Below are 121559 nucleotides of genomic sequence, written 5' to 3'. Positions count from 1 at the left end.
CGGAGCGGGCCAGTTATATGCAGGCGTGGTGACCATGTTCTGTTTCTGCTATCAGGGGGTGTAGCCTAGCAAGAGGGTGTGGTTTAAATGGCACTTTTGCACCCTACTGTGGCTCTCACATGGTATGGTGGGACAGTGCCCACCAAAACGAACAGATGAGAGATATTGGTATATAATACCTGATGATACCTTAATTTACAGATCAGGAATAGGCAACCTGATACACGTTGTGGACCCTAAGGGCTGCACGGTATCATTCATTTCACAGATACTTTCAATCTAGTGGCGGTTCAAGGGGTGGGCTAGCAGGGCTATTGCCCAGGATGCCACAGTTGCCCCGCCAGTGCAGCTGTCAGTAAGGTTGGAGAGACATAGGAAAAAGACACTGAAATTACAGAGGGCAGGAGAACAAGCGGCTAGAGAGACATGGGGCAGAAGATTGAAGTTACAGGGACATGTGGCAGAAGGCTTGGGGTGCACGCAGCAGGCTGTAATTACATGGGGCAGTAGGTTGGGGAGACATGGGGACAGGGAACAGAAATCAGGAAGTTGGAAATACAGGGTCCAGGAATCGAGAGAGACAAAGGGCAGAATGCTGCAGTGATGGCAAGGGGGTGGAGTTATGGGAGCAGACCAGTTACACGCAGGTGGAGCAGGCCAGTTACACGCAGGTGGAGCAGGCCAGTTACACGCAGGCACAGCAGGCCAGTTACACGCAGGCACAGTAGACCAGTTACACGCAGGAGGAGCAGGCCAGTTACATGCAAGGAGAGCAGGCCAGGTTCGCACAGGCACAGCAGACCAGTTACACGCAGGCGGAGCAGGCCAGTTACACGCAGGAGGAGCAGGCCAGTTACACGCAGGCACAGCAGGCCAGTTACACGCAGGCACAGTAGACCAGTTACACGCAGGAGGAGCAGGCCAGTTACATGCAAGCAGAGCAGGCCAGGTTCGCACAGGCACAGCAGACCAGTTACACGCAGGAGGAGCAGGCCAGTTACACGCAGGCACAGCAGGCCAGTTACACGCAGGCACAGTAGACCAGTTACACGCAGGAGGAGCAGGCCAGTTACATGCAAGCAGAGCAGGCCAGGTTCGCACAGGCACAGCAGACCAGTTACACGCAGGAGGAGCAGGCCAGTTACACGCAGGCACAGCAGGCCAGTTACACGCAGGCACAGTAGACCAGTTACACGCAGGAGGAGCAGGCCAGTTACATGCAAGCAGAGCAGGCCAGGTTCGCACAGGCACAGCAGACCAGTGACTCCAGTCGCACGCAGGTGGAGCGGGCCAGTCGCACGCAGGCGGAGCGGGCCAGTCGCACGCAGGCGGAGCGGGCCAGTCGCACGCAGGCGGAGCGGGCCAGTCACATGTGTTTTACCTAAGCATACTGATTTCTAATCGGAATAATTTCCATCTGTTTTTTTTTTATTTAAAAAAAATCCCTCCTCTCCCTCTACCCAGATCTTCCTGTCCCTGTCACCCCACCCCTATTTTTCCCACTCATCCTGTCACCCTGTACCCGCTACCTCCACGCTCACAATCTGTCACCCCACACCTATTGTCCCCACTCACAGCCCATCACCCCACACCATGTACACACCAGTCCCACTTAAACCAAACCCCCCCTGACCCACAGCCTAACACTAACCCTCCCCTCACACACACCCTAACCCCCCTGCCCCCGCAGCCTAACCCTCTCCCTCCCGCAGCCTAACCCATGTACTTGCCAATACAAGTTGTTGGCATTTTCACCCTTCAGGATTTCTGGTATTGTAATGTTTGGTATTGTGCCCATCTGGATGCCGACTGCACCCCCTTACTGCTACTGACGTTATGCATTGTGAATATGAGAAGATGTGCAGTGACAACATGCAGGAGATAGTGACAGTGAGAATACCACCAGTGAGGAAGGACCAGGACCAGCAGCAGCTCCAATGAACATTTTCTTCCCAAAATACTTTAATTGAAGTCAGTAGAGGCAAAGTATCAAAGTACAAAGGCGATAAACATGTAATATAGCAATATATATGTGACACAAAGATGCAGCACCGAGTCCGGAGAACCAGGATCATGGCGAGAATCAGTGGGATGAGGCCATTGTGGAAGACGACGTATTTGGCCACAGCTGAGAGGATCAATAATAGTTGTTACAGCCCTATAAAACACAAATAGTCGCCCGGGAGATGCCCCAGCAGAAGGGCAACATCACTTTTTCATGATTTTTTTTCCCAAAAAATTGTTCATACTTTACCATCCCAGTGGGCAAAGGGGGCGAATATAACAACGTACCCAGCGCAGCAAGGCACCGTGCCCGAACCATGCGAACAAAGCGGTACACTTATACGGTCTTCATGTCGACCTATGTTGACAGACACCCCCAACAATTTTTAAAAACTCATGCCACCTATTGCTTGTGTTGACCTTTTGACCCTGTCAACATAAAGCATGTTGACCTATGGCCCTATTAACCAAAAGCGGTCGCCCAACATCCATAAAAAAAAAAAAGGTGTGTAAAAGTTAAAATTCTAATTCTAAAGTCTAATTGAGCCGGACCCGGTTCTCTAAATACCGGAGACAAAAATAGAGGGGGATTCCCTGTATTTAACAAACCAGCACCGGGTTCTTGGACCAGTCCTGGTTCCAAAAATACGGGAGACAAAAAGATTGTGGGGCCCCCCGTATTTTGGAACCAGCACCGGGCTCCAACAGCCAGCGGTGTCATGCCACAGCCGGGCATTAGAACAAAAATTTGCACATTCATGTTCCAAAAATATCACTCATTACCGTTACTAAAAATCGGCAGAAATCATCATTTCTGACATTTGCGATATTTTAACTGTCTAAAAAAAACATCCCACCCTATTACATCTCCCCCTGTATTTCCTATAGAAGGTGAACGTTACAGGTCGTTGCGATGAATACAAAGGTTTCCTTGGCAATTTTCACACCTATGTTGTCAATTCACTTGGCACTCAAAGGTTTAATGATCTTACTGTATTCCTAGAGGATTCCCCAAAGCAAACACCCACATATGATAGAATGGCAGATGATATGGGAAGAGGATCTAGAGATGACCCAAGACCGCCATGTCCAGCACAAGGGACCGTACAAACCTCAGCAGTCTATATGCTGTATATTCAGTCATGGAAGATACATGGAAGGATTCTGATGACTCATAGGGGGAAATATACTAAGACGGGAGTTTCTATTTCACATGGGATGTTGCGAAGAGCAACCAATCAGAATCTACTTATTTATTTAGCACCTCCTAGAAGATAATAGAATCTGATTGGTTACCCATAGCAACATTATATCTGATATAGAACTCCCATCTAATACCCTATTCACACCAGCATCATTTCCCGGGTTGGGCCCAGGAACAACCCGAGACTAGCGCAGGTGTGAAAGGTTCCCTGGCCAAAATCCCAGCGAAAATTGCCGGGATATCAATCCTGCTATGGAGCAGGGTTGGTCCCGGGTTTAACCTGGGGACCTGGCCGGTGTGAATGGGGTAGGGGATACTTATCCGGGTTGCCGGTCCTCGGTGTGCTGTCCGGCCGGGGATCCACACAGGCGGCGGATGAAGATGACGCAGCTCTCCGGCGGCAGCGAGGGCACCAGAGAGCTGCGTCATCTTCATCCGCCGGCTGTCCCGTCATTTGCGCCCGCCGCCCATGTGGATCCCTGGCTTGCACGGAGGACCAGCAACCGGGGTGAGTGTTCTACACACCTCCTGCCCGCCTCCGCCACCCCCTTCACACACCAGGATTATTCCCCGGCATCGGTGTGAACCTTCTTATGCTGCCGAAGATTGGAGCGATCAGAAAAGCAGCGGCCGCACTGGGAACACACATACGGCCTCTCCCCGGTGTGGATGCGCCGATGGGTCACCATGTTGCATCTCTGCGCAAAACACTTCCCGCATTCTGCGCAACTAAAGGGTTTCTCCCCGGAGTGGATCCGCTGGTGCGTAGTAAGAACAGAAATTCTGGAAAAGGATCTCCCGCACTCCTGGCATGAATATGGCCGCTCCCCGGTGTGAGTCCTCTTATGGGACAGAAGACGGGACCGCTGATGAAAGGATTTCCCACTGTGAAACATTCGGTCTTCAGTGTGACATCGCTGGTGGGCCGTAAGAGACTGTCTGGAGCGGAATCGCACCCCGCAGACCGAGCACCGATACAGATTACTGGCGCTATGCGTTTGCTGATGGGTGACGAGGGCTGAATGATTAGGGAAACATCGCTGACACTCCGAGCACTGATGCGTCATCTCAGGATAGTGTGAGGAGGCGTGCGGACCTGTTGGGGACAAAAGTACTGAGATAAACCCTCTGTACATCAGCATCACGACATTATATATTCACTACATCATCATAAAAGTAGTTATCTTTGGCTTTTTACACTACTAGAATGTTACTGAATCTGTCTCCTCCCCTCTATATGACAATAAGGGTACATTTTAAGTAACGCTATATAGTTTTAAAATGATACTGCCCTATCTGCCGGTTTGTGTTATATCTTACAATAAAGAGGAAAGCAGCGATGGGATACATACGGATGCTGGTGATCAGAATACCAACGCCGGCATCCCAGAGTCCCGATAGGGGTCAGATAAGTATACTTATCCTCCCCCTGACCCGACCTTCAAGCTGCCTAAACGTTACCCCCCACAGCCTAACTAGACCTAACCTAACCCCCCCCCCCCCCGTCCTGCAGCCTAACCCTGCATTCTCAGTACATTACTCCCCACCCTCTGATGAAACTTATTATTGTATAGGAAATGAGGTGCACTCACCAGGTCTTCTCAGTATAGCAAACCAACAACATTTGTCCCTCACAAGTCACCACACAATGTCACCACACAATGTCACCACACAATGTCAACGTTTCAGTCACAGAATGTGACGACCTTCAAGATATATCCATGAGAGAGACACATGCCCCTTTCACATCGCACCTCGGACCCAGGATATTGCTGGGTTGGTGATGAGGGCCCAGGGCAAGATGCCGTATGCAAGCTCCACAGCTTATAACCTGGGTCGACCAACCCGGCAATTCAGGGCTATAAGAAGTATTAAATCCGGATCGTCATCTGTAATGCTAGTTCGCTGTCCCTTTCGCACCAGTGTGGGCATGGGGTGTGGGGCAGCGGCGATGGGCTGCGACCATGGGAATGCCCATTTTTTCATGGGTGTTCCCATGAAACCTCTGAGCGTTCCCATGGAAGTTAGACAGTGACGCGGCAGCCGGGTGCGGGTGCCTGACATCACCGGATGTAAGCTGCCCGCTCTGCTCCCGGACAGGGAACATGCAAAGCTAAGGCACCAGAGAGCTTTGCGTGCACATCAGATGGTCAAGCTGCTACACGCTCCCTCTCAGGCTGCCGCACGCTCCCTCTCAGGCTGCTGCACGCTCCCTCTCAGGCAGCCGCACGCTCCCTCTCAGGCTGCCGCACGCTCCCTCTCAGGCTGCCGCACGCTCCCTCTCAGGCTGCCCCACGCTCCCTCTCAGGCTGCCCCACGCTCCCTCTCAGGCTGCCCCACGCTCCCTCTCAGGCTGCCACACGCTCCCTCTCAGGCTGCCACACGCTCCCTCTCAGGCTAGAGTCAGAAATACCAGCCTGATGTGGCCAGTCAGGAAATAAAGGCGTTGTGACTGAAGAGGATTTAAAGTTTCTTCTTTTTTTTTTCTTTCAAAAACTTTATTGACAGGTTTAAAATCCCACACTATGCACTGTGTACAGTATATTAAGTCTGGAACACAATAACAAAACTTGAGACATGCAATGACATCTGTATAACATATAAAGTTGTACAGCAAAATACAAGATACTAGTAAGCCCGCTCCAAGCAAAAGCTCCGAAAGCTAGTCTGCTACCCTTTGTGTTTTTGCATGTAGTTTCACACTCTGCCAGCAGATGGCAGTTTTTCAGAGACTCACATACACTAGACATATATAGATGATAATACATAAACTATGCTGTGTTTTGTTCTGATTAATAATAACGAGGTGTAGGACACTTTGCCCATAAAGAAATAAAGTGGAGTACTTGCATTAAGAGTTTCCTTGTTTTCTGTAGATTGGAAACATTTATGTAAGGCCTCTTTGACCAATGTTGATTAAATAAAACAACGTTAGGGAGCCATATATCAAAATGTTTCCTGTTAATTCCTATTTATGTGTACAAGGCTGGATTGGAAAGGAATACCTCCATGGCTATAATTTTTTTACAGCGTCCGCTCCAAGAACTGCCTCCGCCTCATATCCCAATGACGCGCTGCTGCTCGTCCCCGCCCCTCCTTATGACATCAGCAACCCGGGTTTTTGCTGGGTCGCTGTGGGAAGAAAAACCTCACAAATGCCGGGTCACTTCCAGGAAGGACCCTTGTCCAAATCCCAAATATGACCCGGCATTTGCGATGTGAAAGAAGTAACGGAGATCCACCTTCACGTAATCAATTAGCAGTCAGGATTGACTGGATTGAACTGCGGCAGCCGGCACCTTTCAGTCCAGGATCCTTTGTTTTTTTCGGAAACCCGTCCCCGCAAAAATTGCAATCCTGAACATAATTCAAATAAACACGTAAAAGGGTACTTGTGTATTATCAGGGCGCCCATTACGTAGTGCTGTATTGAGAATACCAACTATGCTGGCTACGTAAACTACGTAAGTAGTTTACTACTTGCTCTGGCACTCGCCACAGACGCTGCACGCAATTAGTGTAGTGCCGCTGGGGGAGCAGGGAAACCATGTGATGCGCCACCAGTGGCACTACGCTGAATTATGTACAGTGTCCGCTGCGAGTGCCAGAGCAGGGGGACTGAATGCGACTGCCCGGGCCGGAGGAGGTTAAGTATAAACCACACCACCCTGCTGCCTCCTGTATAATCACGGCGCCGGCTACAGTGACAACGTAGCTTAGCCTACATTGAAAACGTAGCGTAGCCGGGCGCCCTGATAATACACAAGTACCCATAAAAGTAACACATGGAATAGAGGCAGTTATAATGTCTTTCTTTCCCATAACCAATTTCAGATCCTCGAAAACTAGGTAGTAGGTTGGGCCTTCAGGTGATGTTTCTATTGTATCTACACGGTGTTATTGTGAATCTTCTCATGTCGACGAAGATGTGAGCTGTCAGAAAAGGCGCGCCCGCACTGAGAACACACATACGGTCTCTCCCCGGTGTGAGTGCGCCGATGCGTCACAAGGTTGGATCTATGGACAAAACATTTGCCGCATTCCAAGCACTTAAACGGCTTCTCGCCAGTGTGAATCCGCTGATGCTGGACAAGATTTTTTCTGGCTGTAAAACATTTCCCGCATTCAGGGCACGGGAACAGCCTCTCCCTGGTGTGAGTGCGCTGATGCTGCACAAAGATATCTATGCTGACAAAAGTTTTTTTGCATTTTGTGCACTCGAATGGCTTATCCACAGAATGTATCCGCTGGTGTGTGGTAAGGCCAAACTTTCTGGTAAAACATTTCCCGCACTCCTGGCATGAAAATGGCTTCTCCCCGGTGTGAGACCACTTGTGTGTCAGGAGATGTGACCTCTGATGATAGGATTTCCCACAGTAAGAACAGGAATACAATCTGTCCTCGGTGTGACATCGCTGGTGGGCGGTAAGAGCGATGTCGGAGCTGACGCACACTCCGCAGACGGAGCATATATACAGATTACTGGCGCTATGTGTTTGCTGATGGGTGACGAGGGCTGAATGATTAGGGAAACATTGCTGACACTCCGAGCACTGATGCGTCATCTCAGGATAGTGTGAGGAGGCGTGCGGACCTGTTGGGGACAAAAGTACTGAGATAAACCCTCTGTACATCAGCGGATGGGTGGCGTCATGTGTGATACACTATGCATACGTATTCATATACACCTCAGACATTTACACACCTCAGGTTTATACAATATCACATGTAAAAATAGTTTATATTAACCCTGTCATTCCCATGTGACACTGGAGCCTAATTTAGGGTGTATTATAAAACAGGACGTATAGAAGTATTTCAATATGTAGTTTACAAGTAACCCATCCAGGGAACCCCTCTGACATCACTTCCTGCTCTATATTACATCACCTTCTGTCTGAGCAGGTGGTGATGGTGTGTTAGGGGGTAGCCGGTGGAAGGCTGGTGGTGTGGGTGTGATAGTGGGTAGAGGATGGCAGGATGGTGGTGTGGGTGTGTTAGGGGTAGAGGGTGGCAGGTTGGTGATGTGGGTGTGTTAGGGGTAGAGGGTGGCAGGCTGGTGGTATGGGTGTGTTAGGGGGTAGAGGGTGACAGGCTGGTGGTATGGGTGTGTTAGGGGGTAGAGGGTGGCAGGCTGGTGGTGTGGGTGTGTTAGGGGGTGGAGGGTGGCAGGATGGTGGTGTGGGTGTGTTAGAGGGTGGTAGGATGTTGGTATGGGTGTGTTAGGCGGTAGAGGGTGGCAGGATGGTGGTATGGGTGTGTTAGGGGGTAGAGGGTGGCAGGCTGGTGATATGGGTGCTACTGGGTAGAAGGTGGCAGGCTGGTGGTGTGGGTGTTACTGGGTAGAAGGTGGCAGGTTGGTGATGTGGGTGTGTTAGGGGGTAGCCGGTGGCAGGCTGGTGGTGTGGGTGTGTTAGGGGAAAGAGGGTGGCAAAAGTACATAGAATGTGGGGCCCTTAATTACACAACAAAGACCAATAATGGAAATTTATTGACACAACCGAACTAAACACATAAACACTAAATAAAAAATGGATAAATAAATACAATAAGCGAAGAAAATATCAAAGACACAAAAATGTCAGAAACGTAAGTATCTCCCCGGGGTCATACAAAAAAAAAAAGTTATATGAGTGCCAGTTGGCTGAGGCTGAATCCTGATAAACAGAGGTCCTTGTGATAGAACCTCAACAACAAAGGACAAGACTGCAGCATAGCCCCCCAACTGGACTGACACGGGGGTATAGAATTACAAAACTGTGATCACGTGCGGAATGTTGGTGTGGTGCTGGATGGTGGATTGACACTTAAACATCAGATATCAGACACAATCAGATCCTAATTCTTCCATCTGAGGAACATAGCCAGAATCAAACACTTAATCCCCTCTGGAGATCCGCCAAAAGTCATACATGCATTTGTATCATCTCGTTTGGATTACTGCAATTCCCTCTACCTGGGTCTCCCAGCAAAAGAACTGCACCGATTACAGCTGGTACAAAACACAGCTGCCAAGCTGATACCCAACAACCTGTTCTAGCCACATAACTCTGATTCTCTTCTCCCTCCACTGGCTGCCAATAAAATCGTGAATCATCTTTAAGATCAATTTACTGAGTTTCAAAGCCCGACATGACCAATGTCCAAGGTACCTGACGCAGCTTCTGATTCCATATTGTCCCACCCAATTACTGCAATATATAGATGAAGGACTTTTAGCAGTACCTAGGATCTCCTGTATTTCTCCTGGGGGTCGAGCTTTTAGCCATTCAGCTCTGACTCTATGGAACTCACTTCCCTGCACAGTTCAAGAGGCCCCCACTCTAGAATGCTTCAAAAACAGACTCAAGAGTGTTTACTCAAGCATTCGCTTCATTCCCTTAAGTATTGTTTATGAAAAGCTTTTCTGTACTTTATTGTTTCTGTACTGTATTACATTCATTCTATCTGTTAAGCACCTTGAGTCCAATTGGAGAAAGTTATTATTATTATAAATGCAAGCTTGCTCATAATGCTTTAGCACTTCATGTATAGAGACCTCAGATCCTTGATCTGCCTAAAGCAGGGATGGGGAACCTTTGGCCCTTCAGCTGTTGCGGAACTACACATACTGCTAGCTTTGCTATTTGGCAATGCTAAAACTGTAGCAAAGCATGCTGGGATGTGTAGTTCAACAGCTAAAGAGCCAAAGGTTCCCCATCCCTGGCCTAAAGGGAGGCACTAGTCCTCATGTATAAGGATATCTTCCCGGAGCTAAATACACATCCAGTAATAAGTGTGTGGTCACAGGAGGCTACCACTTGAGTTGCTAAAAGGGTGGTGGATAGATTACCTCCAAATATATAGGTCAAGAGAGCCAATAGTGGTTGCCAAGAGCGTCCTCAATAGCTGCTGAATCTCCAGGCATGTGGTAGCTGCTCGCACAGCCTGGCAGGGTAGATCTTGTGACATTGTAAGGGGACGCTCTCCGCTGTGACTCCAGATAGCACTCTCTGCCTGGGTGTCTTCACTCCATGCCCGGCGTTTAGGCTGTCAGCTGCCATGAGGGGCCTCACTGAGTGTAGAAGCTGATGCCGGCTCTTGCTTATGCCGTTCCCGGCGTGTACACGTGGCAGCCGCTGAAAGAGGCCGCTGGATTTCGGGCGTGATGACAAGCTGGCGGAGATGAGTCCCTGCATACAAAAATCCTCTGGAGATGCGTTTCGCCGCACACAGGGTCTGATCTGAAAAAGGGTCTGATCTGAAAAATTCTGGTTGCTGGATAGCCTGGCAGCTGCATTTTATGCCAGTCACAAGCTGCACAATCCTTTTGCTGGGAGACCCAGGTAGAGGGCATTGCAGTACACAAAGCTTGACGATATGCATGTCCTGCACCACATGGATGAAATAGACTTTAAGAGGACTCTCTTCAGTGTCCCAATAAAAGGATGTATCTTAAAATAAAGTAATAATGACAAAGCACACTAGTTGTGCATTACTATAGAAAACAGTATCATTTAGTAGATGTGCCACAAAAATACAAATAAGACATAAAAACAAACATAACGTGACGATGTAGATACCAAAAAAGAAGGAATACACGGGTTCAACAGCCAGGATGAGAGAGGAGCAGGAAGGACACTGTTGATGGTGGCTTGGTCTAGGTAAGTAGCGATGATCCCGGACCACCCCCCAATACTGAAATCCAACAATAACCTTGAGAATGGATTTTATCAGAAATAAATAATAATAAATAAAAGTGTGGTGTTCCGGGTATGGAGGTAACTAACCCAATACAACAGCACCAGCAAACTTCTCATTGAGTAGTATGGACTGAATCAATATTAAAGAATATCCATTTTCTAGCAACGAGTGATCCTTACTAGTGAGCTGATAAGCTACAACTTTGTGTTTTCATTCGGCCTACAGAAAGGTCGTCTTGTCCTGGTAATGTCACTGGGTTCTAGTGTACTGATAGGCTGCATAGTCACGCATTACTTCAGCACACAAAATGGCTGCCACTGTTTACTTTCAGCGGACACACTTTCATCATAATAACTTTTAACAAAGTGCATTCACGACAGAAAGAATTAGATGTAATGTTTCACAGAATATTAAAGCTTGTTTACAAATGTCCCGTAACGTTACTATGCTACTATTACACAGTTGTACAAGTCTATTGACTTGTAGGCCATGGATTTGAGAGGCAAGATGGACGCTCCAGTAGAGGTTCTCCAACAAACCGATGCCAGTGTTTGGTAGAAGGTGGGTGGTGGTTGGGTTGGAGCGGGTGGGTGGTTAGGTTGGCGGGCAAGTGCAGAATATCAGTGCGTTGACTTTGCACCCACATGAAAAAAAAACAAGTTTTTCAATAGGTGGACAGAAATAATTGAATGAGATTAAAAGGAAAGAAGGGGAGCTGCCTACTTCCTCTTAGGGAAAAGGCTTAATTTATCTACTGCTTTAAAAAAATTGGAGATTGGGACTATCCTATACTTGCAACAAGTGCATTTTCAACCTGCCATTTGGAAAACCACCAGTCTCGATGCACTTCAACCAATGGATTGATGACACACAAAAAAATTTAATGGAATACGACAGTGCTGATATTCTCTCACTGTCATAAGTAATTTCTGATTATTAAAAACAAAATATGGAATAATTAGCGCCTACAGTGATTCCTTCCTCAATGGTCTTAGATGAATCTGCAACTGGGCATAATCCCCTCAAAATGCATTTGGTGGACAAATACTGCAAGACCAAGTTGTTTGTGATACATAAGCCAGTCCTGTGATGCATTCCAAAGTTTATTCACCTAGAATAGATTTCCCCTCAGTGTGAATTCTCTGATGACGTACAAGCTCTGAGCTCTGGGAAAAGCAGCGGCCGCACTAGGAACACACGAAAGGCCTCTGCCTGCTGTGTGTGTGCTGATGCTTGACAAGGCCGGACCGCCGTACAAAACATTTGCCGCACTCCGAGCACTTAAACGGCTTCTCGCCAGAGTGAATCCGTTGGTGTGTAGTAAGGGCAGACCTTCTGGTAAAACATTTTCCGCACTCTGGGCATGAAAATGGCCGCTCCCCGGTGTGAGTCCTCTGATGGTACAGAAGACGGGACTTCTGATGAAAGGATTTCCCACAGTAAGAGCAGTGAAACTGTTTTCCCTCGGCGTGACATTGCTGGTGGGCGGTGAGATCGATGTCAGAGCTGAAGGACACTCCACAGACCGAGCACCTATACAGATTACTGGCGCTATGCGTTTGCTGATGGGTGACGAGGGCTGAATGATTAGGGAAACATTGCTGACACTCCGAGCACTGATGCGTCATCTCAGGATAGTGTGAGGAGGCGCGCGGACCTGTTGGGGACAAAAGTACTGAGATAAACCCTCTGTACAGTGATGGATCACTTCACCTTGTGATAAGATGATGATATGGATTTGTACAACTGTACAATTCGGACTTCAGATTTTTATCAGTGTCATAATTTGCATTTATAACCAAGGAACATTGCTATTAGCTGTCCAACAGATGGTGCAAAGGAGGAGCCTTCTTACAAAGAAACCTCAGAAAAGTCACCTAGGGTGTGATTTCGGCCCCATCCCTAGCTTTGGAGACTGCACATGGTCTATTATGCACATCTACAGCCCCCCCTTTCCAAATGGCTTCAGTGACTTGCATAGTTGCTGAGCTGTACGCAAGCATTGGGGCGTGCCGAGGCGGCCGGCGGGCAGAAAAGGGCTCGGACACAGGTTTTATGGACATCTCCAACATTTTATGGGTGCCGCCATGGGTACGCAGGTGGGCCGATGCCTGCTGGCACAGACAAATAGAAATATAAGTTTGTTTCCTCTGACTTCTATTTGCGTAGGCAGGTCGTCGACCATCAAATTATATCTCCTGAAGTGGAGGCATGCGAGGGGATGTGTTTTCATTACACGTCCTCACATGTTACCAAGGAGAATCGGCAGTGACTGGGGGGGGGGGGGGGAGTGTAGGCGTTTGGATGGGCGGCATCTCTGGCACTCGGTGAGCTGCGATGTTTGCAGCTCATCAAGCCAACCTGAATAGGGACCCTAGTTTCAAAAACCATACTACAAAGACAAAATTAAGTAATCCTTTTATAGGGCACTACATTTTGAACTGAATACAAATGCACTAGAACCCCAGAGTACAATAATTGAACAATCATAGTATTACCGATACTACTCAACCATAAAAATACCCTATAGTGGGCATACAAGTTTATACTTGGTTATAATCACCAAGATCATGGAGGTGCTGATTACAATAGAGGGTGATAAGACTTGAATACAATACTATATGTATGATAGAAATAACCCCAAAAGAGGGTACTGGGGTATTCTTATACTTGAGCAGTCTCAGATATGGAGATTTCAAAGGATTTTGGCTAATTAATTTTAACTGCAAATCACCCATATTCCATTACATAATTAATACATGTTTTAGGGTTACTTCTAGTTTCAGGTGCTGGGTACGGCCATGGGCACCAGGTTTGCTCCCAGTTATGCCCATTTATATATAGGCAGATATAAGCCCTGCCCCTTTCTGCGGCCCACGAATCACGTCGTTTTATGTCATGTGGCGGGGCCAAGTGATGTCAGCCTTGTCCCCACCCCCCTGACGTGTTGCCTCTCTGGGCTTCTACCGGAGAGATGAAGACAAAAGTAGGCAAGTATGATATATACATGTAGTGCATATGTGGCCTTCAGTTCCACACATTCCTTGAAAACCATGTTTGCGCAAAACTTTTTGCTGCCTATAGGGCTCTGAACAGTTCTATGCCAAGTCAGACAACAGCAGCACATCACACCTTTCATGTAGAATAGTATCATCCCTCGGTTTCCAACAGGGCTGAATGACTATATCGATTTTGTTTGTGTCTGTATGCAATATTTTTATTTACTGATTTATTGGATCTTTTTAATGGAGTCTCTCCGTCTGGCCATTGATCTGTGTGTACAGAATACAGTGACAATACAGTTGTCCCTGGCCATTTGCCAGAGCTTGTACTGTACTGTATATCCATCCGCCACTATGTGCTCATATTACTGGAGCAATACTAACATCATAGAACCCATTTAATAAGTAGTTGTTCTTAAAAACCCTGATCATTGGGTTCATTTGTTGAAAGTTTACTTCTGTACTGTTTCAACAGATAACTCCAGCAGACCAATACTATGTACATTGCCCAGTATGACTGAAAGCTAGGGTTTGAATCCCTAGCTTTTGAATGTGGGGTAGGGTGCCATATAGATTTCTGTTATATTACCAAATAAATATTATTTTATACTCTACTTTTTAGACAATCAAGACACAGTATATGTATGTGAATAATTTTACTATAATTTATATATTTGAACACAATAACATTTGTAGAATGTTCACAACAAGCTTCTATGTTGAAGGATATTTATACCAGCGATTCCCAAACTTTTTTGAACCACGGCGCCCTAGAGTAGGGGTGGGGAACCTTTTTTGTGCCAAGGGCCGTTTGTATGGGAAAAAAATCCTTTGTGGGCCATATGTAAAAATTTCTCCTACATATTTTCCTGCTGAGCCGTCCCACGCTCCGCCGGCTGCCGCTGAATAGGACTCACAGTCTCCGGCTGCTGTTGAGTAAGAGGAATCTTGCAAGATCTACCGACCTCTTGTGATAATTACCCTGTACTTGACTCCCGGCAAAGCCGCCGGACAGGCCACTCAGACTGGCTACAGGGGCATGCGGCCCCTGCGCCGGAGGTTCCTCACCCCTGCCCTAGAACATCAAAATGTTTTCAAGGCACCCCTAAGCCAAATTATTTATTATTATTATTATTATTATTATTAATAATATTTATTGAGAAATTCAGAAAAAAAACAGTTAAATTAAGTAAATTGTGTTTATATTTCACAATTATGTGGTGAGGGGAAAGATTGCTCCTATTTGTCCACATATATTATGATTGGCAGCCACCAGCGCTGGTTTTGCCTGTTACATTTTTCATAAATAATATGAATTGATCCTGGTCCACCAACCCAAGGCACCCCTACAAGTGTCCTGAGGCAGGGCAACACCCAGAGTTTTATTGGAGTCCCCATGAAAACGCTGGTCATTCCCTAGGAACGCAGGGGTGGCGTTCCCTGCTCGGGGCGGGCGTCTGATGTCACATGACGACAGCGCATGCCCTGTCTTCGGTGATCAGCGGCTATAATAAAATAAAATAGGGGGACCTATGAGCGCTCATAAACTGAACTCCTCCCACGACTCTTCTCTGATGGACATTGCTGCTCTACCAGTCAAATGTTTATTGATTGTAAATACAGTCTCCCTAAATCTAAAGCTGCCTCAGACTGTGCCCCTCCAACTGACCCGTGCCAAAAGTACACGCTCCTCACTACTCTCATGCCACTGGGGATGAGCCACATTTCCCATCAGCAAAGAAGGAGCCTGGAGGATCTCTACATACATTACAGCAGGCGGTAGAACATATATATGATGGGTGTATGCAGATGGACTCCACCCACAAGGCATATGCTCTTTGTGCTGAGCACCATCCGCATCACTCTGTCGATGTGGGGCAAGGGGAGGAGACAGGCAGCACAATGCATCACATGTCTGACAAAGTGGAGGGCAGGCAGAGTAAAGTGGGAGGCGAAGCCTGAAGTGACCCAGAGTACGCTGGGTCCAATGGCCTAATTTATGTTTATATAGAAAATACAGTCAGGTTTATAAATATTGAGAAATCGACACAATTCTCATATTTTGGGCTCATATTTAAAATATAATAAATTAATGAACACCAAGCTCCTTTGGTGATCACTTCCAAACAGCACATTCTTAGATCGACTTGTATCTGGGACCATTCCCGTTATCACATCTCATTTCTAATACAAAATAGTTGGCATGTAGCATTTGGTGGGCAAAGAAGCAATGCAAGTCCACGTTGTCTGTGCACACCAGCCACATGATGTAACCCAATGCATATTCTGCTACATCACAGAGATATCCTGCCGGTTTAACTGTCAAGTGCAGAACAAAATCTAAGCACTGGGAAAAGCATCGGCCGCTAACGATAACATATGAACATCCGCTACCAAGTGTGAGTGCGCAAATGTTTGTCAAGCTTAGATCTGTGGACAAAATGCTTGCCACACCTGGTGCACTCCAACTGCCTCTCCCTGGCGTGAGTTCTCTGATGCTTGACAAGGTTGGAACTTTGGGCAAAAAGCTTTCCACAATCCGAGCACTTAAACGGCTTCTCGCCAGAGTGAATCCGCTGGTGCGTGGTAAGGCCAAACTTTCTAGTAAAACATCTCCCGCACTCCAAGCATGAAAATGGCTTCTCCCCGGTGTGAGTCCTCTTATGTGACAGGAGACGGGACCTCATATGAAAGGATTTCCCACAGTATGAACAGTGAAAAAGTTTGTCCCCAGTATGCAGTTGCTGGTGGGCGGTAAGAGCCAATGTGGGGCTGACACACACTGCGCTAGTTGAGCACCTATATAGATTACTGGCGCTATGCATTTGCTGATGGGAGACAAGGGCTGAATGATTGGGGAAATACTGCTGACACTCCGAGCACTGATGCGTCATCTCAGGATAGTGTGAGGAGGCGTGCGGACCTGTTGGGGACAAAAGTACTGCGATAAACCCTCTGTACATCAGCGGATGGGTCGCGTCATCATGCGTAATAAACTAAACATACTTATACAAATGTACAACTCCAACATCAGGCTCTATTCAACATCATAGAGATTTGTTCCCTACAGGTTTTGACTCATCACACACCCTTCCTCAAAATGCCTGGGCATGCCCGTTTTTTTGCCTGCCGGCTTTCTGTCAATCACCTTCTGAAAGGCCAGCATTCAAAAAATTAGCAGGCGTTTACTGCCTGACGCATGGGAACTACTGGCCATATGCATGCGCAGTATATCAATCGCCCTGCCCGCTAATTTACAGACATGCGTTCAGGTCTGAATCAGGCCCTATATACAGTCACTGACCACAAAGTTGGAATATTGGCTGTAAAAAAAATCCTAGAAAAAAAAAGTGAATTACACAAAGGACTCCAGGAATTCCTAGTAGAAGGAGTAAATGTTATTCTAACAAATAATTACATTTTATTAGAGGGGGGATATATCCAGTAAGTGGGTACAGCCATGAGCACCAGATTTGCTCCAAGCTTTGCTAACATCTTTATGGGCCGATGGGAATTGGACCACATTTGGGGTAATAACCTATTTGGCACGAATATGGATCCTGGACAAGGTACATCGATGATGTCTTATTTTTTTTTAATGGTAGTAAATAAAAACTCCAACAATTTTGTGTACATCTAAATAACAATTTTTGGAAAATCAAATTCACCTTCAACACCAATAAAACTTCTGTTGATTTCCTAGACATCACCATTTTTTATGAGGAGGGTTACTTAACCCTTTGAGTGCCAACATCTCTGTGAGATGTTCAAAATATCCGAATTGATTTAGGAGCTCTATAACAATTGCCAACATCTCTGTGAGAGATGTTCAAAATATCCGAATTGATTTAGGAGCTCTATGCCAATGAGGAAACCAAACAGAACCATCTTAAGCAAAGGGTTTCATAGGTGTATCAATTGTAGAGGATGTAGATATATTTAAAAATTGACAGCAACAAAAAACTGAGGAAATAGAAATATATGGGAAAAAATAAATCCTGAAGGACTTCATTACTTACAACACTAAAAATATAGTGTATGTAATTGAATGTACTTGTCACGTCTTTTATTTAGTATGTACGTCTAGACCAAGGATCCCCATTCCTGATGTAGACCATTTAAAATGCACCTCAGTGAACAAATCACAAATATAAAAAAGGGTCTTGAGACTCATTACATTGCCTACGTAGTGAGATTTTTAGGATTCAAAACTATTGTGAATAACAGAAAAAGAAATCCTTCATCACGATTATCAAGGAATAAAAACTGAAGAGCAATTACGAGTTCATCAACCTAAAGCCCATGGGAATTGAACATAGACTTTGAAATCAAGTGTTTTTTACAAGCTTGTATAAAGATTATCATTTGTATATTTTGTACACTATAGCATTCTTACCCGCTACATTTTTATTATTGTATAATTGATTATATTTTTTTGTGGTTATATCCACTTGATCCACATTATCTATGCTTGTTTTACTTTGGAGACCCTCCATTTCAGACACAATTCCAGTAAACTAGATTTATCATCATGTGGAATATTCCTCTGCATTAGTACCACATTAACAGGTTACCAAGCAACTGAGATTCCGGAAATTATGCACCGTAACAACATATCAGGATCACAGGATATGGCAAGGTTAAAATATGCACATAGCACTTCCTGTGGAAGCCAAAAATAACACTGAACGAGCCTGGGGGAAATGACGCAGCAGAAACAACATGCCGCAGGGGAAGAACCAGATGTGGGGCACTCCCGGAATAAACTTTCATCAATTTAAGTATCGAGACACACCGGGCATCTCATTTAAATCTCCTTTGCAGGGCAATTACTTGATTTCATACTGAGTCCATTTTAACACAAGAGGGAGGAGGAATCTGTAACAGTGATTACCGGTGTAGAAAACACCAACAAAACACTTCCCAGAACTTTAGCTTCAGCCTCCTATTTGGAGATGCAATACAAACTATTACATCAAGCCTATTATACACCAAAACTCAGGATGGTTATAGGTGCAGCATCTAACTCCCACTGTTTCAAATGCACATCACCAGATGCCGACTTACTACACTGTATGTGGAGTTGCCCAGAAGTCAATGCATTCTGGCTCACAATGGTTAATTATATACGGACCCAATATGGCATTTCATTCACTCCCACACCCGAATGGGCCCTTTGGGACATTTATACTGCCCTTAACACCTCTCATCTGTCCTCAGGGCAGAGAATATTTTTTTATCAAAATTGTCCACCGCGGCACATAAAACAATCCTCTCTCAGTGGATCTCCTCCAATACTCTTTCTATAACATAATTTTTGCAGAGGGTCTCGTGCCTCTTTCACATGGACTGGCTAGAAATGTCACTTAATAAAAGGTCCAGGGCAAAGAGATTCTTTGCAATATGGCTCCCATAGGTTAAATACCTATCCCTCCCTATTAAAAACTCTATGCTTTCTGATTTATTTTATATAAGAATGTAATGTACATGTACGCTCATAAACAACCACACGATTTTCGATTTGAACTTTTGTTTATTACTATATTTCTGTTATGATATATACCCAATGCATTCATTTCTCAAAATGGTTTCTTTTTCTGTATACTTTGATGCAGTTCTTTAATAAAATAATAAAAAAAAACAAAGAAAAAAAGTGTTGTAATGTAATGCGGGATGTGAGATTCCTACACCACTAGAAACTCTTAAATCAACAGTGGCACCAACAACTTGGCCACAAACAGACTCCAGGAGCCGAAGTCAGTAATTGGAACTTATGATAAATGTAAACAGTTGTCACAGATTTCTGAACGTATTTGCAGATACTGTAGGCCTAATAAATTGGTCATGAGCTTAAAGCAGTAAAAACTAAACTTGTACAGCACCGGATGGTGCTAGATTATTTTACGGCACCTTCATCAGGATTATGTGTTACACTGCAAACAATATATGGGGCGAAAGCTGTAATCATCTGACAAATGTGTCCAATACAGAAAATGTTATTTATGAGAAAATTAATGATATTATTGATAAAAAAAAAAAAAGTTAGGTACTTGTTTCCTATCTGGGCGCCCGCTATGTTAATGGCGCACCATGCTATTCTCCGTATAAAAATCGGATCGCATCGCATCGGATACCACAAATGCACATACACGATATTGAACGATGCGATGCGATCCGATTTCGTTCCCGCTTTTATGGTTGGCCCATCTGTAACACTACTGTATTTATTTACCCTTCAAAGCCCTCCCCTTGTCACATCTGCACAGAAACACAGTATTGACGTCAACCCGAAGCGTGGCGAGCGCAGCGAGCACCGCGAGGGGCGGCGGTACGCGTCCTCCGACTTTTTCATACCCCCACTATCCACGTCGGCGTGGAGTTGAGAATAGAAAGTGTGGCGAGCGCAGCGAGCCACCGAGCCCGAAGCGTGGCGAGCCCCGCGTGGGGACGTGGATACTTCACAGGTATCCGTGTCCCCTCGCGGGCTTCACAGGTATCCACGTCCCCTCGCGGGGCTCGCTGCGCTCGCCACACTTTCTATTCTCAACTCCACGCCGACGTGGATAGTGGGGGTATGAAAAAGTCAGAGGACGCGTACCGCTGCGCTCGCCACGCTTCGGGTTGACATCAATACTGGGGTGGCGTTAACAATGGAGGCGCATTTTAAACCATCAGGGGGGGTTTCCTATACAAATCGTGGGTTTGCGGGGTTATTACATTGAAATCAATGTAAAATCGGGTCTCAGGGACCATTTAACATTGATTCAAATGTAAAAATCTGGTTGATCGCGTCACCGCATGCGATGCGATCCGATTTAAAATGAAATCGGATAGCATCGTATGCCATCGTACATCATCGAGTACCGAATCCGATGCGATGCGATCCGATTTCATTACGGTGCCGTACGTAGAAAACCTGGGCGCCCAGATAGGAAACAAGTACAAAAGTTAACCAAGGGACATAATTACACTACAGTAGAGGTTCCCAAACACGGACCTCACACCACCCCAACAGTCCTGGTTTTAAGAATATCCAAACTTGACCACAGGGGACTTAATTAGTGCAGTGCCTTGGTCAATTTTATTTAATCCTCTGAGCTGAGCCATTAAACGTGTTGTACTGTGGCAAAAGCGTAGGATTTCGTTGTTTAAACTGTCTCAGAGCGCATCTTTAGGAGGCATTAATTTGCCATGTATTAAAAGTTACATGTTGGCAGTCAACTTTAGGTGTGCACTTGACTGGATACACTTGACTGACAAGTACGTGAATATAGCTATTGAACAAGCATTTTGTCCTGCCCTACCTTTATCTCGTTTGTTACATATGAAGCCATCAAATTATCCTCCAGGTGTTTGATACCCTATTGCCAACCCGACCTGTCAGGCTTGGCGTTGTTCTCGTTCTAAATTGGGACTTTCTGCATATAGCACTGTGTTTTAGTCATTGTTTTACAATACGGTGTCCTGTACACCAACACTACAAAATTTAAGATTACCCAAACAATGGGATGAGGCAGGATTGCGTTTAATATACCACTTCATGTTGGAGGATTGTACAACTGTTTTATCACATCAACAGCTTTGCGATAAATATACTGGTGTATCGATATCCATGTTTGTATATTTTCAACTGAAGAGTTACGTCTCTAGCAATTCTAAGCAGGTCCCCGTGGCAGATATTACTGCTGGATTAGATGTCATGATTAGACATTCTCATAGTATACCATGTAAGACCTCCCTATTGTATATCTCAAACGTCAGCTAAAACTTGACCGCTGGCATGGCGAAATGGTCTGTAGATCTTTCTGGTGTCACCTTACCCACCCTCATCTCCGCTTTTACTCGGTTAAACAAATTTAGCTTCAGCCTCCTATTTGGAGATGCAATACAAACTATTACATTGAGCCTATTATACACCAAAACTCAGGATGGTTATAGGTGCAGCATCTAACTCCCACTGTTTCAAATGCACATCACCAGATGCCGACTTACTACACTGTATGTGGAGTTGCCCGGAAGTCAATGCATTCTGGCTCTCAATGGTTAATTATGTACGGACCCAATATGGCATTTCATTCACTCCCATACCCGAATGGGCCCTTTGGGATATTTATCCTGCCCTTAACACCTCTCACCTGTCCTCAGGGCAGAGAATATTTTTTATCAAAATTGTCCACCGCGGCACATAAAACGATCCTCTCTCAGTGGATCTCCTCCAACACTCTTTCTATAACATTATTTTTGCAGAGGGTCTCGCATGGACTGGCTAGAAATGTCTCTTAATAAGGAGTCCAGGGCAAAGAGATTCGGATTCAGTATGAAATCCTGACGGTCAAAATCCCGACAACCATTGACCGACGGTCAAACTCCGGACAAGGTCAAAATACCGACATTTAAAATCCGGACAAGGTCAAAATACCGACAAGGTCAAAATACCGACATGGTCAAAATACCGACATTTAAAATCCCGACAAGGTCAAAATACTGTCATAGAATGTAGACAGGAGAAAAAGTCAACATGACTTTCGGTCGACAGGTCAACATGGGTTTTTTCACTGTTTTTGGACCCGAATGTCGACACAGTCAACAAGGACACAGTTGGAAGTCAACCGCAGCCCCTCGCATTGCTCACGATGCTTCGGGCACGGTACCTTGCTGCGCTCGGCACATTATTTTATTCTCCCACCACGCCCTAGTGGATGGTAGGGCATGAAATGCCGCCTGTCGGGTCCAAAAACAGTGAAAAAAAACATGTTGACCTCGCAAACTGACGACCGAAAGTCATGTTGACTTTTTCTCCTACTGTCTACAGGTATTTTGACCATGTCGGTATTTTGACCTTGTCGGGATTTTGATCGTCGGTCAATGGTTGTCGGTATTTTGACCATCAGGATTTTGACTGCATCCCAGAGATTCTTTGAAATATGGCTCCCATATGTTAAATCCCTATCCCTCCCTATTAGAAACTCTCTCAGGAAAGCTGTACAATTAATGTCCTGGTATGACCTAGTGGCTCTTCAGTTGTATACGCCTCCATTTTGATTTCATATTTTTCCCTCGTAGGTTCTCCTTGTCTTCTTATTGCTTTTGAACATGCTTTCTGATTTGTTATTTTATATAAGAATGAAATGTACATGTACGCTCATAAACAACCACACGATTCTCGATTTGAACTTTTGTTTATTACTATGTTTCTGTTATGATATATACCCGATGTATTAATTTCTCAAAATTGTTTCTTTTTCTGTATACTTTGATGCAGTTCTTTAATAAAACACATAAAAAATAAAGAAAAAAGTGTTGTAATGTAATGTAATGCGGGATGTGAGATTAAATCCAGAAAGATTTATAACCGCTTCCACTGTATACAGATAGATAATAGCTATTGAGGTGTGACTCATTTTAATGAGTGGATGGAAGCACCCAGGTAATTCAAAAAGGAGCCATGGATGAACCTTACATAGATTGCAGCGATAACTGGTCCTACGCCAAAAACTGGTAAAGAAGTTAAAACTGAGGATTCAAAACGGTCTGAAAGCTTCAGAGTTCCAGCGCATGGAATGGACTCAAGAAGGGAAAGGTTACCAATGGTGAGCAAGAGGCAGCCGAGAAGGGAGGGGAGAGGAGGGGGTGGTACATAGTTATAATTACACAAAATGTATTTGAAAAGGCTTCATGCGGAGCGAAACACATTAATGGTAGCCTGGTAGCTCTGCAGTCCATCCTTGACATCACGGGTCATAGGATGAGAGATTCAGAAAGTGAGAGATCTCCAGTTTTCTTTTAAAGCGGTGATCAGTTACACTGGTTTTGCAGTGTAAATGATTGCCGCTTTAAAAAAACTGATATTGATGATATTGAACACTGGGGCAGATGTATTAAGCCTTAACAAGAGATAAATGCAAGGGTGATAAAGAGAGATAAACGTCCAGCCAATCAGCTCCTTACTGACTTTTTTCAAACACAGCCTGTAACATGGCAGTTAGCAGGTGATTGGCTGGACGTTTATTTCTCATTATCACCCTTGCATTTATCTCTTGTTAATACATCTTATATTTAACAAGAGATAAATGTACATAATTATACCTTATATACAACCATAGATCATTACACACTGCAATTATTGTATATACTGTCCAGTGAGCAAATACAAACCTGCATTATTACTGTAAAGCCCCATACACACTAGCCAATACCCTCCGACAGCAATATCAGTAGCATTGGGGACCCGGCATCGGCAAGTGCATACACTAACCGGAACCTCCCTCGTCTGAACGTGCTGGACAAGGGAGGGTGCTATTATGAAGCGCTCACCATATTGTAAACAATATCGCTCGGAGCCCTCGCTTAGTGTGTATGGGGCAGAACTGTTTGAACACAATTTAGGGAAGAACAGAGAATATATAGTTTTACTCGAGGAACAGAACAGAACTAATAAGCAGTAATTTGAGCATACACAATATCAGTCTCCCAATCTAAGTACAGCCTGGAGGAGATGGTAACATTAATCAATAATAAACGTCTGCCAGCCCCACCCCCATCACGTTTCGAGGACATCCAATAAATGATTGCGACATTTAAATAATAATCCAAGTATACTGTGTAAGTAGTGTACATTCCTGCACCCTGCACCTTTTAAAAAACTCATGCAGTTCCTCTTTTCCCGTCTGGGGTGTCGCTCTCCACTGTTGTGCTTCTAGCACACTTGGGTCTGTATTTCAAAGCTGTGTTATAGACCTGAATGTGCTACAAAAGCTAAAAAGTGACACCCCGAGCAGGATAGGGGAACTACATGACTTTTGAAAGGTGCAGGGTGCTAAAATGAGAAGCAGTAAGAATAATCCTGAGCCATAACAAAGGAATGCTCTCTGCCGTAATTGTATTCAGATGCAGGATATCAGAGACACAACTCACTCCAGCAGTGGTTCCCTAATAGAGTGCCACGGGTCGGTGGTCCAGAACCAAATCCAATCATTTATGGTTAAAACCAGTGTTAGTGGCTGCTATACATACAACATACAGACTGTGACCACCACATACCCGTCCCGAACGAAGACAGGTAGGCGCAGTTTACTTAAGATGCGTACACACTAGACGAATATCATTAGCTATATACACAATACCGATATTGTGAATGATATTTCCGTGCATATTGTTTAGATTGTACGCACTGTATTGTTGGGATTTTTGTGAGCGTAAGAGGACCCAAGAAGAGCCCCTCAAGTTCACAGATCCTGGCGCTGTTTTAGATAAGCAAAAGGGCTTAACCAAAAAAGATGATATAATCAAAACCGTATATAAGGATGGCTGCTGCAAGGTGTAAGTGAGAGTGCTAAATCTCACTAAGGGTTAATAGGACAAGAAATTGATTACACCTGCGCTGCTGAGCCTATGAGCTTTTTGCTGAACAAAAGGACAACCGGAGACACTCAATAGTAATGTAACAAATTTTATATAAAAAGAATATAAATAAAGATATATAAATTCATACAGATATATTTAAAAACAGATACAATAAAGCATGCTCAATAGAGAAATGTATAGCAGAAAACACTCTCCACTTGGATCATAAAATAAATGCCTGATAGCAGAATTATAGCCAGTCTTGTTAATTTAGCAGAGTTCAGCTGTTAAATAGCAAGGGGAGAAGGGGGGAAGGTTGCGGGGGACACAAGCCAGTAACGATGGAAGCAGGCAGATAGAATATGCACAGATGACAATAGCGCAGTACCCTTTTTAGCGCGTGTAACGCAGATGGATGGTATTCGGGGAACGCACTAATGTCCAGGACCATATGCTCACCCTCCTTAGAATGGATAGCTGGAGGGGCCGGGGAGCACGATGTTGTAGGTTGCTCGACCCGGTGTCCGTGATGTTACTGTGTCTGCAGCTCTGACGGGGAACCCGATGGTGGCAGGGGCTCTACCCGGAGCGATGGCTTGGTGACGTCCGCCGGAGGGGAGAGACGGAGGCTCCAATCTGCTGCCGGCTGAGATGGAGAGCCGTGGGCAGTAGTGGTTGATGGGAAATGTAGTCGGCTGGCTTGTAGTTTGAGCTCAAGTGAGCAGCGTGAGTCGGCTCCAAGATAGCGTGTGGCTGTGATCACAAACAGTGGGAGGTTTCTGCTGTAAAGCGGAAGTAGGCGTCAACGCGTTTCGTACCCTTGGAAATGGGAACTTTCTCAAGACTTGTCTTGAGAAAGTTCCCATTTCCAAGGGTACGAAACGCGTTGACGCCTACTTCCGCTTTACAGCAGAAACCTCCCACTGTTTGTGATCACAGCCACACGCTATCTTGGAGCCGACTCACGCTGCTCACTTGAGCTCAAACTACAAGCCAGCCGACTACATTTCCCATCAACCACTACTGCCCACGGCTCTCCATCTCAGCCGGCAGCAGATTGGAGCCTCCGTCTCTCCCCTCCGGCGGACGTCACCAAGCCATCGCTCCGGGTAGAGCCCCTGCCACCATCGGGTTCCCCGTCAGAGCTGCAGACACAGTAACATCACGGACACCGGGTCGAGCAACCTACAACATCGTGCTCCCCGGCCCCTCCAGCTATCCATTCTAAGGAGGGTGAGCATATGGTCCTGGACATTAGTGCGTTCCCCGAATACCATCCATCTGCGTTACACGCGCTAAAAAGGGTACTGCGCTATTGTCATCTGTGCATATTCTATCTGCCTGCTTCCATCGTTACTGGCTTGTGTCCCCCGCAACCTTCCCCCCTTCTCCCCTTGCTATTTAACAGCTGAACTCTGCTAAATTAACAAGACTGGCTATAATTCTGCTATCAGGCATTTATTTTATGATCCAAGTGGAGAGTGTTTTCTGCTATACATTTCTCTATTGAGCATGCTTTATTGTATCTGTTTTTAAATATATCTGTATGAATTTATATATCTTTATTTATATTCTTTTTATATAAAATTTGTTACATTACTATTGAGTGTCTCCGGTTGTCCTTTTGTTCAGCAAAAAGCTCATAGGCTCAGCAGCGCAGGTGTAATCAATTTCACGCACTGTATTGTTACAGATACGTGCTCCCGCGGGCCATTTACAATGTCCTCGCATGTACAATGATGACGGAAGACATGGTTAATGAGGACAACAAGAGGGTTCCAATCCTCCAAGGTCACTGTATTCCATCCAAAGTCAAGAACTGGTTGTACCCACATTGTATTGCCATGTGCCCAGCACCTAGGTGCTGTATGACCGACATTGCCAGCCTAGATAATGTTATCAGAAAATTGTGTAGCCACATGTTCAACGAACCACACACGAAATGAAACAAGTCTACAACAAATCACCAACGATGTGTCAAGTTAAAGATTGTCTATTACAGTTTACATGTTCAAAGTTAAAGGAAAAAAAAAAAAGAAACTGTTCGGTCTTTATACGTTATTGGATCACAATTGACCTGCTCAAATCAAGCCTAAATACAAGATGAACTGCAGCGCACACTCCAATTGCTGCAAAATGCTAGCAGTAACCTACAACCATAAACAATCAATAGTGATAATACACATTTGTAATGCTAGATCTCTAATGTACCTTTGCAATCTGTGTACCCAAAATGTTTGTTATTGTTACAATGCTTTTACCGAATAAAAAAAAATTCATGATTATAAAAAAAAAAGATAATGTTATCAATAAGTCTGGTTATAAATTACTCACTCTGAAAGAATCTGCTGACTCTACAATGTGGAATTCTCATTATATTACGCATGCAGTGATTTAGTATCTGGTGCACTCAATGTCTCCATTCAGCCAGGGAGAGTGCTCAATGACTAGTACCTTGTCAGCCAGGGAGAGTGCCCAATGACTAGTGCCTTGTCAGCCAGGGAGAGTGCCGATGACTAGTGCCTTGTCAGCCAGGGGGCGTGCCCAATGACTAGTGCCTTGTCAGCCAGGGAGAGTGCCCAATGACTAGTGCCTTGTCAGCCAGGGAGAGTGCCCAATGACTAGTGCCTTGTCAGCCAGGGAGAGTGCCCAATGACTAGTGCCTTGTCAGCCAGGGAGAGTGCCCAATGACTAGTGCCTTGTCAGCCAGGGAGAGTGCCCAATGACTAGTACCTTGTCAGCCAGGGAGAGTGCCCAATGACTAGTGCCTTGTCAGCCAGGGGGCGTGCCCGATGACTAGTGCCTTGTCAGCCAGGGGGCCTGCCCAATAACTAGTGTCTTGTCAGCCAGGGAGCGTGCCCAATAAATAGTGTATTCACAGCCAGGAAGCGTGGCCATTGAGCAGCGATTAGTCTCCAGTCATCCAGGGAGCACAGCTAAGGAGGAGTGATCAGTCTCCAGTTATCCAGGAAGCACAGCCAATGAGAAGCAATCAGTCTTCTGACAGCCAATAAGCAGCGATCAGTCTCAAGACAGCCAGAGAGCACAGCCAATGTGCAATGATCAGTCTCCCGTAAGCCAGTCCGCACAGACACTAAGCAGCAATCAGGGAACCTCAACAATGAGCACTGATAATTCTCCCATCAGCCAAGGAGCATAGCCAATGAGCAACGATCAGTATCCCGTCACCCAGGGAGCACAGCCAATAAGCAGCAATCAGTGTCCTGAACGCACAAGGACTGAGAAGCTCACTTGGAGCGTCTGTACATTATAAGCACAAAAGGGAAGTTACACATGACAAAAGAAAAAACATCATCACTGAGGTCCCTCAACCTAAGAGCTTACAATCTAAATGAAACATATGGCGAAATGCAATGTTGGTATTCCAGAGAGCAAAGTCTATGGCATCTTGCACACACATATACATGTGGATTGTGCGTATTGAGACGTTCGGAAAGTTAGTTATGGCGACAAGTTATTTGTGTGTGCATACTTACATTAAATGTGAGTTCTATTAATGTTCTGTAAGAACCAGAAAACCAATAAAACTCACACTAAGAACCGAACCTGGGTCTGCAAGCATGGAGAGCGGCACACTTATCCACAAGCTTATGACATCTGGTGGTAGTGACCAATGCACACGAGTCAATGTCAGGAGTGATCCCTCGCCATCAGTTATGCTGTATCGGGTACGGCAAGATTGCTGCAACACGTTGGTTTAGCTTTACAGTATATACAGTACGTTATTTTTGCCTAGGGGACCCGGACGCGCATACAAGCCTAACGTCGCTTTAAACCGTTCATATGCGTAGGAATATGCTAATTTTATTTATGGGTTTATAGTATTGTTTTTTGTTTTTTACTCTCTCAACCTGACCACTGGTCTGTGTGTACCGTATACAGCACAGTTATATTACAGTTGTCACAGCATACTGTACTGTTAGGGGACTTGGACGCACACATACAGTACAGTAATATTACAGTTGTCACAGCATACTGTACTGTTAGGGGACTTGGACGCACACATACAGTACAGTAATATTACAGTTGTCACAGCATACTGTACTGTTAGGGGACTTGGACGCACACATACAGTACAGTAATATTACAGTTGTCACAGCATACTGTACTGTTAGGGGACTTGGACGCACACATACAGTACAGTAATATTACAGTTGTCACAGCATACTGTACTGTTAGGGGACTTGGACGCACACATACAGCACAGTAATATTACAGTTGTCACAGCATACTGTACTGTTAGGGAACTTGGACGCACACATACAGTACAGTAATATTACAGTTGTCACAGCATACTGTACTGTTAGGGGACTTGGACGCACACATACAGTACAGTAATATTACAGTTGTCACAGCATACTGTACTGTTAGGGGACTTGGACGCACACATACAGTACAGTCAGCCCAATTGAAGACAGCGTCTGTGATTACCCCCAACCCTCAATCTCAGAGTACACAGGTATGTGACCAACTGGGCATCACCCGGCTGTCAGGCCCATAGGATTAGTGGTCACATCACATGGTGACGGGTAACTTAGACAGAAGACGCCAGGGGACATTCTCCACTGAACAAGTCTTATAGTGATCCCAGTGCGAGGGACTGCAGCCCAATTTTATATGCAGTGCCCGGATACCTGCTGTTATATCGCAGTGACTCCCGACCTGAGTGCGAAGGCACATGGCCAAACTAAAGACAAGATGTATGATAGGAACTTATTCTTCAATATAACATATGTAATAAATTATTGCGCCCTCACACGTTAATCTAATTGTACTGTACGAGTCATAACCTTTCTGCGAACGCATTGTCTGCCCTTTTATAGGACAGGGGCAAATGCTGGTGGATGACGTGGACGGACCATAAATTAGGTACATGTGCTACAGATGGAGGGGGGAAGTGCATGCTGGGACTAAGCCTGGCCAGGTCTCATCTGTGAGCTGGAATCCGTACTCTCGGCATATTGCCCAGTGCAGCCAGGCGAGAGGAAGAACAGTGACACCGTGCAGCCGTTATGTACCCTCTGACTGATGCCGTGTAGTGTGAGAGCCTCTGCTGTGAGGTCACCTATAGCCATCTGTGTATCTGTCCCTGCTCCTCACATACTGCCCCCTACAGCCAGAACCACGGCCTCCCATCATTATATGTGACCAGAGTAGCAGCCCGATCCCTCTCATACCCGACGGTCACACATCTATTCCCCAAACATATTATAGAGCAGCCATAGAACCGGCTCACACCCAGAACAGCCGCCGGTCACAGTCTATGGCCTCCCGTTCTGTCCGGCAATGTGATATGGGGCAGTCTGGTATAAGTCACATTATAGGAGAGCGAGCAGCACTGACCTGCACTGGATTCTGGGAGGAATTCCTGCAGCTCCCGATGGTCACCAGCATCCAGCTCTACACCGGCCTCAGCTCCTGTGTATGACAATAAGCAGCCAGTGTTACACATAGACACACGTGTGCAGCGACAGAAGGGGCCGGTGTCTGTGTGTAGTAGTAATTACTATCATATGTGACAGGAGGAATATCCGGACATACGTGTTATCCGCAGCCAGTGTTACACATAGACACACGTGTGCAGAGACAGAAGGGGACGGAGTCTGTGTGTAGTAGTAATTACTATCATATGTGACAGGAGGAATATCCGGACATACGTGTTACCCGCAGCCAGTGTTACACAGACACACATGTGCAGAGACAGAAGGGGACGGAGTCTGTGTGTAGTAGTAATTACTATCATATGTGACAGGAGGAATATCCGGACATACGTGTTACCCGCAGCCAGTGTTACACATAGACACACGTGTGCAGAGACAGAAGGGGCCGGTGTCTGTGTATAGTAGTAATTACTATCATATGTGACAGGAGGAATATCCGGACATACGTGCAGCCAGTGTTACACATAGACACACGTGTGCAGAGACAGAAGGGGCCGGTGTCTGTGTGTAGTAGTAATTATTATCATATGTGAAAGGAGGAATATCCGGACATACGTGTTACCCGCAGCCAGTGTTACACATAGACACATGTGTGCAGAGACAGAAGGGGCCGGTGTCTGTGTGTAGTAGTAATTACTATCATATGTGACAGGAGGAATATCCGGACATACAGTACGTGTTACCCGCAGCCAGTGTTACACATAGACACACGTGTGCAGAGACAGAAGGGGCCGGTGTCTGTGTGTAGTAGTAATTACTATCATATGTGACAGGAGGAATATCCGGACATACGTGTTACCCGCAGCCAGTGTTACACAGACACACGTGTGCAGAGACAGAAGGGGCCGGTGTCTGTGTGTAGTAGTAATTACTATCATATGTGACAGGAGGAATATCCGGACATACGTGTTACCCGCAGCCAGTGTTACACATAGACACACGTGTGCAGAGACAGAAGGGGCCGGTGTCTGTGTGTAGTAGTAATTACTATCATATGTGACAGGAGGAATATCCGGACATACGTGTTACACATAGACAAACGTGTGCAGAGACAGAAGGAGCCGGTGTCTGTGTGTAGTAATTACTATCATGTGTAACAGGAGGAATATCCGGACATACGTGTTACCCGCAGCCAGTGTTACACACAGACACACGTGTGCAGAGACAGAAGGGGCCGGTGTCTGTGTGTAGTAGTAATTACTATCATATGTGACAGGAGGAATATCCGGACATACGTGTTACCCGCAGCCAGTGTTACACATAGACACACGTGTGCAGAGACAGAAGGGGCCGGTGTCTGTGTGTAGTAGTAATTACTATCATATGTGACAGGAGGAATATCCGGACATACGTGTTACCCGCAGTCAGTGTTACACGTAGACACACGTGTGCAGAGACAGAAGGGGCCGGTGTCTGTGTGTAGTAGTAATTACTATCATATGTGACAGGAGGAATATCCGGACATACGTGCAGCCAGTGTTACACATAGACACACGTGTGCAGAGACAGAAGGGGCCGGTATCTGTGTGTAGTAGTAATTACTATCATATGTGACAGGAGAAATATCTGGACATACGTGTTACCCGCAGCCAGTGTTACACATAGACACACGTGTGCAGAGACAGAAGGAGCCGGTGTCTGTGTGTAGTAGTAATTACTATCATATGTGACAGGAGGAATATCTGGACATACGTGTTACCCGCAGCCAGTGTTACACATAGACACACGTGTGCAGAGACCGAAGGGGCCGGTGTCTGTGTGTAGTAGTAATTACTATCATATGTGACAGGAGGAATATCCGGACATACGTGCAGCCAGTGTTACACATAGACACACGTGTGCAGAGACCGAAGGAGCCGGTGTCTGTGTGTAGTAGTAATTACTATCATATGTGACAGGAGGAATATCTGGACATACGTGTTACCCGCAGCCAGTGTTACACACAGACACACGTGTGCAGAGACAGAAGGGGCCGGTGTCTGTGTGTAGTAGTAATTACTATCATATGTGACAGGAGGAATATCCGGACATACGTGTTACCCGCAGCCAGTGTTACACATAGACACACGTGTGCAGAGACAGAAGGGGACGGTGTCTGTGTGTAGTAGTAATTACTATCATATGTGACAGGAGAAATATCTGGACATACGTGTTACCCGCAGCCAGTGTTACACATAGACACACGTGTGCAGAGACAGAAGGGGCCGGTGTCTGTGTGTAGTAGTAATTACTATCATATGTAACAGGAGGAATATCCGGACATACGTGTTACCCGCAGCCAGTGTTACACATAGACACACGTGTGCAGAGACAGAAGGGGCCGGTGTATGTGTAGTAGTAATGACTATCATATGTGACAGGAGGAATATCCAGACATACGTGTTACCCGCAGCCAGTGTTACACATAGACACACGTGTGCAGAGACAGAAGGGGCCGGTGTCTGTGTGTAGTAGTAATTACTATCATATGTGACAGGAGTAATATCCGGACATACGTGTTACCCGCAGCCAGTGTTACACATAGACACACGTGTGCATAGACCTCTGTGCGTATCACCTGTATGACACTACCGTCTGTACGTCAGCCTCTCTCACCTGATCTGATCTCAGCAGCATAGACCTCTGTGCATATCACCTGTATGACAGTACCGTCTGTATGTCAGTCTCTCTCACCTGATCTGATCTCAGCAGCATAGACCTCTGTGCGTATCACCTGTATGACACTACCGTCTGTACGTCAGACTCTCTCACCTGATCTGATCTCAGCAGCATAGACCTCTGTGCGTATCACCTGTATGACACTACTCTCTGTATGTCAGCCTCTCTCACCTGATCTGATCTCAGCAGCATAGACCTCTGTGCGTATCACCTGTATGACACTACTGTCTGTATGTCAGCCTCTCTCACCTGATCTGATCCCTGCAGCATAGACCTCTGTGCGTATCACCTGTATGACACTACTGTCTGTACGTCAGCCTCTCTCACCTGATCTGATCTCAGCAGCATAGACCTCTGTGCGTATCACCTGTACGACACTACCGTCTGTACGTCAGACTCTCTCACCTGATCTGATCTCAGCAGGGATGTCCTCTTCTTTGAATTGCTGGTAACACATCCCATCTCCTGGTACAGCCTGTCATACAAGAACATGTGTCACATACGTGTACCACCCACACGTTACATAGGACATGTCTATAGGGGATGCAGTTAAAATCCCGGCGGTCGGGATCCCGGCGTTCAGAATCCCGACGCCGGAATCCCGACCGCCGAAATGCCGACACTTTCTCCCTCCTGGGGTGGAGACACCCCTGGAGAGAGAACAAATGAGTGTGCCGAGCGTAGCGAGGCACCGGGCCCGCTGCGTGGCGAGCGCAGCGAGCCCGCAAGGGGGGGCGATCCACGTCCCCCCCTTGTCGGCATTTCGGCTGTCGGGATTCCGGCGTCGGGATTCTGAACGCCGGGATCCCGACCGCCGGGATTCAATACTGAATCCGTCTAAAGGACACACACAGGACGGGGACAGGGGAATAACACAATATCCTGCACTGTGAGACATGTGAGGAAGCAGAGCTGGGAGAGGTCAGACCGGGTTCCTCTACCTGATAATCCTGGCTGATCATCCTGTTCTCTTCTCCCATACACCCCGGAGTATAGAGAGGGGTCTCATATGGGTCTGCAGGATGTGTAGGATTACACCCACCTGTGGGGAAGGGGCACACACATGTATCTGTATAAATGGTAATGCAAAACTGAGATTTATGTCTTACCTGTTAAATCTCTTTCTTCGAGGACGTCAGGGGCCACAGGGATTACATTGGGTAGAGAGTGAGGTCACGACCTTTCCAGCACCAGAAAGGATAAAACTTCTGGACTGCCCAGAGACAGCCCTGGCTCCTCCCTCCTCTACCCCGCCTCCTAGGCTAGCTTACTTTCAGTTTTTTCCAAAGCCAGGCAGGAGACAAGATAGAAGGAAGAGAAACCCATACAGTAACACATTCAACCAATATATGTGTGTGTGGTTGCTCAACAGAGGAACCATAACTGTGACATGTATAAGTACCTCAACAAAGGAACTTTTAACTAAGTTCACTCAACGGAGGAACTATGAACTTCAATACCATGAAGCAGGCGCGGCAGGGAGGGATCCCTGTGGCCCCTGACGTCCTCGAAGAAAGAGATTTAACAGGTAAGACATAAATCTCAGTTTCTTCTGCGGCAGACGTCAGGGGCCAGAGGGATTACATTGGGATGTCCTAAAGCAGCCACCTAAGGGTGGGGACGCGCCTGTGCCGCGGCCAGTATATTCTGGCCGAATGCCGAGTTCTGAGAGGCAAACATAACAAACGCAAAAAAGCGTAAGAAATCGTTGGCAGACGACCAAGTTGCCGCCTTGCCAAGTTGCTCTGCCGTTGCACCACCTGTAAAAGCCCGAAACACACCCACAGATGTAGTGGAATGAGCCCGTACCCCTGCAAGAACGGGGAGTGAGGTGAACAAGGAATCCTGCTTGATAAACGACCGCAGATATCGGCTGGCAATAGTCTGCATGGTAGCAGACCAGCCCCTCTTATGAATTCTCTAGTGGATAAAGAGAGAGTCAGATGGCCAAAGTATTACAGCGTGATGTACATAGTCGTGCAAAGCACAGACCATCTCCAGTTGATTGCTGCCCAGGAGAGACCGCCGGCCTACAAAGGGCAGGGATCACTATCTCCTGGATGACTTGAAATTCAGGAACCACCTTGTGAGGTGTAAAGTAACGTTTCAAAGAATCCGTTCTATGAGAATGAAAGACTATGAAAGGCGATTGACCTAACAAAGCCTACCGGGCAGACACCCAGCAGCAACGGTCAACAGGAAAACCGTTGTCCCAGTTAGCCTGTAAAGAGCCCTAAAGGGCCCAAAGAATCAGAGAAAGATTTTATCAAACCACCATGTTTGTAACAACCAGAGGTTGGATCTGCAGGACCCCCTGCAAGAATGAGCGGAGATCATACCACAGAGCTCATAGGCTGTGGAATACAAAGGAGAGAGCTGAGCCATGTTGCTTTAAAGAAACAGGCGGAGGCCAGCCCCCACTACTTCTACCGAAAGGACAAAACCCTAGACAAACGGTAAATTCTGGGATTGAATTCAATCCCGTGGCTTTTAATTAGGTTGTCTTAACAGCCCTGTGAGCAGTTCTGGCCCCAGAGGCAGACAGATAAGAGAGACCCCTAACAGGGTTCACAGATCCGAGAACCAGATTCTCCTGGATTAAGGTGCCCCCACCTCCACTTTTAATGTACAAATTACTTTGAGGAGGAGCAAAAATGGTGAAAAGCCTACCTCCGCACGAATAGCCACTGGACTGACATAACAGAGCGTGGACTCTGTAACCTGCAGGGTCTCGAGACCTGGACACATACAGGGTGACCTGGTAAATGTGACGCAAAGCCATCAAACCACCATTGGTCCACCCCAATGGCCTACCAACCACAGGAACACCTCCGAAGGGAGGGTCCATCTGTTGGTATAGTTTTGCCAACAAGGCCGGGATCTTGCGCTCCCATTGGAAGAAGCGGGAGGCCTAAGCCTACAGCACCTGGTATTCCCAGATGGTCTCCCATCCAAGTACTAACCAGGCCTGACCCTGCTTGGCTTCCAAGATCAGACGAGATAAGGCGTGTTCAGGGTGGTGTGGCCGTAGGCTCATAGCCGGCCCACTCAGAGTGTCACCCTAGTGGTTGATAACAAACCACCCTTTTTTGCATCACCCGACTGGACCTGCACAGGGTGACCTAGAAACCAAGGTTCTACCTTGCAGAAATCCCACAGGACTGTCTTTTTCACTTAGGTTTCAAGACAGAAGCATCTTTTCCATAATAGCATTATCCAGTCTATGCCTTAAGATGTACTGTTGCGTGTATAAAACACGGATTTACCAAAAGGATCAGTTTTGGTTATAATGTATGTGTATGTAGATACATTAGAAAACAAACAAACAGGAAACTGAATGTAAGAAGCGAGAATGCTGACCTAGCACCGCTATATATATCCACTAATATACATATATATATATATATATATATATATATATATATATATATATATATACATATATATATATATATATACATATATATATATATATATATATATATATATATATATACACATATATATATATATATATATATATACACATATACACACATACACATACATATATATATTGTGTATGTACATATATATACACACATGTACATACACAAATGCCTACAAACATAAACATATGCATTCATGTACACCTATACAATAGGTCGTACAGATTAAGAGGCAACATATTGGTATATAGCATATGGTGGCGCTGAAATGAACAAGGCCGTCAACATTGGCAACCAGTAAAACTTCTACCAAAGTGAGATTGCGTCCCTGAAGGGATGCATAGTCAAGGCCATATTAGCTTTTAATTATAAAAGCTACAGCCAGTGTTACTCCGCTAACATAATTTAAAGGAGAACCATAAGAAATGACAAACCGAATTGTTTGTGGGAGAAAACGGGAGCACCCGGAGTAATCCCACGCAATTACGTGGAGAATATACATAAACTCCACCCAGTTAGGGTAATGGCGTTGTTTGAATAGAACCCATGTTATCTACAACAGCTGGTGTTCCCATGTGATCTCAAATGAGATTGGGCATATCCAGTGTGGTATGAATATAGATTGACATCAGTGCCGTGAGGTAGTAATGTTAACCATTACACAGTTCGTACTGCACCTCCACAGCTGCATCTCCCAAAAATGCTACCCCGCTGGGGTGCAAGGCTACTAGAGGCCTGGAGGAATACTAAGTCAAATTATCTCAAATGTGCCATCTGCATGTTAGATGCATGTGATCCTAATGTAAATCCGACTACATAGTCAGATCCCACACTGGATTGTATTGTGCATACACACCACAACCAGCTCTGTATGTGACAGTGCAATGTTCCAACTTCCAATGACCAGGAATACCAAAGGTTATCCTGTGGAGAAATTACATCTCAGAGTCCACCGTTGGTGACGTTTACCATAGTGCCCTGTCAGAACATGAAATAACCCCTGTATTGTGGGGACTGAATACTTATAGCCGTGCGCCTTGTCTACTTAAGAGACGGGAGCGTTGCTGATTGAGCTATTGCTCTATTAGGGTAAAACAGGCCTGGACTATGTTCCGACAGGGTTTAAAAGTTAGCAGAGGTGTCTTACACCAAGTGTCTGGACCAGAACTGTAATGGCTGCACACACTGTGATTTCTAATTGACTTGCTATGGATAACTTTGCTAACTCATGAGTTAGTAACATACAAGTCATGCTACCTGCATTAGACATTGCTGCCCTTGCCTTTGATTAATGGAGTGACCTCTGTGTCACTCTGATAGCAGGGTATAAGACTTCCTGCTGTCCTCTGTATGTGACAGTGCAATGTTACCCTCAGTATCTGTGCATTAGAGTAAGGCAGTGACCTCTGTGTCACCCTGATAGCAGGGTATAAGACTTCCTGCTGTCCTCTGTATGACCTAGCTGGCAGCAAACTGTCCCCCCATAAACTGTAATCTGAGAACACAGTATCTTTCTGGAAGAAAGCAAGAAGGGGTTTTTATTTTGTCAGCCAGCAGATACACATTGCACAATTAGAGGCTTATTGCAGAAATCTAACGATCTCTATGTCACGGAGGAAAAATACATCAGGCAAGGCAACAGGGTATATGGCCTCAGGCCTCAGATGACAATGTAAACTGAGTTATACACTTTCCACCTGACAATATATACACTACACACACACAGGGAGAGAGAGTAGGTATAGGTAACCAGAGATAGAATCACTGGATAAGAGAGACAGTATAAGGAGATGAGCTGCCACAGGCCATCAACAACACCATGGTATATAACACAGGAGTGATATGCCTAATTTACATACAGCCCAATACTGTCCCACTATGCTCTAAACCCCACTGTCTGAACACAGAACCTGGGGGAGCAGCTGCATTCAATATGCAGTTAACCAGGACAAGCTTGAGCACAGCCCTGGCATTAGCAGTCAGGAGCCTCCAGCAGCGTGCAATGGCGGCAAGTATGTTAAAATGACCGCCAGAACCGCCTGATAGCTGGGAAAGTACCATGGACTCCGTCCTTACAATGGCGTCCCTTTTTGAAAGGGTAGCCGCGCCATCAGGCTATACTCATATGCCCAGGCTGGCCGATGGTACTTGGGCCAGCCTTGCAATGTGTGCAGGACACCAATATAGGAGTCCCTATGTCACTATCGCTGTCCTCTGACATTGTACAAGAGGCAGCTAAACTGGTACAGCTAACACCTATACTTCTGACATGCAGTGATGGTGTTAACACAGTTATGAGACACAGCACAATGCATATAATAATAAAAGTGGCACTGAGCTCCGCAAAGCACATAGGCCGGCAGGAGCATAAAGTACTGTACCCTGTGCTCCAGTAGGAGAGGTACAGGTGGGATTTGCCCATATGGCCCGGCAGTGAAGAGATGGAACTCCAGACTGGCAGAGAGCTCTCTGTGTCCTTCTTACACGTGCAGCAGGCAGGCAGGAAGAGATCAGGGCTGGAAACCACGTGGGTACATCCTAGCTCCTGTCTCCGGGAGAGGGGCTGTGTGAGGAGAGGCTCCCTTCCCCCTACTAGCAAATGGCCACCGGGATTTCATGACTCATGCGGCGTCGGTAAAATGGCGGGGATCCGGCGCTTGCCGGGCGGCCCCGCATACCGACGCCGCTGCCCACACTCAAAGTCTCCCTGGTGGTCCAGCGGGTCAGGGTGCACACCTAGTGAAAGGAGGCGTTCTGGCCGCTTGCTAGTGCAGCCCGGCGATCCCCCCCACCGGGCTGCTCAGCCGCTATAACTGCGTGCGCATTCGCACTCCCAGCGGGGAGCGCGTTACCTGAAAGCGGTTGTCACCGCTGATGTCCCGGTCCCCGTCGCGGCTGTGCTCTGCAGTGCTTCAGAGCCAGCCGAACACCTCCGCTTGTGGGAGCCACGTGGGTGGTGTTGGGCTGCCGGGTCCCGGGTGATGGAGCGCAGTGCAGGGATCTAACAGACCCCCAGCGCTGCTGCTCTGTCACTGACTCCAGTCAGTGTAAAAATAAGAATAAAAAAAAAAAATTAAAAACGAAGTTTAAGCTGCTTTAACAGCAGCCCTTTCAAAATGCGTGTTGGCTCCTGCCAGCACAATCAAAACTGAAAGTAAGCTAGCCTAGGAGGCGGGGTAGAGGAGGGAGGAGCCAGGGCTGTCTCTGGGCAGTCCAGAAGTTTTATCCTTTCTGGTGCTGGAAAGGTCGTGACCTCACTCTCTACCCAATGTAATCCCTCTGGCCCCTGACGTCTGCCGCAGAAGAAAGAAGAACTCAGCCGACACAAACACATTATAGTGACGGATATGGCGGAGTAACATAGAACCAAAGTCATGCAAATAAAAACCACCGTATCCCGACTCCCGGCTAATGGTCCGTTCTCCTGCAGCGCCGCAGTCACCACCGACCGGGAAACACAGACTGTTACACTTACTGTGATGGGACCAGGGATCGGTCAGGGATGACATATTCGTAATGTAACATATACCCCACATTCCCAGTAATATACATATCCCCCCATACAGCAATACTGTACCCCCACAGCGTCTGTGTATCTCACCTGGGCTGATCTCAGCAGGAACGGCCTCTTCCTTACACTGCTGGTGATAGATCACGGGTCCCGGCTCAGCCTGTCATACAAGGACATGTGTCACATACGTGTCCCACCCACACGTTACACAGGACATCACTATAGGACTCACACACAGGGCGGGGACATGGGAATAACACAATATCCTGCACTGTGAGAAGCCGATGTACAAGGAGGAGAGGTCAGAGCAGGTTCCTCTACCTGATATTCCTCTGTCACTGTCCTGTTCTCTTCCTCTATACAGCCCGGAGAGTACAGAGGGGTCTCACAGGGGTCTGCGGGATTTCTAGCGCTGCGCCCACCTGCGGGGAATGGGTACAGAGCATTACATTACAGTAGGTATAGTTATTCTATATACAGCCTGGAGAGTACAGAGGGGTCTCACAGGGGTCTGTGGGATTTCTAGCGCTGCGCCCACCTGCGGGGAATGGGTACAGAGCATTACATTACAGTAGGTATAGTTATTCTATATACAGCCCGGAGAGTACAGAGGGGTCTCACAGGGGTCTGCGGGATTTCTAGCGCTGCGCCCACTTGCGGGGAATGGCTACAGAGCATTACATTACAGTAGGTATAGTTATTCTATATACAGCCCGGAGAGTACAGAGGGGTCTCACAGGGGTCTGCGGGATTTCTAGCACTGCACCCACCTGCGGGGAATGGGTACAGTGCATTATATTACAGTAGGTATAGTTATTCTATGTACAGCCCGGAGAGTACAGAGGGGTCTCACAGGGGTCTGCAGGATTACTAGCGCTGCGCCCACCTGCGGGGAATGGGTACAGAGCATTACATTAAAGTAGGTATAGTTATTCTATGTACAGCCCGGAGAGTACAGAGGGGTCTCACAGGGGTCTGCGGGATTTCTAGCGCTGCGCCCACCTGCGGGGAATGGGTACAGAGCATTACATTACAGTAGGTATAGTTATTCTATATACAGCCCGGAGAGTACAGAGGGGTCTCACAGGGGTCTGCGGGATTTCTAGCGCTGCGCCCACCTGCAGGGAATGGGTACAGAGCATTACATTACAGTAGGTATAGTTATTCTATATACAGCCCGGAGAGTACAGAGGGGTCTCACAGGGGTCTGCTGGATTTCTAGCGCTGCGCCCACCTGCGGGGAATGGGTACAGAGCATTACATTACAGTAGGTATAGTTATTCTATGTACAGCCCGGAGAGTACAGAGGGGTCTCACAGGGGTCTGCGGGATTTCTAGCGCTGCGCCCACCTGCGGGGAATGGGTACAGAGCATTACATTACAGTAGGTATAGTTATTCTATATACAGCCCGGAGATATACAGAGGGGTCTCACAGGGGTCTGCGGGATTTCTAGCGCTGCGCCCACCTGCGGGGAATGGGTACAGAGCATTACATTACAGTAGGTATAGTTATTCTATGTACAGCCCGGAGAGTACAGAGGGGTCTCACAGGGGTCTGCAGGATTTCTAGCGCTGCGCCCACCTGCGGGGAATGGGTACAGAGCATTACATTACAGCAGGTATAGTTATTCTATGTACAGCCCGGAGAGTACAGAGGGGTCTGCGGGATTTCTAGCGCTGCGCCCACCTGTCGGGAATGGGTACAGAGCATTACATTACAGTAGGTATAGTTATTCTATGTACAGGCCGGAGAGTACAGAGGGGTCTCACAGGGGTCTGCGGGATTTCTAGTGCTGCGCCCACCTGCGGGGAATGGGTACAGAGCATTACATTACAGTAGGTATAGTTATTCTATGTACAGCCCGGAGAGTACAGAGGGGTCTCACAGGGGTCTGCAGGATTTCTAGCGCTGCGCCCACCTGCGGGGAATGGGTACAGAGCATTACATTACAGCAGGTATAGTTATTCTATGTACAGCCCGGAGAGTACAGAGGGGTCTGCGGGATTTCTAGCGCTGCGCCCACCTGTCGGGAATGGGTACAGAGCATTACATTACAGTAGGTATAGTTATTCTATATACAACCCGGAGAGTACAGAGGGGTCTCACAGGGGTCTGCGGGATTTCTAGCGCTGCGCCCACCTGCGGGGAATGGGAACAGAGCATTACATTACAGTAGGTATAGTTATTCTATATACAGCCCGGAGAGTACAGAGGGGTCTCACAGGGGTCTGCGGGATTTCTAGCGCTGCGCCCACCTGCGGGGAATGGGTACAGAGCATTACATTACAGTAGGTATAGTTATTCTATGTACAGCCCGGAGAGTACAGAGGGGTCTCACAGGGGTCTGCAGGATTTCTAGCGCTGCGCCCACCTGCAGGGAATAGGTACAGAGCATTAGATTACAGTAGGTATAGTTATTCTATATACAGCCCTGAGAGTACAGAGGGGTCTCACAGGGGTCTGCGGGATTTCTAGCGCTGCGCCCACCTGCGGGGAATGGGTACAGAGCATTACATTACAGTAGGTATAGTTATTCTATGTACAGCCCGGAGAGTACAGAGGGGTCTCACAGGAGTCTGCGGGATTTCTAGCACTGCGCCCACCTGCGGGGAATGGGTACAGAGCATTACATTACAGTAGGTATAGCGATGTGGGGAGGGGAGGACTTCCCTACTGAGTAATGAGGAGACCACCGCCTGCCAACATAAATACAGAGGAGAAGGACCTCTTACTACAGGTGGGAAAAGCGGCCAGCTTAGGGGACATTATTATTATGGGCAACTTAACTACTCAGAAATAAATTGGAAGGATATGTCAAGTAGTACCGCTAAGGGAAATGTTTTATTGGATGCCCTTAATGACCACTATTTATATCAATTTATTGAAAGTCCAACCAGAAATAACAATATCCTGGATTACTTGATAAGCAACAACGGGGACATTCTTACTAACATAACCATAAGGGAGACATTGGGGAACAGTGATCACAATATGATCACAATTGATTTAAAATTTAACAAAGATAATTATATTGGAGCAATTAGGTCCTTAAATTTCAGAATCCAAACTATGGTAAATTTGAGGAGTCATTAAAGGATATAAACTGGATGGAATTATTTAGAGGTATGGATACTACTAAAAGGTGGCAAACTTGAAAAGAAATACTGCTGGAGGGCACTGATACATTTATTCCTAGGGTAAATAAAAGAACAAATGTCAGAAGGAAACCTACTGTATGTGTCTTAACAGCAAAGTCAGATTTGAAATAGCTAAAAACAGGAGGGCATTCAAAGCGTTTATAAACAAGATGGGACACAAAAATCATTTTCCTCATATAAAGAATGTAATAAAAAAAGTAAAAATACAATCAAGATGGCTAAATTAGAGACTGAATGTAAAATAGCCACATATAGTAAATCTAATCCCCCAAAAATCTACAGTTATATAAACGGGAAACAGTTAAGTAAGGAAAATATTGACCCACTAAAAAATAAGCAGGGTACCCTGGTAATAGAAGGAAAAGAGAAAGCGGAAATATTCACTGAATTTTTTGCTTCGGTATTTACAAGGGAAGAACCTTCAGAAGATCTCCCACAGATTAAATGCTCAGATCATTGCTCTCAAACTGTATGTTTGAGTGAGGAAATAGTCCACAATAGATTACAGAACCTAAAAAGTAACAAATCTCCTGGCCCGGATGAAATACACCCTAGAATAATAAAATAATTGAGTTCTGTCATAGCACCACCATTATATATGAACCCTATAGCCCCCACGGTTCTGTGCCGCGCTCCTACAGCCGCCTCTTCAAACCAAAGTTCCCGCACCAACACTTTGCCCACACCCTTAGAGCCACCTCTATACCCCACGGATCCACCAGCTACAAATGACGGAAGGGCAGAAATTTAGTTTGGTTTTTATAAATAAATCTATAAACACTATAATCTGTACGTACAACCTTATTACCTGCCTGACACTATAATCTGTATGTACAACCTTATTACCTGCCCGACACTAAAATCTGTATGTACAACCTTATTACCTGCCCTGACACTATAATCTGTACGTACAACCTTATTACCTGCCTGACACTATAATCTGTACGTACAACCTTATTACCTACCCTGACACTATAATCTGTACGTACAACCTTATTACCTGCCTGACACTATAATCTGTATGTACAACCTTATTACCTGCCTGACACTATAATCTGTATGTACAACCTTATTACCTGCCCTGACACTATAATCTGTACGTACAACCTTATTACCTGCCTGACACTATAATCTGTATGTACAACCTCATTACCTGCCCTGACACTATAATCTGTATGTACAACTTTATTACCTGCCTGACACTATAATCTGTACGTACAACCTTATTACCTGCCTGACACTATAATCTGTACGTACAACCTTATTACCTGCTCTGACACTATAATCTGTATGTACAACCTTATTACCTGCCCTGACACTATAATCTGTATGTACAACCTTATTACCTGCCTGACACTATAATCTGTACGTAAAACCTTATTACCTGCTCTGACACTATAATCTGTACGTACAACGTTATTAACTGCCTGACACTATAATCTGTATGTACAACCTTATTACCTGCCTGACACTATAATCTGTATGTACAACCTTATTACCTGCCTGACACTATAATCTGTATTACCTGCCTGACACTATAATCTGTATGTACAACCTTATTACCTGCTCTGACACTATAATCTGTATGTACAACCTCATTACCTGCCTGACACTATAATCTGTACGTACAACCTTATTTCCTGCCTGACACTATAATCTGTACGTACAACCTTATTTCCTGCCTGACACTATAATCTGTATGTACAACCTTATTACCTGCCCTGACACTATAATCTGTACGTACAACCTTATTACCTGCCTGACACTATAATCTGTACGTACAACCTTATTACCTGCCCTGACACTATAATCTGTACGTACAACCTTATTACCTGCTCTGACACTATAATCTGTACGTACAACCTTATTTCCTGCCTGACACTATAATCTGTACGTACAACCTTATTACCTGCTCTGACACTATAATCTGTATGTACAACCTTATTACCTGCCTGACACTATAATCTGTACGTACAACCTTATTACCTGCCTAACACTATAATCTGTACGTACAACCTTATTACCTGCCTGACACTATAATCTGTACGTACAACCTTATTACCTGCCCTGACACTATAATCTGTACGTACAACCTTATTACCTGCCTGACACTATAATCTGTACGTACAACCTTATTACCTGCCTGACACTATAATCTGTATGTACAACCTTATTACCTGCCTGACACTATAATTTGTATGTACAACCTTATTACCTGCCTGACACTATAATCTGTACGTACAACCTTATTACCTGCCTGACACTAAAAACTGTATGTACAACCTTATTACCTGCTCTGACACTATAATCTGTATGTACAACCTTATTACCTGCCTGACACTATAATCTGTATGTACAACCTCATTACCTGCCCTGACACTATAATCTGTACATACAACCTTATTACCTGCTCTGACACTATAATCTGTACGTACAACTTTATTACCTGCCTGACGCTATAATTTCTACATACAACCTTATTACCTGCCCTGACACTATAATCTGTATGTACAACCTTATTACCTGCCTGACACTATAATCTGTATTACCTGCCTGACACTATAATCTGTATGTACAACCTTATTACCTGCCCTGACACTATAATCTCTACATACAACCTTATTACCTGCCTGACACTATAATCTGTATGTACAACCTTATTACCTGCTCTGAGACTATAATCTGTACGTACAACCTTATTACCTGCCTGACACTATAATCTGTACGTACAACCTTATTACCTGCCCTGACACTATAATCTGTACGTACAACCTTATTACCTGCCTGACGCTATAATCTGTATGTACAACCTTATTACCTGCTCTGACACTATAATCTGTATGTACAACCTCATTACCTGCCCTGACACTATAATCTGTATGTACAACTTTATTACCTGCCTGACACTATAATCTGTACGTACAACCTTATTACCTGCATGACACTATAATCTGTACGTACAACTTTATTACCTGCCTGACACTATAATCTGTACGTACAACCTTATTACCTGCCTGACACTATAATCTGTATGTACAACCTTATTACCTGCCTGTCACTATAATCTGTATGTACAACCTTATTACCTGCCTGACACTATAATCTGTATTACCTGCCTGACACTATAATCTGTATGTACAACCTTATTACCTGCTCTGACACTATAATCTGTATGTACAACCTCATTACTTGCCCTGACACTATAATCTGTATGTACAACTTTATTACCTGCCTGACACTATAATCTGTACGTACAACCTTATTACCTGCCTGACACTATAATCTGTACGTACAACCTTATTACCTGCTCTGACACTATAATCTGTATGTACAACCTTATTACCTGCCTGACACTATAATCTGTATGTACAACCTCATTACCTGCCCTGACACTATAATCTGTATGTACAACTTTATTACCTGCCTGACACTATAATCTGTACGTACAACCTTATTACCTGCATGACACTATAATCTGTACGTACAACTTTATTACCTGCCTGACACTATAATCTGTACGTACAACCTTATTACCTGCCTGACACTATAATCTGTATGTACAACTTTATTACCTGCCTGACACTATAATCTGTACGTACAACCTTATTACCTGCCTGACACTATAATCTGTATGTACAACCTTATTACCTGCCTGTCACTATAATCTGTATGTACAACCTTATTACCTGCCTGACACTATAATCTGTATTACCTGCCTGACACTATAATCTGTATGTACAACCTTATTACCTGCTCTGACACTATAATCTGTATGTACAACCTCATTACTTGCCCTGACACTATAATCTGTATGTACAACTTTATTACCTGCCTGACACTATAATCTGTACGTACAACCTTATTACCTGCCTGACACTATAATCTGTACGTACAACCTTATTACATGCCCTGACACTATAATCTGTACGTACAACCTTATTACCTGCCTGACACTATAATCTGTACGTACAACCTTATTACCTGCCTGACACTATAATCTGTACGTACAACTTTATTACCTGCCTGACACTATAATCTGTACGTACAACCTTATTACCTGCCCTGACACTATAATCTGTACGTACAACCTTATTACCTGCCTGACACTTTAATCTGTATGTACAACCTTATTACCTGCCTGTCACCATAATCTGTACGTACAACCTTATTACCTGCCCTGACACTATAATCTGTACGTACAACCTTATTACCTGCCCTGACACTATAATCTGTACGTACAACCTTATTACCTGCCCTGACACTATAATCTGTACGTACAACCTTATTACCTGCCTGACACTATAATCTGTATGTACAACCTTATTACCTGCCTGACACTATAATCTGTACGTACAACCTTATTACCTGCCCTGACACTATAATCTGTACGTACAACCTTATTACCTGCCTGACACTATAATCTGTATGTACAACCTTATTACCTGCCTGACACTATAATCTGTATGTACAACCTTATTACCTGCCCTGACACTATAATCTGTACGTACAACCTTATTACCTGCCTGACACTATAATCTGTATGTACAACCTCATTACCTGCCCTGACACTATAATCTGTATGTACAACTTTATTACCTGCCTGACACTATAATCTGTACGTACAACCTTATTACCTGCCTGACACTATAATCTGTACGTACAACCTTATTACCTGCTCTGACACTATAATCTGTATGTACAACCTTATTACCTGCCCTGACACTATAATCTGTATGTACAACCTTATTACCTGCCTGACACTATAATCTGTACGTAAAACCTTATTACCTGCTCTGACACTATAATCTGTACGTACAACGTTATTAACTGCCTGACACTATAATCTGTATGTACAACCTTATTACCTGCCTGACACTATAATCTGTATGTACAACCTTATTACCTGCCTGACACTATAATCTGTATTACCTGCCTGACACTATAATCTGTATGTACAACCTTATTACCTGCTCTGACACTATAATCTGTATGTACAACCTCATTACCTGCCTGACACTATAATCTGTACGTACAACCTTATTTCCTGCCTGACACTATAATCTGTACGTACAACCTTATTTCCTGCCTGACACTAGAATCTGTACGTACAACCTTATTACCTGCTCTGACACTATAATCTGTATGTACAACCTTATTACCTGCCTGACACTATAATCTGTATGTACAACCTAATTACCTGCCTGACACTATAATCTGTACGTACAACCTTATTACCTGCCTGACACTATAATCTGTATGTACAACCTTATTACCTGCCCTGACACTATAATCTGTACGTACAACCTTATTACCTGCCTGACACTATAATCTGTACGTACAACCTTATTACCTGCCCTGACACTATAATCTGTACGTACAACCTTATTACCTGCTCTGACACTATAATCTGTATGTACAACCTTATTACCTGCCTGACACTATAATCTGTACGTACAACCTTATTACCTGCCTAACACTATAATCTGTACGTACAACCTTATTACCTGCCTGACACTATAATCTGTACGTACAACCTTATTACCTGCCCTGACACTATAATCTGTACGTACAACCTTATTACCTGCCTGACACTATAATCTGTACGTACAACCTTATTACCTGCCTGACACTATAATCTGTATGTACAACCTTATTACCTGCCTGACACTATAATTTGTATGTACAACCTTATTACCTGCCTGACACTAAAAACTGTATGTACAACCTTATTACCTGCTCTGACACTATAATCTGTATGTACAACCTTATTACCTGCCTGACACTATAATCTGTATGTACAACCTCATTACCTGCCCTGACACTATAATCTGTACATACAACCTTATTACCTGCTCTGACACTATAATCTGTACGTACAACTTTATTACCTGCCTGACGCTATAATTTCTACATACAACCTTATTACCTGCCCTGACACTATAATCTGTATGTACAACCTTATTACCTGCCTGACACTATAATCTGTATTACCTGCCTGACACTATAATCTGTATGTACAACCTTATTACCTGCCCTGACACTATAATCTCTACATACAACCTTATTACCTGCCTGACACTATAATCTGTATGTACAACCTTATTACCTGCTCTGAGACTATAATCTGTACGTACAACCTTATTACCTGCCTGACACTATAATCTGTACGTACAACCTTATTACCTGACACTATAATCTGTACGTACAACCTTATTACCTGCCTGACGCTATAATCTGTATGTACAACCTTATTACCTGCTCTGACACTATAATCTGTATGTACAACCTCATTACCTGCCCTGACACTATAATCTGTATGTACAACTTTATTACCTGCCTGACACTATAATCTGTACGTACAACCTTATTACCTGCATGACACTATAATCTGTACGTACAACTTTATTACCTGCCTGACACTATAATCTGTACGTACAACCTTATTACCTGCCTGACACTATAATCTGTATGTACAACCTTATTACCTGCCTGTCACTATAATCTGTATGTACAACCTTATTACCTGCCTGACACTATAATCTGTATTACCTGCCTGACACTATAATCTGTATGTACAACCTTATTACCTGCTCTGACACTATAATCTGTATGTACAACCTCATTACTTGCCCTGACACTATAATCTGTATGTACAACTTTATTACCTGCCTGACACTATAATCTGTACGTACAACCTTATTACCTGCCTGACACTATAATCTGTACGTACAACCTTATTACCTGCTCTGACACTATAATCTGTATGTACAACCTTATTACCTGCCTGACACTATAATCTGTATGTACAACCTCATTACCTGCCCTGACACTATAATCTGTATGTACAACTTTATTACCTGCCTGACACTATAATCTGTACGTACAACCTTATTACCTGCATGACACTATAATCTGTACGTACAACTTTATTACCTGCCTGACACTATAATCTGTACGTACAACCTTATTACCTGCCTGACACTATAATCTGTATGTACAACCTTATTACCTGCCTGTCACTATAATCTGTATGTACAACCTTATTACCTGCCTGACACTATAATCTGTATTACCTGCCTGACACTATAATCTGTATGTACAACCTTATTACCTGCTCTGACACTATAATCTGTATGTACAACCTCATTACTTGCCCTGACACTATAATCTGTATGTACAACTTTATTACCTGCCTGACACTATAATCTGTACGTACAACCTTATTACCTGCCTGACACTATAATCTGTACGTACAACCTTATTACATGCCCTGACACTATAATCTGTACGTACAACCTTATTACCTGCCTGACACTATAATCTGTACGTACAACCTTATTACCTGCCTGACACTATAATCTGTACGTACAACTTTATTACCTGCCTGACACTATAATCTGTACGTACAACCTTATTACCTGCCCTGACACTATAATCTGTACGTACAACCTTATTACCTGCCTGACACTTTAATCTGTATGTACAACCTTATTACCTGCCCTGACACTATAATCTGTACGTACAACCTTATTACCTGCCCTGACACTATAATCTGTACGTACAACCTTATTACCTGCCCTGACACTATAATCTGTACGTACAACCTTATTACCTGCCTGACACTATAATCTGTATGTACAACCTTATTACCTGCCTGACACTATAATCTGTACGTACAACCTTATTACCTGCCCTGACACTATAATCTGTACGTACAACCTTATTACCTGCCTGACACTATAATCTGTATGTACAACCTTATTACCTGCCTGACACTATAATCTGTATGTACAACCTTATTACCTGCCCTGACACTATAATCTGTACGTACAACCTTATTACCTGCCTGACACTATAATCTGTATGTACAACCTCATTACCTGCCCTGACACTATAATCTGTATGTACAACTTTATTACCTGCCTGACACTATAATCTGTACGTACAACCTTATTACCTGCCTGACACTATAATCTGTACGTACAACCTTATTACCTGCTCTGACACTATAATCTGTATGTACAACCTTATTACCTGCCCTGACACTATAATCTGTATGTACAACCTTATTACCTGCCTGACACTATAATCTGTACGTAAAACCTTATTACCTGCTCTGACACTATAATCTGTACGTACAACGTTATTAACTGCCTGACACTATAATCTGTATGTACAACCTTATTACCTGCCTGACACTATAATCTGTATGTACAACCTTATTACCTGCCTGACACTATAATCTGTATTACCTGCCTGACACTATAATCTGTATGTACAACCTTATTACCTGCCTGACACTATAATCTGTATGTACAACCTCATTACCTGCCCTGACACTATAATCTGTATGTACAACTTTATTACCTGCCTGACACTATAATCTGTACGTACAACCTTATTACCTGCATGACACTATAATCTGTACGTACAACTTTATTACCTGCCTGACACTATAATCTGTACGTACAACCTTATTACCTGCCTGACACTATAATCTGTATGTACAACCTTATTACCTGCCTGTCACTATAATCTGTATGTACAACCTTATTACCTGCCTGACACTATAATCTGTATTACCTGCCTGACACTATAATCTGTATGTACAACCTTATTACCTGCTCTGACACTATAATCTGTATGTACAACCTCATTACTTGCCCTGACACTATAATCTGTATGTACAACTTTATTACCTGCCTGACACTATAATCTGTACGTACAACCTTATTACCTGCCTGACACTATAATCTGTACGTACAACCTTATTACATGCCCTGACACTATAATCTGTACGTACAACCTTATTACCTGCCTGACACTATAATCTGTACGTACAACCTTATTACCTGCCTGACACTATAATCTGTACGTACAACTTTATTACCTGCCTGACACTATAATCTGTACGTACAACCTTATTACCTGCCCTGACACTATAATCTGTACGTACAACCTTATTACCTGCCTGACACTTTAATCTGTATGTACAACCTTATTACCTGCCTGTCACCATAATCTGTACGTACAACCTTATTTCCTGCCTGACACTATAATCTGTACGTACAACCTTATTACCTGCTCTGACACTATAATCTGTATGTACAACCTTATTACCTGCCTGACACTATAATCTGTACGTACAACCTTATTACCTGCCTCACACTATAATCTGTACGTACAACCTTATTACCTGCCTGACACTATAATCTGTACGTACAACCTTATTACCTGCCCTGACACTATAATCTGTACGTACAACCTTATTACCTGCCTGACACTATAATCTGTACGTACAACCTTATTACCTGCCTGACACTATAATCTGTATGTACAACCTTATTACCTGCCTGACACTATAATTTGTATGTACAACCTTATTACCTGCCTGACACTATAATCTGTACGTACAACCTTATTACCTGCCTGACACTAAAAACTGTATGTACAACCTTATTACCTGCTCTGACACTATAATCTGTATGTACAACCTTATTACCTGCCTGACACTATAATCTGTACGTACAACCTTATTACCTGCTCTGACACTATAATCTGTATGTACAACCTTATTACCTGCCCTGACACTATAATCTGTATGTACAACCTTATTACCTGCCTGACACTATAATCTGTACGTAAAACCTTATTACCTGCTCTGACACTATAATCTGTATGTACAACCTTATTACCTGCCTGACACTATAATCTGTATTACCTGCCTGACACTATAATCTGTATGTACAACCTTATTACCTGCCCTGACACTATAATCTCTACATACAACCTTATTACCTGCCTGACACTATAATCTGTATGTACAACCTTATTACCTGCTCTGAGACTATAATCTGTACGTACAACCTTATTACCTGCCTGACACTATAATCTGTACGTACAACCTTATTACCTGCCCTGACACTATAATCTGTACGTACAACCTTATTACCTGCCTGACGCTATAATCTGTATGTACAACCTTATTACCTGCTCTGACACTATAATCTGTATGTACAACCTCATTACCTGCCCTGACACTATAATCTGTATGTACAACTTTATTACCTGCCTGACACTATAATCTGTACGTACAACCTTATTACCTGCATGACACTATAATCTGTACGTACAACTTTATTACCTGCCTGACACTATAATCTGTACGTACAACCTTATTACCTGCCTGACACTATAATCTGTATGTACAACCTTATTACCTGCCTGTCACTATAATCTGTATGTAAAACCTTATTACCTGCCTGACACTATAATCTGTATTACCTGCCTGACACTATAATCTGTATGTACAACCTTATTACCTGCTCTGACACTATAATCTGTATGTACAACCTCATTACTTGCCCTGACACTATAATCTGTATGTACAACTTTATTACCTGCCTGACACTATAATCTGTACGTACAACCTTATTACCTGCCTGACACTATAATCTGTACGTACAACCTTATTACCTGCCCTGACACTATAATCTGTACGTACAACCTTATTACCTGCCTGACACTATAATCTGTACGTACAACCTTATTACCTGCCTGACACTATAATCTGTACGTACAACTTTATTACCTGCCTGACACTATAATCTGTACGTACAACCTTATTACCTGCCCTGACACTATAATCTGTACGTACAACCTTATTACCTGCCTGACACTTTAATCTGTATGTACAACCTTATTACCTGCCTGTCACCATAATCTGTACGTACAACCTTATTACCTGCCCTGACACTATAATCTGTACGTACAACCTTATTACCTGCCCTGACACTATAATCTGTACGTACAACCTTATTACCTGCCCTGACACTATAATCTGTACGTACAACCTTATTACCTGCCTGACACTATAATCTGTATGTACAACCTTATTACCTGCCTGACACTATAATCTGTACGTACAACCTTATTACCTGCCTGACACTATAATCTGTATGTACAACCTTATTACCTGCCTGACAATATAATCTGTATGTACAACCTTATTACCTGCCTGACACTATAATCTGTATGTACAACCTTATTACCTGCCCTGACACTATAATCTGTAAGTACAACCTTAGGTACTTGTTTCCTAGAACGGCCACAATCGTGAGTGATCGTGGCTCTTAATTAAGGGACACGATCCTCACGATGTGGCCGATTTTTTACAATTTTTTCACTTTGAATGACAGAAATCGGGTCAATCGGTCGGTCGCGACCAATTAAAATCGGCCGCGATGCGACCGACCGATTCACCCGATTTTTCCATAGACTTCAATGTTAAAAAATCTTTTAACATTGAAATCGGGAGGATCGCGTTGGTCTTGTGCCATTATAATGGCACAAGATTAGATGGACTTGATTAAGTCCATCTCACATAGGGAAAAATGATAAAAAAGGTGAAATGGCCCAATATGACCCATTTCACATTTTTTATGTGCCCGCCATGACCCCACGATAGACGTCAACCCGAAGCGTGGCGAGCGCAGCGAGCCCGCGAGGGGCGGCGGTACGCGTCCTCCGACCTTTTCATTCCCCTACTATCCACGTCGGCGTGGAGTTGAGAATATATAGTGTGGCGAGCGCAGCGAGCCACCGAGCCCGAAGCGTGGCGAGCGCAGCGAGCCCCGCGAGGGGACGCGTATACCTGTGAAGTTATACGCGTCCCCTCGCGGGGCTCGCTGCGCTCGCCACGCTTCGGGCTCGGTGGCTCGCTGCGCTCGCCACACTTTATATTCTCAACTCCACGCCGACGTGGATAGTAGGGGAATGAAAAGGTCGGAGGACGCGCACCGCCGCCCCTCGCGGGCTCGCTGCGCTCGCCACGCTTCGGGTTGACGTCTATCGTGGGGTCTAGCCCACTTAGTAACATTTGGGGGGGCAATTGAAAAAAATCTGGTGAAAAAAAAAAAAAATCGGGTGAAAAATCGGTCGGTCGGATCGGTCGCATCGTATGCGACCAAATCGCATGCGATGCGATCGATCCGATTTTTTATCTTACGACCACAACGATCTAAATCGTTGTGGCCGTGCTAGGAAACAAGTACCCAACCTTATTACCTGCCTGACACTATAATCTGTACGTACAACCTTATTACCTGCCCTGACACTATAATCTGTACGTACAACCTTATTACCTGCTCTGACACTATAATCTGTATGTACAACCTCATTACCTGCCCTGACACTATAATCTGTATGTACAACTTTATTACCTGCCTGACACTATAATCTGTACGTACAACCTTATTTCCTGCCTGACACTATAATCTGTACGTACAACCTTATTACCTGCTCTGACACTATAATCTGTATGTACAACCTTATTACCTGCCTGACACTATAATCTGTACGTACAACCTTATTACCTGCCTCACACTATAATCTGTACGTACAACCTTATTACCTGCCTGACACTATAATCTGTACGTACAACCTTATTACCTGCCCTGACACTATAATCTGTACGTACAACCTTATTACCTGCCTGACACTATAATCTGTACGTACAACCTTATTACCTGCCTGACACTATAATCTGTATGTACAACCTTATTACCTGCCTGACACTATAATTTGTATGTACAACCTTATTACCTGCCTGACACTATAATCTGTACGTACAACCTTATTACCTGCCTGACACTAAAAACTGTATGTACAACTTTATTACCTGCCTGACGCTATAATTTCTACATACAACCTTATTACCTGCCCTGACACTATAATCTGTATGTACAACCTTATTACCTGCCTGACACTATAATCTGTATTACCTGCCTGACACTATAATCTGTATGTACAACCTTATTACCTGCCCTGACACTATAATCTCTACATACAACCTTATTACCTGCCTGACACTATAATCTGTACGTACAACCTTATTACCTGCCCTGACACTATAATCTGTACGTACAACCTTATTACCTGCCTGACGCTATAATCTGTATGTACAACCTTATTACCTGCTCTGACACTATAATCTGTATGTACAACCTCATTACCTGCCCTGACACTATAATCTGTATGTACAACTTTATTACCTGCCTGACACTATAATCTGTACGTACAACCTTATTACCTGCATGACACTATAATCTGTACGTACAACTTTATTACCTGCCTGACACTATAATCTGTACGTACAACCTTATTACCTGCCTGACACTATAATCTGTATGTACAACCTTATTACCTGCCTGTCACTATAATCTGTATGTACAACCTTATTACCTGCCTGACACTATAATCTGTATTACCTCGTGACACTATAATCTGTATGTACAACCTTATTACCTGCTCTGACACTATAATCTGTATGTACAACCTCATTACTTGCCCTGACACTATAATCTGTATGTACAACTTTATTACCTGCCTGACACTATAATCTGTACGTACAACCTTATTACCTGCCTGACACTATAATCTGTACGTACAACCTTATTACCTGCTCTGACACTATAATCTGTATGTACAACCTTATTACCTGCCTGACACTATAATCTGTATGTACAACCTCATTACCTGCCCTGACACTATAATCTGTATGTACAACTTTATTACCTGCCTGACACTATAATCTGTACGTACAACCTTATTACCTGCATGACACTATAATCTGTACGTACAACTTTATTACCTGCCTGACACTATAATCTGTACGTACAACCTTATTACCTGCCTGACACTATAATCTGTATGTACAACCTTATTACCTGCCTGTCACTATAATCTGTATGTACAACCTTATTACCTGCCTGACACTATAATCTGTATTACCTGCCTGACACTATAATCTGTATGTACAACCTTATTACCTGCTCTGACACTATAATCTGTATGTACAACCTTATTACTTGCCCTGACACTATAATCTGTATGTACAACTTTATTACCTGCCTGACACTATAATCTGTACGTACAACCTTATTACCTGCCTGACACTATAATCTGTACGTACAACCTTATTACCTGCCCTGACACTATAATCTGTACGTACAACCTTATTACCTGCCTGACACTATAATCTGTACGTACAACCTTATTACCTGCCTGACACTATAATCTGTACGTACAACTTTATTACCTGCCTGACACTATAATCTGTACGTACAACCTTATTACCTGCCCTGACACTATAATCTGTACGTACAACCTTATTACCTGCCTGACACTTTAATCTGTATGTACAACCTTATTACCTGCCTGTCACCATAATCTGTACGTACAACCTTATTACCTGCCCTGACACTATAATCTGTACGTACAACCTTATTACCTGCCCTGACACTATAATCTGTACGTACAACCTTATTACCTGCCCTGACACTATAATCTGTACGTACAACCTTATTACCTGCCTGACACTATAATCTGTATGTACAACCTTATTACCTGCCTGACACTATAATCTGTACGTACAACCTTATTACCTGCCTGACACTATAATCTGTATGTACAACCTTATTACCTGCCTGACAATATAATCTGTATGTACAACCTTATTACCTGCCTGACACTATAATCTGTACGTACAACCTTATTACCTGCCTGACACTATAAACTGTATGTACAACCTTATTACCTGCTCTGACACTATAATCTGTATGTACAACCTCATTACCTGCCCTGACACTAAAAACTGTATGTACAACCTTATTACCTGCCTGACACTATAATCTATACGTACAACCTTATTACCTGCCTGACACTATAATCTGTACATATAACCTTATTACCTGCTCTGACACTATAATCTGTATGTACAACCTTATTACCTGCTCTGACACTATAATCTGTGCGTACAACTTTATTACCTGCCCTGACACCATAATCTGTGCGTACAACGTTATTACCTGCCTGACACTATAATCTGTGCGTACAACTTTATTACCTGCCCTGACACTATAATCTGTATAGGCTACAATTACCCACAATGTATCAGTCATGTGACCCAATCCTGCTGTGGTCTCACCTGAGCTGCTGGGATCAGGGATCGGCTGCTCTTCCTTACACTGCGGGTGATACATCCTGTGTCCCGGCTCATCCTGCCATACAAGGACAGAGATATTATTACACCGAGCGTCTATACCAGAAGGATACACAGGATAAGGATATGACAGTAACATAATACAGAAGAGATAATGTATCCAGTCCCGCTACCTGATCATCCTCTATGAGAATACAGTCCTCTTCCTTTATATGATGCCGGGAATACAGAGGGGTCTCACATCGTCCTGGGGGGCTTCTAGAGCTACACTCACCTGCGGGGAGAACAGACAATGACAGCCATGTAGCAATGCTTAGTAATAACAGCAGCACATATCACTGCACAGGACCTGTCACTAGGTGTCGGGAGTAACAGCCCTGCACCGTTACGTGTATCTGGGTGGGATGTCACCTCCAGAGGGTCATCATGACCAGTGACACTGGGGGAAGAATGTGTCATCCAACCTTCCACCACCAGCCCCAACATCCGATAGACGGGGGTCAGATGTCAGCTGGAAATGGCAGTCGCTTTGGACCCACATGCAAAGTGATGGAGGCAAATTAGGGGGATGCAGTTTAAATCCCGGCGGTCGGGATCCCAGCGTTCAGAATCCCGACACTTTCTCCCTCCGTGGGTGTCCACTACACCCCTGGAGGGAGAATAAATTAGTGTGCCGAGCGTAGCGAGGCACCGGGCCCGCTGCGTGGCGAGTGCAGCGAGCCCGCAAGGGGGGACGATCCACGTCCCCCCCTTGTCGGGATTTTGGTGGTCGGGATTCCAGCGTCGGGATTTTGAACGCCGGGATCCCGACCGCCGGGATTTCATACTGAATCCCAATTAGGCCCAAACTGCAGCCATCAGTAACAACCAATCACCTGGTAGAGGGGCGGAGAGAAGTGACTGGATGGTGCAGGATACAGACACACCCCCTGACAGACGTCCTCTTACCCACTGAGTCAGGCAGCTGCGGAGGGTCCATTACATCATCCTTGTGTCCGCCTGAATAGTCCCACTCTGTCACAGAGACCGAGACCTCCATATCCTTACACTTCCCAGGCACCTGCAGCATAGGAGAGCTGGTTACATGACTTACCCACACACCTAGGAGTACTGTGTAATACATTCCCCTGCAGGGCACTATGGGAGATGATGGGTCAGGGATCAATTATAGAGTGTGCCCTGACCAATCACCAGGGGTCCAGTGATATCAGTATTGTTACACTATAGTACAACATAAATCAGTGACCAATCAAAAGGACATATAGCATTTATTATACAAAAAATTGTTTTCTCCAAAGCGATATACAGATGTAGCGCTTCACAGCCAGCGCCGGGGCTTGCCAGTGGCGCTCCATCTGACTGGGAAGCACGAGCGTCCCACACGCACGAGGGACACGAACCCTGCCCGTCTCCGCTGCAGTGAACTGGTGGCGACGCGGCGGGGAATCAGGTGGAGCTCCGTTGTAAGGGGATGTGCACGCACATCCCCTTCCGTGGGCTGGCGGTTGGTTATACGACCGTCAGCCCCTGTAAGAATGACCTGCATGTATAGCCATATGTATAACTAGCGGCTATACCCAACTCTGCTCAGGTGCCCTGTTACCCGCAGCACTGTCACATGCAAGTGAAGATACTCCTCCAGGCATTGTCAAAACTGGTAAGAAGCACAGGGTACCCCTCCTACAGAAGACCTCCCACAGACCCCTCCTACAGAAGACCTCCCACAGACCCCTCCTACAGAAGACCACCCACAGACCCCTCCTACAGAAGACCGCCCACACACCCCTCCTACAGAAGACCGCCCACACACCCCTCCTACAGAAGACCGCCCACACACCCCTCCTACAGAAGACCGCCCACAGACCCCTCCTGCGGAAGACCGCCCACAGACCCCTCCTGCGGAAGACCGCCCACAGACCCCTCCTGCGGAAGACCGCCCGCAGACCCCCTCCTGCAGAAGACAGCCCACAGACCCCTGCTAGGGAAGACAGCCCACAGACCCCTGCTAGGGAAAACCGCCCACAGACCCCTGCTAGGGAAGACCGCCCACAGACCCCTGCTAGGGAAGACCGCCCACAGACCCCTGCTAGGGAAGACCGCCCACAGACCCCTGCTAGGGAAGACCGCCCACAGACCCCCTCCTGCGGACCGCCCACAGACCCCCGCTAGGGAAGACTGCCCACAGCCCCCTCCTGCAGAAGACCGCCCACAGCCCCCTCCTGCAGAAGACCGCCCACAGAACCCTCCTGCGGAAGACCGTCGAAAGAACCCTCCTGCGGAAGACCGTCGAAAGAACCCTCCTGCGGATGACCACCCACAGACCCCCTCCTGCAGAAGACCACCCGCAGACGCCTCCTGCAGAAGACCGCCCGCAGACCCCCTCCTGTGGAAGACCGCCCACAGACCCCTGCTAGGGAAGACCGCCCACAGACCCCTGCTAGGGAAGACCGCCCAAAGACTCCTGCTAGGGAAGACCGTCCACAGACCCCTCCTGCTGAAGACCGCCCACAGACCCCTGACCACTGAGGTCTTATGATATTTAGCCTAAGACCTGCCTGGGAAAATGACATATACAATGATGAAATTTATATCAGATTCGGTTCCATGCTTTCAGAGTTTATCTTAATCAGACTCTTATTTATAGAATAATCCAATGTGGTTATTGAGCAAACAGCAACTTTTCTAATCAGTGTGATATGAACCCAAGTTTAACCATATATGATGCTGAAGGCTGAGGTGTGTTCAACCACCCGGAGTATGGGTACAGTATCTCAGAGCCCGCCCGCGTCCCCAACACTGGTATAGCTACAGAATATATATAGGCGCGATGATGTACAGATGGAGTCGCAGTGATCTAGCTCGCACAAGCATGCACGTCCCAGTCCCACAAATGGGGCTTGCAAGGGTGTGCGGCCGCCTGCGAGGCGGAGACATGCGGCCGCCAGCGAGGCGGGGACGTGCGGCCTCCAGCGAGGCGGGGACGTGCGGCCTCCAGCGAGGTGGGGATGTGCGGCCACCAGCGAGGCGGAGACGTGCGGCCACCAGCGAGGCGGAGACGTGCGGCCGTCAGTGAGGCGGGGATGTGTGGCCACCAGCGAGGCGGGGATGTGCGGCCACCAGCGAGGCGGAGATGTGCGGCCACCAGCGAGGCGGGGATGTGCGGCCACCAGCGAGTCGGAGACGTGCGGCCGTCAGTAGGGTGTGCCCTGTGTGTATTTCTATACGGATTGGAAGTCCTGTGAGTGCCGCCCCTGTGTTTGCCGCTACACCTGGTGTCTCTATACCTGGAATGACACCGAGTCATTGGTTACAGTACTACAACCGGTTCCGGGGTTTCGGAGTTTATCAGACAGACGTTATAAGATGTATAGATAGGAGCTCACCTTTCTGTGATATACCTCAGTAGGTGCCAGGATAATCCCATCACGGTTCCTCTCCTCTGATGGTGCATGAGGTGGAGCCTCTGTGTTTGGGCTCTGGGTGCCGCTGCTTCTGTCTGGTACAGGGCGGCCGCTGATGTCCGTCACCTGGTCACCTGACTTTCTCACAACAATGAAATCCTATGAGACACAACAGTGAAAGCCCAAATAAAGCAACACGTACAGATGTCATTACACTACGGAATTACTTCATTTACCCCCAGCGGTATAATTAGATTAAGAGAGCAATATCATATATTAAATAATTAAGGGACAATGACATCTTTTTGGTATTGGGGACAATACATTGGAGAGTCTTGAACAGAAGTAACAATTATTATTTTACCATGTGACCACCATAAATGGTTCCCTATCATAAAAACATTTTTATTGCCCCCATCAGTGATCCATTAATATTGCCCCCTTACTCTAATAAAGTATTGCTATCTCTCATTGGGCCTTATTCTAGTTCACTCTTAGAGGCAAAATCCTTCTTAGATGGACAAAATCATGTGCACTGCAGGGGGGCAGATGTAACAGGTGCAGATATAATATGATTTGGGCGAGTTATTTTGTTTCTGTGCAGGGAAAATACGGACTGCTTTATTTCTACACTGCCATATAGATCTCACTTTGAAGTAAAACACCCCCAAAATCTAATTCTCGCTGCACATGTTACATCTGCCCCCCTGCAGTGCACATGGTTTTGTCCAGCTAAGAAGGAATTTGCCTCTAAGAGTGAACTAGAATAAGGCCCATTACATATCTCATACATTAATTATCCCCCCTCCCTAAATAATACTGCCCCATAGTATAACTAATAATGTTTTATTCCTCTTAATCAGGGACATACTGGGTAATTGTGGATAAAATAGGGGCGGGATCAGGGCTTATGGGGCGGAGTCACAGGGTATTGGCCTCATGACACGCCCCCTTTTCCCTGTCCCCCTCACACGGTCACTGTATGATGTTAAAACTGCTTTAAAGAGGTGAGCGGATGGAGGACCGGAGGGGCAGATGTACTAAGCCTGGTGAGGAGATAAAGTGGCTATAAACACAACAGCCAATCAACTCCTAACTGCCATTTTGCAAACATAGCTGATTGGCTGGAGCATGATCACTTCATCGCTATTGCTGCATGTCACACTATGACATCACAAATGCTCTGTCACTCAGAGAATCTCCCCTGTTGGGAAGTTGTTGTCGTCCAGAGAAGAAGCAGATTTCTCTCTCTCTCCTGTGATATCGGTTATAATCCGTGTTTCTCTGACATTTTGAGGTTACCTGTAATTCAGGACCAGACATGGGCTGTCTATGCAGCAAGATGTGCGTCCCTGCACCGCGGAGAAAGGTCAGTGCGCTGGTATATTTATATATTGTACTGTGCACATAGACGATACTCCCTGTATGTAGTGTTAGGGGTACATGGGTGGGTGACGCTCCCTGTATGTAGTGTTAGGGGTACATGGGTGGGTGACGCTCCCTGTATGTAGTGTTAACGGTACATGGGTGGGTGACGCTCCCTGTATGTAGTGTTAACGGTACATGGGTGGGTGACGCTCCCTGTATGTAGTGTTAGGGGTACATGGGTGGGTGACGCTCCCTGTACGTAGTGTTAGGGGTACATGGGTGGGTGACGCTCCCTGTACGTAGTGTTAGGGGTACATGGGTGGGTGACGCTCCCTGTACGTAGTGTTAGGGGTACATGGGTGGGTGACGCTCCCTGTACGTAGTGTTAGGGGTACATGGGTGGGTGACGTTCCCTGTACGTAATGTTAGGGGTACATGGGTGGGTGACGCTCCCTGTATGTAGTGTTAGGGGTACATGGGTGGGTGACGCTCCCTGTATGTAGTGTTAGGGGTACATGGGTGGGTGTTGCTCCCTGTATGTAGTGTTAGGGGTACATGGGTGGGTGACGCTCCCTGTATGTAGTGTTAGGGGTACATGGGTGGGTGACGCTCCCTGTATGTAGTGTTAGGGGTACATGGGTGGGTGACGCTCCCTGTATGTAGTGTTAGGGGTACATGGGTGGGTGACGCTCCCTGTATGTAGTGTTAGGGGTACATGGGTGGGTGACGCTCCCTGTATGTAGTGTTAGGGGTACATGGGTGGGTGACGCTCCCTGTATGTAATGTTAGGGGTACATGGGTGGGTGACGCTCCCTGTATGTAGTGTTAGGGGTACATGGGTGGATGACGCTCCCTGTATGTAGTGTTAGGGGTACATGGGTGGGTGACGCTCCCTGTATGGAATGTTAGGGGTACATGGGTGGGTGACGCTCCCTGTATGTAGTGTTAGGGGTACATGGGTGGGGGACGCTCCCTGTATGTAGTGTTAGGGGTACATGGGTGGGTGACGCTCCCTGTATGTAGTGTTAGGGGTACATGGGTGGGTGACGCTCCCTGTATGTAGTGTTAGGGGTACATGGGTGGGTGACGCTCCCTGTATGTAGTGTTAGGGGTACATGGGTGGGTGACGCTCCCTGTATGTAGTGTTAGGGGTACATGGGTGGATGACGCTCCCTGTATGTAGTGTTAGGGGTACATGGGTGGGTGACGCTCCCTGTATGTAGTGTTAGGGGTACATGGGTGGGGGACGCTCCCTGTATGTAGTGTTAGGGGTACATGGGTGGGTGACGCTCCCTGTATGGAATGTTAGGGGTACATGGGTGGGTGACGCTCCCTGTATGTAGTGTTAGGGGTACATGGGTGGGTGACGCTCCCTGTATGTAGCGTTAGGGGTACATGGGTGGGTGACGCTCCCTGTATGTAGTGTTAGGGGTACATGGGTGGGGGACGCTCCCTGTATGTAGTGTTAGGGGTACATGGGTGGGGGACGCTCCCTGTATGTAGTGTTAGGGGTACATGGGTGGGGGACGCTCCCTGTATGTAGTGTTAGGGGTACATGGGTGGGGGACGCTCCCTGTATGTAGTGTTAGGGGTACATGGGTGGGTGACGCTCCCTGTATGTAGTGTTAGGGGTACATGGGTGGGTGACGCTCCCTGTATGTAGTGTTCGGGGTACATGGGTGGGTGACGCTCCCTGTATGTAGTGTTCGGGGTACATGGGTGGGTGACGCTCCCTGTATGTAGTGTTAGGGGTACATGGGTGGGTGACGCTCCCTGTATGTAGTGTTAGGGGTACATGGGTGGGTGACGCTCCCTGTATGTAGTGTTAGGGGTACATGGGTGGTTGACGCTCCTTGTATGTAGTGTTAGGGGTACATGGGTGGGGGACGCTCCCTGTATGTAGTGTTAGGGGTACATGGGTGGGTGACGCTCCCTGTATGTAGTGTTAGGGGTACATGGGTGGGGGACGCTCCCTGTATGTAGTGTTAGGGGTACATGGGTGGGTGACGCTCCCTGTATGTAGTGTTAGGGGTACATGGGTGGGTGTTGCTCCCTGTATGTAGTGTTAGGGGTACATGGGTGGGTGACGCTCCCTGTATGTAGTGTTAGGGGTACATGGGTGGGTGACGCTCCCTGTATGTAGTGTTAGGGGTACATGGGTGGGTGACGCTCCCTGTATGTAGTGTTAGGGGTACATGGGTGGGTGACGCTCCCTGTATGTAGTGTTAGGGGTACATGGGTGGGTGACGCTCCCTGTATGTAATGTTAGGGGTACATGGGTGGGTGACGCTCCCTGTATGTAGTGTTAGGGGTACATGGGTGGATGACGCTCCCTGTATGTAGTGTTAGGGGTACATGGGTGGGGGACGCTCCCTGTATGTAGTGTTAGGGGTACATGGGTGGGTGACGCTCCCTGTATGTAGTGTTAGGGGTACATGGGTGGGTGACGCTCCCTGTATGTAGTGTTAGGGGTACATGGGTGGGTGACGCTCCCTGTATGTAGTGTTAGGGGTACATGGGTGGATGACGCTCCCTGTATGTAGTGTTAGGGGTACATGGGTGGGTGACGCTCCCTGTATGTAGTGTTAGGGGTACATGGGTGGGTGACGCTCCCTGTATGTAGTGTTAGGGGTACATGGGTGGGGGACGCTCCCTGTATGTAGTGTTAGGGGTACATGGGTGGGTGACGCTCCCTGTATGGAATGTTAGGGGTACATGGGTGGGTGACGCTCCCTGTATGTAGTGTTAGGGGTACATGGGTGGGTGACGCTCCCTGTATGTAGCGTTAGGGGTACATGGGTGGGTGACGCTCCCTGTATGTAGTGTTAGGGGTACATGGGTGGGTGACGCTCCCTGTATGTAGTGTTAGGGGTACATGGGTGGGGGACGCTCCCTGTATGTAGTGTTAGGGGTACATGGGTGGGTGACGCTCCCTGTATGTAGTGTTAGGGGTACATGGGTGGGTGACGCTCCCTGTATGTAGTGTTAGGGGTACATGGGTGGGTGACGCTCCCTGTATGTAGTGTTAGGGGTACATGGGTGGGTGACGCTCCCTGTATGGAATGTTAGGGGTACATGGGTGGGTGACGCTCCCTGTATGTAGTGTTAGGGGTACATGGGTGGGTGACGCTCCCTGTATGTAGCGTTAGGGGTACATGGGTGGGTGACGCTCCCTGTATGTAGTGTTAGGGGTACATGGGTGGGTGACGCTCCCTGTATGTAGTGTTAGGGGTACATGGGTGGGGGACGCTCCCTGTATGTAGTGTTAGGGGTACATGGGTGGGTGACGCTCCCTGTATGTAGTGTTAGGGGTACATGGGTGGGTGTTGCTCCCTGTATGTAGTGTTAGGGGTACATGGGTGGGTGACGCTCCCTGTATGTAGTGTTAGGGGTACATGGGTGGGTGACGCTCCCTGTATGTAGTGTTCGGGGTACATGGGTGGGGGACGCTCCCTGTATGTAGTGTTAGGGGTACATGGGTGGGTGACGCTCCCTGTATGTAGTGTTAGGGGTACATGGGTGGGGGACGCTCCTTGTATGTAGTGTTAGGGGTACATGGGTGGGTGACGCTCCCTGTATGTAGTGTTAGGGGTACATGGGTGGGTGACGCTCCCTGTATGTAGTGTTAGGGGTACATGGGTGGGTGACGCTCCCTGTATGTAGTGTTAGGGGTACATGGGTGGGTGACGCTCCCTGTATGTAGTGTTAGGGGTACATGGGTGGGGGACGCTCCCTGTATGTAGTGTTAGGGGTACAGGAGCACACTCTTGTTAGCCCTGGTTAGCACTTGGGAGTGGGTATAGGTGACCCTTGTGGTCCTGCTCATGTGGGTCTGATAGTAACAGTCACATATATCCACCTGCCCCTTCTCCTCCCGCCAGACTAACTGCCACTAACTGCCCCCTGGTGACCCTCATACCAGGGGAAGCGCATGATGTGACCAAACATGGCCCATTCCAGGAGGGACACAGCGCTCCTGGACTTCCCTCTGACATCAGGATTGCTGTATGTAGCCAGGGAGTGACGGCTTTTCCCATTATATATATTTTCGGAATCTAGAAAAACTAAAATGTGTCTTTCTGTACAAACTTAGTTTACAGTGGAAGATAAGTTACATAGGAGCGTATTAAAACACGGATGAGCCGCCTAAAAAAATTCCAAATCAAAATTGGTCATTTCTTTAATAATTAAAAACCACATTTTTCCCTCTGAAACTCCGCTGCTTTGTCCATTTTATGGTTTGCTTTATTCTGTCTGCTGTACTGTATCTCATCAATGTGGTCTATGTCCCCCAAATGGACCTGTGATACTTATTCTGTCTGCTGTATTGTATCTCATCAATGTGGTCTATGTCCCCCAAATGGACCTGTGATACTTATTCTGTCTGCTGTATTGTATCTCATCAATGTGGTCTATGTCCCCCAAATGGACCTGTGATACTTATTCTGTCTGCTGTACTGTATCTCATCAATGTGGTCTATGTCCCCCAAATGGACCTGTGATACTTATTCTGTCTGCTGTACTGTATCTCATCAATGTGGTCTATGTCCCCCAAATGGACCTGTGATACTTATTCTGTCTGCTGTACTGTATCTCATCAATGTGGTCTATGTCCCCCAAATGGACCTGTGATACTTATTGTCTGCTGTACTGTATCTCATCAATGTGGTCTATGTCCCCCAAATGGACATGTGATACTTATTGTCTGCTGTACTGTATCTCATCAATGTGGTCTATGTCCCCCAAATGGACCTGTGATACTTATTCTGTCTGCTGTACTGTATCTCATCAATGTGGTCTATGTCCCCCAAATGGACCTGTGATACTTATTCTGTCTGCTGTATTGTATCTCATCAATGTGGTCTATGTCCCCCAAATGGACCTGTGAGACTTATTCTGTCTGCTGTACTGTATCTCATCAATGTGGTCTATGTCACCCAAATGGACCTGTGATACTTATTCTGTCTGCTGTATTGTATCTCATCAATGTGGTCTATGTCCCCCAAATGGACCTGTGAGACTTATTCTGTCTGCTGTACTGTATCTCATCAATGTGGTCTATGTCCCCCAAATGGACCTGTGATACTTATTCTGTCTGCTGTATTGTATCTCATCAATGTGGTCTATGTCCCCCAAATGGACCTGTGATACTTATTCTGTCTGCTGTACTGCATCTCATCAATGTGGTCTATGTTCCCCAAATGGACCTGTGATATTTATTCTGTCTGCTGTACTGTATCTCATCAATGTGGTCTATGTCCCCCAAATGGACCTGTGATACTTATTCTGTCTGCTGTATTGTATCTCATCAATGTGGTCTATGTCCCCCAAATGGACCTGTGATACTTATTCTGTCTGCTGTATTGTATCTCATCAATGTGGTCTATGTCCCCCAAATGGACCTGTGATACTTATTCTGTCTGCTGTATTGTATCTCATCAATGTGGTCTATGTCCCCCAAATGGACATGTGATACTTATTCTGTCTGCTGTATTGTATCTCATCAATGTGGTCTATGTCCCCCAAATGGACCTGTGATACTTATTCTGTCTGCTGTACTGCATCTCATCAATGTGGTCTATGTCCCCCAAATGGACCTGTGATACTTATTCTGTCTGCTGTATTGTATCTCATCAATGTGGTCTATGTCCCCCAAATGGACCTGTGATACTTATTCTGTCTGCTGTATTGTATCTCATCCATGTGGTCTATGTCCCCCAAATGGACCTGTGATACTTATTCTGTCTGCTGTACTGTATCTCATCAATGTGGTCTATGTCACCCAAATGGACCTGTGATACTTATTCTGTCTGCTGTATTGTATCTCATCAATGTGGTCTATGTCCCCCAAATGGACCTGTGATACTTATTCTGTCTGCTGTACTGTATCTCATCAATGTGGTCTATGTCACCCAAATGGACCTGTGATACTTATTCTGTCTGCTGTATTGTATCTCATCAATGTGGTCTATGTCACCCAAAGGGACCTGTGATACTTATTCTGTCTGCTGTATTGTATCTCATCAATGTGGTCTATGTCACCCAAATGGACCTGTGATACTTATTCTGTCTGCTGTATTGTATCTCATCAATGTGGTCTATGTCCCCCAAATGGACCTGTGATACTTATTCTGTCTGCTGTACTGTATCTCATCAATGTGGTCTATGTTCCCCAAATGGACCTGTGATACTTATTCTGTCTGCTGTACTGTATCTCATCAATGTGGTCTATGTCACTTATTCTGTCTACTGTACTGTATCTCATCAATGTGGTCTATGTTCCCCAAATGGACCTGTGATACTTATTCTGTCTGCTGTACTGTATCTCATGAATGTGGTCTATGTCACCCAAATGGACCTGTGATACTTATTCTGTCTGCTGTATTGTATCTCATCAATGTGGTCTATGTCACCCAAATGGACATGTGATACTTATTCTGTCTGCTGTATTGTAACTCATCAATGTGGTCTATGTCCCCCAAATGGACCTGTGATACTTATTCTGTCTGCTGTATTGTATCTCATCAATGTGGTCTATGTCCCCCAAATGGACCTGTGATACTTATTCTGTCTGCTGTATTGTATCTCATCAATGTGGTCTATGTCCCCCAAATGGACCTGTGATACTTATTCTGTCTGCTGTACTGCATCTCATCAATGTGGTCTGCTGTACTGCATCTCATCAATGTGGTCTATGTCCCCCAAATGGACCTGTGATACTTATTCTGTCTGCTGTATTGTATCTCATCAATGTGGTCCCCCCAAATGGACCTGTGATACTTATTCTGTCTGCTGTATTGTATCTCATCAATGTGGTCTATGTCCCCCAAATGGACCTGTGATACTTATTCTGTCTGCTGTATTGTATCTCATCAATGTGGTCTATGTTCCCCAAATGGACCTGTGAGACTTATTCTGTCTGCTGTATTGTATCTCATCAATGTGGTCTATGTCACCCAAATGGACCTGTGATACTTATTCTGTCTGCTGTATTGTATCTCATCAATGTGGTCTATGTCCCCCAAATGGACCTGTGATACTTATTCTGTCTGCTGTACTGTATCTCATCAATGTGGTCTATGTCACCCAAATGGACATGTGATACTTATTCTGTCTGATGTACTGTATCTCATCAATGTGGTCTATGTCCCCCAAATGGACCTTTAATACTTATTCTGTCTGCTGTATTGTATCTCATCAATGTGGTCTATGTCCCCCAAATGGACCTGTGATACTTATTCTGTCTGCTGTACTGTATCTCATCAATGTGGTCTATGTCCCCCAAATGGACCTGTGATACTTATTCTGTCTGCTGTATTGTATCTCATCAATGTGGTCTATGTCCCCCAAAGGGACCTGTGATACTTATTCTGTCTGCTGTATTTTAGTAAAGCATTATACAAAATAACCCACAATTTTTGCTCTACGCTTATATGTATAATTCCGGTGTTACAGCAGCACAGAGTATATCAGGAGACAGCATAACTCCAGAATGGCTGCAGCAATTTACACCAAACGTGGTACACATATGACTTACAATCTGGGAACAAACGCTGTGGCGGTAAAACACCCCTAGCACCCCGATGGGTGAGGCAGCAGCACAGAGTATTTCAGGACATGCATGATATGTCAGTGAGGACAGGGCAGCACGTGGCAGGGGCAGTGATATAATGTGAGGAGGGGAATGGAAGCAGCAGGAAGCCACAGACTGAGAGTTATATAGTGGGAGGAGCAGGGTCCCAAGCAGCACAGAGTATATCAGGAGATGAGTGATGTGTCAGTGAGGACACAGCTGCATGTGACAGGGGCAGTGACATTATGTGAGGAGAGGAATGGGGGCAGCAGGAAGCCACAGACTGAGAGTTATATAGTAGGAGGAGCAGGGTCCCCAGCAGCACAGAGTATATCAGGAGATGAGGGATGTGTCAGTGAGGACAGGCCTGCATGTGACAGGGGCAGTGACATTATGTTAGGGGAGGAATGGGGGCAGCAGGAAGCCACAGACTGATAGTTATATAGTGGGAGGAGCAGGGTCCCCAGCAGCACAGAGTATATCAGGAGATGAGGGATGTGTCAGTGAGGACAGGGCTGCATGTGACAGGGACAGTGACATTATGTGAGGAGAGGAATGGGGGCAGCAGGAAGCCACAGACTGAGAGTTATATAGTGGGAGGAGCAGGGTCCCCAGCAGCACAGAGTATATCAGGAGATGAGGGATGTGTCAGTGAGGACAGGCCTGCATGTGACAGGGGCAGTGACATGATGTGAGGAGAGGAATGGGGGCAGCAGGAAGCCACAGACTGAGGGTTAGGAAGCGGTACATCTGTCAGAACAGACTTAGGTCTACAGTCATTAGGTCGACCCCGGAAGGTCGACTGGCCCCAAGGTCGACATGGGTCAAGGTCGACAGGGTTCTAGGTCGACAGTCATTAGGTAAATTACTAAACAACTATAGTTCTAATTTACCATCCTCATCCCGTAGATATATATAAACAATCATTGAGGCGGCATCAGAGATGTATAAACAAGAGATAAACCAAAAGCCCATTAAATCCACGGTACTTGTGTAATATCACTGCGCCCGGCTACGCTACGTTATCAGCATAGGCTAAGCTACACTGTCGGCGTAGCCCAACGGCTGCCTAGCGTAATGACCCCGCGGCAGCCCGGCTCTGTCCCTGGCATCCATGGCTCTGTCCCTGGCATCCATGGCAAGCCTAGTGAGCGCCTCTCACACAGCGCTGGTAACCGCCAGATCTCCTGCGCTGGCGGATGCCGGTGCAGAGGGGATCATGCGGGCGCTGGCGGTGAAGCGATCACATTGTCTGAGATGCTCCTGTTGTGGCAGGGTACGGCTTCAGGGAGAGCCTTCTTTTCAAACCTCCACTATCCACGCCAGCCCGAAACGTGGCGAGCGAAGTGAGTCCCGCGAAGGCATGTGTTACGCACCCCCCTGACCTGTTCATACCCCCACTATCCACGTCGGCGTGGAGTTGATTCTATAAAGTGTGGCAAGCGCAGTGAGCCACCGAGCCCGAAGCGTGGCGAGCCCCGCGAGGGGACGCGGATAACGTTACATGTATTCCGCGTGCGCTTGCCACACTTTATAAAATCAACTCCACGCCGACGTGGATAGTGGGGGTATGAACAGGTCGGGGGGATGCGTAACGCGTCCCCTCGCCACGCTTCGGTCTGGCGTGGATAGTGGGGGTATGAACAGGTCGGGCCTGGATAGTGGGGTGTTTATGGAATACTTCTGACAGGGACGCTGACTACGCTGGCCGCGGGAACGTTACACTACTTCTGACAGGGACGCTGACTACGCTGGCTGCGGGAACATTACACTACTTCTGACAGGGACGCTGACTACGCTGGCCGCGGGAACGTTACACTACTTCTGACAGGGACGCTGACTACCCTAGCGGGAACACTAAGCTACTTCTGACTGACTACGCTAACTACGGTGGCCGCGCGAACACTGCGCTGATTCTGACAGGGCCGCTACGCTAACTATGTAATGGGCGCCGTGCTATTACACAAGTACTAAATCCACTTTTGGGTTATCTCTTGTTCATGTCGCTGAGGGCCTCCTCAACGTTACAGTATATATATATATATATATATATATACTAGGTGATTCATCGCGCCCTACGGGCGCTCTTCACACCAGCGTAAGGGGCTGCGCCCCTTAATTTGTGAACGTTTGTATTGTGGTCACGACACAGGAAAACAGGAGGCTGGGTAGTGATAGGGGTGTGTAGGCTAAAGGGGAGGGTGGGGGACACTGTGCAGCTTGTGCCAGTGGGTGAGGGTCCAGCGTGGCAGCACAGGAGTACAGGATGGTGGCCCTGAGTCAGTGTCTCCTCCTACTGGGTGGGAGTTAGGGTGCATTAGAGCAGAAGGCTGGGTGGTAAAGCATGATAGGGGAATGTGGGCAACACAGGGTGAGCGGGTAACCACTGGCGGAAGTTACGGGGCTAGAATCGCAGAAGGGGGGCGCGAATTGCAGGAGGAGGGGAGGTGCCTGTGTCCCGCGAATCGCGGGAGGGGGTCGCGGGGGTCCCACGAATCATGGGAGTGGTTGCGGGGGCCCGCGAACCGCGGGAGGTCGCGGGGGTCCCGCAAATTGTGGGAGGGGGGTCGCGGGGGTCCTGCGAATAATGGTGGATGGTGGCTGTGGAGTAATGGTGGATGGTGGGCGTGTACTGTAGCCCTGGCTGGGCGGGGGGAGGTGATGTCAAGGGGGTGGGGTGTGTAGAACGTTATACACATAGAACAATTTTCCCTGGGGGGCGGGTTTGTGTATCCTGCTGGGCGGTAACATTAGATACACAGGGGATGAGTGACAGATATGGCTAAATATAAGATTATATATATATATATATATATATATATATAAGCTGGCCTTATTCGCATGTTAGCCTCTCCCCCCTCACCATAGACCCGCTGTGTGTGTGTGTGGGGGGGGGGGGGGGAGGGGTTCTAGGTAGTGGGTCCTTCCCCTTCATGCACTAGTGCTTACCCCAAGGCGCCCAGATGGTGTGGTCTCCCCAGAGGGTGTTACACTTACTATGGTTACAGATTACTGACAGTATATGACATTTAGGTACAGTAAGAAAGCTGGAGGATCTTGCTCCATCCTTATATATTACTATAATCTTATTATAACTGTCAGCGTCTGTACTAATCGCTATAACAATACATTATAAGCCACAATGGCGGAGTTACAGCCAGTTCCCCTGCCCTGATCTATTCTATTGCTTCTATGGTAGAAAGTGACCGCACTGCGGAGAATTATGTAGTCACAGCTCATGGTGTCTCTTCCTCTGCTCCTTATAGCCGGGCAAGTCTGCCAAGGTAAAGAGGCTCGTGGTCAGGCCCCCCACCACTAGTGTGACTCCACCTTTGCTGGACACACCTCCACAATCGCCAGTGGACTGCGACCTGCACAATACAGGTAAGCTTCACCGGATGTTATGTACAGGCTGGATGTAAGCTTCCCCAGGTGTTATGTACGGGCTGGATGTGAGCTTCCCCAGGTGTTCTGTATGGGCTGGATGTGAGCTTCCCCAGGTGTTATGTACGGGCTGGATGTGAGCTTCCCCAGGTGTTATGTACGGGCTGGATGTAAGCTTCCCCGGGTGTTATGTACGAGCTGGATTTGAGCTTTCCTAGGTGTTATGTACGGGCTGGATGTAAGCTTCCCCGGGTGTTATGTACGGGCTGGATGTGAGCTTCCCCAGGTGTTATGTACGGGCTGAATGTAAGCTTCCCCGGGCGTTATGTACGGGCTGGATGTAAGCTTCCTCAGGTGTTATGTACAGGATGGATGTGAGCTTCCCCGGGTGTTATGTACGGGCTGGAAGTGAGCTTCCCCGGGTGTTATGTACAGGATGGATGGAAGCTTCCCCGGGTGTTATGTACGGGCTGGATGTGAGCTTCCCCAGGTGTTATGTACGGGCTGGATGTGAGCTTCCTCAGGTGTTATGTACAGGATGGATGTGAGCTTCCCCGGGTGTTATGTACAGGATGGATGTGAGCTTCCCCGGGTGTTATGTACGGGCTGTATGTGAGCTTCCCCAGGTGTTATGTACGGGCAGGATGTGAGCTTCCCCAGGTGTTATGTATGGGCTGGATGTTTGTAATACAAGTGTAACACAAGCTTACCCCTAAAGTGTGTATGGGGGGCGAGCAAGTCTGAATCAGGCTCATAGACAGTACGGGGTACATTCGCTAGAATAACAAGAGGTGATGTTGCCCATAACAACCAATAAGACTCTGTATCATTTTCTAGATATCTCTACTGAGTCCGCAGACACCAGCAGCAGTGACTCTGATATTAGCTGCAACTGCTCTACTGGAGAACTAACAGCAGAAGAAATAAAAGAAAGAGTTAACATCTACCTGCGCAATAAAGGTAAGATTCAACATGTGTTATGTACGGGCTGGATGTGAGCTTCCCCGGGTGTTATGTACGGGCTGGATGTGAGCTTCCCCGGGTGTTATGTACGAGCTGGATGTGAGCTTCCCCGGGTGTTATGTACGGGCTGGATGTAAGCTTCCCCGGGTGTTAGGTACGGGCTGGATGTGAGCTTCCCCAGGTGTTATGTACGGGCTGGATGTGAGCTTCCACAGGTGTTCTGTTCGGGCTGGATGTGAGCTTCCCCAGGTGTTATGTACGAGCTGGATGTGAGCTTCCCCGGGTGTTATGTACGGGCTGGATGTAAGCTTCCCCAGGTGTTATGTACGGGCTGGATGTGAGCTTCCCCGGGTGTTATGTACGGGCTGGATGTGAGCTTCCCCAGGTGTTATGTACGAGCTGGATGTGAGCTTCCCCGGGTGTAATGTACGGGCTGGATGTAAGCTTCCCCAGGTGTTATGTACGGGCTGGATGTGAGCTTCCACAGGTGTAATGTACGGGCTGGATGTGAGCTTCCCCGGGTGTTATGTACGGGCCGGATGTGAGCTTCCCCGGGTGTTATGTACGGGCTGGATGTAAGCTTCCCCAGGTGTTATGTACGGGCTGGATGTAAGCTTCCCCAGGTGTTATGTACGGGCTGGATGTAAGATTCCCCAGGTGTTATGTACGGGCTGGATGTGAGCTTCCCTGGGTGTTATGTACGGGCTGGATGTGAGCTTCCCCGGGTGTTATGTACGGGCTGGATGTGAGCTTCCCCGGGTGTTATGTACGGGCTGGATGTGAGCTTCCCCAGGTGTTATGTACGGGCTGGATGTGAGCTTCCCCAGGTGTTATGTACGGGCTGGATGTAAGCTTCCCCGGGTGTTATGTACGAGCTGGATTTGAGCTTTCCTAGGTGTTATGTACGGGCTGGATGTAAGCTTCCCCGGGTGTTATGTACGGGCTGGATGTGAGCTTCCCCAGGTGTTATGTACGGGCTGAATGTAAGCTTCCCCGGGCGTTATGTACGGGCTGGATGTAAGCTTCCTCAGGTGTTATGTACAGGATGGATGTGAGCTTCCCCGGGTGTTATGTACGGGCTGGAAGTGAGCTTCCCCGGGTGTTATGTACAGGATGGATGGAAGCTTCCCCGGGTGTTATGTACGGGCTGGATGTGAGCTTCCCCAGGTGTTATGTACGGGCTGGATGTGAGCTTCCTCAGGTGTTATGTACAGGATGGATGTGAGCTTCCCCGGGTGTTATGTACAGGATGGATGTGAGCTTCCCCGGGTGTTATGTACGGGCTGTATGTGAGCTTCCCCAGGTGTTATGTACGGGCAGGATGTGAGCTTCCCCAGGTGTTATGTATGGGCTGGATGTTTGTAATACAAGTGTAACACAAGCTTACCCCTAAAGTGTGTATGGGGGGCGAGCAAGTCTGAATCAGGCTCATAGACAGTACGGGGTACATTCGCTAGAATAACAAGAGGTGATGTTGCCCATAACAACCAATAAGACTCTGTATCATTTTCTAGATATCTCTACTGAGTCCGCAGACACCAGCAGCAGTGACTCTGATATTAGCTGCAACTGCTCTACTGGAGAACTAACAGCAGAAGAAATAAAAGAAAGAGTTAACATCTACCTGCGCAATAAAGGTAAGATTCAACATGTGTTATGTACGGGCTGGATGTGAGCTTCCCCGGGTGTTATGTACGGGCTGGATGTGAGCTTCCCCAGGTGTTATGTACGAGCTGGATGTGAGCTTCCCCGGGTGTTATGTACGGGCTGGATGTAAGCTTCCCCAGGTGTTATGTACGGGCTGGATGTGAGCTTCCCCGGGTGTTATGTACGGGCTGGATGTGAGCTTCCCCAGGTGTTATGTACGAGCTGGATGTGAGCTTCCCCGGGTGTAATGTACGGGCTGGATGTAAGCTTCCCCAGGTGTTATGTACGGGCTGGATGTGAGCTTCCACAGGTGTAATGTACGGGCTGGATGTGAGCTTCCCCGGGTGTTATGTACGGGCCGGATGTGAGCTTCCCCGGGTGTTATGTACGGGCCGGATGTGAGCTTCCCCAGGTGTTCTGTACGGGCTGGATGTAAGCTTCCCCGGGTGTTATGTACGGGCTGAATGTGAGCTTCCCCAGGTGTAATGTACGGGCTGGATGTGAGCTTCCCCGGGTGTTATGTACGGGCTGGATTTGAGCTTCCCCAGGTGTTCTGTACGGGCCGGATGTGAGCTTCAACATGTGTTATGTACGGGCTGGATGTGAGCTTCAACATGTGTTATGTACGGGCTGGATGTGAGCTTCCCCGGGTTATATGTACAGGCTGGATGTGAGCTTCCACAGGTGTTATATACGGGCTGGATGTGAGCTTCCACAGGTGTTATATACGGGCTGGACGTGAGCTTCCCCGGATGTTATGTACGGGCCGGATGTGAGCTTCCCCAGGTGTTATGTACGGGCTGGATGTGAGCTTCCCTAGGTGTTATGTACGGGCCGGATGTGAGCTTCCCCGGGTGTTATGTACGGGCCGGATGTGAGCTTCCCCAGGTGTTATGTACGGGCTGGATGTGAGCTTCCCCAGGTGTTATGTACGGGCTGGATGTAAGCTTCCCTGGGTGTTATGTACGGGCCGGATGTGAGCTTCCCCAGGTGTTATGTACGGGCTGGATGTGAGCTTCCCCAGGTGTTATGTACAGGGTGGACGTGAGCTTCCCCAGGTGTTATATACGGGCTGGATGTGAGCTTCCCCAGGTGTTATGTACAGGATGGATGTGAGCTTCCCTGGGTGTTATGTACGGGCTGGATGTAAGCTTCCCCAGGTGTTATGTACGGACTGGATGTGAGCTTTCCCGGGTGTTATGTACGGGGTGGACGTGAGCTTCCCCAGGTGTTATATACTGGCTGGATGTGAGCTTCCCCGGGCGTTATGTACGGACTGGATGTAAGCTTCCCCAGGTGTTATGTACAGGATGGATGTGAGCTTCCCCGGGTGTTATGTACAGGATGGATGTGAGCTTCCCCGGGTGTTATGTACAGGATGGATGTGAGCTTCCCCAGGTGTTATGTACGGGCAGGATGTGAGCTCCCCCAGGTGTTATGTACAGGATGGATGTGAGCTTCCCCAGGTGTTATGTACGGGCTGGATGGGAGCTTCCCCGGGTGTTATGTACGGGCAGGATGTGAGCTTCCCCAGGTGTTATGTACAGGATGGATGTGAGCTTCCCCAGGTGCTATGTACAGGAGGGATGTGAGCTTCCCCAGGTGTTATGTACAGGATGGATCTGAGCTTCCCCAGGTGTTATGTAAAGGATGGATCTGAGCTTCCCCAGGTGTTATGTACGGGCTGGATGTGAGCTTCCCCAGGTGTTATGTACGGGCTGGATGTAAGATTCCCCAGGTGTTATGTACGGGCAGGATGTGAGCTTCCCCAGGTGTTATGTACGGGCTGGATGTAAGATTCCCCAGGTGTTATGTACGGGCAGGATGTGAGCTTCCCCAGGTGTTATGTACACGATGGATGTGAGCTTCCCCAGGTGTTATGTACACGCTGGATGTTTGTAATACAAGTGTAACACAAGCTTACCCCTAAAGTGTGTATGGGGGGCGAGCAAGTCTGAATCAGGCTCATAGACAGTACGGGGTACATTCGCTAGAATAACAAGAGGTGATGTTGCCCATAACAACCAATAAGACTCTGTATCATTTTCTAGATATCTCTACTGAGTCCTCAGACACCAGCAGCAGTGACTCTGATAGTGGCAGCAGTGACTCTGATATTAGCTGCAACTGCTCTAATGGAGAACTAACAGCAGAAGAAATAAAAGAAAGAGTTAACATCTACCTGCGCAATAAAGGTAAGCTTCAACATGTGTTATATACGGGCTGGATGTGAGCTTCCCCGGGTGTTATGTACGGGCTGGATGTGAGCTTCCCCAGGTGTTATGTACGGGCTGGATGTGAGCTTCCACAGGTGTAATGTACGGGCTGGATGTGAGCTTCCCATGGTGTTATGTACGGGCTGGATGTGAGCTTCCCCGGGTGTTATGTACGGGCCGGATGTGAGCTTCCCCAGGTGTTCTGTACGGGCTGGATGTAAGCTTCCCCGGGTGTTATGTACGGGCTGGATGTGAGCTTCCCCAGGTGTAATGTACGGGCTGGATGTAAGCTTCCCCGGGTGTTATGTACGGGCCGGATGTGAGCTTCCCCAGGTGTTCTGTACGGGCTGGATGTGAGCTTCAACATGTGTTATGTACGGGCTGGATGTGAGCTTCAACATGTGTTATGTACGGGCTGGATGTGAGCTTCCCCGGGTTATATGTACAGGCTGGATGTGAGCTTCCCCAGGTGTTATATACGGGCTGGATGTGAGCTTCCACAGGTGTTATATACGGGCTGGACGTGAGCTTCCCCAGGTGTTATATACGGGCTGGACGTGAGCTTCCCCAGGTGCTATGTACTGGCCGGATGTGAGCTTCCCCGGGTGTTATGTACGGGCCGGATGTGAGCTTCTCCGGGTGTTATGTACGGGCTGGATGTAAGCTTCCCCGGGTGTTATGTACGGGCCGGATGTGAGCTTCCCCAGGTGTTCTGTACGGGCCGTATGTGAGCTTCAACATGTGTTATGTACGGGCTGGATGTGAGCTTCAACATGTGTTATGTACGGGCTGGATGTGAGCTTCCCCGGGTTATATGTACAGGCTGGATGTGAGCTTCCCCAGGTGTTATATACGGGCTGGATGTGAGCTTCCCCGGGTGTTATGTACGGGCTGGATGTGAGCTTTCCCGGGTTATATGTACAGGCTGGACGTGAGCTTCCCCAGGTGTTATATACGGGCTGGACGTGAGCTTGCCCAGGTGCTATGTACTGGCCGGATGTGAGCTTCCCCAGGTGTTATGTACGGGCCGGATGTGAGCTTACCCGGGTGTTATGTACGGGCAGGATGGAAGCTTCCCCGGGTGGTATGTACGGGCCGGATGTGAGCTTCCCCGGGAGTTATGTACGGGCTGGATGTGAGCTTCCCCAGGTGTTATGTACGGGCTGGATGTGAGCTTCCCCAGGTGTTATGTACGGGCTGGATGTGAGCTTCCCCAGGTGTTATGTACGGACTGGATGTAAGCTTCCCCAGGTGTTATGTACGGGCTGGATGTGAGCTTCCCCAGGTGTTATGTACGGACTGGATGTGAGCTTCCCCAGGTGTTATGTACGGACTGGATGTGAGCTTTCCCGGGTGTTATGTACGGGCCGGATGGAAGCTTCCCCAGGTGTTATGTACGGGCCGGATGTGAGCTTCCCCAGGTGTTATGTACGGGCTGGATGTGAGCTTCCCCAGGTGTTATGTACGGGCTGGATGTAAGCTTCCCTGGGTGTTATGTACGGGCCGGATGTGAGCTTCCCCAGGTGTTATGTACGGGCCGGATGTGAGCTTCCCCAGGTGTTATGTACGGGCTGGATGTGAGCTTCCCCAGGTGTTATGTACGGGCTGGATGTAAGCTTCCCTGGGTGTTATGTACGGGCCGGATGTGAGCTTCCCCAGGTGTTATGTACGGGCTGGATGTGAGCTTCCCCAGGTGTTATGTACGGGGTGGACGTGAGCTTCCCCAGGTGTTATATACGGGCTGGATGTGAGCTTCCCCAGGTGTTATATACGGGCTGGATGTGAGCTTCCCCGGGTGTTATGTACAGGCAGGATGTGAGCTTCCCCAGGTGTTATGTACAGGATGGATGTGAACTTCCCCAGGTGTTATGTACGGGCTGGATGGGAGCTTCCCCGGGTGTTATGTACGGGGTGGACGTGAGCTTCCCCAGGTGTTATGTACAGGATGGATGTGAGCTTCCCCAGGTGTTATGTACGGGATGGATGTGAGCTTCCTCAGGTGTTATGTACGGGATGGATGTGAGCTTCCTCAGGTGTTATGTACGGGCTGGATGGGAGCTTCCCCGGGTGTTATGTACGGGCAGGATGTGAGCTTCCCCAGGTGTTATGTACGGGCTGGATGTGAGCTTCCCCAGGTGTTATGTATGGGCTGGATGTTTGTAATACAAGTGTAACACAAGCTTACCCCTAAAGTGTGTATGGGGGGCGAGCAAGTCTGAATCAGGCTCATAGACAGTACGGGGTATATTCGCTAGAATAACAAGAGGTGATGTTGCCCATAACAACCAATAAGACTCTGTATCATTTTCTAGATATCTCTACTGAGTCCTCAGACACCAGCAGCAGTGACTCTGATATTAGCTGCAACTGCTCTAATGGAGAACTAACAGCAGAAGAAATAAAAGAAAGAGTTAACATCTACCTGCGCAATAAAGGTAAGCTTCAACATGTGTTATGTACAGGCTGGATGTGAGCTTCCCCAGGTGTTATGTACGGGCTGGATGTGAGCTTCCCCAGGTGTTATGTACGGGCTGGATGTGAGCTTCAACATGTGTTATGTACGGGCTGGATGTGAGCTTCCCCAGGTGTTATGTACGGACTGGATGTGAGCTTCCCCGGGTGTTATGTACGGGCTGGATGTGAGCTTCCCCGGGTGTTATGTACGGGCTGGATGTGAGCTTCCCCGGGTGTTATGTAAGGGCTGGATGTGAGCTTCCCCGGGTGTTATGTAAGGGCTGGATGTGAGCTTCCCCGGGTGTTATGTAAGGGCTGGATGTGAGCTTCAACATGTGTTATGTACGGGCTGGATGTGAGCTTCCCCGGGTGTTATGTACGGACCGGACGTGAGCTTCAACATGTGTTATGTACGGGCCGGATGTGAGCTTCCCCGGGTGTAATGTACGGGCCGGACGTGAGCTTCTCCGGGTGTTATGTACGGGCCGGATGTGAGCTTCCCCGGGTGTTATGTACGGGCTGGATGTGAGCTTCCCCGGGTGTTATGTACGGGCTGGATGTGAGCGTCCCCGGGTGTTATGTACGGGCTGGATGTGAGCTTCCCCGGGTGTTATGTACGGGCTGGATGTGAGCTTCCCCGGGTGTTATGTACGGGCTGGATGTGAGCTTCCCCGGGTGTTATGTACGGGCTGGCTGTGAGCTTCCCCGGGTGTTATGTACGGGCTGGATGTAAGCTTCACCGGGTGTTATGTACGGGCTGGATGTGAGCTTCCCCAGGTGTTATGTACGGGCTGGATGTGAGCTTCCCCAGGTGTTATGTACGGGCTGGATGTAAGATTCCCCAGGTGTTATGTACGGGCTGGATGAGAGATTCCCCAGGTGTTATTTACGGGCTGGATGTGAGCTTCCCAGGGTGTTATGTACGGGCTGGATGTGAGCTTCCCCAGGTGTTATGTACGGGCTGGATGTGAGCTTCCCCAGGTGTTATGTACGGGCTGGATGTTTGTAATACAAGTGTAACACAAGCTTACCTAATGTGTGTATGGGGGCTAGCAAGTCTGAATCAGGCTCATAGACAGTACGGGGTACATTTGCTACAATAACAAGAGGTGATGTTGCCCATAACAACCAATAAGATTCTGTCTATCATTTTCTAGCAAAGTCTATGGATTCATCAGACATCAGCAGCTGTTACTCATATAGTGGCTGCAATGATTCCGATAACTGCTGCAGTGACTCTCATATTACCTGCACCTGCTCCATTGGACAAGTAACAGCGAAAGTCATAAATGGAAAACATGACTTTTACCTGTGCAACGCAGGTGAGCTTCCCCAGGTGTTATGTACGGGCTGGATGTGAGCTTCTCCAGGTGCTATGTACGGGCTCTATGTGAGCTTCCCCGGGTGTTATGTACGGGCTGGATGTGAGCTTCCCCAGGTGTTATGTACGGGCTGGCTGTGAGCTTCCCCGGGTGTTATGTACGGGCTGGCTGTGAGCTTCCCCGGGTGTTATGTACGGGCTGGATGTGAGCTTCCCCGGGTGTTATGTACGTGCCAGATGTAAGCTACCCCGGGTGTTATGTACGGGCCGGATGTGAGCTTCCCCGGGTGTTATGTACGGGCCGGATGTGAGCTTCCCCGGGTGTTCTGTACGGGCCGGATGTGAGCTTCCCCGGGTGTTCTGTACGGGCCGGATGTGAGCTTCCCCGGGTGTTATGTACGGGCCGGATGTGAGCTTCCCCGGGTGTTATGTACGGGCCGGATGTGAGCTTCCCCGGGTGTTATGTACGGGCCGGATGTGAGCTTCCCCGAGTGTTATGTACGGGCCGGATGTGAGCTTCCCCGGATGTTATGTACGGGCCGGATGTGAGCTTCCCCGGGTGTTATGTACGGGCCGGATGTGAGCTTCCCCGGGTGTTATGTACGGGCCGGATGTGAGCTTCCCCGGGTGTTATGTACGGGCCGGATGTGAGCTTCCCCGGGTGTTATGTACAGGATGGATGTGAGCTTCCCCAGGTGTTATGTACGGGCTGGATGTGAGCTTCCCCGGGAATTACGTACGGGCTGGAAGTGAGCTTCCCCGGGTGTTATGTACGGGCTGGATGTGAGCTTCCCCGGGTGTTATGTACGGGCTGGATGTGAGCTTCCCCGGGTGTTATGTATGGGCTGGATGTAAGCTTCCCCAGGTGTTATGTACGGGCTGGATGTTTGTAATACAAGCTGACCCTAAAGTATGTTTGGGGGGCGAGCAAGTCTGATAGACAGTACGGGGGTACATTTGATACAATGAAAAGAGGTGATGTTGCCCATAACAACCAATACGATTCTGTCTATCATTTTCTAGCTATGTATCCTGTTTCCTGTGTTGGCGGCAGCAGCGCCTTGTAGGATACCAGCAACTAGTGATCAGTAGCGACTCCTACCCTTAATTTACATACTGTGTACCATCTCTACGCTGCAGTGACCACCTATATTCTCAAGTGACCACCTATACGTTCCTCCAGTTACCACCTACATGTATCTCCAGTTACCACCTATATGCATCTCCAGTTACCACCTATATGCATCTCCAGTTACCACCTATATGCATCTCCAGTTACCACCTATATGCATCTCCAGTTACCACCTATACGCATCTCCAGTTACCACCTATACGCTCCTCCAGTTACCACCTATGCGCTCCACCAGTTACCATCTATACGCTCCACCAGTTACCACCTATACGCTCCTCCAGTTACCACCTATACGCTCCTCCAGTTACCACCTATACGCTCCTCCAGTTACCATCTATACGCTCCTCCAGTTACCATCTATACGTTCCTCCAGTTACCACCAATACGTATCTCCAGTTACCACCTATACGCTCCTCCAGTTACCACCAATTCGTTCCTCCAGTTACCACCTATGCGCTTCACCAGTTACCATCTATACGCTCCACCAGTTACCACCTATACGCTCCTCCAGTTACCACCTATACGCTCCTCCAGTTACCACCTATACGCTCCTCCAGTTACCATCTATACGCTCTTCCAGTTACCACCAATACGTATCTTCAGTTACCAGCTATACGCTGCTCCAGTGACCATCTATACGCTCCTCCAGTGACCACCTATACGCTCCTCCAGTTACCACCTGTACGCTCCTCCAGTTACCACCTATACGCTCCTCCAGTTACCACCTATACGTATCTCCAGTTACCACCTATACGTATCTCCAGTTACCACCTATACGCTCCTCCAGTTACCTCCTATACGCTCCTCCAGTTACCACCTATACGTTCCTCCAGTTACCATCTATACGCGTTTCTAGTTATCATCTATACGCTCCTCCATTGACCATCTATACGCTCCTCCAGTGATCACCTATACGCTCCTCCAGTGACCACCTATACGCTCCTCCAGTTACCATCTATACGCTCCTCCAGTTACCACCTATACGCTCCTCCAGTTACCACCTATACGCTCCTCCAGTTACCACCAATACGTATCTCCAATTACCATCTATACGCTCCTCCAGTTACCATCTATACGCTCCTCCAGTTACCATCTATACGCTCCTCCAGTTACCACCTATACGTTCCTCCAGTTACCACCTATACGTTCCTCCAGTTACCACATATACGTTCCTCCAGTTACCACCTATATGTTCCTCCAGTTACCATCTATACGATCCTCCAGTTACCATCTATACGCTCCTACAGTTACTATCTCCAAGTACCTCCAGTTACCATCTATACGCTCCTCCAGTTACCATTGACACGATCCAGTTATAACATATATGCTCCATTACCACCATATCATACCCTGTACCCTCACACCCCGTACTATCATACCCCCATACCCCGTACCCTCATACCCCCATACCCTGTATCCTCATAGCCCCTATACCATCATACCCCTGTACCATCATACCCCTGTACCATCATACCCCTGTATCCTCATAGCCCCGTACCATCGTACCCTGGTACCATCATACCCTGTATCCTCATACCCCCGTACCAGCATACCCCTGTATCCTCTTACCCCCGTATCATCATACCCTGTATCCTCATACCCCCGTACCATCATACCCTGTATCCTCATACCCCCGTACCATCATACCCCGTATCCTCATACCCCCGTACCATCATACCCCGTATCATCATACCCCGTACCATCATACCCCGTACCATCATACCCCGTACCATCATACCCCCGTACCATCATACCCCCGTACCATCATACCCTGTATCCTCATAGCCCCGTACCATCGTACCCTGGTACCATCATACCCTGTATCCTCATACCCCCGTACCAGCATACCCCTGTATCCTCTTACCCCCGTATCATCATACCCTGTATCCTCATACCCCCGTACCATCATACCCTGTATCCTCATACCCCCGTACCATCATACCCCGTATCCTCATACCCCCGTACCATCATACCCCGTATCATCATACCCCGTACCATCATACCCCGTACCATCATACCCCGTACCATCATACCCCGTACCATCATACCCCCGTACCATCATACCCCCGTACCATCATACCCTGTATCCTCATAGCCCCCATACCTTCATACCCCTGTACCATCATAACCTGTATCCTCTTACCCTGTATCCTCATACCCCCGTACCATCATACCCTGTATCCTCATACCCCCGTACCAACTTATCCTGTATCCTCATACCCCGTACCATCATACCCTGGTACCATCATACCCTGTATCCTCATACCCCAGTACCATCATACCCTGTATCCTTATACCCCCGTACCCTCTTACCCCCGTATCATCATACCCTGTATCCTCATACCCCCGTACCATCATACCCTGTATCCTCATACCCCCGTACCATCATACCCTGTATCATCATACCCCGTATCCTCATACCCCAGTACCATCATACCCCGTACCATCATACCCTGTATCCTCATACCCCGTATCCTCACACCCCGTACTATCATACCCCCATACCATCACACCCCGTACCCTCATACCCTGTATCCTCATAGCCCCCATACCTTCATACCCCTGTACCATCATACCCCGTATCCTCATACCCCGTATCCTCATACCCCCGTATCCTCATACCCCCGTATCCTCATACCCCCGTATCCTCATACCCCCGTACCAACTTATCCTGTATCCTCATACCCCTGTACCCTCATACCCCCGTACCATCATACCCTGTATCCTCATACCCCTGTACCATCATACCCTGTATCCTCATACCCCGTACCATCATACCCTGTATCCTCATAGCCCCCATACCTTCATACCCCTGTATCCTCATACCCCGTCTCCTCATACCCCCGTACCATCATACCCTGTATCCTCATACCCTGTATCCTCATACCCCAGTACCATCATACCCCAGTACCATCATACCCCGTACCATCATACCCCGTACCATCATACCCTGTATCCTCACACCCCGTACTATCATACCCCCATACCCTCACACCCCGTACCCTCATACCCTGTATCCTCATAGCCCCCATACCTTCATACCCCTGTACCATCATACCCTGTATTGTCAAACACCCGTACCATCATACCCTGTATCCTCATACCCCCGTACCATCATACCCTGTATCCTCATACCCCCGTACCATTATACCCTGTATCCTCATATCCCCGTACCATCATACCCCGTATCCTCATACCCCGGTTCCATCATACCCTGTATCCTCATACCCCCCTACCATCATACCCCGTACCATCATACCCCCCTACCATCATACCCCGTACCATCATACCCCCGTACCATCATACCCCCGTATCATCATACCCCGTATCATCATACCCCGTATCATCATACCCCGTATCATCATACCCAGTACCATCATACCCCGTATCCTCATACCCCCGTACCATCATACCCCGTATCCTCATACCCCGTATCCTCATACCCCGTATCCTCATACCCCATACCCTCATACCCTCACACCCCGTACCCTCATACCCCCATACCCTGTATCCTCATAGCCCCCATACCTTCATACCCCTGTACCATCATACCCCGTATCCTCATACCCCCGTACCATCATACCCTGTATCCTCATACCCCAGTAACATCACACCCTGTATCCTCACACCCCGTACTATCATACCCCCATACCCTCACACCCCGTACCCTCATACCCTGTATCCTCATAGCCCCCATACCTTCATACCCCGTATCCTCATACCCCCGTCCCATCATACCCTGTATCCTCATACCCCCGTACCATCATACCCTGTATCCTCATACCACCGTACCATCATACCCTGTATCCTCATACCCCCGTACCATCATACCCTGTATCCTCATACCACCGTACCATCATACCCTGTATCCTAATACCACCGTACCATCATACCCCGTATCCTCATACCACCATACCATCATACCCCGTATCCTCATACCCTGTATCCTCATACCCCCGTATCCTCATACCCTGTATCCTCATACCCCCGTACCATCATACCCCGTATCCTCATACCCCCGTACCATCATACCCTGTATCCTCATACCACCGTACCATCATACCCCGTATCCTCATACCCTGTATCCTCATACCCCCGTATCCTCATACCCTGTATCCTCATACCCCTGTACCATCATACCCTGTATCCTCATACCACCGTACCATCATACCCTGTATCCTCATACCACCGTACCATCATACCCTGTATCCTCATACCCCCGTACCATCATACCCTGTATCCTCATACCCTGTATCCTCATACCCCCGTATCCTCATACCCTGTATCCTCATACCACCGTACCATCATACCCTGTATCCTCATACCCCCATACCATCATACCCTGTATCCTCATACCCCGTATCCTCATACCACCGTACCATCATACCCTGTATCCTCATACCCTGTATCCTCATACCCCCGTATCCTCATACCCTGTATCCTCATACCCCCGTGCCATCATACCCCGTATCCTCATACCCCCGTACCATCATACCCTGTATCCTCATACCACCGTACCATCATACCCTGTATCCTCATACCCCGTACTATCATACCCCCATACCATCATACCCTGTATCCTCATACCCCCATACCATCATACCCTGTATCCTCATACCACCGTACCATCATACCCTGTATCCTCATACCCCCGTACCATCATACCCTGTATCCTCATACCCCCATATCCTCATACCCCGGTTCCATCATACCCTGTATCCTCATACCCCCGTACCATCATACCCTGTATCCTCATACCCCCGTACCATCATACCCTGTATCCTCATACCCCCGTATCATCATACCCTGTATCCTCATACCCCCGTACCATCATACCCTGTATCCTCATACCCCCGTACCATCATACCCTGTATCATCATACCCCCGTACCATCACACCCTGTATCCTCATACCCCCGTACCATCATACCCTGTATCCTCATACCCCCGTACCATCATACCCTGTATCCTCATATCCCCGTACCATCATACCCTGTATCCTCATACCCTGTATCCTCATACCCTGTATCCTCATACCCCCGTACCATCATACCCTGTATCCTCATACCCCCGTACCATCATACCCTGTATCCTCATACCCCCGTACCATCATACCCTGTATCCTCATACCCCCGTACCATCATACCCTGTATCCTCATACCCCCGTACCATCATACCCTGTATCCTCATATCCCCGTACCATCATACCCTGTATCATCATACCCCCGTACCATCATACCCTGTATCCTCATACCCCCGTACCATCATACCCTGTATCCTCATACCCCCGTACCATCACACCCTGTATCCTCATACCCCCGTACCATCACACCCTGTATCCTCATACCCCGTACCATCATACCCTGTATCCTCATACCCCCATACCATCATACCCTGTATCCTCATACCCCGTACCATCATACCCTGTATCCTCATACCCCCGTACCATCATACCCTGTATCCTCATACCACCGTACCATCATACCCTGTATCCTCATACCCCGTACCATCATACCCTGTATCCTCATACCCCCGTACCATCATACCCTGTATCCTCATACCCCCGTACCATCATACCATCATACCCTGTATCCTCATACCCCCGTACCATCATACCCTGTATCCTCATACCCCCGTACCATCATACCCTGTATCCTCATACCCCCGTACCATCATACCCCGTATCCTCATACCCCGTATCCTCATACCCCGTATCCTCATACCCCCGTACCATCATACCCTGTATCCTCATACCCCGTACCATCATACCCTGTATCCTCATACCCCGGTTCCATCATACCCTGTATCCTCATACCCCCGTACCATCATACCCTGTATCCTCATATCCCCGTACCATCATACCCTGTATCATCATACCCCCGTACCATCATACCCTGTATCCTCATACCCCCGTACCATCATACCCTGTATCCTCATACCCCCGTACCATCATACCCTGTATCCTCATACCCCCGTACCATCATACCCTGTATCCTCATACCCCGTACCATCATACCCTGTATCCTCATACCCCCGTACCATCATACCCTGTATCCTCATACCCCCGTACCATCATACCCTGTATCCTCATACCCCCGTACCATCATACCCTGTATCCTCATACCCCCGTACCATCATACCCTGTATCCTCATACCCCCGTACCATCATACCCTGTATCATCATACCCCGTACCATCATACCCTGTATCATCATACCCCCGTACCATCATACCCTGTATCCTCATACCCCCGTACCATCATACCCTGTACCATCATACCCTGTATCATCATACCCCCGTATCATCATACCCCCGTACCATCACACCCTGTATCCTCATACCCCCGTACCATCACACCCTGTATCCTCATACCCCGTACCATCATACCCTGTATCCTCATACCCCCGTACCATCATACCCTGTATTGTCAAACACCCGTACCATCATACCCTGTATTGTCAAACACCCGTACCATCATACCCCGTACCATCATACCCCCGTACCATCATACCCCCGTACCATCATACCCCCGTACCATCATACCCTGTATCCTCTTACCCCAGTACCATCATACCCCGTATCCTCATACCCCAGTACCATCATACCCTGTATCCTCATACCCCAGTACCATCATACCCTGTATCCTCATACCCCGTACCATCATACCCCGTACCATCATACCCCCGTACCATCATACCCCCGTACCATCATACCCTGTATCCTCTTACCCCGGTTCCATCATACCCTGTATCCTTATACCCCAGTACCATCATACCCTGTATCCTCATAACCCCGTACCATCATACCCATGTATCCTCTTACCCCAGTACCATCATACCCCGTACCATCATACCCCCGTACCATCATACCCTGTATCCTCTTACCCCCGTACCATCATACCCTGTATCCTCATACCCCAGTACCATCATACCCTGTATCCTTATACCCCCGTACCATCATACCCCTGTATCCTCTTACCCCTGTATCATCATACCACCGTACCATCATACCCTGTATCCTCATACCCCGATACCATCATACCCTGTATCCTTATACCCCAGTACCATCATACCCTGTATCCTCATACCCCGGTACCATCATACCCTGTATCCTCATACCCCCGTACCATCATACCCTGTATCCTCATACCCCAGTACCATCATACCCTGTATCCTCATACCCCTGTATCATCATACCACCGTACCATCATACCCTGTATCCTCATACCCCGGTACCATCATACCCTGTATCCTTATACCCCAGTACCATCATACCCTGTATCCTCATACCCCGGTACCATCATACCCTGTATCCTCATACCCTGTACCATCATACCCTGTATCCTCATACCCCCGTACCATCATACCCTGTATCCTCATACCCCAGTACCATCATACCCTGTATCCTCATACCCCCGTACCATCATACCCTGTATCCTCATACCCCCGTACCATCATACCCTGTATCCTCATACCCCCGTACCATCATACCCTGTATCCTCATACCCCGGTACCATCATACCCTGTATCCTTATACCCCAGTACCATCATACCCTCAGGTTTATTTATTTTTTCAAATATATTTATTGGATTTTCTGTGGGCATTAGGAAAATATCAACATATCACAACAATGGCAATATGGTCATAAAGACAACATCAAGTACAAGAAACAGACTTGGAAACAATTGACATGTGAACTACTACACTACTATGTAACTATGTATCTATAGGACATTGCTGTCATTCCGAGTGACCTGAAGCAGCATATACAGACTAATGATAATCAGATTGTATGGACACATATCCATATCCTGTAATCAACAATAAAAGAGGAGTATATCAATCATATATGCTGAGTCTTCTATTTCTTCCTCTGTATCCACAATCAGAAACCACATAGAACAAGGGTTAAGATGTGTGACCGGACGACCTGCCCTTACGCTCTGGCTTCGCCCTTCTGGTCCACAGATAGCGGTTCCTGGTCTCACGGGACCTGGCCAATAGGGGATTCCCTGTTACTGACTGGCGTTGATTGGTTCCCCACTGGTCACGGACCAGACCTCTGCTTCGGTAGCTGGCAGAGCGGAACTCGGAGACGCTGGATGCTTGTACCCAGTCAACCGGAGAACGGAATTAGTGCAGTAATTCTGTTGGTCGCCAGATGAGAACGGTTGTCGAAAAGGTGATTATTTGCCAATAGCTCTTAAAAGACCTCTTCTCCTATCGCTAGTAGGGACAGCATTCAGTGATGTTACAGCATTCAAGTCAGGTAGAAGTACAACTTTACCCAGGGCAGAAGCCCTCTTTATATGCTACTCCAATCCACATGAACAGAGGGGGTAAGCCCACCCTGTGGTCTTCAACCAATCAGCATGAGACGTGCATGCGCTGGACACATGCACATTCAGCATTGTCCTTAAGGACAGAGGGGAGTGGTAACTCCTCTGAGCCACAGCCCACCCACCCAGGTGCAGGTTTGTCTGGCTAGGGGGAAGGTTTCCCTCCAAAACATACTTCCAGGAGCCTTCCAGGGGACCAGCTGAACACCGTTAGCCCAGACGTGAGCTCCCGCGATGGGCAGCCCTGATCCCCTGCCCGCAGATGGAGAGCCACATGGAGCTCCAGGGAACCACTCAGCTTGTTAGAAAGCTGATGTTCCCTGCTACCATCCCTACAGCTCCCAGCTTGGAGGGTGTCTGGGAAAGCATTCTGTTTTTGGGGTAAAGACTGGGGGGAACCCAGCAGCCCACACAGGATTCTGGATTCCCCTGGGACACAACAACCCCAGTAAGTGCACTTTTCCTTTAAAATACATTTAAAGCACAAGTGTTACATTGTACACACTGAGCCTGTGCACTGCACAGGCTCCAAAAGCCACACAACACATTTTAAATACATTGTACACTGTATACATTGTCTTACACAGGGCTTCATCCCCCTGCAACACTGCAGCATGGGACATGTAGGCCCAGCTCAGTGCCTGCACATATCATTTTAGAATATGTGTTTTTACTTTGTCATTGTGCCTCAGTGCTGGGCTCCTTACTAACACCTTTACACAGGAACTACAGACACAAATCCTGATACCTGCTGTGCCGAGTCATTCCCCAGCCATTAGCAAAAGGACTGTTTAGCGTCTCATTTCCTCTTCACAAAGACGGCTAAATTGCTCCCTCCAGAAATGTACAAAGTACCCTTGTCCAAAATGGCTTAACCCCTTCAGTGCCGTGGCAGCCATTACACACGTGTGCCGGGGTCTCTGGCTACCAGGTGTAAATAGGGAGCAACAAAACAGAGATAACATTATTGAGATCCATGTAGAGCAGGATATAGAAATTCATTTTATCAGTAGAAATGAAATGTAGCAAATAATTCCAGAAATAGATTGTATAAGCAGCTCCCAGACATATAGGGGAAAGAACAGGAGTTCACGATCTAGGGCTATTGCTGAGCCATCTGTAGGATCACCTATCTGTTCCTTCAAAAATCTTAAAGATCTTTGACTGTAATGTCTCATCTAATACCCCTTTCACACCAGCCACCCGGCAATTACCCAGCATTTTTGAGTGCCGGGTCATTTTGCCAGTGCACCCTGACCCCAATTCACACCACCCGCAAATTACCGGCTTCAAGCTTTTGAACCCGGGAATTTTCTGAAAGCCCAGGTTTTTCTGTGGTATACCACATAAAATGACGTTCATGAAGAAAGAGATTTAACAGGTAAGACGAATGTAATTTTCTTCTGCGGTAGATGTCAGGGGCCACAGGGATAGCAGTGGGACGCCCAACTAAGGGTGGGGATGTGCCTGGCCTGCAGCCACTACACTCTGGCCAAATACATCTGTGATCGGACGCCTGCCCTTATGCTCTGGCTACACCCTTCGGGTCCACAGATAGTGGTTCCTGGTCTCACGGGACCTGGCCAATAGGGGATTCCCTGTTACCGTCAGCAACCGCCTGTTGCTGACTCCGCCCACTACACAATGGGCGGGGATATCGCTGCCACCACCAGACTCCTCCTAAGTGGCGTCTGGAACCACGGATACTGACTCAGGCCCAACCGCTGGCACCTGAGTACTACCTGCTGTAGGGTGTGCGCCGACACGCTGCTGACACACGCCCGACTGGGCTCACTTGGTTCCCCACTGGTCACGGAACAGGCCTCTGCTTTGGTAGCTGGCAGGGCTGAGACTGGGAGGACGCTGGATACTGGTACCCAGAACAGCCGGAGAACAGAACTATTGCAATAATTCTGTTGGTCACAAGATGAAAGTAGTCATCTCGAGGCAATAGATGGTTTATTTGCTCAAAGTAGAAGCAATGAAAAGAGCTCTCTCCTAGGTCCCTAGGAGACACAGATAATGTTACAGCATTCAGATCAGGCAGATTGTACCAAAACTTGGGCTCACAGGCTCTGTTTAAATAGACAGAAAACATACTGGCATTGTCAGATCCATGATGGGGTGAGGGTAGAGAGTGCGCCCTGGCAGAAAGGGTTCAGGCCCAGGGTAGTCAGGAAGGTAGGAGGGGATACACCAGACAGGGTGAGTCCCCGAGGCTGTCCCCGGCCCACAACCCCCAGACAGGTACTGACCTTAGAGACTGTAAGGCCCTACAGACCAGTTGTCCCTGACTCTAGTTTGGTAGTGACGCCCCTTACAGTAGTGACAATGAAGGGTCTTCCCAAGACAGTGGACTGTACACCTGCTTGTGAGTTGGCATTCCAGTCGCTGAAAGAGGCTCTGGTACCAGCTCCAGTGCTGATGATGCATATTTATTACCAGGACACTGTGGTACGGACTATTGCGTCACTGCATGGACTGGGAGCAGTACTGAGCCAGGAGGAGCCATATGGGCAGGAGCACCCTCTGGCTTGTGTGAGCAGGATACTGCTATGGTGGGAGGTGGGGTATGCCACAATTTGGACACACTTGGTGGCAATTGTGTATGCAGCAGACCAGCTTTGGCACAGATGGTGCCACTGGCACCCCACCGGGGTGAAGGAACACCCCCCTCATGAAGGTTTGCAACCTACCTTGGGGAAAACAAACAGACTGTTGTGGTGGAGCCTTGAACATGATGGTGACATTTGGGACATTGTACACCAACCAGAACAGACCCACTGCAATCTGGATGAACTGTCTAGGCTAGAGCCAACACCCTCAGACACTCCCAGTAACCCCAAATGGACTGCGGGACCAGAAGCCAAATCGTGGGGACATGGCCCTCTGGTTTCCCGCTTGGATTGGGGGGGGGGCGGGGGAGGAGAAGTGTGGCCAGAGACCCTGGCACACGTGGGGCATGGCGGCCGTGGAGCTGAAAGGGTTCACCCCTTCAGCCCCGGCGCCATCTTCAAGTCAAATTTTTTTTATTCACATTATGTATGGGCACCTTGGCCCCGGACTTCCTCCAGCAACCCTGGCGCCGTCCAGCTGTAAACCCCTATCCTCCAGTAGAGGGGGAATGTGGCATGGCCGAGCGGTGTGCTGGGAGACGCTGCACTCGGAATGCTGTCCTGGGCTACAGCGCTACAGAAGCTGCTGCTACACGGTGGTGCGCTGGAAACTGCCGCTGCCAAGAGACCGGGCACCGCATATTGGAAGCCGGCTCCCCAGCGCAGCCAGTCCAGTGTTAAGGAGCTGCTGCAGGGCTCAAGGGAGCCCCGAGCTGGGCAAAATGGGTTAAATAAAAATATTTTAAATGTATTAATATATGTGAATCACTGAGCTGGGACTGAGGGTCCGCAGCTGCAGTGTTATGTGGTGTCGGAAGTCTCTGCTGAGCACAGGCTCCGTATGATGTATAAAGTGTCATTTAAATGTATTTTAAATGTGAAAATGCACTTTGAAAATGACTTAAGGAATTCCTGCGATAAGGAAATGAGATGCTTAATTGTCCGTTTGCTAACAGAATGACACGGCACCGCAGGTAGCGGGCTTGGTGTCTGTGGGCCCTGTATGAAGGTGTCAGTAGTACATCACTTGTGTGTGTGATGTGTCAGGGATTCCAGGCGTTCCAGTCCATTTGGTAAATATTCGAAGGAAATTGAAGTGAACCCTTTGCCATGTAATCTGGATCTATTTATGACAGGATAATGTTCCAATTGATATATGAATGTAAATGTCCCAGGCATGTACACCTCCTGCCCAATGCTGATTGGGTGGGGAGAACAGTGTGGAATTTCCCCCTGTGTTATGCTGTGTGGATTTTGGATAAAAAAGGCACCAGTTTTGCCTGTAAAGTTGTGCATCTATCTGACCTGAATGCTGTAACATTACCTGTATGCTGTACCTCATAGGGACCTAGGAGAGGGCTCTTTTCAGAGCTTCTACTTTGAGCAAATAAACCATCTATTGCCCAAGACGACTACTTTCATCTTGTGACCCACAGAATTACTGCAATAATTCCATTCTCCGGCTGTTCTGGGTACAAGCATCCAGCGTCCTCCAAGTGTCCGCTCTGCCCGCTACCGAAACAGAGGTCTGGTCCGTGACCAGTGGGGAACCAATTGACGCCAGTTGGGGGGGGTGTCAGCAGCGTGTCGACGCACACACTCCAGCAGGTAGTACTCAGGTGCCAGTGTTTGGGCCTGAGGAGGTATACGTGGTTCCAGACGCCACGTAGGAGGAGTCTGGTGGTGGCAGCGATATCCCCGCCTACTGCATAGTGGGCGGAGTCAGTAACAGGGAATCCCCTATTGTCCAGGTCCCATGAGACCAGGAACCGAAGGGTGTAGCCAGGGTGTAGCCAGAGCGTAAGGGCAGGCGTCCGGTCACAGTGTCGAACACATAGAAATGTAAGAAAGTATGAGGAGACGACCCTTAACAGCCCAAGACGCACCCACAGACCTCGTGGAATGAGCCCGGACCCCCGCAGGTACCAGGAGGGAGGCGCAGAAATAAGCCAGCTTGATAACAGACCTCAGCCATTGGGCAATCGTCTCCTTGGTAGCAGGCCAACCCCTCTTCTGAAATCCATAGAGAACAAAGAGAGAATCAGATTTGCTAAGGGTTTTAGTGCGACGGACATAGATGCGCAAAGCACGGACCACATCCAGGGAACGCTGCTCGGGAGAGGCATCCGGCCTACAAAAGACCAGGACCACTATCTCCTGGTTCACGTGAAACTTGGACACCACCTTGGGGAGGTGTGAAGGAACAGTTCAAAGAACCGCACTATCAGGATGAAAAACCAGGAGCAGAGACTGATAGGACAGAGCCGACAGATCAGAAGCACAACAGGAAAAGCGTTGACCCTTTCACACCACCGAAAAACCCGGGTGTTTCAGCAAATTCCTGGGTTGAACATCTTTAACCCTGTAATTTGCTTTGGTGTAAAAGGGGTATAAGGTTTCAATATATGAGCCCCATGTTTTATAGAAAGTATTGGCACCTTTTCTAAATCAGCTAGGGCAGCCTGTCTGTCATAATATAATCATCTAAGTAAAGGGCACTTGTTTCCTAGCACAGCGCCCACTATTTTCATCTTATGGCATCTTATGCAATCGCATCGCATGCCATATAGCCGCGTACAATGCATGTGATGCGATGGTATCCGACCTTTTCATACCCCCACTATCCACGTCGGCGTGGAGTTGATTTTAGATAGTGAGCCCCGCGAGGGGACATGGATTACTTTACATGTATTGCTCGTTCGCTTGCCACGCTTCGTGCTCGGATTCCGCGTGCACTCGCCATGCTTCGGGCTCGTATTCCGCGTGCACTCACCATGCTTCGGGCTCGGTGGCTCGCCACACTATCTAAAATCAACTCCACGCCGACGTGGATAGTGGGGGTATGAAAAGGTCGGAGGACGCGTACCGCCGCCCCTCTCGGGCCTCACTGCGCTCGCAACGTGCTTGTAGAATCAAAAATCGTATACGATCGCATCGTATGCCATTGTATGGCATACGATGCGATGCAATATTTTATTGTACAACATCGCGTCGCATCACATCGCATACCATCGTATACCTTATTTAGTTTTATGGTATGCGATGTGATGGGTGCCGTGCTAGGAAACAAGTAAAGTATTTTTCATCTCAATAAGTGTCGGGAATGTTTCGGACACCCAGTGATTTAATAGAATTGTCTTTGCAAGTGTAACAATAATAGTACAGACTGCAACCAGATGCTTCTTAAATCCTCTGTGCTGAAAGTTAGCACAGTCAGGTGTATACTAATGGCATATTGAGTGAAAAAGTAGCATTAAAACAGTTTTGTACTTTATAACACAGGTTCTCAAAGTCGGTTCCCAGAACCCCGCACAGCACATGCTTTGCAGGTCTCCTCACAGAATCAAGTGAAACAATTAGCTCCACCTTCCACCTGCCGAGTAATGAGCGCACCTGCCGGGTGACCTGGAAAACGTGCACTGTGTGGGGTCCTGAGGGCCGAGTTTGAGAACCACTGCTTTATACCAATACTTCTGGTGTATAAATGAGGGGGAACTACTAGAACATTTATACACTGGATTTGCAATTCTTTAGTAAATGTATTATATAATTCCTGAGATCTGTATGCCCGGTGTATCATTTCTGCATGTACTTCTTGCAAATGAGATGACCTAAGTGTCTGCATCGCCGTATCGTAATATTTCATGGGAGAGTGGAAAGGGGCAGTAGGGATATCACGTGTCCGCGCTTTCTCTACAGAGATCCACATGTTGGAGGAAGATGTTAGAAGTAATTCCAGGTCCTTCGTCCTATACAGAATAGTTTTGAATTAATGAAGAAGTCTGGATATTACGTCATTAGCTATAGTAAGGTGACCAACCGTCCTCCTTTAGGGAAGACCGTCCTTCTTTTGTAAGCTCTGTCCTCCCACGAAAACTGTCCTCATTTATTGTCCTTAATAACATTACTGCGGCTTCCGCGATCAGACCTCTCTGATCACACAGTGCTGTTCCTGTCTACCTCTCTGATCACACAGTGCTGTTCCTGTCTACCTCTCTGATCACACAGTGCTGTTCCCGTCTACCTCTCTGACCACACAGTGCTGTTCCTGTCTACCTCTCTGATCACACAGTGCTGTTCCTGTCTACCTCTCTGATCACACAGTGCTGTTCCTGTCTACCTCTGGGATCACACAGTGCTGTTCCTGTCTACCTCTGGGATCACACAGTGCTGTTCCTGTCTACCTCTCTGATCACACAGTGCTGTTCCATGCTACCTCTCTGATTACACAGTGCTGTTCCATGCTACCTCTCTGATTACACAGTGCTGTTCCATGCTACCTCTCTGATTACACAGTGCTGTTCCATGCTACCTCTCTGATTACACAGTGCTGTTCCATGCTACCTCTCTGATTACACAGTGCTGTTCCATGCTACCTCTCTGATCACACAGTGCTGTTCCTGTCTACCTCTCTGATCGCACAGTGCTGTTCCTGTCTACCTCTCTGATCACACAGTGCTGTTCCCGTCTACCTCTCTGATCACACAGTGCTGTTCCCGTCTACCTCTCTGATCACACAGTGCTGTTCCTGTCTACCTCTCTGATCACACAGTGCTGTTCCTGTCTACCTCTCTGATCACACAGTGCTGTTCCTGTCTACTTCTCTGATCACACAGTGCTGTTCCTGTCTACCTCTCTGATCACACAGTGCTGTTCCATGCTACCTCTCTGATTACACAGTGCTGTTCCATGCTACCTCTCTGATTACACAGTGCTGTTCCATGCTACCTCTCTGATTACACAGTGCTGTTCCATGCTACCTCTCTGATTACACAGTGCTGTTCCATGCTACCTCTCTGATCACACAGTGCTGTTCCTGTCTACCTCTCTGATCACACAGTGCTGTTCCTGTCTACCTCTCTGATCACACAGTGCTGTTCCATGCTACCTCTCTGATCACACAGTGCTGTTCCTGTCTACCTCTCTGATCACACAGTGCTGTTCCTCTCTACCACTCTGATCACACAGTGCTGTTCCTGTCTACCTCTCTGATCACACAGTGCTGTTCCTGTCTACCTCTCTGATCACACAGTGCTGTTCCTCTCTACCACTCTGATCACACAGTGCTGTTCCTGTCTACCTCTCTGATCACACAGTGCTGTTCCTGTCTACCTCTCTGATCACACAGTGCTGTTCCTTTCTCAGGCTCAAATAGCAGCTTCTGAACATGTGCAGCAGCACTGTATGTGGCCATATTCTAACAGGCACGTGGGAGCTGCTGCGCACACCCGCCGCCCGCAGCAGCACCACCCTGCGGCTCTGAGTCCAGACTCCAGCAAGCTGCGCAGCACGCCCAGGCCCTGTCCCGGAAGAAGGAGGGCAGGAGACATCTCATTGAACATATTGGAGATGGGGGCAGCACAGACTGGGGAAGGTGGGGGTGGGACTGGAGATATGTCAGTGCTGAAATGTGTAAACAAAATGTCACTAGGTTACTAGGTCCGCCTCATATTTCTACCACAACCAAACCGTGCGGCCATATTTCTACCACAACCAAACCGTGCGGCCATATTTCTACCACAACCAAACCGTGCGGCCATATTTCTACCACAACCAAACCGTGCGGCCATATTTCTACCACAACCAAACCGTGCGGCCATATTTCTACCACAACCAAACCGTGCAGCCATATTTCTACCACAACCAAACCGAGCGGCCATATTTACACCGCACCCAAACCGTGCGGCCATATTTATACCGCAACCAAACTGTGTGGCCATATTTATACCGCAACCAAACTGTGCGGCCATATTTATACCGCAACCAGACTGTGCGGCCATATTTATACCACAACCAAACTGTGCGGCCATATTTATACCACAACCAAACTGTGCGGCCATATTTATACCACAACCAAACTGTGCGACCATATTTATACCGCGACCAAACTGTGCGGCCATATTTATACCGCGACCAAACTGTGCGGCCATATTTATACCGCGACCAAACTGTGCGGCCATATTTATACCACAACCAAACTGTGCGACCATATTTATACCGCGACCAAACTGTGTGGCCATATTTATACCGCGACCAAACTGTGCGGCCATATTTATACCGCGACCAAACTGTGCGGCCATATTTATACCACGACCAAACTGTGTGGCCATATTTAAACCACGACCAAACTGTGCGGCCATATTTATACCACGACCAAACTGTGCGGCCATATTTATACCACAACCAAACTGTGCGGCCATATTTATACCACAACCAAACTGTGCGGCCATATTTATACCACAACCAAACTGTGCGACCATATTTATACCACAACCAAACTGTGCGACCATATTTATACCACAACCAAACTGTGCGACCATATTTATACCACGACCAAACTGTGCGGCCATATTTATACCACGACCAAACTGTGCGGCCATATTTATACCACGACCAAACTGTGTGGCCATATTTAAACCACGACCAAACTGTGCGGCCATATTTATACCGCGACCAAACTGTGCGGCCATATTTATACCACGACCAAACTGTGCGGCCATATTTATACCGCGACCAAACTGTGCGGCCATATTTATACCACAACCAAACTGTGCGGCCATATTTATACCACGACCAAACTGTGCGGCCATATTTATACCACGACCAAACTGTGCGGCCATATTTATACCACGACCAAACTGTGTGGCCATATTTATACCGCAACCAAACTGTGCGGCCATATTTATACCACGACCAAACTTTGGATTTCTGAGAATTGTAAATCAAAGCCCCAGCAATGAAATCACTGCCCTTCCCAACAAATAATGCCAGTTGCTGCTACTACAGGCACCCTATGGGCCCTACACACGTAGCGACCCGCTGAGGGCTCCGAGCGATACTAGATCACACAGAACGCTCAGCACACAGTGATTTACCAGCGCTGTGCGCTGAGCGATCTGTCAGGGCCATTGTTCTCCGGTGAGACCACGGACCATGAGCCATTAATATGCAGCGTGCAGGATATCAATGGCCGGGCGACTGCGACGAGCGGGACCGTGCAACGCTATAACTATGCCCCCACACACAGCGATGTAGTGAGGTAGATAAATCGCTCAGACAATGGCCTGACATCGCTGCGTGGCCCCATTACCCCGGTCGTTCTTCTAGTACATAGAACAGTCATTTATCTAGTACCTCTCTGGTCAGCAGACTGATAATCTCCATGGTGAGGCTCAGCAGCTTGTCTATGATCAGGTCTTTGTTCCTGTCAGTCAGTAGCGAGTGCCGGATATGTTCCAGGACCAGGACCTCCATGGTTGGTCTTCAGGTGACGTCTCCTGAGGTAAGGGAATACAATGTCAGCTCCATATAGGTCATATATGTGACTGAATGTGCACATGGAAGCAGCGTAATCCTCCTCTGTGCACACAAGCCGTACCTGTCCCGCTACCGCTGTGCGAGTATCTGTACAATGTGAGGCATTGGACCATCTCCCCCTGTCCCGCTACCGCTGTGCCAGTATCTGTACAACGTGAGGCATTGAACCATCTCCCCCTGTCCCGCTACCGATGTGCAAGTATGTGTACAACGTGAGGCATTGGACCATCTCCCCCTGTCCCGCTACCGCTGTGCGAGTATCTGTACAACGTGAGGCATTGGACCATCTCCCCCTGTCCCGCTACCGCTGTGCCAGTATCTGTACAACGTGAGGCATTGGACCATCTCCCCCTGTCCCGCTACCGCTGTGCGAGTATCTGTACAACGTGAGGCATTGGACCATCCCCCCTGTCCCGCTACCGCTGTGCGAGTATCTGTACAACGTGAGGCATTGGACCATCTCCCCCTGTCCCGCTACCGCTGTGTGAGTATCTGTACAACGTGAGGCATTGGACCATCTCCCCCTGTCCCGCTACCGCTGTGCGATTATCTGTACAACGTGAGGCATTGGAACCATCTCCCCCTGTCCCGCTAACGCTGTGCCAGTATCTGTACAACGTGAGGCATTGGACCATCTACCCCTGTCCCGCTACCGCTGTGCGAGTATCTGTACAACGTGAGGCATTGGACCATCTCCCCCTGTCCCGCTACCGCTGTGCGAGTATCTGTACAACGTGAGGCATTGGACCATCTCCCCCTGTCCCGCTACCGCTGTGCCAGTATCTGTACAACGTGAGGCATTGGACCATCTCCCCCTGTCCCGCTACCGCTGTGCGAGTATCTGTACAACGTGAGGCATTGGACCATCTCCCCCTGTCCCGCTACCGCTGTGCCAGTATCTGTACAACGTGAGGCATTGGACCATCTCCCCCTGTCCCGCTACCGCTGTGCGAGTATCTGTACAACGTGAGGCATTGGAACATCTCCCCCTGTCCCGCTACCGCTGTGCGAGTATCTGTACAACGTGAGGCATTGGACCATCCCCCCTGTCCCGCTACCGCTGTGCCAGTATCTGTACAACGTGAGGCATTGGACCATCTCCCCCTGTCCCACAACCGCTGTGCGATTATCTGTACAACGTGAGGCATTGGAACCATCTCCCCTGTCCCGCTACCGCTGTGCCAGTATCTGTACAACGTGAGGCATTGGACCATCTCCCCCTGTCCCGCTACCGCTGTGCGAGTATCTGTACAACATGAGGCATTGGACCATCTCCCCCTGTCCCGCTACCGCTGTGCAAGTACCTGTACAACGTGAGGCATTGGACCATCTCCCCCTGTCCCGCTACCACTGTGCGAGTATCTGTACAACATGAGGCACTGGACCATCTCCCCCTGTCCCGCTACCGCTGTGCGAGTAACTGTACAACGTGAGGCATTGGACCATCTCCCCCTGTCCCGCTACCGCTGTGCGAGTATCTGTAAAACGTGAGGCATTGGACCATCTCCCCCTGTCCCGCTACCGCTGTGCGAGTATCTGTACAACATGAGGCATTGGACCATCTCCCCCTGTCCCGCTACCGCTGTGCGAGTATCTGTACAACATGAGGCATTGGACCATCTCCCCCTGTCCCGCTATACCGCTGTGCGAGTATCTGTACAACGTGAGGCATTGGACCATCTCCCCCTGTCCCGCTACCGATGTGCGAGTATCTGTACAACGTGAGGCATTGGACCATCTCCCCCTGTCCCGCTACCGCTGTGCGAGTATCTGTACAACGTGAGGCATTGGAACATCTCCCCCTGTCCCGCTACCGCTGTGCGAGTATCTGTACAACGTGAGGCATTGGACCATCTCCCCCTGTCCCGCTACCACTGTGCGAGTATCTGTACAACGTGAGGCATTGGACCATCTCTCCCTGTCCCGCTACCGCTGTGCGAGTATCTGTACAACGTGAGGCATTGGAACATCTCCCCCTGTCCCGCTACCACTGTGCGAGTATCTGTACAACGTGAGGCATTGGAACATCTCCCCCTGTCCCGCTACCGCTGTGCGAGTATCTGTACAACGTGAGGCATTGGACCATCTCTCCCTGTCCCGCTACCGCTGTGCGAGTATCTGTACAACGTGAGGCATTGGACCATCTCCCCCTGTCCCGCTACCGCTGTGCGAGTATCTGTACAACGTGAGGCATTGGACCATCTCCCCCTGTCCCGCTACCGCTGTGCGAGTATCTGTACAACGTGAGGCATTGGACCATCTCCCCCTGTCCCGCTACCGCTGTGCGAGTATCTGTACAACGTGAGGCATTGGACCATCTCCCCCTGTCCCGCTACCGCTGTGCGAGTATCTGTGCAAAGTGAGGCATTGGACCATCTCCCCCTGTCCCGCTACCGCTGTGCGAGTATCTGTACAACGTGAGGCATTGGACCATCTCCCCCTGTCCCGCTAACGCTGTGCGAGTATCTGTACAACGTGAGGCATTGGACCATCTCCCCCTGTCCCGCTACCGCTGTGCGAGTATCTGTACAACGTGAGGCATTGGACCATCTCTCCCTGTCCCGCTACCGCTGTGCGAGTATCTGTACAACGTGAGGCATTGGACCATCTCCCCCTGTCCCGCTACCGCTGTGCGAGTATCTGTACAACGTGAGGCATTGGACCATCTCCCCCTGTCCCGCTACCGCTGTGCGAGTATCTGTACAACGTGAGGCATTGGAACATCTCCCCCTGTCCCGCTACCGCTGTGCGAGTATCTGTACAACGTGAGGCATTGGACCATCTCCCCCTGTCCCGCTGTGCGAGTATCTGTACATCGTGAGGCATTGGACCATCTCCCCCTGTCCCGCTACCGCTGTGCGATTATCTGTACAACGTGAGGCATTGGACCATCTCCCCCTGTCCCGCTGTGCCAGTATCTGTACAACGTGACGCATTGGACCATCTCCCCCTGTCCCGCTACCGCTGTGCCAGTATCTGTACAACGTGAGGCATTGGACCATCTCCCCCCTGTCCCGCTACCGCTGTGCGAGTATCTGTACAACGTGAGGCATTGGACCATCTCCCCCTGTCCCGCTACCGCTGTGCCAGTATCTGTACAACGTGAGGTATTGGACCATCTCCCCCTGTCCCGCTACCGCTGTGCGAGTATCTGTACAACGTGAGGCATTGGACCATCTCCCCCTGTCCCTCTACCGCTGTGCCAGTATCTGTACAACGTGAGGCATTGGACCATCTCCCCCCTGTCCCGCTACCGCTGTGCGAGTATCTGTACAACATGAGGCATTGGACCATCTCCCCCCTGTCCCGCTACCGCTGTGCCAGTATCTGTACAACGTGAGGCATTGGACCATCTCCCCCTGTCCCGCTACCGCTGTGCGAGTATCTGTACAACGTGAGGCATTGGACCATCTCCCCCTGTCCCGCTACCGCTGTGCGAGTATCTGTACAACGTGAGGCATTGGACCATCTCCCCCTGTCCCGTCTCTCTCCCTTATACCGACTACAACCATATTAAAGGTCACCAGGCCATCTTGTAGCCCAGAAGTTCCAAGTCCTCACTATGTTTGTGCTTACGGTCTCTGTATTCCGGTTACATGGATAAGATGCCGGCAGTCAGATTGCCGACACCAGAATTCCAACTAGCGACCAAACCAGCGTCAGAATCCCGACATCGCTGAGGATACCGACACTGAAACCCGACATCGCTGAGGATACTGACACTGAAACCCGACATCGCTGAGGATACTAGGGGCTGGGTGAGTGTGGGGGGGAGGTTAGGTTTAGGCTGTGGGGTGGTAGGGTTAGGTACTAGGGGGTAGGTAAGTGTGTGTGGATGGTTAAGCACTAGAGCAGGGGTGGCCAACCCGCGGCTCACGAGCCGCATGCGGCTCTTCCCTCTCTCATGTGCGGCTCCATCCCTTTCATGCGCCTCAGTCTCAGCGGCGCCAGCTGAGCCTACTGCGTGTACAGCGCGATGGGCCGCGGTGACCCAGCGCATGCGCAGTTGCGCTAGGAATCAGCGTCCCGGCCGGCATCATTTTAGACACTGCAGAGTGCATAGCCGTATGCTCTCTTGCTCTTTCCACGCCTCTGCCCTTGTGGTTATGTAACATGGGACGGGTGGGTGGATGCTGGTACTATAACCCCCCAGCAATGTATAACCCTGGTCCCTGTGGTCATGTGACATGGGGGTGTGGGGTGCTGGTACTATATAACCCCCCAGCAATGTATAACCCTGGCCCCTGTGGTCATGTGACATGGGGGTGCTGGTACTATAACCCCCCCAGCAATGTATAACCCTGGTCCCTGTGATCATGTGACATGGGGGTGGGGGGTGCTGGTACTATATAACCCCCCAGCAATGTATAACCCTGGTCCCTGTGGTCATGTGACATGGGGATGTGGCAGAACTGGATTAAGACTGCTGAGGGCCTGGGGTACTTATGACAGGGGGGCACTGAGGTCTAAAATTAAAATTATAATATACCTGTGTGAGAGTGTGTATGTATACATATACACATATTTTATTAGCATGAGATCAGACAGGCCATGCACACGCACATACCATACATACACACGCACATACCATACATACACACAGGGCATGCACACACACATACCATACATACACAGGCATATAATACATACACACAGGGCATGAACACGCGCACACCATACATACACACGCATATACCATACATAAACACAGGGCATGCACACACACATACCATACATACACAGGCATATAATACATACACACAGGGCATGAACACGCGCACACCATACATACACACAGGGCATGCACACGCACATACCATACATACACACGCACATACCACACATACACATGGGCATGCACATACCATACATACACACAGGGCATATTTAGAAATACACACAAGCTATAGACACACACATAACATACACTAACAGTATACACACAACATACCTACAAACACTGTTATTAGGGCAAATAAGCCCCACAAACAATCTTAAATAACCCTCACCTATAAATACCCCTGGCCCTAGTGCTGGCACAATATACCCCCTGTGGTCATGTGACATGAGATGGGGGGAGGGGCATCTCCACACAACAGGCACTACCAGGCTGCATGATACCAATAAGAGCAGCTAATACCTCACTCACCCTGCAGCAGGAGGTGTCCCTGGCTGATGGACAACACAAGCCTCTGTACACCAGAGAACAGCAAGGGATGATGGGAGTTGTAGTCCTTCCCAGTACACACTGAGGTGGGACAGCTACATGCCCAAAGTAGTCACGTGATGCTACCTCTGCCGGTGGCCGGAAGTACAGTATATACCGGATATCCTAGTGACTCAGCTCCCTATACGGAGACATATGGTGAGGAGGCCATGTTTCTGAAGACTGACATGTACTGCGGATAATAGCAGTTGTATCCAACAAGATGGCCGCCGCCATCAGTCAGACACTATGGTGCAGCAGGGGCAACATACTCATGCTCTGCTCCTGCTATCTGTTGTAGGGTCGTGGCTAGGTCCACTTCAGTTTTTGTAGCACACATCATGTGATCAGACCATGTGACTGGTCTCCTCGGCTGCTCTTTCAGTGTCAGAGTCAGACAGTCACACAGACTGTCCTCCAGGCGGCCGCGGCAGCAGCGGATGATGATGATGATGATATTATGGCGGCTTTGGTGTCTTGTGCTCGGGCTGACCACAATATTCAGTTTTGTACCTGTCTGCAGCGGTGGAGGAGGGAGGGGGGCAGATGCTGGGGTGTAATGCACAGGAGGGGGAGCAGGTGCTGTGTTATATTTGCCTACCTGACCCTCTCCATGTGGGAGAAAATGCTCTGTTCCTGGGCTTCCCTGGTAATGTATGATTGCCAGCACCTGCGGTGACACCTTTCTTATCAGTTACCTGTAGCTCCCCACAGGTGCTGGCAATCATACATTATCCATACCTCCCAGCATGCCCCTCTCCAGGAGGACACAATGCTCTGCTCCTGGGCTTCCCTGGTAATGTATGATTGCCAGCACCTGTGGTGACACCTTTCTTATCAGTTACCTAGCTCCCCACAGGTGCTGGCAATCATACGTTATCCACACCTCCCAGCATGCCCCTCTCCAGGAGGACACCATGCTCTGTTCCTGGGCTTCCCTGGTAATGTATGATTGCCAGCACCTGTGGTGACACCTTTCTTATCAGTTACCTAGCTCCCCACAGGTGCTGGCAATCATACATTATCCACACCTCCCAGCATGCCCCTCTCCAGGAGGACACAATGCTCTGTTCCTGGGCTTCCCTAGCATGGCGAGCCACCGAGCCCGCAGCGTGGGCAAGCGAGGGGACTCAGACGCACAGCGCCATGAAACTACACAAGTACCAAAAATCTTTATCAAAGTTCCTTAACTCTTTGAGTGGCAAGTGAATTGGTCAAAGTATGAAAATCATAATGACCTGTAATGTGAAATATATTATTTTATACCTAACACTTTTTATTTGAATTTATATAACAAATGTGAGCAGTGCTGGCATTTCTAGTGGATATTTGGCTCATCTCTCACAGATGTTGGCACGCAAAGGGTTAATAGTGCAGCGAAAGCTATGATTTCAGGCTGCTGGCGATCTACTTCCCCTCCCACTATACAGGAATGGATATGTATATGTCCATGGAAGATTTACAGGTGGCCCCGGAGAGGATCAGGAGGTCACGCGACGTGATATACATTCTCGATTGTCTCTACAGAACACTGTCTGAGCTTAGACCCGTTACACTTCTTTCACAAATCCAGCTCTTCCAGTCACCGTGTATCAACATCAATACACTTCGAGGCACAGGCATAATTCCATACCTCCCAACTGTCACGATTCCGCCGGGACAGTCCCGATTTTCGGGTCCTGTCCCGACGTCCCACCCGCGGCAGGCATTGTCCCGCTGCGGGGGGGTGGCAGTTGGGAGACCCCCCAATGTAGTAGAATAGACGCTGTGCGCATGCGCACAGCGTCTATTCTCGTATGAAAATGAGGTTGCGGCTAATTAGCATAAGCCGCGCCCTCATTTGCATACGCCACGCCCCCTTTTCGGGGCCCTCGCGGCTTCGCCGCGCGAGTGTCCCTATTTCTTAACATGAAAAGTTGGGAGGTATGTAATTCTAAGTATTGATTTTGACATCCAACTAGGGGTATATAAACCCTCACCAGAGACTTATGTTCATACCTTTGATACAGTGAAACGTTAGGCACAGAGACTCTGGACATCTGCCAAAGCACCTTCTGCACGTGTGTGGTATAGGGTTCCGACAGTCATTAGCCCGATGTCGGGATACCGACTGGCTGGACTCAGACAGCATGGCGAGCACAACAAAGCCCCTTGCTGGCTCGCTGCACTCACGAGGGAGAATAGCCAGTGGCCGTACGGAACCCGTCTGTGTTTTAACAGTCGGGATCCCGACATCGGGTAAATGACTGTCGGGACCCTGTCCGGCACCCCTTCTGCACCTCCTCCAGATCCGGCCCAGCTAAGGACTTACCCCCTTACCAGCACCAATACTCCATTTAATCTATACAGCTTCCAACACCATCCACATTGAGGATACAGCTGCAATGCTTTCCAATATGGAATAATTCCTCAGTGCACGAACTGTGGTAAATATACCCACTCTTTACAACAAGAGACTATGGCCCTTATTCTGATTGAAGCGGTACGGCCCGCATGCGGCCGTACCGCCGATGTTTTCTCTCTGCACATGCGCAGAGGTCACTCTGCGCATGTGCAGGGGAATTCTCCGTCGGAAAAAATTAGACGCCGCAAAGGGGGCGTATAGGGGCGTGTGAGGCTACTTAGCCTCATTACCCTATGAATACGCCCCGCGTTTCATGGGCGTTCCCATGCAAACGCGGGGCGTATACATGGTAATGAGGCCGTGACGCCAGTGTAGTGGGCGGGCAGCTGACATCGCCGGATGTCAGCTGCCCGCCCCAATACAAGCTTTCACACGGACAATTGTCCGTGTGCTAAAAGCTTGCGTGAGCGGGGGGAGCGTGCGGCCCTGCCTTCGATGGTCGTCGACCATCGAATGCAGGGGGCAGCTCCCACCATGGTGGAGGCGTACGCCTCCACCATTTTCGTGCGGATCGCCAGCCGTCCGTGTACGGACGGCCGTGGCGATCCGTAGCGTGGGCGGGGATTCGTCTGGTGCGGTCGGAGCCGCATATGCGGCTCGACCGCACCAACCAGAATAAGGGCCTATATTTTGGAGATGATTGCTTGGGAACTTCATTGGTGGTAACATAGGAACGGTTACTAACAAAAATCTATTTGGTCAGAGGTGCCTATCATTGTTTTTAGTTGATTTTATTCATGTGCATTAATATTAAATATATCTCAAATCGTTACTGCTTTCCTAGCACGGCGCCCACGATCTAGATTGTATGTGTGGGGCTGATATCTCAAGCATCTCATGCATCTTATGTGTTTGTGCGGCATAAGATGCATGAGATGATGCAATCGACAAGATTTTTACATTGGAATCAATGTAAAAAGGCCCCAAAACCTAAATTTTAATTGCTAACCCCCCTCATGGGTGAAATGGCCCCCCCATTGTTAACGCCACCCCACTATTGACGCCAACCCGAAGCGTGGCGAGCGGCAGCGGTACGCGTCCTCCGACCTTTTCATACCCCCACTATCCACGTCGGCGTGGAGTCGATTTTATATAGTGTGGCGAGCCCCGCGAGGGGACGCGGAATACATGTAAAGTAGTCCGCGTGCGCTCGCCACACTATATAAAATCAACTCCATGCCAACGTGGATAGTGGGGGTATGAAAAGGTCGGAGGACGCGTACCGCCACCCCTCGCGGGCAAGCTGCGCTCGCCACGCTTCGGGTTGGCGTTGATAGTGCTGGTGGCGTTAACAATGGTTATTGGGGGCTCACGATTTTTGATCTCATGCATCTTATGGATGCATAAGATCCATGAGATTAAAAAATCGGGTCCATCGTGTTGATTGTATGCCTTAAGTACCTTAAACTTAAGGCATACAATTAATGAGACGGGCGCCGTGCTAGGAAAGCAGTACCCTCAAATCTCATTGGTGCATAGCGCTACTTTTCCATCTTTTTACTTCCAAATACGCACACATATACAAGTGACCTGAGAGTCACAATATATATATATATATATATATATATATATATATATATATATATATATATATATATATATATATATATATACAGTATATATATATATATAGCAAGCGGGGTCAGCCTGGCACTCGTCCCTCTTGGAGCATCTGCCGTTGGTGCCTTTCCTGAGGGATGGATAGAGGTCGACTGTAGACAGAGGCGGCACTCAGCGGACTTAGTGAAAAAAAAAAAAAACTTTTATCTGGGAAAACTCCAACGTTTCGGAGCAAACGTGCTCCTTTTTCAAGGTGTACCAAGGTGTACACCTTGAAAAAGGAGCACGTTTGCTCCGAAACGTTGGAGTTTTCCAGATAAAAGTGTTTTTTTTTTTCACTAAGTCCGCTGAGTGCCGCCTCTGTCTACAGTCGACCTCTATATATATATATATATATATATATATATATATATATACGTGCACGCACCACATCTTTCACTGGTCGGCGACCATTGAAAGATGTGGGAGGTTCCACCTGGCCTGCAAGTGGATGTTTATGTAACATGCCCATGCTGGGCGAACTATCCCATTCGTAGGGCGGGTTCTGGTTGACTCACAAGGGTACAAACTTCCATGAGCCACTTACGTTGTTTATAATCTTTATTTCCTTGTCTGTTATATGTATTACTACTGTATATGACTATTTTGCTCCCAAAAATGTAATAAACATATATTACAAATATAAAAATAAAACCTTTTATACATCCACGCCATCCTCCACGTGGCGGTGTCCCAGCCTGGCCAGAATGTATATTTATAGAGGTTTGGTGTCAGTTATTAGACCATTTGTATCGGCCGGTTATAACATGCTCTCCGGTACAGCCAATCACAGCAGGCCTTCTCTGCACCACACACAGGGATACCGGCTGCGTTCTAGGACGGTGCTCGCAGCTGGGAGACGCACTTCTGCTGTTCTCACTCTGAGGGACCCTGTTATATAGGAGCCAGTACTTATGGACAAACCTTGTGTAACTTTCGAGGGTAATAGCCTTCATATGGCTGGATAAATTTCGGATTACTCATACCTCTCAACATGACCCATTCCAGGAGGGACAACATGCTCTGTTCCTGGACTTCCATGCCAGTGGCAGTTGCAGGGCTGCAGCACAGTCCAAAATTCAGATAGGGGAGCCCCACCAACTGCCGCCCAAAACACCACAGTCCGGGACTCACTGGGCCTTATTTTGGTTCATTCTTTCTGACAAAATCCTTCTTAGATGGGCAAAACCATGTGCACTGCAGGTGGGGCAGATGTAACATGTGCAGAGAGAATTAGATTTGGGTGGGGTTTTACTTCAAAGTGAGATCTATATTGCAGTGTAAAAATAAAGCAGTCAGTATTTTCCCTGCACAGAAACAAAATTACTCACCCAAATCTAATTCTCTCTGCACATGTTACATCTGCCCCCCCTGCAGTGCACATGGTTTTGTCCATCTAAGAAGGATTTTGTCAGAAAGAATGAACCAAAATAAGGCCCATTGTGTGGCTCCCCTATTTGAACTTTGGACAATGGTGCAATCCCACCTTTGCAACTGCCACTGGCAAGGAAGTCCAGGAGCAGAGCATTGTGACCCTCCTGGAATGGGTCATGTTGGGAGGTATGGATTACTGGAGGTTGTGCAATTGCTGCAGATCTGTAGAAAAGGCCTAGAATTTCAGGCAGAGCAGCTGTAAAGTCTGATGGGAGATGTTGGGTAGAAAGGGGGATGTGGGGGCACAGATAAGCCGTAGTATTGCACCACATGCAAATGCAAGATGTGATTTCACAGGACGGGATTGGATATAGAATATGAAGGGGAGGAGGAGCATTTACAGCGCCATTCCCTGCGTTGGGATCGGCAGAGCCTTTTCCGCACAGCAAGAGGACTTGTTTTCTAGTTACTCCAAAATGGTTTAATTTGGGCCTCACCCTGTACTTGTCAGGGGCACATGTCACACGTTCCAGTTGCACTATTGGAAAAGTGCATTTCTAAGTGACGAAGATCCATTGTGACCGGGACGGCCGCTAGACATTGTGGAGCCCGGTAACAACGGAAGCAGAGGTGGTTCTATTTCCAGTGGCCGGGTAGACGTCGCACAGGGGACCAATGGTAAGCCTCTGCACATGTGCAGGGCTTCTGTGCGGGCGCTTCCGCCGTCCTGCAGCGTTGTACTCGCAGGGAGGGGGTGGCAGAATGGGGGCGGGACAGGCCGGATGGGGGCAATGGGGCATGGGAACACCCAGCGTCATCTGCGTCCCCATGCAAACACTGGGCATTCAAATGCAAATGCAGACGGGATGCAGTGTGCCGGAGGCGGGTGGCCTATGTCACATGATGTCATCCACGCGCCCTGTCTTCGTCCCGGAGCCGGCAGATATACCCCAGTGTAGACTGGCGTATATCTGTGAGCCCAGGAGAGAGCATTCGATGGTGGCCGACCATTTCTCCTGCTCCAGGCATATGCAAAGGTGTTTTCATAACACATCCCCTTGTATGGGTGCGAGGGGATACGGCAGTGTGGGGAATTTGGCAGGGCAGAGCCGCAACTGCTCGGTAAACTGCGAGATTCGGTAAGATGAGAATTAGGCCCATAGTGTAGAGGCCCGGCTAATGGAGAAAGTGAGTGTCCCGTCCCCTCCATGGATCCATAACGGGACACAGCCCCAGGTGCGATTCCAAGTCCTGCATTCAGCGGGAGAAGAAGTCTGTCTGCAGTTCTCATACAAGTCTATGTGACAGGCGGATTATTCCCCTGGATCGGTGTGAACCTTCTTATGGCGCAAAAGATTTGAGCTGCCAGCAAAACAGCGGCCACACCGGGTACACACGAACGGCCTCTCCCCGGTGTGGATGCGCCGGTGAGTCACAAGGCTGGATCTCTGCGTGAAACACCTCCCGCATTCTGTGCAACTGAAGGGTTTCTCGCCAGTGTGAATCCGCTGATGCATATCAAGAGCAGATCTGCAGGTAAAACAACTCCCACACTCCTGGCATGAAAACGGCCGCTCCCCGGTGTGAGTCTTCTCATGTGCCAGGAGACGGAACCTCCGATAAAAGGATTTCCCACAGTAAGAGCAGTGAAACATTCTGTCCTCGGTGTGACATCGCTGGTGGGCAGTAAGAGCCACTTTGGAACGGACAGGCCCTCCAGAAACTGAGCCTCTATACAGGTTACTGGTGTTGTGCGTTTGCTGATGGGTGACGAGGGCTGAATGATTAGGGAAACATTGCTGACACTCCGAGCACTGATGCGTCATCTCAGGATAGTGTGAGGAGGCGTGCGGACCTGTTGGGGACAAAAGTACTGAGATAAACTCTCTGTACATCAGAAGATGGGTGGCATCATCATGTGCAATATTATATACATACTTATACATATGTAATAATAATCATTTTATTTATTCAACACTCTTTCTCCAATATGACTCAAGGCGCTTAATAGATAGAATTAATGTAATACAGTACAGGAACAATGAAGTACAAAAAAGCTTTTCATAAACAATGCTTAAAGTAAGTAGGGAAATGCTTGAGTAAACAGGAAAGTCTTGAGTCTGTTTTTGACGGATTCTAAAGTGAAGGGCTCTATGACTGCGGGAAAGTGAGTTCCATAGAGTCGGAGCCGAATGGATAAAAGCTCGACCCCCAGATGATTTACGGGCGATCCTAGGTACTGCTAAACGTCCTTTATTTACAAATTGCAGCAATCGGGTGGGACAGTATGGAATCTGAAGCTGCGTCAGGTACCTTGGGCCTTGGTCATGTAGGGCTTTGAAACTCAGTAAGTTGTACACCTCAGAGATCAGGTTTTATAAACTATAATGTGGGAAGATTGTTTACAATCACCCCGTCATTCCCACATAACAATGGAGTCTAGTTTAGGTTGTATTTAAACTGGTGGAGATCAAGGTCAGAGTGCCCTCTCCTGGAGTAGATGGGCACTTCCAAACACACAGTAGCCAGGAAACACAGCCATCCAGTCCAGGGTTTTCATGCAAACTGTGGCTAGTCTTATTGTGCAGTGCATAAAACATTAAGATAAATCCTACTTCGGGGGTTCTCAAACTCGGTCCTCAGGACTCCACACAGTTCACGTTTTCCAGGTCACCCGGCAGGTGCACAGGTGCATTTATCACTCACTGGCACATTTTAAAAAATTCACAGGTGGAGCTAATTATTTTACTTGTGATTCCGTGAGGAGACCTGCAAACCATGCACCGTGTGGGGTCCCGAGGATCGAGTTTGAGAACCTGTGTCCTATTTCATCTGGGCATCAACTAAACATGACAAATTCCCTCTCTCAGGGAGGTAGGACCTGCCCCTACCATAAAAATAGGTATGTGCACAGTACTTACAGTCAGTACATCAATGTGTCTCGTAACGGACCTGCTGCCCGTTTTCCCAGAGACCCTGATCCAAGCCCTGACACAATTAGCCTGCTCTCACACTGAAGGCCCAAAGTGGAGAGAAACCATCTGGTTCTCCCCAATCGATGGCAAAAGTATTTGACCTTGGCCATAAACCATCGATGATTTTTAATCATCGATGGTCGATGGCCATCCCTAGTAATGTGTAGGAGAAAGTGACAGTCAACTATTGGCTTCCAAATGGACAAAAATGACTTTGGATAAATTTGTTAAATCAAAAAGATTTATGTAATTTGTCTGAATGACCATTGTCTGTTTTCTGATATTTGGGACCAAATGGCTGATTGCCATTTGTTCCAGTACATTACCAGGTTTTTGTTTCCACCAGAAAGATTGGACAGATAAACCGGTAATTGTGTACCCAGCATTAGACTATCAGATTGGAAGCTTCAAGGAAGGTGGTACTTAAAACCATTGTTTTTCCTCTGTTAACCATGGAAGGCAATACAGTCATCATTGCTTTGCACAAAAAGGGCTTCAGAGGTAAGGGTATTGCTGCTAGAATATTGCACCTCAATCAACCATTTATTGAAACATCAAGAACTTTAAGGAGAAAGGCTCAATAGTTGTGAAGAAGGCTCCAGATGGATGTGTAGCAAGTGCTAGGACCATCTCCTACAGATAACGTGGCTGTTGGATGGGGGCACCACCAGTGCAACGCTTGCTTAGGAATGGCAGCAGGCATGTATAAGTGCATCTACATGGGCAGCAAGGTGAACACTTTTGGGGGATGCCCTGGTGTCAAGAAGGGCAGCAAAGAAGAAAAAACAGGAGGGACAGACTGATATTCTGAAAAAGGTACAGGGATTGGCGCTGCTGAGGACTGGGGTAAAGTCATGTTATCTGATAAATCCTCTTTCAGATTGTTTGGTTCTTCTGGAAAAATACTTGTCCGGAGTAGGAGATGTGAGGGCTACCATCAGTCCTTTGTCATGCCAACAGTAAAGCATCCAGCGACCATTCTTGTATGGAGTTCCTTCACAGGCATGGGAGTGGGAATACTGTAGATTGGAGGCAAATGGGATGAGAGAAATTGGGTGGTAGCTGGCAGATGAGAAAGGGTCAAGTTTGAGTTTTTTTAAGAATAGGTGAGACTTGGGAATGTTTAAATGATGAGGGAAAGATGCCAGTAGAGAGATAAGTTGAAGAGATGAGCAAGGTGGGGGAAAGGGAGCAGAGGAGGTGAGAGGGGAAGGGGATGAAGCGGGAGGGGGGAGAGTATAGGATGACTTTCTTGTCTGTATTGAGGTGGAAGGAGCACAAGATGGGAAGGCTGGAGGGATAGGATTGTGGGGGTGGCTGAGTTGGTGGAAAAAAGCAGGAGTAAATTTCATGGCAAATGGCCTTTTTTTGGAGAAGATTAAGAGTCAAATTCAGTGCCAGTGAGGGAGGATGGGAGGGAAGGAGGGGGACGAAGGATAGTGTTGTTAGTATCAAAGAGGTGTCAGGGACTGGAGGACTGAAAATAAATGAGTGATTGGAAAAAGGATTGCTTGGCAAGGGAGGGGACAGAGCTTTAGAATGCAAAAAAATCTTGAAATGGAGGAAATCTGCCAAGGAGCATGTTTTCCTCGAGAGGCGCTCAGCCGTACGTGAGCATTTATGCAGATACCATGTCAGTCTGGAGCAACTGGGTTGAGGTTTACAATGACGGAGGGGGATAGAGGAGATGGGAGCAACAGAATCAAGTGCTGAGATGAGGGTGGAGTTGTAGAACGAGGCTGTCTGGTTGGGGCAGGCCATGGCAGAGAGAAGAGAAAGGAAAGTATCAAGTGAGGATAGGATAGTGGGTTCCAGAGCACTAAGATTGCATCTGGTGAGGGTGGGCCTGGGCATGGGGAGAAGAGGAGGAGATGATAGGGTGAAAGTGTAGACGGTGGTCAGAGAGGGTGAAGAGAGTGTTGGAGAAGTCAGCAGGGTCACACCGGTGAGTGAAGACTAGGTTAAGGGAGTGGCCAAATTACAGAGGGTGGTCACTGAGAAAGTCCAAAGGAAAAGGAGAGGGCAAGAAGATTAGTAAAGGCTGGGTTACTAATGTCAATAGGGGTGGTAAAGTCACCAAGGATGATGGAGGGGAGGTCAGAGGAGAGAAAGGGGGGGAAGTCGGGCAGCAGAGTTGTCAAGGAATGGCCAGTGGACAGTCAATCCTCAAGAGGAGGCTGGACAAACTAGAACCCACACATTCTGCCAAATTTCAAGCATTGATTAGCCCAGAATGGGTGTACATCAGTCGAGATGGGGCCCAGAAGTTGATTGACAGCATGCCAGGGCGAATTGCAGAGGTAAAAATATCGGCTGTTTGCATACACTTAATGTAAGGGTCAATAAAAGCCGCTGACACTTATGAACGCTCTCATTTTACTTCAGTATATCAAAGGAACATCTGACAGAAAGGTCTAAATACACTGACGCAGCAAACTCTCATTTATCACTTTATTAGCGCTTCTCTCACATAACAGAACAACAGTGTGGTAAAAGAAGCACATTCATTGCAGCCATCGTCATTTTTACACTGCAGTGTCTGCTGAATCTGTCCTAACTCCTAAATATCTGTACAGTATGTAGGAATAAATGTCTTTACTTTACATTTTCGATTATTGGAAGTAAAACATTTCTAATAGGGCCTGAGGTCTGTAGGGGCCCTGGACAACAAAATTGACGTGTATGATGCGGATTCAAAAAAACATACAGATTGAAATAATCACAAAAATCCAACTGTTTATTCATTTTATAAAGGGTTAACAACATCTCTGTCCAGGTCATTTTATGATATCTTGGAGAATAGCAATACATTATCGGTTTAACCCCTTGAGTGGTATGCCCGGAAATATTCCGGGCTCAGCTGTGGTGCCGCGGCGGCTGTCCCGGAAAATTTCCAGGCATACCACTAACATAGAATAGGTGTGCGCCAGTGGTGTCCAGGTGTGCAACACTGGTGCAGCACCTCTAGAGCCCCCCCCCCCCTGTCACATCCTTTCAGTCCCCCCCTAGCCTTTGCACCGGCGATCTGTGCGCCGTCACTCATTTTACAGTGACGTCGGCGGCAGGCTCGGGTATGGGAGACAGATACAGTTACATTGAATCATCAGCACCATTTCCCAGCACTGTACCAAGTATAGTATCTGTTACTAACTGCTTTGGGCTCATCTACATTTGGATATAAGTAATATTACAATATTCCTCTCAGATGTAGCAGTACACACCCACGCTTCTAGCTGCCACGTTCACAATCTCTTTTCACAATCTCTCCATATATGGAACTAGACACGCCCTTTGGGTGGAGCATGACACGCCCCCTCAGTGGGGCGCTGTGTACAATTCTACTACCAACTATAATCTCCCTGAAACTAGTTTTCAAAAGTAGGCAAGTATGGAATGAGGCATGGGGGGAAATTTACTAAAGGAAATTTGTAAAAAAATAGGTGTATTTGTATCCAGAAATACATTTTTTTTTTTACATTTACTATCCCGAAAATACGTCAATTTGTATTCGTATTGATAGCACATCAATACGAATACAAATTGCCGTATTTTTGGGATAGTAAATGTCAAAAATAAGTGTATTTCTGGATACAAATACACCTATTTTTTTACAAATTTCCTTTAGTAAATTTCCCCCATGGTGTCAATGGTCTGTAAGGATGCCAACAAATGTGTCCACAACTATATATAAAGAAGAGGGAGTCAGTACGATGAGTGACAATCACTGAACTACACTTCTATGAAAGATTTGGTGATACAATTACAGGCCGGTATCAAACCTTCCTCTTCTAGGATAGGCTATTGAGAATGTGGTTGCAAATCAACTGGAAACCAGTCTGACAACCCATGACATTTATAACCCATTCCATCCAGGATAAGACACAGCGCTGAAACAGGCCTGGTGTGGGCAAGAGACAGAGGTGACTGCTCAATCTTAATCCTTCTGGATCTCTCTGCAGCATTTCATATCGTGGAACATCGGCTTCTGATTGAGCACCTGAAACATTTTTGTGGTCTGGATGTCACAGTCCTAAACTGGTTTGAATCAGTTCTCACCATCTGGAGTCAGTGGAGTAAGTCCATCCCAGTTGCCTGGAGGCAAGACAAATATTATTGCCCCCCAAATACCTCAACCAGTAAGGTGTCTGTCTCTATTAAGACAGGTCATGGGATCTAATACAGGGTTTGACACTTGCAAAAATGATTCTAGGAGGGGGAGTCAGCCACAGAAGCGATATCGACGGCTTTCAATACACTGATTCAAACTGGCAGGGGAGTAGAGGTGCCCCCTTTTTAGCAGGAGCCCGGTGGCAGATGACTCCATTGCCTCCCACAGTTACGCCTCTGTCTGGAGTATACTCATTGCCACCAGTGCCACTGCCATGTCCCACAAGATTCTTTACTATCTCTCATGCTTTTTGTAGTATACATGATACCACTGGGTGAAGTAATCAGTTGCATAGCATAGGACTACCACTGCTATCCCGATTATACACAACTGTATCTGTCCTTTACCCCGGGTACTGAGAACCCAATAACAACCAGGTGCCAGGTGGTTGCGACTGAATCCTGATAAAACAGAGGTCCATACGATAGGACTCAACATCAACATTTGGCGGGGCGGAGCCACAACTGCTCGGTAATCTGCGAGATTCACAGTTTACCAAGCAGAACAGAATTAGGCCCATAGTGTAGAGGCCCGGCTAATGGAGAAAGTGAGTGCGTCACCCCCCAATGGATCCACAACGGGACACAGCCCCTGGTGCGATTCCAAGTCCTGCACTCAGCGGGAGAAGAAGTCTGTCTCCAGTTCTCATACAAGTCCTGTTACATATGTGACGGGCGGATCATTTACCTGGATCGATGTGAAGCTTCTTATGGTGCCAAAGATTTGAGCGGTCAGTAAAACAGTGGCCGCACCGGGAACACACGAACGGCCTCTCCCCGGTGTGGATGCGCCGGTGAGTCACAAGGCTGGATCTCTGCGTGAAACACCTCCCGCATTCTGTGCAACTGAAGGGTTTCTCGCCAGTGTGAATCCGCTGATGCATATCAAGAGCAGATCTGCAGGTAAAACATCTTCCACACTCCTGGCATGAAAACGGCCGCTCCCCATTGTGAGTCTTCTCATGTGCCCGGAGACGGAACCTCTTCTGAAAGGATTTCCCACAGTAAGAGCAGTGAAACTGGTTGTCCTCGGTGTGACATCGCTGGTGGGCGGTGAGAGCCAGTTTGGAGCTGACACATATTCCACAGACCGGGCAACTATACAGATCACTGGCGCTATGTGTCTGCTGATGGGTGACGAGGGCTGAATGATTAGGGAAACATTGCTGACACTCCGAGCACTGATGCGTCATCTCAGGATAGTGTGAGGAGGCGTGCGGACCTGTTGGGGACAAAAGTACTGAGATAAACCCTCTGTACATCAGCGGATGGGTGGCGTCATCATGTGTGATATAATTACATACTTATACATATAGAATAATAATAATTTTATTTATATAGCACTCTTTCTCCAATATGACTCAAGGCGCTTAATAGATAGAATGAATGTAATACAGTACAGGAACAATGAAGTACAAAAAAAGCTTTTCCTCTACCTCCCCATGGCAGCCACTAATGGGTTAAGGCCTGAAGGGTAGTATACTGGAAAGGAAACACAAAAAAAGCCCCTATATAAGCACCTCCTACATAGGTATTAGTGTCTTTTTTACCTTTCCAGGGTAGTGGTCAGGCTTACCCTGAATGTCAGCCCTCTCCACTGCCTAGCGTTGTTGGGGTCGAGGCTAAAAGATATATTGTTTGTGTTATCCC

At 47.7% G+C, this 121559-nt stretch overlaps 2 protein-coding genes and 1 non-coding gene across 11 annotated transcripts; all 3 read right to left on the bottom strand.

Annotated features, from left to right (window-relative positions):
- Nucleotides 1-1712: 1712 nt before the first annotated feature.
- Nucleotides 1713-107503, bottom strand: LOC146058249 (uncharacterized). Of its 9 annotated transcripts, none has more exons than XR_014469841.1 (14): nucleotides 107334-107503; nucleotides 102002-102144; nucleotides 61840-62016; nucleotides 59405-59516; nucleotides 58630-58730; nucleotides 58442-58514; nucleotides 41497-41529; nucleotides 40617-40717; nucleotides 40386-40455; nucleotides 34298-34398; nucleotides 33762-33831; nucleotides 30601-30675; nucleotides 12003-12548; nucleotides 7669-7802 (listed from the first exon to the last, which is right to left on the bottom strand). XR_014469841.1 is itself a non-coding variant. In XM_083170458.1 (13 exons), exons 2-13 carry the CDS (start codon nucleotides 102119-102121, stop codon nucleotides 3772-3774), a joined length of 1566 nt encoding a protein of 521 aa, XP_083026584.1. In that variant the 5' UTR covers nucleotides 102122-102144; nucleotides 107334-107502; the 3' UTR covers nucleotides 1713-3771. The 9 variants fall into 9 exon arrangements, 7 of the variants coding, with proteins under 7 accessions (XP_083026584.1, XP_083026580.1, XP_083026579.1 ...); XR_014469840.1 differs by having other exon boundaries at nucleotides 7681-7802; nucleotides 10041-12548; XM_083170458.1 differs by lacking the exons at nucleotides 7669-7802; nucleotides 12003-12548 and adding an exon at nucleotides 1713-4304 and having other exon boundaries at nucleotides 107334-107502.
- LOC146060830 (5S ribosomal RNA) lies at nucleotides 36271-36389 on the bottom strand. The gene has a single exon (XR_014470486.1). It is a non-coding gene; the product is annotated as a 5S ribosomal RNA (ribosomal RNA).
- A 5310-nt stretch (nucleotides 107504-112813) lies between the features above and the next one.
- Nucleotides 112814-121174, bottom strand: LOC146058247 (uncharacterized). The gene is made up of 2 exons (XM_083170442.1): nucleotides 120598-121174; nucleotides 112814-114622 (listed from the first exon to the last, which is right to left on the bottom strand). Exons 1-2 carry the CDS (start codon nucleotides 121169-121171, stop codon nucleotides 114081-114083), a joined length of 1116 nt encoding a protein of 371 aa, XP_083026568.1. The 5' UTR covers nucleotides 121172-121174; the 3' UTR covers nucleotides 112814-114080.
- Nucleotides 121175-121559: the final 385 nt, after the last annotated feature.

The sequence above is a fragment of the Crinia signifera genome, chromosome 2, assembly GCF_055691185.1.
Source record: "Crinia signifera chromosome 2, ASM5569118v1, whole genome shotgun sequence".
In the NCBI taxonomy this organism is placed as follows: domain Eukaryota; kingdom Metazoa; phylum Chordata; class Amphibia; order Anura; family Myobatrachidae; genus Crinia; species Crinia signifera.
Note: the sequence above shows the minus strand (reverse complement) of the source record. Positions and strands in the feature narration are given on the sequence as shown.

Bases quoted from the DNA above. Each gene is read 5' to 3' on its own strand.
- LOC146058249 (XM_083170453.1), bottom strand. From the start codon at position 102,121: ATGGAGGTCCTGGTCCTGGAACATATCCGGCACTCGCTACTGACTGAC. The intron at 62,017-102,001 runs GTACTAGATAAA...TGTGTCTCATAG, and splicing joins TCAGTCTGCTGACCAGAGAG to GATTTCATTGTTGTGAGAAA. The intron at 59,517-61,839 runs GTGAGCTCCTAT...CCTATGCTGCAG, and splicing joins CTGAGGTATATCACAGAAAG to GTGCCTGGGAAGTGTAAGGA.
- LOC146058247 (XM_083170442.1), bottom strand. From the start codon at position 121,171: ATGTACAGAGGGTTTATCTCAGTACTTTTGTCCCCAACAGGTCCGCAC. The intron at 114,623-120,597 runs GTAAATGATCCG...TGTCCCCAACAG, and splicing joins GAAGCTTCACATCGATCCAG to GTCCGCACGCCTCCTCACAC.